This window comes from Lissotriton vulgaris, unplaced genomic scaffold (assembly GCF_964263255.1).
Source record: "Lissotriton vulgaris unplaced genomic scaffold, aLisVul1.2 SCAFFOLD_2871, whole genome shotgun sequence".
In the NCBI taxonomy this organism is placed as follows: Eukaryota; Metazoa; Chordata; class Amphibia; order Caudata; family Salamandridae; genus Lissotriton; species Lissotriton vulgaris.
In genome coordinates, this window is record NW_028246312.1 from 20999 (window position 1) to 165177 (window position 144179).

A 144179-nucleotide genomic window follows, 5' to 3' on the forward strand; every position below is an offset into this window, starting at 1 on the left:
GAAGGCTATCAAAGAAGTTGTTTGAAGCAAGACCAGTTAGGACATTGATTTAGTAACATTTGCAGGCCCTAGTTTTGGGAGAGAGACAGCTGGGTTTGTGGTTGTATTCTGAGGTTGGGATATGGCTCAGTTCATTGCACAGATTTTGGCTGGCAATCTTTATAACCATGTCTAATGGGGTAAACAATAATCGAAATGTCAAAGAGTAATGGAGGAGGCCAAGTAAAAGAGTAGTACTGCTGTCCAGTCTACTGAAAAGTAAGGAGTTTATTAGTGCTTCAGCTGTTCTCAATGGTATAAGAGAATTGTTAAATCATGTAGCTGTGCTGGGTATAAAGACTTCCATTTTCAATGATAGACTGAAAAGAAACTTTAGATTTCTGGTGAGTGTGAGGGGTATATTCAGTGAATTAGTGGATAAGTAGATGGAGTCATTAAAAGATGGGTGCTACTAATGAAGGAAGGAGGATTTTAGATGAGTTCAGTACGAGAGAGCTTAGTGTCATTCATACCTGGATGGATGAGAGGCAGCTTGTCATGCATGACTGAACATGAGGTATAAACGAAGAAGCCTAGGAAGACGCCTTAACTCCCCGTTGCCCATCTGCACAGGAAGTGACACAACTGCATTTCCCATCATCCATATGCTAGGAAGTGACATCACTGCATTTTCCATCATTCCATCATCTGTCTGCACAGGAAGGGACATCACTTCAAGTGGGATTTTCGTTTTGAAAATAAAAAAAGCAATGAGTCACTCACTATTGGATCTTTCTTCCATGACCTGGGGTGGGTCATTGACATTTTTTTACTTGCACTTACCACCATGTTTTGGATGGCGGAAGCAAAAGTAAAAACTTGCCATTTGTTCGCCCACTCTACAAAGGACGGGCATACGGATGGCAAAACCTCTGACGGGCTTACTCTGTCGGATCTCCTGGGGTGTGTGTCAGTGGCCGAGACAGAGTAGTCTCCGCCACTGACATACTGAAGGTCCACCCGACTCTAAATGTGGTGGGCGACGGCAGAAAGGGTCCCCCGTTGGGATGGAGTAACCTTTACGCTACTTTCTCGATCAGGTCCTTCATTTGGTTATTACTTATTAATAATGTAAAAGATGTGGGCGTTGAATACGACTGAGGTTCCTACAAACCACTGGCTGTGGTTTTTTGTGATGGTTTGTTGTAAAACATAAAACAATTACAATTTAATAATGATAATTATGTTCACGCGATCCAAAAGGGGTTTTTCAAGTATGGCCTTTTTTTCATTTCTTGTCACACAGAATAGGGCTCTCTTCAGGAAGAATATTGAGAGGATGTCTGCCCTATAGATAATGTGACAGTGTTGAGGTTTCGAGCGTCTACCGAGCACAACGTATAATTTTTCTCTGATTGCATTACGATGCCAGTTTCCAGCCCCTCAGGGCGGTCTCATTTTGATGTATCGAAGCTCCATTTATGTTTTGTACTGATTAATTCAGCTTACGTTTTTCCATCTATACTAGTTGCTACCAATTTTTTGTCCTGATGATGACCCAGCTCATTATGCTAAAGGGTTAAAACGTTGAGAAAAATAAACTAGTGGACTCCTTTAATGTATCAGAATACACACAATGCACTCCTACTTTGAGTCCTGTTGAAGAATCAGCATTCCATCAGCCACTAATTATATGTGTATATATGTTGTACATAATCCAACGTGTTGTAGATCACTTTTTCTACAACACCCTATGCACTACTTTTCCCTATTGTCACCACTCATGTTCACTGCTTCGTTTTTTGGAGCACCTGACATGTTATACGATATGTTGAATTAAATGTGCTTGACAACTTTATCCAATTGGTTTGGATGACTATATTTAGCCTATGAGGTTTAGGCTTATATCCTCCTTCAAGGGGACCATTGTGATGTTTTGCATGTAGATAATGTGTGCATACATTCAAGTAAACAGGTCATATTTATGCTAGAGTTAAAAACAAGCACTAGTTGTCTCCTGTACCCTTTGCAACATCTTTCAACACCTTGCAACCCTCACTGCAGTGCAAGATACCTTAATCAACTATTTACTCCCAGCAGTGCCTGATACACCTCCCTTCCCCTCAGATACCCTTCAACGTATGACATAGGGTGACCAGATTTTCAAAATCGAAACCCTGGTTGGACCACAGACGGAGGACTCACAATCACAAAACTGATTAGCATCAAACTACAATAGGACAAAGAAGTCCGGAGACTTACATTTTGTGATAATCACACAGAGAAAGACAATGGATTACATTTATTAGACTGAGTTCATGCTAAATATGGAATTTACTATTTTAATTATTATTTTACTATTTTAATTATATTTATGTCTCTGGCTTCATTTCATTGTAATACTTGTACATCAGTGCTGTCTTAGGACCCCATATATAGTCCTCCCCAGCTCAGGAGCATGTAACAGACCACGCCACACACAGAGCTCTGGTTTGATCACCTGCATGCAACCGTTAATGAACGCATGGTGTCACAAACTGTATTAGCTGCACCCACCAGATTATGTAATACTTGTAAGGAGTCTGCAGAGGAACACTAGAGGTCTCATACACACAAACACTAGACACAACATCTCCCCCTTTGTTAAATAAAAAGTACAAACAAATATATGCACATATGCTCATTACAACTCCTTGATGAGTCGTTGAGTGCTCACACCAGTCCTTCAGATCTAGTTGTGCAAGATAGAAGAGGGGGGCCTTCATCTGGCATCTCTGGAGAATATTCGGATGCTTTGGTTGGGCACTCAGGTGGACTTGCCTCACTCATGAGGTCTGGATCTGATGAATACCGAGGCAAAGGCCTAAAGTGTGACGAGTGTCTGGTATGGATTTTCCAGGTAGTTGGGCAATCAATCAATCAATCAAGGACATTTATAGAGTGCACTACTTACCCGGAGGGTCTCAAGGCGCATGGGGGAGGGGGGGTGCTGCTACTGCTCGAAAAGCCAGGTCTTGAGCTTCTTCCTGAAGGAGAGGTGGTCTTGGGTCAGGCGCAGGTCGGTCGGGAGGGAGTTCCAGGTCTTGGCGGCCAGGTAGGAGAAGGACCTTCCTCCTGTTGTCGTTCTTCGGATGCGGGGGACGGCGGCGAGGGCGTGACTGGCTGATCGGAGATGGCGTTTGGGAGCGTAGAAGTTGATGCGGTTGTTGAGGTAGCTCAGGCCTTGATCGTGTAGGGCTTTGTGTGCGTGGGTGAGGAGCCGGAAGGTGATTCTTTTGTTGACGGGGAGCCAATGCAGGTCTCTCAGATGTCCGGAGATGTGGCTGTGTCGTGGGAGGTCGAGGATGAGTCTGGCTGAGGTTTTCTGGATCCGCTGGAGTCTCTTCTGGAGCTTGGCGGTGGTTCCGGCGTAGAGGGCGTTGCCGTAGTCCAGTCGGCTGGTGACGAGGGCCTGGATGACCGTCTTCCTGGTCTCGGTGGGGATCCACCGGAAGATCTTCCGTAGCATGCGCAGGATGTTGAAGCACGACGAGGAGACGGCGTTGACTTGTCTGGTCATGGAGAGGGAGGAGTCCAGGATGAAGCCCAGGTTGCGTGCGTGGTCTGTCGGTTTGGGTGCGGCAGAGTCCATATGTCCTTTGCTCATCAGACGTCTTAGCGGTTCAGCAGCAGATGGAGCATCAGTCTTGCATGTTTGCTTTTGCTTGACAAGAACTCGGTTTCCTTTCTCGAGACCATGTGCTGAGGGCATTGGCGCTTATCGGTATAAGCCTTCATTTTGCAATTGCGAGAGGTGTCGGTAACACAAATCTCATCAAGGTCTGTTGGTCGACTGGTGGTCCATTGTGCTAGCTTCGTTCCCAGACCTCTTCCGAACAGCAAGGTGGCAGGACTTTCTCCTGTTATGGAATGAGTAGTGCAATGGTAGGCATGGAGGGCTGGGTGTAAAGCTGACTTGAGGGCAATACCTTCTAGCGCAGCACGGTAAACCACCCTTTTCAAAGCACTCATAAATTGTTCAACAACACCATTTGCCTGTGGCCAGAGAGGTGTACTTTTCTGATGTTTAATGTTTAAGTGATTAAGAAAGTTTTTTAATTCTCTGCTATTGAAGGGGGACCGTTGTCAGATTTGAGAATGGAGGAAACACCTCATGTTTTGAACTCTGTCAAGTGTGATTGATGATGGGGGCGTGGCTAGCAGCCGATGGGAACGGACGCAGCCTAGAGAGGCTCCTCACCCACAGCCCGATAATCCTGAAAGAATCCGAAACCAGAAGAGGGATCCCCGCGGAACTCGGGTCGATCCCATAACTACCATCTGTGCCTACTCAGGTCGAGTGACGAGCCGACCGGACGCCTGCAAAGGGTGAATCGAGCCATAAAGAGCCCGGGCCGGGGAGACACAAAATGGCGGCGCGGAGATCGCTGGCGACTGCTGATGTACACTAGATCTGTTCCAGTGCCCAGACGGACAACGGCTGCAATCCTGTGAACGGGCGAGCGCAGCCCTCAGCCCGACTCAGCACTCCGGCGGATCCGAGGTTGGTGAGCAGCGAGGCGGGCCCGGGCGGCCTGACGGAGTCCTGGCCCGGAGCAGCCGGAATCTACACCCCGGCTTGGGGGCCTGTAACCCTAGCAGCGGAACCCCACCGTTAGCGTGCACGGCGGGGCCTGAGCTGCGAGTACGGCTGAAGCGAGCCGAAATACCTGCGACATCAGCGGGGAGCCTGATCCGGGGCTGCTGAGTGGCGAGAGCCGCAACGACCATCCGATGCCAGTGGCTCTGACCCGGAGTCCTTTGGTCCGAAGGTAGGAGAGCAACAGAGACGACACGCAGAGATTGCCTGGGAATCCGCCTAGATTACTCGGACGCAGCCGGCGCCATCAGCGGAGCCCTACCCAGCCGGGAGCTAAGCTGTGTGTGTCCCGGAGCCGGGCTCAGTTGCCCAACAAGTGCGCACTACTTCTGCGGTCTATACTGGACCTAGAAGGCACTGTTAAGCGGGGGCCTCACCTCCTCCACGAAAGTTGCGCCCAAGCCCCGGCTTCGCGGGGGTGCACCCTCGAACTACGCACCAGGCTGACCACCGGGGGGTAACCCATGAGGGTCCGCACGGCCGCTCCGAGCTGCTAGTGACGCCACAGATGTGGGACCCCTGCACTACCCAGTACGGAACCCGGAGGATTGGCAGAAGCGAAGTGGGATAGCCCACCCTGGATGCGAAACCTTGATCTCCCGGTTTTAGACCCTACTAACCCCCCCTGCTGTGCACAGAAATACAACCAGGAACCCAGCACAGCAGCCGTAGAGGCTTACGGCAACGGTGAAGACTGCCTAGAGGTGGGGTGCCCAGTATCGGTGACCGGGAACTGAGCAGAGAGAGGAATCCAGGCGCAACTGAGCCCCATCACTGGGAAGTACGCCCACAGACACCACTACTGCTCCCCCATAAAAGGTGAACGCACCACTGAGGCGGCAAAACCCCGAGGCCCCGACGGGCACCGCCGGAGGGGAATTGACAACTTCCGCGACACGAGAAACACCTTTAAGCAACGCGCACAGTGCTGGGGAGTGCGAACTGGCCATCTGCTGGGAGACCCGACGACCAACGACTGCCTCGTCGGAGCCAGCTGTTCCTACAAGAGCGAAATGGGGAAGCCGCGGGGTCCGAAGGGCGACGGTGGCCCGACCGTGGAAACTCCGGAGAACACTCAGCAACCCCCAACGGAGCTGCAACAGATGCAAGACAAGATCCTCAACGCTATCGCGGCCACAAAAGACGCCCTACACCGGGATATTGCCCAGGTATCGACAGGGCTGGGACTCCTAAGAGCAGACCACGGAAAATTGGCCGACAGGGTGAAGGAGGCGGAGGCCACCCTGAAGGACATCATGCCGGAACATGCTGCGACGAGGGGGAGGCTAACTGAAGCGCTGGAGAGTCGGGCGGAAGACGCCGAAAATTGCAGTCGGCGGAATAATGTACGCTTAGTAGGCCTTCCGGAGAAAAAAGAGGGAACGGACATGGCAGGCTACCTAGACGACTGGCTGAGAACAGTGGTGGCCCCGGAGGGCCTATCCCCCTTCTTCACCATAGAACGGGCACATCGAGTCCCGGCCAGACCCCCGAAGCCGGGTCTACCCCCTCGTCCGGTGGTAATCAAATTACTCCACTACAAAGACAGAGACTGGTTACTGCAGCGAGCAAGGGAGGTGGGTCCCTTCCAGGTCGACAATAAAAATGTCACGCTCTTCCCGGATTACACCTTCGAGACTCAAAAACTACGTGCCTCCTTCCTGTCCATCAAAAAAGAACTGCGTACGGAGGGGCTGCAATACTCGCTGTTATTCCCGGCCGAGCTGCGGATACTAGTAGATGGGAAGGCCTTATTCTTCATGACATCTGCGGAGGCATGGGACTGGTGGGAAACCTATAAGGCTGGGACGGACGGGGCTCGCCACAGAGCTGAAGAAGAGCTTCACCAGCGCCCGGCACGGCAATCCAAGAGGCTCCGGACGTATAGGCGAAACTCGAAAAAACCAACGGACTCTCAGACAGAAGAAGAACGGAAAGCAGCACTGCAAGCAGTGAAGGAGGTTTCTGGCACAACGCCGACACTAACGGAGAGGGAATCGAACTCAGAGGAACAAAAAACAGGCTCGGAGACGGAATTGTCAGAAGAAGACAGCACAAAAGGCCCGAAGTTTACACCACAAACGGCAGAAGAAATCTTCGGCAACTGAACGTGGGACGTACGGATCTGACAAGGACTACCATGGCTGATCCGGCGCACACGAACACTTGAACAGGCAGCTGTAAGACTATACTGCGTAAGTCTTGATACGCATCCCAGGGCGAGGGAATGGGGTAAGCGAACTGAACGTAACAGAAGCTAATACACGCACCCAGAGGCCCATAAGGCCACCGCAGTACAAACTGCGGAATACGAGGAATTGAGAGCACGTTGCTCTCCAGTTTGGATGGGGATAACTCTTTTGCGGTTAGGTCCTGTTCTGGGGAGGGGGGGCCTGGAGAGGTTGGGGTTTCTCAGGGCGTAGTTGGGGGGGGGGGGGAAGTGTCTGAGCTGGGAAAAGCCAACGCTCAGAGAAGAAGTTTTGGGGTTTTGTTGGGGGCAAGCGGGGTTGATGTCAAACCTGTAGTCTGGTCGCGAACGGAAATGGGCTTAATCCGACTACAACGAGACAATGGATAATGTGGGATCATTAAAGTGTGTGTCCTGGAATGTGCGAGGGCTGAATTCAATGGCGAAGAGATACAAAGTACACTCCTACCTGGTCCGTAGGGGGATTCACATAGCCTTTCTACAAGAAACCCACCTCACCAAGAAGGAAGGTTTAGCACTGCAAAAGAGATGGAGGGGGCACCTGTTCTACACCTCATATTCAGCATTTGCTAGGGGAGCATTAATTTGGATTCGGGCGGGGGTTCCCTTCCAGTTTACTAGGCATACTATAGATCCAGATGGGAGATTTGTGGCAGTTGAGGGACTACTCAGAGGCCGCCATATAGCACTATGCAGTACCTACGCGCCAAATGTAGAACAAGCGGCATACTTCACTAGACTTTCCAAGTCATTAGCTACCTACCTCACCGGGCCGCTACTGATGGGAGGGGACTTTAACTCTATCGAAGACATCACGCTAGATAGATCACACCCACCACTGCATACATCCCCAATACACAGACTAGCGAAACATAGATTGGACTGGCGACAGCAATGGGACCTGACGGATGTATGGCGAATACAACATCCTACAGAGAGGGACTATTCCTTCTATTCCGGCTTACACGACCTGCATGTCCGATTGGATGCCTTCTTGTGCTCTCCGCCGGTGCTGTCAATGGTGGCCCGGACTGAATATTTAACACGCACGATTTCAGATCACAACCCCCTGCTCCTGACGCTGGATTGGATGAACGGTATTACGCGGATACCGACGTGGCGGCTTCGGCCTGACACGCTGGGCGACCCACCGTTCCGTGCAGCGTTAGAGGATAGGATCTCCCAATACTTTGCAGAGAACGCGGGTACTGCTTCATCCAGAGCCGCGGAATGGGACGCGCTCAAGGTGGTGGTACGGGGGCACTGCATAGGAAAGTTTGCGGGCGCACGACGAACATTGCTGGATGATTTAGACAGAGCGGAGCAAAACCTGAGAAGGGCAGAAAAAGAACGGCCTAATCACCCCGAACTCCAAGAGAGGGTCTGTACAGCACGGGAGGCGGTGTCATTAGAAGTAGAGCGCCTTCGTAGCTTTGATTATAAAACTTACCTGACTAAAACGCTAGCTGAAGGGGATAAAACGGGGACGCTCCTGGCCTGGCTCGCCAACCCTACCAGGGGCAACACCCCGATCCTATCCTTGAAAGGATCAGATGGCGAAGTTTATACTACCCAGCCGGACATATTAGATTGCTTTAAGGTGTATTATGAACAACTATATGGAAGGGACCTGGGAGACCGACACGAGGCGATAGAAGCGTTACTGACCGAGGTACATCTACCTCACCTAGACCAAGAACATACTGCTGCCATCGGGGGACCAATCACATTGACGGAAATCAGGGGAGCGATAAAAGGGATGGCGCGTAATAAAACGCCAGGAATGGACGGACTGCCCATCGAATTTTACGGGAAATATATAGATCTACTAGCCCCGAGACTCCAAATAATTTATACCGAAGCCAAAGTGAAGGGCATGTTACCCCACTCCATGCGCGAGGCGATCATGATCCCCCTCTTAAAACCACGTAGGGACAGCGCTGAGCCGGCTTCATATCGGCCGTTGTCAATGTTGACAACTGACTATAAAATCTTAAGTACGATTCTAGCCGCTAGACTGGTAGCCCACATGCAAGACCTGATCCATACAGACCAGTCAGGATTCATTCCTACCAGGAACACATCGCACAACATCCGCAGGTTACTTCGGTTCATAGCAGAACCCCCACCGAATGCGAGAGCCCCCATGGTACTGGCGATCGATATAGAGAAAGCCTTCGATAGCCTGGAGTGGAACTACTTATACAAAGTAATGCACAGTTTCGGCCTGGGCGAGGGTTACATACGATGGACGAAAGTGCTCTATGCATCGGCGGGCGCTAGAGTGAGGGTGGGAACTCTGATATCGGATCGGTATGAGGTGCACAGGGGTACTAGACAGGGATGGGCACTCTCCCCTCTATTGTTCGCGCTAGCGGTGGAGCCCTTAGCTGCACTGGCTAGGAATGGTAGTTATTTCCACGGCCTGGAGGTTGGAGGGGCCCACCACTATATATCACTATACGCGGACGACCTCCTGCTGTTTTTAGATAACGCCGAGGAGGCAGTGCCGGGGGCAGAGGAGCTCCTGGCACGGTTCAGAGATGTCTCTGGTTTAAAAGTCAACTGGACAAAATCTTGCCTCTTCCCCATACGAAAGGCAGAAAAATGCTCCCTGGTCCATCCTCTACTACGCTGGGAGGCAGACTGCCTACACTACCTCGGGGTATATATCTACCACGCACCCGCAGACCTCTTAGATGGCAATATAGGCCGCTGCATCCGAGCACTGCAGGGCGCAATGTCCTTCTGGGCCACCCTCCCCCTATCCATGACAGGCCGAGTGTCACTGCTCAAAATGATAGCCCTGCCACGATTGCTATATTTCTTTAGGACCCTCCCCATATGGATACCGGGAGCGGTCTTTGCGCGCCTAAAATCCCAAATAGTGTCCTTCCTATGGGGAGCGGGCAGGCGAAGAATAGCACTGGCGACCCTGACCCGCCCGAAGAACGAGGGGGGACTGGCGGTCCCTGACTTCAAGTTATATTACCTGGCGGCGCAACTACAGTACTTCACGCAAGAGGTAGCGAGAGTGTACCGGGGCCCAGAGCAGGAGAGGGATCTTGGCACCCCCCACCACGTGTTGGCGTTTATAACCCTCCAACAAAGGTTAGTACTTGGTGGGCTATCCCAGGAAGAACAGACGATGAGGTTATGTTGGAACCGCATGCAAAAGCGAGCTGGTCCTGAACACCCCTATGCGCCTGAAATCCCGATAGGCATGTTAACAGCGCTACCACATGGTGGAGACTGGTCGAGACTCCAACTTTGGGAGGAGGCTGGACTACAAATGGTGGGGGACCTCTTTGACGACGGAGTATTGACTCCCTACCAGACCCTGCTAGAGCGATACGACCTCCCCAGAGGCGACTACTTATTACATGCGGCTGTGACAAGGGCCATACAGGCACACTGGGGGGAGGGACTGATAGAACACAAGACAACATCAGCATGCCAATACACGATGATGGCGGCGGGTACATACAAGGCGGTTACGTGCCTTTACTCCAGAATGCATACGGAGAATATACAACCTCTTACTCGCCTCAAAACTCAATGGGAAGCTGACCTACAAAGAGAGATCCCAGACACAACATGGTCCCAACTGGTCCAGAGAGCCAGGAAAAGCACCAGGAACGCCCGCTTCCAGTTAATACATCTTTATATTATCCATAGGGCTTACCTCACCCCACTCAAAATAGCAACGTACTTTGACGCGGAGGACGCAGCATGCCCCAGATGTGCGCAACTAAGAGCTGACCTCCTACATATGCTGCGGGACTGTCCGCATTTGCAGGATTACTGGAGGGAGGTGGGCGACACCCTGAATGAAGTAGCGGACAGAGAACTGCAGTACGACGGCGCAGTTGCGATCTTACACTGGTTCCCGCACACACGCAAAACCAAACTATCAAGTAAATTCGTAGACATGGGCTTACTTATTGCAAAGAGGGAGCTAACTAGAGGGTGGAAATCAAAGGCGGCGCCGTCACACAGACGATGGCTGAACGAGTTCCTGAAGTGGGCTGCGGCGGAGAGCACAATTAGGTACCAACTGGCCCGGCGTGGATCGGATGAGAAGGCTCAGGAAGCAGCAATGGCATGGGAAATCCTGGTCCAGGCTCTCAGAGATAGTGCAGTGGAAAGCGACGAGGAGGAGGAGGCTGTAGAACCTGGGGCCCTGGGGGAGGCGGTCCTGAACCCGGCACTAACACCGGACACATGAACACATCACTAGGCATACGACTCCTGGTTTCCCAATACAGCTGGAACTCCCGGCACCAGACAAGATCCAGACATCAGGGGGGAGGGGGGGAGGGCGAGGGGGGATGAATCACGACAATGATAGAAAACAAATAAGCACCACATAGTTGTTTGGGGGGGAGGGAGAAAAATTAAAAGCAGAGAGCGGTAGACCGATAGTGATGACAGCACTCATTAATGGAATTTACAGCCTACCGTTGTTCTGAGAACGCCACCCAGCCTCCGGGATGTGGGTTGTACGGCTGTGTGCTTGATTACCGGATGGAACCGAAGGACCGTGGGTCCCGCAACAAATAATGCAAGTATTCTGTTCTACTCTCATTGAACTCTGCAATAAAAATTGTTTTACAAAAAAAAAAGTGTGATTGATGATAAGTCTAGCACTAGATGAAAGCGTGAGTGCTTTTTGACAACTACTATGAGATGATGCCTATTACTGAGGGGTCTAAAGAAGTCAACTGCAATCCTCTCCCAGGCTTGTTTAGGAAGATCAAACATGTTCTGTGGGTACTAAGTCATTTTGGGAGACAGCTGCCCAGATGACAAGCTCAAAGCTCCTTTTCAACTCATTCATCAAGGCGCAGGAAGCACACACGACCCCTGAGGGTTCTTTTAAATGCAGCAATGCCATGATGTCCTCTGTGTTCCAGTTCAATGACTTCTTACCTCAGGCTGTCAGGGATAACTATTCTTTCCCCTCTTACTATGACACCATCAAGTGTAACAGAAAGTTTTTCCAGAACATTCTTGAAGTTCTGGTACTCAACTTTATCTGTAAGAGGTTGAGTATGTTTTCTCCATGATTGCATTGAAAAGATTTATTTGAGCGAAAGCATATCTTTGTCAGTATTAGCAGCTGTCAGAATCTGTTCAATAGAAAACGCTGCAGACACACTTGACTTCATTATGAAATTAATGTAGGCCTCGGCCGTTTTGCACATTGTACTATGTTGCTGTAGCGGCACGCATGAAAAGTAGCCTGCAGGGTTTTGATCAACCGCTGGTTTGTGCACAATAGTCTAATCATATTCCTGTAGACGAAACCCCAACCTCTAGATGCAAGGTGGCATCTTGGATTGTGGATTTCCGAAGATGGTGTGCAACGCCTGATGATCTGAGACAAGGATGACATGCTTTCTGTACAGAAACACATGGAAGTGTTCACATGCCCATACTACACCTAAGCTTTCTTTCTCAGGTTGAGAATAGGCACATTCAGTCTGAGATAGGCTCCGGCTAGCATAGGTCACAATGTGTCTCTTGAGCATCGGGCTGGCCACTGTGTTGGACAAGGATCACGCCCAACCCCCAACAGGCTTACATCCACCACAGTCTCTCTATGCAATTTCAGATCAAAGTAAGCCATTTCAATTGCATTTTCAATTTCCTTGCGCTCCCCTATGGACCCGGTCCCTCATAAGATCTGGAAAGAATATGAGGAGGAATTATTCCCTACTCTTCGCCTGATATGTAACCAGTCTTTGGCCAGTGGTATAGTCCCCTCCCACTGGAAGCAGGCCCTGGTATCCCCGCTGCTGAAAGAACCATCCTTGGATCCCGAATGTGAAAAAAATTACAGGCCTATTTCCCTATTACCTTTTCCTGCTAAAATTGTTGAACGCATGGTTAGCGTATCCCTTTCTAAACATCTGGAGCGGCATCAGTTGCTGGAGGAGGTGCAATTTGGATTTCGGCCGGCCCATGGGACCGAGACGGCCTTGGTGACCGCTGTGGACGAGCTTCAAAGGCGCGCAGACAGGGGACAGGCAGTTGCCCTGATCCTGCTCGACCTATCTGCTGCCTCTGATACGGTTAACCACAAAATCCTATTGCGTAGATTGAGTGAGGCAGGGGTAAGAGGCTGTGTTTCCCAAGTCCTCGTCTCCTGTGCTCACCCGATATACACTCTGCGTTCTCTCATGTAGACACCAGCGCCAGGATGCCTGCAATGTGATAGTGCGCCTTATAAGCTTTATAAATAAATAAATAATAAATAATTGCATATTTTATTTTCTTGAAACTTCAGTCACATTCAGAGGACCATTCTTATGGGACATCTTGCTTTGTTAGTTCTCTTAGAGGGGCACTCACAGTAGCAAAATCGCGAATATACCTAGAGCAGTAGCTGGCCATGCCGAAGAAGGATCGCCACATGGTCACATCTTCTGGAGTCATTCATGGCATTATGTTTATCAAAAACCGCTGTCAATAATAAAAGTTGTAGGGCCACCTTTCAACTTGAGCATGATTTTGGGACAATGTCCAAATAACTGCTGTTGCTTCGTGCAGCAATTCTTCACATCTTACATGCGGACATCGTTCTGTGACTGACATCACCATCTTACATCCATCTTCTTCACTGTCACTCGATGATCACGTTAACGAGCCTTTCAAAGATTTATTTATTTAGAAGTTTTCTATAGCGCTAACAAGACCCGAAGGTATCAGAGCGCTTCACAGTAGAGGACAAGAAAAAGAGAACAGCATGAGACAAACCCAATAAAAGCAATCGGCGAGAGACAATTTGGGAAGAAGAAAAGTTCGGACAGCAGGGCTTCTTGGTGCTGGATTCAACAGTACCGCAAGGATTCTGGGGTGTTTGCAGCTCCAAGTTATCCACAACCAAGGGAGCGGATAAGGCACAAGGATTTAAGTTGGCTCTTGAATTCTGCATAGGACGGTAGAGTTCTGATGTGCGGGGGGATGGCGTTCCATATTTTGGGGGCATTTCCTGAGAAAGAGCAGTCCGCAGTTCTCTTTCTTCTGGTTTTTGGTAGGATGAGCAGCAGGGAGTTAGAGCTTCTCAGATTTCTGGCTTGGCCTGCTTTTTTGAGCTTGTTAGCCAGGTATTCCGGTTTGCCGGTGTGGAGGGCCTTGTGGGTTAGGCAGGCCGTTCTGAAGGTACTTCGCATTTCCGCAGGGAGCCATTCGAGTTCTTTGAGTGCCGGGGAGATGTGGTCATATTTTTTGCAGCCTGTGATCATTCTTGCTGCCGCGTGTAGTGTTGTTTTTAGTGGTGCCAGGTGCGATTTGGGGATGCCTGTTAGGATTGAGTTCCCATAGTCCAGTCTTGATAAAACTAGAGATTGCGTGGCTAGTTTGAGGTCCTTGTTGGGAATGTAAGGTTTAATTTTGTTCAAAAGTCTGAGGTTGAAGAATGCGCTTTTTGCTGAGTTCTTGATGTGGTTTGTCAGGGTTAGTTTGGGGTCTAGGGTGAAGCCCAGGGATTTAACAGAGTCGGCTAGCGTGAGGTTAACTTTGAGAGCATCGATCGACTTTAGCCACTCGGTGATTTGAGGGTTATCTTCTTTGTTTGAGATGAGGAGTGTTTCTGTCTTGTCGGGGTTGAGTTTCAGGTGATTCTTTGTCAGCCAGTCTTGAACTTCATTTAGGACATCATTGAGTCTGTGGATGTCTTTGAGAGAGGAGGTTTCCAGGTAAATCTGCGTGTCATCCGCGTAGAGGTGGAAGTGGATGTTGGCGTACCTGAGTAGCTTGGCGAGTGGTTCCATGAAGATGTTAAAGAGCTGGGGGGAGAGCACTGATCCTTGAGGGACACCTTGTTGACTTGCTGGGTATCGGAGGTGAAGTTCTTGATTTTTATTAATTGCGAACGGTTATGTAAAAAGGAGGAAAACCACTTGAGAACTACTTCGCCAAGGCCGGCTCTTTCTTGAAGAGTCCTGATGAGGAGCTTGTGGTCCACCGTGTCGAACGCTGCTGAGAGATCAAGGAGTATGAGGAGGCAGCACTTGTCAGCGTCAAGAGATCCATGGATGTCGTCTATGATATTCAGCATCGCGGTTTCAGTGCTGCGGCCTTGTCTGAAGCCAGATTGGAGGGAGTCCAGGAGGTTGATGTTGTCCAGATGTTGCGTCAGTTGCAGGAGTACACAACGTTCAAGTGTCTTCGCGAGTAGAGGGAGGTTGGATATCGGTCTGAAATTGTTCAAGTCAGTTGAGTCGAGACCGTTTTTTTTCAGAAGAGGAGTGACTTGTCCCATTTTTAGACAATCGGGGACCACACCGCTTTGTAAGGAGCTGTTTATGATTCTTCCCCAGATGGGCGCTACGGTAAGCTTCATTTTTTTTATTAAAGATGGGGGAATGGGGTCTGAAATGTGTGCTGAAGGTTTGGAAGTCGAAATCAACTTGATTATCTCAGTTTCTTGGACGGGGCGAAAGCTTAGCCAGGGGGAGGGAAAGGAGTCGGGTGGGAGTGCCACTGGGGAGGCCGAGTAGCTCTTCTGGAGGTGTGGGTTGTTGATGTCTAGAGATAGTTCGATTTTTAGGACTTTATCGTTGAAGAAGTTGGCAAAGTTGTCACAGAGTTCTTTGGAAGCCTGTAAGGTTGAGGGCAGGGGCTTTGTTGTTTGTTGTCTGATTATGTTGAAGAGTTCTTTGGGTCTGTTTTTGGATTTGACCAATGCCTCGCGGAAGAAGCTGGATTTCTTGTTTTTGATATGGTTGTTGTACTTCCTACGGGCTGATTTTAGTTGAAGGAGGAGAATGGCGGTTGGGTTGTTTCTCCACTTTCTTTCTTTGGTTCTCAGGTTTCTTCTTTCTGCGTTGAGGTCTGCAGTGAACCAGGTTCTGGATGGAGTGGCTCGGCTTCTTTTGATGGTTTCAAAAGGAGAGGGTACCCCACTTTCACCAGGGAACAGGGTAGAAAGACAATTAGTCAAACGGGGGGAAATCCGGTGCTTTTATGCATGACGGTCGGATTTAGTGCCCTAAATACATAATGGACGTTCAGACAACTAAAATATGGAAAAAATGTATGTGCGCCTGCTGTGGGGTCCGTGTTAACATATACACATTCTAGGCGGGGATCCAACAAGCTATAAATCGCGAGGCGAAACACCATTCAAAGATGGCGCCCACGTTAGCGCCGCTTTCGGAAGCGCGATTTTTGGCGCGAGTTTCAACAGGTGTAGGGAGTTAAACAATTAGGACTACATATAAAAACATGTCCCAAACAGCACATAGCACAGCAAGAGAAGGAACGAGGCAGAAGCACGGCCACTTCGAAATTCGGGTAAGTGCACATTAAGCCCAAATGCTATCTAAGCAGGACTCTTACCTTATGGGTAGCTACTTAGATTTTAAACTAAATAGCAGGAACGTTTGTACAAGGACTTAAGCCAATAGACACTCTTAGCCCCCCATCACTAAAGGTCAGAGGGGAGGCTGGTCTTTCTGCATAGACCAATACTTCATGGTTTGGGTGGGTTTGAGCATTTACCATTAAACCTACTAAGGGAGATATCACCACAATAACTAACAATGAGATACCCATGTTCCCCTAGAGCATTAGGAGCAGTCAATAGGTGCTCTCTAGGACTAGGTAAACCTCACTGGGAGATGCAATAGAACACAGCATAGAGTAGTGCAAGCTATGATCTGGGGTAGACAATAGAGCCAGGAGTAACTAAGCCAGCACTGAAAAACATCAGGAGCAACAATTTCCTCACATATGTCCTTTTCCCAACAGAACATATCTGGTTCTGGAAGAGACCTCCAACTTTATATGCCCGTTCGAAGCACGTTTTAAAACTATTTGAGCTAAGATACTCCCAGCCTAACACCATAAATGATTCAGATATATATGTGAGAGACTGTAAGATACAGGTGAGACATGGGTATATAACACTGCAGAAATGTCTATTAACACCACAGATGCATGAGATTTGAGAGAACTCCTGACAATTGAGAGAAGAAAAGAGACCCCAAGATAAGGAGCTCCAAAGCTAGGAGAAAGGTAATGATGTTAACAACACATATCCTCCTAGTTGACAGGATACAGAAGTGTTCCTCTCTAATAAATATATATCATTATTTGACAGAAGGCCGAATGATCAAAATTTGAGATAGCCCAGAGCGATAACAACTAGACCACATCACGGTACATCGCCCACAGAACCCTAAGGGTGAGATTTCCCAAGTACTTCTTCCTGCGGGTTCCTGGGTACTAAGCCCCCACTTAGCTTAAAGGTTTTCCACATTGAAAACGATTCGGAGGGGATGCTATGTCACTGGTTTTTACAGATGTATGACTGTGAGTACTCCGAAATAACAGCAATGCATAATGAAAATGTAACTGAGTTGTCAAAGGTACTCATGAAACAAACCAGAAGTGACCAAACATGTACTTTTTGAGCTACTATATCAGAGCCAGGAGATGTGAACTGTCAAACAATAATATGAGCCAATTCAGTGTGGGGAAGCTATAATGTGTATTCGCGGTAATAGAAACTAATACCGACCGCCTCAAGAGATAGATATACAGATATCATGTACAACAATTGATTCCGTGTATCTTTCTCAATATATCCACAGATACGGTATAATCATCCGTTCTCTGAAACCCCAGAAAAGAGAAGTCCTGAGGAAGGTGCCACAAAATCAACTGTACAGCACCGAAACGCGTCGACGCACTGTTTCTTTGTTCAAAAGAATCCAGTTAGGGCCGGGTAAAACTTTAGATGGGTAGCTCATTCTTCCACTAAAGCGTTACAGTAATTGAACTAGGCCAGGCTCTTTGGATCTTGTTTTATTGAGTGGCTAAGATATCTGGTGAGCCACATATTCACTAAGGGGTTTGTTGTAATTCACATGTATTTTGCTGTATATTTTTTTACATATGTTATAGTTATGTCTCCACTTTCTGCGTACCGTAATATTATGTATGTGTAACACTGTTGATTTTTATTCCTCCAAGGTACCTTTCACTTGGATTTTAAATTGTTTTGTGAAAATTGTATGAATTTGCTTTGTTTTTATTATGTGATTGATTGTAAAAAATTTTTAATAAATATAGATTGTTAACGATCTTATTTTCTTTGTGGAAAACTATTCTTATAATTGTTCAAATACCCTCTGCACTTTGTGACCTCTTTCCTCTCAAAACAGGAAAGGCCAACATTTATCGTTCAACCAGTAGATCCCAGGGATCCCCCCGTTTGACTAATCGGCTTCTTTTGAGCCTTAGAGGAGCTAGATTGTCAAGTATGGAGACTACCCCCGAGTTATAGTGGTCGACGAGGTCGTTGGTCGAGAGGTGCATTGTGTTATTTGGAAGAAGTGCGCTTAGTTGACCTTCCAAGATGACTGGGGTACTTGGGAGAGGTTTCTCGCCCATTTAGGGGGGTCTTGCGGAGGTTTAAGCGAGACGATGGGGTGATTGATGTGGAATAAGATCATGTGGTGATCTGACCAATCAACTGGTAGTATGTGGTTGACCGTGATAGAATTTTTATGGGCAATGATGGCATCCAGTGTGGCTCCTTTGTAGTGAGTCTCCTCGGTACAGTGTTGGGTGAGGTTGTTCTCATCAAGGAAGCTAGATAGCGATTTGATTAGAGGGTTTTGGGTCTCATTCCATCGGATGTTCAGATCACCAAGAATTAAGTTTTTGGAGTCGCCAAGTGTGTCTTGTGCAATCAGGTTTGATAGTTGTTCTCCAAACTCATTATTTCTGCCCGGGGGGTGATAGAGTAGGTGGCACCGTAGAGAGTCGTCGTCTTTTGTCTTGATGACGGTGGATAGGCATTCAAAGGAGTCATACTCGAAGGAGGAGGTTTCTGTGATGCTCCAGCTGTCCTTGTGGATGATAGCGACCCCACCTCCTCGTTGTTTGGTCCCATCTCCTCGTTGTTTACTTCTATCTTTGGAGATGAGGGAGAAGCCGGGTGGAACCAGCATGTCTAGGCAGGGAGGGGATGTCGTATTAAGCCAAGTCTCCGTGAGCAACGCAACGTCGATGTCATGTGTGAGGATGGCTTCAGCTAAGTCCGTTGCGTGTAGTGAGGCCGATCTGCAGTTGATTAGGAGGCAGTTGGTGAATTTCTCCTGATTACTGGTGGTTCCCTCTTTAGTCTCTCTAGGGATGGCGGTGAGGACTGGTGTTCTCTGTGTTTTGACGATGGGTAGGTCTTTCCGGTGACCTGTGATGACTTGGATTTTGGATTTGGGTGACTCCGTAGTGGAGGAGTCGTAGGTGGCGGCTAGTAAGGCTGCTTCCCTGTCTGACATCGGAGCTTCTGATCTAAGCGGCCTAGCGGTCGGGTGATTTGAGCCCGCTGGAGTGGGAGAAGAAATAGAGGACGTTTTGACGTGGGGGGTGGTCCGGGGGGAGAGTTTGTAGGGGTTACAGACTATACCAAGATTAGAGATGATTACTGAAAGACCATGGGTGATAGTGCTGACCTGGTTTTCCAGGGCTGCGAGCCGTTTCGATATGGCCTCAAGGAAGGGGAGGTGGGCATCCGCCGTGGGTCCGAGAGTGCTAGGGTTCGAGAGGGTGGGTTGGGAGATAGGGGTCAGGGTGAAGGACGGGGGGGTGATCAGGAACTTGCCTTGGTCAAAGTTGCTGTTTGGCCTGGTGGGAGTGGCTAGAGTGCTTCTGGAACTTTCTGAGGTCCATCTTCTTGTCTCTCAGTGACACACTTAGTTTCTCTTTCGCTTTGCAATCCATTATGTAATGGTTTTCCTTCCCACAACCTTTGTATATTTGTCCGATGGTGGGACATTTATATTCATTAGGAAAGGAGAATCCACAGCGGAAACACAATTTAATTTTCTTCTGAGATATCACTCTGTGGGCCTCTGCCTTGTGTTTCTGCTTGCTTTTCATACTGATTCATTTTGGGTTATTCCAACTTCCATATCAGCAGCTTGTTGATTGGCACATTCCTCTGCTTTTGCAGCCAGAGCACTTTTTTCAAACTGAGCGTATCTTGCAGCATGCGTCGTTGGAATGAATCGGAGAGGTAACCATCGATAACTCTAAGACGCATGGCTTCTTCATCATTGAATTCACGGAACATGCAGTGCTTTATAAGTGTATCAAGTGTCCCAACAAATTCATCGTTCATCACACCAGGCTGTTGTCTTGCTTAGTTGAAAGAGTACCTTTCATAGTTGACATTCGGCATTGGATTAAACTTGGCCTCCAACGTCTTCCTGAATTGACAGAAGGATACTTCATCAGCTTGTGATATCTTCTTTATCACTTCTTTTACTGTGTCACCTACAAGGTTCTTTAAGTATTTGATGATCTTTTTGTCATCTGCTTCTTCTATAGCATCTATGAGTCATCAAACGTTTCGATTCAGGCAGTCCATCTAGCACAAATAATCTGCTTTTTGGTAGGATCGTAAGTAGGCGATGGTTGCAGGGGCATGGCTGCGCTGTATTTGTCACTTTTCCCATCCTCCATTTGGTCTAGTGTGTGATGTTCAGACAGCATTTGTCCTTCAGCGTCTCTTCGCCCTGTGGCACCTCTGTAAGCATCAGCCTGCTCAATTGTATTCAGGTCATCAAGACCAAACTGAGGTCGGCAGGCGCCATCTTCCTTCTTAACAGTGAGTAATGGTTTCGCTTCTTGCACATGCACTTCACCACTCTCACATTATACCTGGCTGTCGCTGCCTTTAGTGTTCCTTCATACCTGGTTGTCATTGTCTTTAGCATTCTGCTTTGTATTGGTGCTGGCTATGTGTTATGCTGTGGCACAGTATCTTTTCTTTCAGCCTTACCAGTAGATTATTGACAGGCTTACTGAGTGTGCCCCTCCATAGGGACTTCACCTTCTTTCGAGGGCCTCTCAAAAGCTGGAGTTGTGCTTGGACTCCACATTCATCAACCATAAACCGCTCTTGAGGCGCATGTGACACACACAAGCAGTTTACTGGACCACAGAAAAATCTCAAGGAGAGCAGTCTAGTATCCTTGGGTGCACGTATTACCCTATCTTGTTGCCAGTTGTAGTTTCCTTCCCAGCCTGGGAGCATGTAACAGACCACGTCGTTAACTGAACGTACTGCGTCACAAACGTTATCACCACATCCAGTTACACCCACCAGATTGCGTAATACTTGGGAGGAGTATGCTTAGGACCATTAGAGGCTTCATACACACAAAAACAGGACATGACAACCCACTTAGGCCTTCAGACCCTCTAACAATTCCTAGCAGACTTGCACATTATGTGCCGAGCTTTACAGTGGATAAAATCTTTTCTTTAAAAAAGTCACATCAGCACCGTGTCCCTCCTATTTCTCATGCTCCAAACCTGTATTAGTGTAATGTGGAGTGCTCCTCGCTGCCCTCTTTATTGTGCAATCTGCAGCTGACTCTTCTAGTGCCTCTGCTGAAAGGGTTGATCCTTTCACAGGTGCCCAGATTAAATGAAAATTCTTTTGACGGTTCAGCGAAAAGAAGAAATGGTGTTTCAGATGTTTCCTCTAGCACTGAAAGCTGTCTGTTGGTGGTGAGCCAAAACTGCTTGATAATCAATCATTTTAAGATGGAGATTCAGCTGATTAACAATTCTCCTTAGATTTGGGATTCTAGCCTTTGGCATTACACGTTAGAAAGCTAACAGTCTTGACTAACTTAGAACCATGCCTTGTTGAAATGTCTGTTACTTCAGGATCCATTATTGTGAGTTATCTATTGTGACTCTTCTGCAAATAAAAGTGGTGGTGGAATATGACTTGTACACCCAAGTTTAGATTTTGTCAGCCAGACTGCAACTTAGTGAGGCGTTGTGAGTTCTCCATGGTATTAAAAAATGTGGCCACATTGCATCCAATCTCATTGAGCTGCATTTGCTGCATGTGCAAAAGAGGTTCACCTTTAAAGTCTTCTATTGTAATGATCAGATTTTCAATGATTCAAGTCCATATCTCACAATTGGTGTCTGGTAATTGACTATAAGAAAGGGTGCTGGTCTTCCCCAAAATTGTCAACTGTCAAGCAGCCAGTCAGGCTGTGAAAAAGAGACTTTTCAAGACTTGTGCCGGTGATTAGGACTGGAGGTTAAGGCCTGCCAGTCTCCCAGCTGGGTGAGGGGATATCACCCAGGGGACCTGCCTCTGGAGCCTAAAGCACCATTGCATGTCTGTTTGCTAGGGTGCCCCGTGAGGAAGATGAGCTTGCTGGAGGGAGCGAGGTCCAGTGGGGGATCCTGGTGTATGGGTCTCTGTAGCAAGCTGTGAGGAGAGGGCTACTGTGACGATTGGGCCTTAGCCCGTGTGTGGTGTGTAAGTAGGTGACCCTGAATGCCAGTGGGCGGCACCATAAAGTTACCTGTGCCAATTAGGCTGGTGCCCTGTGCGGCTTAGAGAGTCAGAGAACCTGTATGCCAGAGGGGGTGCAGCGAACAGTAGGGGCCAGTGTAAGGATAGAATGGTGGGGTGAGGAGACGACAGACGACAGACAAATTAAACATATTAAAAAAATAAAAAGAACACTTACGTGCATCGCTGCATTGCCCACTAACCTTCTACAGGCTCCCCGAATGCACTGCGGTCAATCCTGACACTCCTTTCATGTTGCTGAAAGCAGTGTCAGGATTGGCCTGAGTTCCAATGATTTGCGCTCCCAGTTGGACTGGGAGCTTGTGCTTGCTCTCTCCAACCTGGCAATGCAGCTGGTGTTGGAGAGAGCTTCAGTGCATATGACGGTTTGGCTGGCCTGAGACTATCTAGCGCACTGAGCTGCAGTGCAAAACACTCCACCAGCCTGTCATCCCCCTGGGCCCGCCCCCAAGCCTCGGCTCCAGAGCAAAAATAAAATGATAATAAAGCAGGGTTTATTATAATTTTATTTTTTGACAGCGAGCAGGGGGGGTGACGCTCGTCCTCCATAGCGGAGGAGCAGATGCTGGTAGTGAAGATGACGTGCTGCCGTGCCGATTGAGCCAACTGCCCGGGTGTGGAGTAGACATGGTGACCCTGTATGCCATAGGGTTCCACCTGAAAGGGCAAAGATAGTAGCCTAGTTGATTTGGTTGTTGAGAGACGAGACTCCTGTGGTACCTGTGTGGTCCAGAGCTCTGATTGAGGATTGGAATAAAAAGCCATCTAATCCTCCACCCCAAAGGAAACATACTGTTGCTTCCGAGGAGCGCCAAGGACACCCAGCTGCTGCCTCTGCACAGCTATGAGTGTTACCAAAGGCAACGGCTGCATCCTCTGCGAGCGACTAAGATGCTCTTAGAGATTTAGTTTGTGCAATACCTGCTGGTGCGGATAAGAGTGATGGAATGGGGAAAGGCCCTGTGGGAATGTGTCTGCTAGGTAGTGCTTCAGGACTAGAACACTTTCGACTTTTCTAAAAGAGTCAGAGTGGGAATCTTGAGATTCTGACTGCTAATGGGGCCTAACCCGAATGTTGCCTATAGTTTTGGGGGAATTGTCACTACTGCCAATGAGACAGAAGTGGGACTCAGGCCCCGCCTATTAAACACTAGAGCCTTCACTTCAGGGGCCTGTGTGTATTATTTGTGTATGCCGTATTTCACTTTGTGTTCATATATAAATTTGAGATGTGAGCCATTAGCATAGCAAGGATCAGTGGTGCCCGACACAATGAAGAGGTGCTGCGGTGGGTGGACAAGGTTCGGGAGAGCGCGTGTGGGGGTTAATAATAAAAACACACTTACCTGGAGCTGGTCGCCTCCTGTATTGAGCCTCCATCTTCTCTTCCTGATCCCAGGCTCCTAGCATACACTGGGACATACTCCTTGTGCAATCCCCATGCTACTCTCATGTGGGAGCAGCACAGAGATTGTTCTGAACGGGCTGAAAAGACGCTCCGCTCAGACCAGGGAGTTTGTGGGGTTTCTCCAGCACGGCTGTTCAATGCAGTCGGACTAGAAAAACCTAAGTGTGCCTGAGACGGCCAAATATACGCACTTGGAGAGTGCACATAGCACTGCTCCTCCCCTCTCCCATACCTCGCCCCCACCCCTCAATGAACGGGCTGAGAGCCGGCAAATGAAAAATAAAACGATTTAGGTAATTGTTTTATTTTTCACCTGCTGTCTCAGAGCCAGTGGGGTGTAGCCACTCCTGCAAAGGATGCAATGGGCCCTGGTGCAAGTCAGGAAAATTGGCCCCTTTGACTACAGTTGGTATACTAAAATACAGAATCAACAGGGTTCACTGTGTCCTGGTGCACTGCACCTGCTACACTAATGGTAGCCACACCCCTTTTGTAAGCCTGTGTTCAGCAACCTGTATCTAATCCCGGGCTGGATCTACTTTCATTCCAATACTGTATCCACCCCTTCCCACAGGTATTGATCTGTTCACCATCTCACCAATATACTCCTTTACATATGCACTTCTCAATTGTCCCTTTCATCCGGGGCTTATGGTGTGTAACATCATAAGACAGTAACGACCCTTTAGCCCATAAGACATCAGTCAGGGACTTCTTGTTTCACTTATCTCATTATATGTATGGGCGTAGAAGACCAATCACGCCAAGTGCTACTGAAAAAAAATATGAAGGCATTAGCTGTTTGAAGGTCCTACATTGGCATACTGGTATTGCTAAAGCATGGCACTGTGCAATACTTAATTCACGAGTTCTTAAAAAACCATGTATACACTAAGGAATGTTCCATGTAAAAGCAATTGGAAATACATTTATTCAGCAGTTTTGAGTTGAAATAAATTATGCATTAAAATAAAAAAAATGCTAATTAAGTCTCTGTGTGAGCATAAGTCCAACTCTGAAAATTCTGGTGCAGAAAACGCTAGGTGTAAATAAGTTCTGGATTTGTGTAAGAAAGGAATTAACAGCAGCTTAGAGCTTCTGTTACATGTTTCTCTGCAGTACTGTTGTATGATCTTTGTTTCTGTCCTACGGCTTTAAAAACTCATTTTTTCCGTGGTCAGTGGTTTCTCAATTAAACTTAGCTCCCCCGCCCCCCATGGAAATTGCATCTGCATTTTGCATTTACATTTTATTCAGCCCTTATTGGTGGAGAGCAGATAAAATAGTTACAGAATATTTCATTGTCTTTGGCTACGAGTCTCACCCCTCGACCCCCCGCCCACTCCCCCCTATTTTCAGGATCATAGTTCCCTTACTTTGTTATGCACTTCAACTGCTTCAGACAGGAAAGGGTGCCATGTCTGTAAACGAGGCCAAAATATCGCACTTCTGACGAGGAGCAAGACCAGCACGTTCTAAACTCCTCCCCCGCGTCATTGCGGCCTTCCTAGTCAGCTCCACCCTCTGCGCCCGTTGTGTTGTGGGAAATGTAGTTTGAATGGGAAGGAACAAAAGAAAGATGTCGGCTTCACTTCAGTCACCTGACCGCCCGAGGCTTCATAGATCACGAGACAGGAGTTAGAAGCCGAGATGTTTGTGTTCGTTTTACGAGAGAGGCTGGTTCTGCGGGTGGCAAGTGTAGAGGGGGGTGGGGTGTGACGGAGACTAATCGCTCTTGCTGCTTTGTTGCCAAGGAGCTCTGCCTCTGTAGCTGGTGAATGTTGGGTAGTCGAGCCAGGACGACCACCACGGGAGAACCGTACATGGGTACAAGTGTCGCTGCCCTTGGCAGAGTGGGCAGTGCCTCGCGTTCCTAGTGCTGAGACAATTTAAGAACAAGACCTACTTCAATTTAACAGGGAAGACTTCTCTCGGGTGCGCTGGTAGAATGTATACGGACACTCGGCGGGACACGCCGGTTGCCCCCAGTGCTCGGACAAAGGAATCGCTTTATTTATAGCTAGGTACATGTAATCACCACATAATTGAGACAGAGTTGGTGACACCCCTGCTGTCTTCTGGGAGGAAAAGAGTAGCAGTGCATGTCCGTGCATGCATTTTCCCTTCAATAACTCGTGCACTGACTTCCCATGCCAATGAGGAAGTTCCCTCAATAAGTATAAAGGGAACACATTGAGACTGAGTATTCGTGGAGGGGTTCGTGGCAGCAGATCCGAGCTGTGGTTCGGAGATGTGTCTGAGGAAATAGCATTGAATAGGAGGTGGTTTTGATTCACCGAGGTATGTGACTGGATTTGTAATGGGCAGCCACGACCACTTGTTCAAAGTACTCATTGTGGGCGATGCCACAGTGGGCAAAACCTCCCTGGTACAGCGCTACTCCAACGACTCCTTCACCAAACATTACAAGTCCACCGTGGGAGGTAAGCAGACGTTATCCGATTATATGTGTTAAATCGAGTCAGTGATCGAATTTCACAGCTAGTAAGATCTCAATATTTGACCCTGCACTCAGCTGTCCCAGTCTGATTAAGATGCGTCAGAGGGGTAATGACTTAATTATTTTCCTTATATGATTAGTTGTGTTATTGAATCTCATGCATTTACTCCAGTGGTTTGAAAAGGGATAGATTAACTGAAGTGGATTAGGAAAGAAAAGAGATGCAATTTTATTGGGAGTGTGCACGTGTTAGTCGGATGAATTGGGCAGATCAGAAGAAAACGTTTAGAAAGCATATTTGAGAGTCCATAGTAGTCTAAAACCTCTGGGAAGGGTCAGAGTGGACGGAAAAAAAGAGGTGGTGATTTTTTAACATAAAAATAAACATGTATACAGACACACTCACCAAACTATATAGATAAACGTATACTACATCTATACAGACACCCATGTACAATAACATGTAGTCCCATCCCTGTACAAGGCATAAACCCATATATATCCATCTATTTCTAATAATATTTTCATGTCTAGACATACACGTGTATGTTGCGCATAAATATATATATATATATATATATATATATATATATATTCAATGTTTTATTTATATATACCGTTTTAAACTGAAGCATAAACTCCTATACATACACACCGGTATATAGAAAACCTTATCTATATGGCCAGACATCGATATTTTGTCTGTCAAAGGTCATGAAAATGTATTGGCAGCAAAGCTTCTTCTGGTAACCAAAGTCCTACACAAATTACTCTTCAGGTACTGCTGTTCCACACATTCAAAATGTTTCCAATAAAGCATTATGTAGCCAAAAATCAGAAGGCAGCTGATACCCAAAGGGAAGATGATTGACACAGATAGTCTGGTGCTGAAGAAACAAACGCCAGCACACCCCTGCTCTCTATTTATCCCTACGAGTCGATGAATGAAGCCGAAAACACCCAAATCAGTTTGTCGCATGGCATAAGATGTTCCAGAATGGCCAGTCTAAATTTTCTCTGAAAAAAAAAATTAACCACCCAAGTTATTTCAATGCATTTTGGACTGAGCATAATACAACAGAAGATTCCAAACAGCGATACAAACATCGATAATATAACCACAACTTTTATCATAAAATATAAAACCATAATTAGCTCCAGGCTGGTTCACTGTAACAAGCTTTACCTTTGTGTCCCAGCCAAGCTGCCAGAATCAAAAGCAAAGGGCGCCCAGCAAACGTAGAATGGCCCTTTTTATCCAACTACTGAGGAAAAGCTGCCACCCTTTAGGAAAAAATCAAATCAATTGGGAGCAACAACATTTTTACACCCTCGAAAGTTTAAATGCAAAGAATAAAACAAATGCACCATTGTTTAATCTGCGGTATACAATTTAAACCTTGGGGTAGTCTGAAAAGACGATAATGGACCAATTGTTGTTCTCAAAAGTAATAATCACAAATCAAAAATATTTCCGTTCAAGGCAATTACCCTTGGATTATCAGATTGTCCAACTAACTCCCCCGTGGAAAAGCAAAAGCATGGCTTGCCAAGGACTTTAGCCAATCATAAATAACTAACCTAGTGCTTTCATTGAAAAGGGTCCTATGTTTGCCATCAATGACTCAAACGGTTGCACCGAGTTCAGCCCAATAGTGAAGGGACTTGCTTGAAAACAGAAGACAATAGAGAAACTTTGGGAAGAAGGTGGACAAACTGCATCGAGTCATAGAAGGAAGACCAAGCAGAATCCTTGCTTAATGATGAAACTCGTGGAAAAAGGTTCCATAAAACCCACCGCCACTGAAATAAAGTGTATCGAACTCATACCCTCTTAGCAGAAATGTCTTTTAGTGTTAGGAAAAATTATGTGCAAGATCTTAGAACCTATTCTTTCAACTTTCATCAAGGCATTAGCAAAATTCATAGAACTAACAAAATGCAACTGTTTCTCTGTCCCAAGAACATCATACAAACAGAGACCTGCTAAATAACCTTAACAGCACCCTAACATACCATGAGTTTAAGGAAATCACTGCAGGTTGATACATTTATCGTCAGCTGTGTCCTCTTTATACCAGACACCAATGCTATCATCCAATTTCAAAGGGCAATGCGATGGAACATCTCAAATTAAAAGTCCGGGTCTTCAATAGCACTAACCATTTGAGACCAAACTTAATGAGTGGTATATTCAAACCACATTTACAAGTTCTGATCACATGGCAAGAGAAGGGACCACTGCACGTAATCAGAATATGCAGCTCATCAGCCAGAGAAGCATAAGTAATCGAGTATTGACCTCAAGCACTTAAAATTAAAAGATGAAGTAGATCTATTTGGACCAACTAGTTAATAAATGTGGGAAAGAAAGTAAGCAAAAAGAACTACAATTAGCAAGGAAAGATTGATTCACTTCATCAAATCTATCACTAACTACAAATTTAGCACAGTCACAAATTTATATAAACCATTGCAAAACAAAGATAAGAGAAGGAGATGTTTAGGGTAAAGGCATAATTGATGTGAAGAAAAAGTACCTGCAGATGGAAGCAGTAATCGGCCTTAATGCACTGTCAAACAGGACCATCTTCTGAGGGAAAAACAGGGGGGGGGGAGGTGGGGGCTCATGAATTTTTCTCTTTTGAGGGAAAAGGTGCAGTTTTGTACTTGGATTGTAGTGTATTTATTAAACTTCTGTTTAAGCCCCAAACTCCTTTCTAACTTCTGCCGATGACCCAAAGCACATTCTCGGTTGTCGAGCAAATAGCTGCTCCATTTGTTGTACATGGTTGAAAAATTGATGGTTGAGGTTTAACCTATGATTAGTTAATTATGGTGACATGCATGAAGTTCGGTGATATGCTCCAAATAGGTAGTGGATGCACGCTCTTAACCAATCTGATATACTAGTTGGCACATGCCAAGGTGGAGGCATGATGAAAAGGTTATTTAAATAATCCCTTGTCTTCCAGTATCTGTACATTAAACATGTTTTTAACACATTCTGGGTTAGTAACTCGTCCATGGCTGTTTTTTTCCATTTATTGTTCTACTGCTTGTGGTTTTGCTATGCTAGCATCAACTTTAGTGTACCGGAGGCCGACCCAAAACCTCCCATTTTCTGATACCATTTCGTTGTAGGTGGGTGTGACGGGGGAATATATATGTGTGTGTATATATATATATATATATATATATATATATATATATATGTGTGTGTGTGTATATATATTTTTATAGATATAGATTTATGCGCAACAAGAAATCTCTGCCAATAGTGCAGAAAAGACGGGCCACACCAGGCTGCAGTTTGTATAATATGCAGGTTTATTCAGAAAGCAAAGGACGACTCGTTTAGTTCTCAGCCGAGATCTTGGTCACATGACCTTCTGTAGAATCCACACAACATTTAAAGGTGCAGTACTTTTGCACGACGCAGCGTGCATAAACCTAAAAGAAACACTGTGAAAATTAAGTCATCTTATGTTCAGTTGACTTTGTGAATAAAGTTTTATACAAAGTAAGTATACACAAAAATAATTTTATAAGTATTAAACATCCAGTTGATTGCTGTGTGCTTGTACAATAGTGAATGTATAGTACAATAGCTATTGATTCCAGAGTGTGTTTGGGGCTGAGATTAAGGCTTAGTAAGAGCCCACATAGTACAGCGGAGAACGTCAGGAGACAAAGGGTCTAGTACCAATATGTTGTCACCCTCAGGATATGGCTGTGATTGTGGTTGGGATCAGTTAATGGTAAAGTGATATCCTTCTTGGTTATAACCAATGTGAGGGACCCAGTTGGAAGACTTTAGTAGTCGCATGTGAAAAAACTCAAAACAATTGAGCTAAACAAACGAGGTGTTGAAGAAACGACAGTTTAGTGGAACTTGTTGGTTCTCATGTGCTCTTAAACTTCAAGTAAGTGGCTACTCTTCATTCGTGGTGCACTCATCAATCTGTTAAAATATAAACATACAGGTCAGTCACGAGGAAATATACATACTTCATTTATCACACACCAATTTCATAATTAGCAATAATCACGTTCTTACATCAATGTACTTGGCCTTGCTCTGTATCAAAATTCTCCCACTATAGTTACAGAAAAAATGGCTAGCAAAACTCTGAATGAATCACAATCAAACAGTGACGTTTGTGCACTGTCATACCTTGTCAACTGAAAAAACAATGTCACTAAAGAAAACGTGAAGATGGACAACAGTGATAGTTGAATTAAAATTTTCTAAAATATTTTTTAGAAAAAACGTAAACGGGAATTCAGAATAGGTTGAAGAGAAGCTTATGGGAACATTAAAGATGCACATATAATTCCTTGTCATTATATTCATGCCATGTGGTAACATACTGCCTGCCAATAAGATTAATCTGGATTCTAATCTGCGCAAGGCCTGAATTCGATTGCCACCTCTCTGGTTTCTTGGGACCGTGGCTAGGCCAAAGTATTTACCCATGGTCCAGTCACCCTCATGTTCATCGCTGAAGTGTCTAGCAGTGCTGTAACTGAAGGTCACCGCTCTCCAGTGTTCCAGGATTCTTTTTTTGACTGGAAAGGTGGTTAAACCAACATACCACTTGTTGCACGGACAAGTGATCATATAGACCACGACGTCAGCGCCACAAGTGATAGGCTTAGTGATCCTCCATTTCTTACTGGACCTACTCAGGGAAACATCTTTGACATTTACACTTACTGCAAGCTTTGCACTTGTTGCATTTGTAGAATCCTTCCCTCTGTTCCAACTATGTTTTCTTTTAATCATTGTGTGCAAATGTCTACTCACTAGGACGTCTTTGAGTGATGTCGTTTTCCTGTATGTCACTGCGGGCGAGTGGCCTAGCTTTGTTTTAAGGAGAGTGTCTTGTGTGAGAATGTGCCATCTTCTCTTGATAATGTTTCTGAGTTTGCTTGCTTGTGTACTGTAGGTGGCGATGAATCTGACTGGTGTCTCAGTGCTTTCGGTTTTAGTGAGGGTTTTAGATGGTGCATAGAGGGTGTCATTATGGCTGATGGAATCAGCTTTCATTGCGCATTTGCGTAACATCTTGGTGGGGTAGCCTCTTTTCTTAAATCTGGTCATATATACATATATTTAGGAAATAGAAAGAAAAAAACCTGAGAAATTCCCTGAGAAAACCCAAAGGTTACAGGGACGTTATAGTTAGGTTCAGACTTCACTCGTAGATAACCAGTGAAAGTCAGCAGTTCTAGTTACCTGAGCCAACTATAACTTGCGATCCTGCAAGGCACTGCTTATGACATCACATATTGCATCACTCATGACATGGTCAGTGGCATCGCTGATGACCACTCAAATGCCTGGATCCGCTGATCCATTTGCGGCAAAATTGAATTATAAATAATGCTTTTAATCCTCAACACCACTCCTAAGTGGTCAGGGTATTCCTACCATGCCCCCTTCTCTTTATTATTTACATTTGTTTAAAGCCCAGGCCCAAGATTGCTGCAACACTTTCTGGTAGAAGTATTGGCAGCCAATTGGATGTCAGCACTGGGAATGTGGATCCTCAAGTCTACTGCAAGGATTCACGCCCCTAGAGATATCTATATTTGTTGTCCTTTTAATATCTTAAAAATTACCAAACGGATTTACAATAAATCACAAAAAGCATACTTTCTGGACCAATTTCCAGCATTTTGCTAAATGTGATGTAATTCAAATTAGAGATTCGGGCTGAAGTAGTGTTCAAATTCACTATGGGAAAATGCATGGGGAAAACCCGTTGACGGCCCCCCATCTCCCCCCCCCCCCCCCCTATTTTTTCGGCCCTTGCTTGACGGATCACCCTGAGAATTTCAACAATCCAGCTGAACCGACTAAAGAAAACAATTTTGAAAATTTAGTGAAGACTCGCTAAGCAGTGCTAAAGTTATTAGCAAAACAAAAAATGCTCTTCCTATGGAAACTTGTTCTTAACTATAAATAAACACACACATACACAGCTCTGTAATTTCATAAAAATCCTTTTTATTTTTTTAAATATTTTCTCCATAAAGTGCAACAGTGAGGCCAACTCTTTTTGGCTGTCCCATTCAAAAGGGTCATAGTGTTACATTGTGTAGAGTGTGCTATTTAAAGGGAAATATCTTTTACCCCCATTACCATACTTTGAGTTTGGAAAAAAACTAGACTGCTGGACGTGAAAAACTAGACTGCTTACATTCCTTTCTAGTTTCCCATTATTATATCACGTTTTAGCCACCATTTTCTTTCTGTCTTGTCACAAGGCAAACTTCAAAATAATAAGAACCCTGCATAGTGCAATTTACATTTGTAAGGCTGGAGCGGCTATAAAATGGAAATACATGTGATATTACATAAACACGTTAAACTGAATTTAAAATGTCCTTTATTATTCTGTAGGTAAAGTACCGTAAGGATGACCTCTCAAAGCCTCATATAGCCATAGTATTCCATTTAGAGACTGACAATATTTATAATGCACAGTGATAATGGGTTACATTCAGAGTATCCATATGAAGTCTTCGTTTGGTCTAGTATTCACTCTAAAACCACATTATTAGCTTGAGTACAGGATCTGTTCAGTTGTCTAAAGCGTTGATAACATGTCTTTCCATATTGTATAGTACGGTAATCTCTCTCTCTTTGTTGTATACTAATGCATTCACTGTCGGATGAGTCTGTTATCTTTTATAAGTTCTATAACTACTAGTTCTGTACTGCTATATAAGTTGCATAAGTAGTTCATTAGGATTTCTGATGTGCAAGTGCAGATCCTGTTGCTCACAACCGTGTTTAGAGTCTTTTCTAAGTGCAATGCAAATAGTTTCACTGTTATTGTGCAGGAGATGCAAGTACTCAAAGTTAAACTAAAGTGCAAATGTTGTAGATGTAAAGTACTCTAAACAGTTATATCTATTTGTCAATTATTGGTACTACTAAATAATCGGGTTAACAATTCGTATTCCAGTTTTATTTAAGTGCAAATGAAAGTATCATTGTGTAAATAAGTAGTACTCCAGATTCTTTTAAAGTGCAAATGCTATGATAGTGAAGTACATGTGTAGTATTACTCTGCAGTTAATTCCACAAACAATATTCAATTACAAACATCCTCAACCCTGTTCATCTGATGTTGTCTCGGTCATTGTGTAAAACATGCAAGTTTTTATAAAGTGCAGATGCATCACATAGTTGACTCAATTCGAGGTTCCCTCTAATCTGACATAACCTTTTGTTAAATGTAAAATCCTAATATTACGTTATGAAGTGTACATGCAAATATTTTTAACCCAGGTATCAAACATCTTCGTTGTCATTATGAAAGCCATGCACATTGTTATAAAGTGCAGGTTACATTAATGTACAGTACAAGTTTTGAGATCACATTCTATCCCTTTCGGGAATTGCTTTCATTGTTCAAGAATTCCTTACTGGAAGCACACTTATAAATGAAAATGAAACTCAGTGTTCAAATTCAGACCCCAAGGATGGTCTGTTCCCACCAGAATTAAAAAGTGTCAGAGGGTCAGGGATAACGAGAACAAGAACGCCAGATGAGCACCTACAGAGGACTCTAATACCATGCTGCGTGTAAACTATAAAGACAAAGGTCACCTTACACTAAACCCAACAAGTGATCAGATAAGGATGCCCATCAGTCACCACACGGAACCGCCCTTCATCATTTGGGTTCCTCTTAAGACCACTGATGGTGTTATCTATTGTCTTTCACATGGAGGGCTAAGATTGTTAAAACCCTCTCATGGTCAGATAGATTAACATGGTCTTGCTTCTCAACTAAGAGGATGTTAAAGAAGGGGACTGATGTCGTAGTGCAAAAAATAGTGAAAAAACAAAAGAGAATGTGTGTGAAATAAAATTGGATTAGGGGGTGCTGAACGTGACTTTATTCTGTTGCTACCCACTCTACCAATATTAAAAAGTAGACAGACAACCCAAATATTCTTGGATCGTCTAGATGTGTGCTAGGGTCAACATGTTTCAGCAATTCTTGACACAGATTGTCATTGCTTTCATCAGGACCACCGTAATCTATTTGCTACTACGAACTAGTGCTCTTAAAGCAAAAAAAGAGTCCTCAAAACAATAAATACATTTCAAAACGATACTTAGATCACCTGTATCCACTAGATGTCAGTATCGGTAGCTTCACCTTTCCAAGTTGGAGATTGCCCAGTTGGAAGATGTATGGACCTCACCCCACCTGGCCACAGCTCAGGGGAAGCACCGCTCTCTCCGTCGGTACTTCTTTTCGGCGTCTAAGCCGATCGGGTTAGACGCCGACAAGAAGTACCGCAGAAGGCAAGTTTATGCCCGGGGAGCTTTAAACGCTTTTAATCACGTTGTTGCGGCATGCCCCCTCCTATCAGCCACCGAGGGCAAACCGGAAGTGCAGGAATTATCGGGGGCGGAGTTCGACCGTAGACCAAGACATCTTTATGTCCAATAATTAGTCACAACATGTGGACTCACTTCGTCGTCCATTGTGGTTTGTTCACGGTCCCTGAGAGCACCTGGACACCTAACTACTACTGACTATGCAGCTGAGCCGGCCTGAGCGAACTTGATGCTCAGCGGGCGGCCAGCCACCAGAGAGTATCATCATCAAGTAGGTGTGTGCCTAGTCCTAGAATCAGCGAGGGGCATTCACTAAGTTGTGGGTAATATTAAAGTTCCAAGTATGTGCTAGGCTTGCCGGTTTTCTCCTCCAAAGGTTCCACGCAAACGCATACACGAAGTCACACACCCCACCCTCATTCAAAGACTTCCAGCACATAGCGCTGCAAGTCACAGACAACTAGTATCACACATGGCACAACACCTTTCCCAGGCCAGCGGGCTAAAATAATCATGCTGCACTGTGCAGCTTTTAAAAATTCGGATCACGTTGCAAGTCCACTATGATACAAATGGGCATAACAAAGTTGATTTACATTGAGTGCACTGACTGTTTTGCACCAATATGTGCTCTGACAAAAAGAAATATGACGTCATGCACCGGTACTTGTTTATCATGGGGCTTGTTTCACTATCTGCCCTGTGTAAGAGGGCTTACCCTGGTGATGCCTACGCTGTGCTGTGCCTTGTGAGGCTCCGGAAATGCACTCTACTGTTCTATTGCTGTATATGTTCTTGTGCTTGATTGAAGATTATTTTTTTCAGGGCTGTTCAGTATCACATGTTTTCTGCTACTGTTCAAGCTCTGTGTCCTGCTTATTATTCTCTATGAAAGGGAAGCATGCACTCTTTCACTGTGTGTGTGCGTTTGTGTCTGTTTGTCTGTCTGTCGGTGTGTGTGCCTCTGTGTGTCTGTCGGTCGTCGTGTATCTCTGTCTGTTCTTAATGTTGACGAATCTTTTGATGCTGCTGGCAATGCACGAGCAGTTTCTGTGCTCCTCATAGCGCTGTGTGCGTAGCACCCAATGTAACTCATGCTGCTGTCTCTCACTCACTGGGCAGTCTCTGCATCACTGACTCGCAGTCTCTCGACCACTCATCGTGCAGTCTCTGTGTAGTTGACAGTAGCCTGTGTGTCAGTTTTAGTGCAGTCTCTGTATTGTCTGTTACCCTCACTCTCCTGCCCTATCTCTGTGTCAGTATTTGTGCTGTCCTAGTGTCACTCAAGAATCAGCTTCTGCAACCCTACTGTGCGGACCCTGTAGCACTCACAGTCCAGTCTGTATACCACTCATGTTGCTGTCTCTGGGTGTCTCACTCTACAGTTTCCAAATAACTCACAATACAGCCTCTGTGGCTCAGTCCCTCTATCCCTCACAGTGTGGTTTCTGCATCACTCACAACTCACTCCCTTTGCACTCATGCTGCTGTCTCTGTGTTCCTCACTCTACAGTTCCCCTGTGAAATCTCTGCGTCACTCATGGTAAGTCTCGGTACCACAGGGGGGACAGTCCTCTTGTTCTTTTCGTTGTCTCTTTACAACTCATTGTGCAGTCTCTGCAACGTTCCCTGTGCTCTCTCTTATTCGCGCGTTGGGCAGTTTCGGTATCACTCACTGCGTGAGCAGGTCCACATTACATTTGGTCGAGTGGCTATGCCACAGGAGGCGTCTGCATTGCTTTTGTTCACTTTTCACGTCCTCATTCATTTGCTAAATATAAGGGGACAACATTTGCATAAAATAGAAAGTGAATTGTGGGTGTAGGCCTACGGCTTTATCACATGGACTAAGTATGGAAATATACAAAGATGTTGTGTCTACGCCTACTGTGCACCTACATAGCCCCCACCACACCGTGCCCAGCAACTTAAAAAAAAAAACAACCATCAAAGCAGTGTTAGCAACACGCCTAACAGAATAAACAACTAAGTGTTTATTTAGAATATAATATGGCATTCATTCCTGCCTTTCAATATCACTTAGAAGGTGGAGGTTAAATCTTGTTAACTGCCACAATCTTGTGGTCTAGATTTGTTTTTTTTTACAGTGCCCCATGGCACTGTAGAGCATTTGTTTCTTTTGCTTCCATCCTCCTTGGGGTGAGACTGCCTGTTTTTTTAGGTCAATTTGCCCTGCAGGTGGGGCAGGCGGTTGCAAACTCACAAAGCACCTGGGAATATGTTTCTGTATCTGGGGGGAGCTGCCCGTGGGGTAAAGGTTGGTTTCATTTTAGGGTGCCAATAATTTGCCTTCACTTTGTGCCCCCCTTGGATGTAGATCAGCCAGTTTTGACTCCTACATAATTACACTGCGCTCAACGCAACATACACTCCAAATACCACTCAGTGCCACATAATTACACTGCACTGAATGCAATATACACTCCAAATACCATTTAGTGCCACATAGTTACACACCACATAATCACACTCTATCTATCACCACAGCATCACTCAGCAACACCACAGCATCGCTCAGGGGCACCACAACATTACTATGCGGTACCACAGCATCACTGAACGCTACAGCATCACTCGTCGCCACCACAACATCACTCAGCGCCAACACAGCATCAGTCAGTACAACCATTCAACAACTGGTTCAAATATGTTCTCTCAATGTTTCAAGTTTTTTATTACAAATGTCACAAAAAGATATTATTTCACTTCTGTTCTTGGATTTTCGTCGCAATAAAATACACTGAACATAATCTTCACAAAAGTTATTTACAAAAGTTTAAGCTATTGCAATTATAAATTACAACAACTTTTATTTAAGTATTAATTATTACAAAACATTAAAATCAATTGTTATTTGTAATATCAATACATCTAAGTCACGTAAATACCACACATATTTAATTACAAATGCTATAGGTGTCAAATTTGCAAAAGTTAAATGTATTGGCATTGTAAATGACAAAGCTATTAATTTCGCTATTTTCAAAACCAAAACAGAAATAAAACATTTGTCATTTACAATACCAATAGCTCAAACTTTCCTAATGCGAGACCTATTGCATTGCAAATGCTTGTTCTTTTTGTTGCAACATTTTGTATTGCGTAGAATTTCATATGTTTGACATTGACATCATGCACTTCCCAAATGTGTTTGGCCATGGCATACGAGAAGTCTTTGTTTTTAATTGCACATAGATGTTTCAGAATGCGAGGCTTCAGTTTATTCATTGTGCTACCCACGTACTTTTTCCCACGTCTACTTAAGAAAGTACACTACAAACGTCGTTTCACAAGGTATCCATTCCTTTACCTTGTTGACTTTTCCTTGCAGGTTTACAAATTCAGTTATATTTTGACCATAAATACACGCTTTTCACTTAAGACATCTCCAAAACCCTCTCTTCCTGCTGAAGATGCAATTCTCAATCTCTGACTTTCCAGAGTTGTCCGAAATCATGTAACTTCTAGTCAACAAGTCCATTAAAGACGCTGTTTTTTTTGTATGTTATACTCTGATATTTAGGCAAGTGCTTCTTATGGTTTAGGTCCATTCTTAGGAGTGCCAGTTCTGTTTCATCAACTTCCATGTCTCATAATTAGATATATCATAATCGATTGTATATCTGGTATCTTCAGAATGATTTTTCTTTTCGGTTCCATTCTTTACTATATATATAGTATATTTGTGCCACACTTCGAACAGTAATGCAGAGAAAACACCACAAAAGGATCCCACACCAGATTTAGACAAATAGATTAAACTTTAAGAAATAAAACCAAATAAAAATGACAAAACTATAATCAGTAGAAACGAAGATATGCCATCTTAAAGATTTCAGTGAAAATAGTGCGAGAAAACACCAAGCGCCAACTGTGGATATCTGGTCGTGCCTTACCGGAACAAAGTCACAAGTTCAGGCTGACAGCATTGGAGCATCGGCCGGTGACAGGGATCAAGTTAGGCCCACTGAACAAGAGAACCAAAAATTCTGGTTGTAGAGCGTTGGTGGTCCCGCGTCAAGAATGCGTGGCAAGGCTGATGTAATGAGTTGTTTCCTAGGACCCTCAAAGCTGTGATGCGAGTTCTCACACCACCGTTAAGGATCTCATTAATCAGGGCTTGCGATGTGAAGTCTGGCATAGTTGATGCGTTGCGCAGTCAAGGCAATGCCTTTGTTCCCAGGATCTGTGAGGCTGTGATGCAAAAACCTGCGTCATTGTAGAGGCTGCCGTTTACAAGAGATTTATGATGCAAGTGCCTGCGTTGGGGAAGTTTCGTGCAGTGGTGGTTCCGATGCGGGACTGTGGGGTCGATGCTCAGTCCCTCCACTGAGCACGCTTGCAGCAGAGGAGATGCGTCGGTTCTGCTGGGCGTACAGATGACCTGGCATATCACCTTCAGGCCCACCTCCAAGGGTCCAGGACTGGGCTGGCACCACTTGGCAGGGTAGGACTCAGATGGCAGAACTCAGGCATTGGGTTCAGGCTTGTTGGGAGCCTTCTGTCACTGAGCCTCTAGTCAGTAGGCCAGCCAGCTAGCCCTTGGAGGCCCTCTGCGGTCCTGGGTTCAACAGATGCAGGTCCAGTCCTTCTTACCCAGGCAAGAGGGCAGCAGGTCACAACAGCAGGGCATCAGTCCTTCAGAGCATGAGTCCAGCAGAGTTGATGTCCTTTATGCAGCACAGCAGTCATCCTTCCTGGCAGTGTATCAACAGGTCCATAAGTGTACTGAAGAGTTGGTGGCTGAGGTCCAATATTTATACTTCGGCCTTCTTTTGAAGTGGGGGAGATTCTAGAGGATTCCATTTTGAACTGCATAGGTATCCTGCCTTCCCTGGCTCCTGTCTAACTACAGGGGTTATGTGTGGAGGCAGGACACAACCTATTCAAGTGTGAGTAGGGCTGTGCCCACCTCTGCCATCCCATCATGCCAGTGATGGCCCATCGAGGCACATCTAAGCTCTCTATTGTGCCTAGCTTGCTACAATAAATACACAAAGCCAAATTGTCAGCTATAACCAGTCATGTGACCCTGAGACAGGCCACAAGTATAAAATGACTAAGGCAGGAAAATGTCAACTTTCTAAAAGTTGCACTTTCAAAACTGTAATTTAAAATCTGACTTCACCATAAAAGAGAATTTTTCATTTCCGTTCCACAGACACCAACCATGACCTGGTTACCTGTTCCCATCTGGAAGTTACAGCGTTTTAAACGGAATTACTCCTTGCATTAGTGAAAAATGAACTTAGGAGTTTTTCCACCAGCAGGACATGCAAAACTTGAAAGTACATGTCCAACTCTTTTGAATACCCTGCACCCTGCTGTTGAAAGGTGGAGCTCTATGTGGTGAAAGTATAACTGGAGTGTTGGATTTTAGAAGCAAAATTCAATCAGCGCAAAGCAGTACTGCAAAATGTTATCATTGTGGTCAATACGAAAAAGCAAAAGTGATTATTGGTCACTTGCAGGTCGATTTGTGCAGAACACAAGGGAGGTAAATGTGACACAGATCCCAGGATCAAGCTTTAACTGTAGGTTTGACTTTACCTGGCTCAAGAAACCCGGGTGCAGAATTTTTCTGGCTGGTGCTGTAGCAAGAGCCACTTTTTTACTGTTTACATGTGCTGGTGGGGAACTGGGTGCAAAAAGTCAACAAAGCCACTGCTGACATTGAATGAAGGTTTTGCAGAGTTCCCTCGAGGTGCAGTATTGAGTAAAGGTGGTGGTTGCTGGACTGACTACCAACAAGCCTTGGCAGAAGTAAGCTCAACAGAAAAAAATATGTTTTGTTCTCAAAAGCACATGTTGCCAAATAAGTCCCTAGCACTGTAGGGAACTACTTTGTATGTGGATGTTCTTGTAGAAAAGAGCAGAACAACATAACTCACAGCAAATGTGGCTGGAGGCTTCAGGGGCTGATCCAATGGCCCAAGCTGTATGCTATAGAGCACAAATGAAAGAAAGAAATATGCCCAACCAATGGATTTGGAGAGCTGGCTCAAAGCCCCTGATGGTGAGTATATCAGAGACAGCAAAAGACCTACAAGAAAATGTTCTAAGACACCAAAGGGTGGCCGAGAAGCAGTAATATCTGTTTTATGGGGCTTAAGGAGAAGACTGAAGGGTGATAAAAAAAATATATATGATGGTAGTTGCCCTACTTTTTTCTTGGTAGAAAAGCCACATAGAGAGAAGTGCGAACGTGAAGCTCAAGAGTGCCCTTAGGAGTGGCAAATCAGAATGACTACGATGCCCTAGGTACCCTGGATGTTTTCAATAAAAATAGACTTTTCAGAGGGAGATGGGAGAACAACGGTTACCAGACCAAGGCTGATTAGTGAAGGTAAAGGGGTGGTTGGATACGACAGCAAAGGTAAGATGCCTCTGTAATAAGGAACATGCCCTGCATCCCTCCATTAATAGGAAGAAGGGCTTCTTAACCCAGGCTCAGAATAATATCTGAGGGGATAGGTACAGCCCCTAGCTTCACAGCCCATCCCATTTGAATGTGAAACACATATAGAATGTTATCACATGGATTATTAGATCAATGGGCTCTCCAACTAAAACAATTACAGGCTACACACATTTCTGAAGCACAGGAAAATGCACATAGCACTCCAAGAAACACATCTCACTAAGCCTGAACTAAAAAAAGATACACAAGGGATGGAGGGGGCAATTGATAGGTACTGTGTACACTGCCCAAGATTTTACCTTCTGACCATAGTCCTTTAAGTCCCAATCCACCACAGGAGCACACTTGGCAGGCAGAGTCCACAGCAGGGACCGGTTGCCACTAGTCAGCTGGGCTGTTAAAGGAAAAGACCCCTTTTAACTTTTTGTGTACCTCTGGCTTTAACAAGAGGTCAGCCTTATGACCCTTAGAGTACACTTCTTTGTCCTGGGTACAAGAGGGGAGGAGGTCCAGCCCTCCTGGGTTCTTCTCAGGTTGTAGACAGAAGGTTCAGTACTCCTTTGATCTTCATTGGGTCCAGGGGTTTTCTGAAGTGGGTGGCTGGGTGTGCCACATTTATGCCTGGTATGAGCTTATGGGTTGGAATTATCACTGTAGATGCCCTGACCAATGGGGTAAGGTTTCCCTGGGATGACCCTTCCCACTTTTGGGCATTTTCAAGTTGGCCAATGTCTTTAGCCACAATAATATTGTGCTCTGATGGCTGGGTGCATGTGTGGGGAGTGTAACTATGATCATCAGTGTGCTCCCACATCCAATAGCAAAATCCAATTTGACGCAGTCCCTGCACCCACAGTGACAGCAGCACAGAAGTCTGGTATAACAAACCTCAGCTTTCAGTAACCAGACCGAGAAAACGCACAACTTGTTGTTCCCTTCTGCTTCCCTCCTTTGAAGTGTGTCCTTAACATTGTGTAAATCGAGCAGACTTGTCAAACACTGTGACACTGGAATTGGGCTCTTACTGGCTGGGAAGACAACAGAAGGGCCCTGCCCAAGTGTCGGCTCACATTTTCCTGTGACTGGGAAAGCCTCTTTGAAGCACCCCCCAATTGTCATGTGAAAAACCCCAGCAGACTTGTCAAGCAGGAAGTGGCATTCACGCAGGTTTTGACACTTTAATGTAAAAAAAGGATCTCACCAGCCTCCACTGCATATTTGAACATGTTGTGCTCATGATCTGAATGGGCAGAGATGACCAATCTGAACCTATTAATTGCTCATAGGAGCAGTTCTTACCTCGGTAGGGGGTGCATGAGCTGCCAGGTGACAGTTGAAAGGCAGTGAATGCTTTTAGAAGCTTTAGGGAGGCGAAAGGTAATTTTTCTAAAGTATTTTTTCTGTAATAGGTACCATTTGATTTTACCATTAAATTGGAATTTAACTCATAAAATCATAGAAATATTTCTGTTTCCTGAGTGCAGATAACATTTATTAAACATAAGATTGTCTCCCAAAGCTTTCCTAAGGAACAGCTAACCTTGGCCCTCTATCCTTTTGGGCCTTTTCCCTGTAAGGACACGTTTAATAATAAACTTTTACCTGTCCTACTGTCAAATACCATGCACCCTGCCTTAATGGACAGCAGGGCTTACTTGGGGTGACATTAAAATTTATGAGTATTGGGGTTGTCAAAAGGGGTTATTTAGACTTGTCGAATTTGCAGTTGGAAACCTGCATAGCCAGCCTGGTGCTGGCAGGCCTGCAGTCATGTTTGTCTTGTCATTGCAGTGGGTGGCACAATGAGTACTGCAGCCCGTGGTTGCGTTTAGCTTACAGGTCCTGTGTACCCTATGGGTACTATATATTGAGGACCTATATGTATGTTAAATATGCCGATCAGGGGTCTGCCAACTTTATCATGTCGAAAGGAGAGCACAAGCACTTTGCCACTGGATAGCAAGGGTGAAATGAGGAAATTTCTGTAGCCAGCAAATAATCATCTTATCAAAAATGGCTTAACATTTGTTGTAACCCTGCAGAAATGGAAGATTTCCAACAATGCGATATCCCTGTATGCTGATGATCAGGTGATTTATCAGAAAGATTCCATTGCCAGACTGCCAGATGTAATGTCCAAACTAACAAAGGTCGAGTACCTAGGTGGACTCAGACTCAATATGAATACATCTTCTCTGTGTCCTCTGAAGCCGATGCTAACGTCACCTGGCAATAATATTGAAGTGGAGACTTTCTGATATTTTAACGTGAAGTATATCACTGGAAAGTAGGCCTTAAAAATCTAAATTTCCGCCTTTTGGGAAAATAGTGATCGCAAAAATGATCCTGCTGCCTAGATTTCTTAAGCACGTTGCTGCACTGCTTGTTGTGTGCCGTAGGGCCTCCTTTAAAGACTTGAGCACCTATTCTCTGGTTTTAATATGGGGGCAAGGGAGAAAAAGATTTGCATTAAGGGAGGCAATGAGGCCACTGCATGAGGGAGAGGTTGTTTTTCCAAATTTTGAATGTTACTATTCGGTAGCCCGATAGAAGTGGCTGTTGCGATGGATGGATCCTGGGGTGAACCGAAAGGAGTAGAGATACAAGCATAATTACGGAAATATAACCCACATGGTTTGTTTGGTGGAGTGAAAATGAATAAATCACACACCCGGGCACTGTTGACAGTGGTGCACTGCTGACAACGTTATTTGAAACGACGAAATACGTACTTGCCTGATATTTCCCTTTGGCACTTAAAGCACTTTCATGATGTGGCATCCAAAAATATTTTTAAATATGTTTTTATTTATTTAATTCGCAGTCCATTTACACACCACCAGCTAGAAAAGCATGATTGACATTGGTATTTGCATGCTTGTTGATTCACAGGTCCCGTTGCAAAGGGTCAGTAGTAGTCTTAATTAAATGCAGCTATTAAACGGTGATATACATTACCATTAATTCACCATATTAAGCTAGTCCACTCCAAGGCTGTTTTTGCACGATTTCTTACTGAGCATATCTTCATTCCATACAATACGGGGTAGAGGATCTAATCTCACACGCTTTCAAAGTACATACACAGTCGTACCAAATCCTCGACATCATGTGTTGCATAACGGAGTACAATTCCTGTTTACATTGCTTACGATTACACTTTTTAACCACTTAGCCCCTGTTGGTAATATTCTTTCATCCAGTGCAAGGTTGTTTCCCTTGTGGCTAGCAGTAACTGTAACTTGGTCAGGCCCCTTGGTATTTTTAGGTATATCTACAACATATTGCAATAACGCAACATCAGGCAATCTAGGAAACCCTCCTACCACAATTGGGGATATCACACTCGATATGGTCACATAAACACTGCTAATCCCACGACTCGCATAATTGCCAGCTGAATGAATTTGCACCACTACTAACAGGATTGGTTGGCTCAGATACGAAAAGCCTGAACTGTCTGCAATTGGGCAGGGTAATTTATTTAGAGACCATTCACTGTTTCCGGAGGGAAAAGTATCTGCAACAAAAGGCGACACTTGCATATGATTTTATTCCGCCAATTGGAGGGATGGATTTTCATAAGTTTCGTGCATCTGTTTGCTCAACATAGATTTATTCTACTGCGCTTCCGCCTATATTACATCCCTCTGATGCTAGCTCTTCCAGTGAGAAAGTTTACACATTCAGATTTGCCCTCCTGTCCTTGAGACAACCACTCGCTCCAAACGGATCTACATGTAGCACTATTCTGCAAGTTTTATCACACTGAAAGGAAAGCTTTTATCCTGCCGCTTTTAAGGTGCTATAACAGCACACAGTGCAGGGTGGCATTGTATTTTTTAAAGGCACTCCCCGATCCATTTGTCTGCTTTTCTGTAGCATGTTTTTTGTGGGCCTGTGCGAAAAAGAGGATTCGAGCTTTGTTGACATAATTTGCTGTATTAACGAGATTGATTGGCCTCAGTTAAGTGATGGGGGACCAATAAGCAACAACAAATTATACAAAGACTATGATTGCCTCCACTTATAACTTTTAAATATTACTTTCCCTGTACAGGGCTAATCTGATCAAATTGGACAAAAACTCGATATAGATTTTTAATGGTTTTAATTGTTTCTATATGGTTTTATAATATTGTGATCTGGTTTATTTGATGAAATGACGCTTTTATGTTCTGTTTTAAAAAGAGGTCAAATAAAGATTATGAATCTGAATCCTATGACTCAATCATGGGCTTAGATAAGTGTGAAAGCCAGCCCCTATGCATCTCTGGATGACTGAGCTTCGTGATTGGAGCTTCCTTCCTCGGTTCCTGTGGGAATAAAGAGTTTCAGGCACTCGTGCATCTTTCAGCCTATGGCATATCAACTCATCAAGGGCACTGGCTGAACCTCCACTCTTGAAACATTCCAGTGACACACATAGTCTGTTATCGTAAGTTTCCCATCCCCGACAATTGGTGTTTACTCAATGAATCTTTACCTACCCTCTCAAGTGTTAGAGGCAGTGCTGGATTTTAAATCAGGAGAGTTAAGAGTGAGTAGAATTGGGATATTCTCAACAGGCTGCACTTTCTGTGCCAAGTGTTATTTGTGCCATCAACAGTGTTCATGCCTTCTTCAGGATAGGGTGTCTTGGTAAAAAGGCACCTCTGAAATGTGCCCAGTTTCATTCTATCAGTCCCAGCAATCAAATGTAACAGTGGCAGGGAAAGATACCGGTAGAGCTTAAAAACAGCATGGGCAGTCCAATAATACAGTTTAAGGTCCAGGTCTGCCATTCTGCTTTGAACTAGTAGTAGGGGTGTGATCTCCTACATTAATCATGCCTACCTAAACCAATGGGCTTAAACCAAAATGCATTGTTTTAAAACATTTTGTGACAGTCGGATTGGAATTTTCATAAAATGATATATAAGCCTGGACATGGTCGCTATCTTTAAAAATCACTATTCGCGCAGCTACGGATAGTGGTAATTTAACCCATCTGTATGTGTAATTTGCGCACCGTTGGGCCATAATTGTCTCTGAGGCAACATGTGTATCCCTGTGTATCTTGATGCCCAGAAACCTTATTGAGCCTGCCCCACCCACCTACACTCGAAAGCAGCAGGTAGTCCAGGGCAATCATCTGTGTATCTGGTGTTAGTGGATACCTTCCAGATTTATTACAGTTTATCATTATCCCAAGTCATGCCCCAAATCTTGTGACCTCACAGAGTACCAGTGACATGTTTTGCAAAAAATATAAATTGCATAACGGCATCAGTGTACATTCATAGTAATAAGGGACTGTTTGTAAAAGGTAGTACCTTGTGTTCATTGTGGTGTTTCATTTAGCATGCCAGTGATTCATATAAAATTGATGGGATAAAAGTCCGTGAGTAATGGGTAAAGGTCTATATAAACAGACATTCCACATAAGGATATGATGTAAGAAAGTTCTACATAAATGTGATTACTTGTTGTGATCATCAGCTGCCTGATGATATATAAGGATAATAATGGTTTAAAGGATGTCCGGGAAGCTCGAAACAGTTTTTATTGTTTCATCCTTTCAGAAGATACTGCACTATGTTAGTAAATATTGCCGGCTTGATACTGTGATGGTCGCAGAAGTATTATGGCTGTAACTAATGTTTAAAATGTCAGTAAAGAGCAACATCCCAAAAATTTCCTCAGAATCTTAGCGCATACAACTTGACACACCATTAAATGATCTAGTCCAACTTTTTCAATTTTCAACCGATTTTCCTGCTGCCAGCCTTTGTCAAAAAACTAGAGTAGCTCATAAATATACAGCTCTTGGCCTTCTTAGAGTAGAACATGTTACTTCACCCCTCCTAGTTGTGCTTTCACCCGGGTGTCAGCACAAAGACTACACTTCGGGAGGTGGCAGATACGATCAGGCTAGTGGTGGATCAGGGGAAACAGGTGTCACTGATTCTCATTGATCTATCCACAACTTTTGATATGGTTTTGCATTCGACATTCCTGCAGCAACTCGGTGCAATAGCCTTTTGTGGCTCATCGTTGGCATGGTTTCGCTCCTTTCTGGCTCACAAGTCCCAATCAGTCTGGTTGGCCGCTTTTGCCTCTGAACCTAAGCCCCTGGAATTTGGGGGGTTTGCAGGGGTCTGCATTGAACCCCACATTTTTCATTGTGTATATGACCCCACTGGCAACCCTAATAGAATTATTTGGAGTACAGATTGCATCCTATGCAGACAATATAGAACTATATCTCACTCCAGATCGAAACATACCCAACGCACTGAGTAATTTCAATGTATTCTTGACCGCTGTGTTTCAGTGGATGAGTGACAGCTGCCTTCAATGTAACACCCTCAAGATAGAAATTCTGCTCTTTGAGATCCCCCGTGCCCAGCTGGGACAATGGTTATTGCCAAAGGATGTCTCCCTGCACCTCCCCCTGCCGCGCTAGCGCATGATTTGGTCATGAAATTCTATAACACTGCTTCTTTCTCTCCCCCACCGGGTAGCGGGGTAGTAGGTGACTGCTTTGGACTGCTAAAGATGTTTAACACATTCCTTCACCTCCTCCCCCTTTATGCAACAAAAAACAGTGATCCAGGCCCTAATGACCTGTAGGTTAGACTGTGCCAACTCACTGTACTGAGGTATAAAATAAGGATGCGATTTCAAGGGTGCTAGGGGTGTCCAAAGGACACCTTGTAGCACCCCTGAAATGAAAATGTAGACTGATGTTGCGCACACACATGTCCAGAGGACATGTGTGTGTGTAACATACAACTTAGAAAAATGCACTAAAGTGCATTTTTCTAAGTTTTCGCTATTTACCACGAAGTCGGACTTCGCGGTAAATAGCGGCCAAAAATTGCGAATGATGAATCCCAAATGCAAAAATTGCGCTTGCAAAGGGCCAGATTCTCAGAATCTGGCCCTTTGCGAGGGCAATTTTCAATGATGAATCTGGCTGTAAGTGTTTCATTAATCTAATTGTTCACAGATGAACCTGCTGTACTCTTTCTCCTGACGCTGTTGTCCTCTTGTAGACCTCAAGTTCTGTGGCTTCAGCGCTGGAATTCCTCTTGGTTTTTAATAGAAACGTACCCTTTTAAAGATTTTTTTAAATAAAATTTTGGTTTCCTAAATGGTCTGGGCATCCGAAAATGGCATTGATGTGTTGATATATTATTATAAGTTGGTACATATCGATATTTATTTTAATGTCCAACTGGGGCATTCAAGGTTTATAGCTTACCATAAAGATTAGATCACTTGCATGGTTAAGCGGTGTGATTAGTGTGAAGCTGCCTTTGTTTCTTCGTTGATATGACCCTTTAAAGTATTCTGGATTATTAAGCGTCACTTCTTGTTCTAGGTATGCAAGTGTTTAACTTTAAAGTTCAATCCAGGGCATGTGGGTTTGTAGTGTAACTGACCTAAAAAATCTTGGATCTCAGCTGGCTAACATTGTGCTCTTTCAATGTGTTTCTCAGTTTCCTTTCGTTTTGCACCATATCCAAAGCAAGGACACTTAAAAAATATATGCAGCCGGTGGAGTTGCAATTCGATGTATCCTTTGTTTTCTTTTTTTGGTCTCCTATTTGCAGAGGAAGCTCTACATTATCTTTTATTAAATTCTTGTATTGATTGCAATTTAGGTGTGGTTAAGGCTCTGCTCCTTTTTTATGAAGCAATTCATTTTTTCTGTGTGTTGAGAACTATCAGCCAGATTCATCAAAGACCCGTTTTGCGAGTCTTTAATAGCGATTCATAAGGAATCGCTATTACAGACTCGCAAAACGGGATTCATGTAGGAATCGCAAAATAAAATGCGATTCCTACACATTCCTTATTTGCGATTAGCAAATTGCTAATCGCAAATAAGGAATAACTCCCCATTCATTCCTATGGGCCAAAAGGCCCATAGGAATGAATGGTGAGTTTTCCTTATTTGCGATTAGCAATTTGCTAATCGCAAATAAGGTAGCGATTTAAAGGGTGCCAGGGGTGTCCAAAGGACACCCTGTAGCACCCCATAAATGCAAATTTAAACAGGTGTTACGCACACACATGTCCAAAGGACATGTGTGTGTGTAACACGCAAAAGAAAAAAATGCACTAAAGTGCTTTTTACTCTTTTTTGCAATTTACCACGAAGTCAGACTTCGTGGTAAATTGCGACCAAATATTGCGAATTCGCAATTTCTAATTGGTTGATGAATTGCATTTAAGGAATCTCTATTGGAGATTCCTTAAATCCAATTCCTCGCAAATATGCGATTTCGCTAATAGCGATTTTTGCATTTGGGATGATGAATCCCAAATGCAAAAATTGCACTCGCAAAGGGCCAGATTCTCAGAATCTGGCCCTTTGCGAGCGCTATTTCGCTTGATGAATCGGGCTGTATGTGGTTGATATTTGCACTTTTCGAGAAAACAAAAAGTGGTCTACCAGGAAATAATGTTTTCAATTCCTTGTCTTCTTTTACCACTTCCTAAAGTTTGTGGATTTACCGCTTGATTGTTTGTTTTTCGTTTTTTTCTCGATTTGCATCACAAATTTGCTTTAAAATACTGGTCGTCTAGAAGTGTATTCACTTTTCTTCAAGCAAGTGAACTCTATATATTTTTTCAATCTGTTATTTTGTTTTTTTCTCAGTATTTCACCTGTTTATCCTCTGTCATTGAACTTTTGATTCAGTATTTGTTTTCTCTCAACATAGTTGTCATTGGTGGTTGTCCTTTTAACTCTTGTAAACTGAAAGAATGGCAAATGTACTTTGAGTGACCCATCGTGAAAACTGCCAAAATGCAATATCCTATCTCTGTCTGTTGGTTTATCATCTTCCTTTTTTTTTTTTAAACCATTTTTTATTGACATCCCAACTATTGTGTTACAGCAGCATACATCCACAGGGCAGAGTGCAGTTAGAACAGGCTAACGTTCAATATCAAATTCTTATGAATGGTGGCCGGGTGTTCATGTGTTTGTTGGTTTATGAGTGTTAGTCTAGTCTGGACTCTATCCCTAGCTTGATTCTATCTGGCATTGACTTAATGTGTGGGTGAATTTGATGTTAGTGGGCATTTCTTTGAGATTTTGGGCCAGATGTAGGAGCCCAAATACTGGTCGGTAACGGCCGAATTCGGCCGTTATCGACCGGTATTTGGTGATTGGGATGTAGGGGCATCATTTTACCGATTCGGTAAAACCCAGATGTAGGTGGGACTCTTCTGAGTCCCAAAGGCCTTACAGATTCGGTATTTTCCCACCCAATCCAATTGGGTGGTAAAATACCGAATTCAGGTGTGCATGCACATCTGTGCATGCACACCTGTGCAATGTGACACACAGACATGTGTAGGGCATGTCTGTGTGCCACATGGCACACAAGTCCGGAATTGGGGTGCTAGAGGGTGTCAAAGTGACACCCCCTGTAACCTTGCAGGATTCGGTATTTACCGATTCGGTAAATACCGAATCGGTATTGCCCATTGATTCCTATGGGCTCATGGCCCATAGGAGTCAATGGGCAATACCGATTCGGTATTTACCGAATCGGTAAATACCGAATCCTACCGATTCGGTAATTCTCAATTTGGAATTACCTACATCTCCCCCCTTCATATTTACCGACTCTTAAATACCGAATCGGTAAAATTCGGTATTTAAGAGTCGGTAAATATGAATTACCTACATCTAGCCCTTTGTATGTATTTTCTTGCTTTCTGAGTCCTAAATATCAGAAACCTATTCTAAATGTAACCTTAGACCATTTTTCCATTCTCTTGTGTTGTAGATGAGTACAGTCTTAAATGTGTACATAAATTTTCATTGGCTGGTGTTGCTCCAAAGCCCATTGGAGTGTCCTTGACCTATAAATAATCTGTACCATTTCCTTTACAAGCGTTAAAACGTTATTAAGTATCTCCATTAGTAATATCACATTTACTTCTCAAGATTGGTCTGAAAGATTAATCATTCAACAGTTTCAATATCTTCCTTTTGTGGAATTGATGTAAATAGAGAATTCACCTTTAGTATGCACAGTATGTGTGAAAAATGTGTTGTATAGTTTCCTTAGGAAATCTCCATTCTCTTTTTAACAGAAGAGCATTTTGGCCCCCAATTGTAGTAGAAAGTGATCTAAGATTTTGCCCAAAGATACTTAGATGGAGTCAACTGCTAATACAGTTGGCCTCATAGGGCCCTCTTGTAAGTATTTATGGACCTTGGGCAGCACATAGATGTGCCACGTTCTCAGAAATTCGGTTTAAGAATTTCTTCACCTATCCATAGTCCAGTTAAGATTTAACCGCATGCGCGCTAGCGGAATTCCGCTCGCACGCTGGGTTTTTAAAAAACCCACTTTACGTGACGAGCTGGGCTCGTCATCAGCGTGCGAGGAGGCTACGCCATGACGAGCCCAGCTCGTCATCAGCGTCGAAGGGGCTAGAGGTGTTGTGAGGATCTTCATTAATATCTGTTGATATTCCGTTGTAGGTTTTAACATAAAATGGTGTATCCTTGGGGGCGTGGCCAAGTCAGCAGATGTCCCTCCGTGAGCTCTCGGCTCCCCGGTTGAGACTCCTCATTCATCTTGCTGCTGGCACCAGTTTTCACCCCGACAAGGGGGTCTGTTAGCCTTCCCTTGGGGGTTCGGATCCTGTTGGTGCTGTCCTCTCCCCACAGGGCTGTAGTGGGGATGAAAAGTGGTCCGGGCCTACGCCGCAGTGCAGCACAGCACACATTTGGCATTCGTGGGGGGCCTTCTCGGGCTGTGACCCAAGCCACGGTTCTCCCGATGGACAGGCACGAGGCCTGTAAAAAGCTGCTAAACTGTTGCGACCCTCCACCCCCTCCCCCCCCCCCCCCCCCTCCCCCCCCCCCCCCCCCCCCCCCCTCCTACACACGGACTTCCCAGCAGCTGGGTGGTTCTGCGAGGCCCCAATTGCCAGGGAGTAAATTTGGACTTGTGCACCTCGAGGTTCATTGCTCTGGCCTCTGATGGCCATAGGAGCTTGCATCAGCATGGCTGTCTCTGCAAGGCATCGGAGTCTTGTGACATATCGCCTGTGTTGGGTCTGGGTGGAAGTCAGCCGGGTCGCAGACTGGTATTTCGCCCTTATTTACCCCTCTGCCCCCCCCTGCCCCCACTTTTTCTTTGTCTCCCTTACCCATTTTACCTGGGACACGGTGGCCTAGTTGGGGACTTCAGCATCACTGAAGGCCCGAAGGCCAAACATAACTCTTTCTGCCTCATCCGCAACCAGGCCTGAGGGTGTGATTTCTGGGTGTAGTGGGTCACGTCTTTCACACATGGACAGCGCAGTGGGATCTGACTGCTCGTGCTGCCATGGGGGTGGCCGCGGCCCGGTGCAAGCTAGTCCTCTTCCACTTAGTGACCAGGACTGTGCACTGATGCTGCTCTAGCGAACGGGGCATCAACTCAGGATTGATAAATACACAGCCCGTGCCCCCCCTGCATCGAAGCAGGACACTGTGGAAACTACCCCTTCCTCGCTGGCAGCCCAACCGAACACCATGGACATCCTTTTAGCTATCCAGGCCTCCCAGTCAGCTTTGAAGACTAGGATTGGAGAAGTCAGAGTGGATGTCACTCCAGGACCTTCGCAATGTCAAAAAGTGTCACAAACCTTGCTCTGAGGGACACCTCTTGGATCTAGAGGACTTTGTGTTCACGTTGAAATCGGAGGAGGCTCATCTGACTACGGCACGTCATAGCTTTGTACAATGTATCTCCCTGTTTTTATCCTAACTGTACCCCCCCCCCTCCCCCCCCCTCCCCCCCCCCCCCCAAAGTCCTTTGTTTACCTCCTATCTATACTGTAAAGCCCTCTGATAACCTCACAGGTCTGGTTCGCGCTCTATAAAACTCCAAATAAATGAATAAATAGCATGGAGATTCGGGACGAATACGTCCTCCGTTATGCTTACGAGCTGGCCTTTACAAACTTTGTCCACCAAGATCCTAATCTTTCCCGACTATACTAGTCTAGTGCAGCGTCATCGCAAATCCGTCAAAGCTGTTAAGCAAAATCTGTGTGCGATGAACTTCTCTTCTCAGCCCACCTCCGAGTGATTCACACATCTAAGTCCTTCTTTTTTTCACACTTCTGAGGCCACATGGGAAAGGGAAACGTAGAACCGGCTCGTGTGCAGGCACTCGTTCCCTCCATGGGGGAACAACCCCTTAAGAAGACCGCTAATGGTGGGGCCTGCAGACGACCGTGTTCCCACAAATGATGAATAAGGGTTGGTGGGTCTCCCACCACTCACGCCCACAGTCCCTTGCGGAACAATGATGATGGGGCTGCTGTTGCTGACGGCCCTTTTTAGGCTTGATGGCCTTGATTTCTGCTTTGAGGGGGAAGGGGAGGTGGCGGCTTTGGGCCTGACGTGGCTCCCATGGCTACCCTTAGGATTCAACTGTATCAATGTACCAGCAGCATCATATCCTCTTTGAGTATTTCCGGGGGGGCAGGAGATATAGGTTGTTTCGCTCCAAAAGTTGGTTTTTCAATGTCTGTGACTTTTATTATTGGGGGACAGATTCTTCAGGGGTGGAAGTGTTTGGGTGGAGGGATGCTGGCACATTGGTTTCTGGTGGTTTCGCCCGTTTGGACATGTTTGCTCCTGTTTTTATACTATTCCAAGGCTCTCCTTTCCTGTGAATGCCCGAGTGGGTATTGCCCAGACCTGTATTTCCAGTCCTGAACCTGATGGCTCTTAAACTAATGACGTGGAGTGTCAGCGTTTTAAATGACTGCTTCAAGCGGGAGTGCAGTGTTGGCTTTTGCGAAACAACATGCCTCCCGGTTCCCGATGCCCTTTCTGGCTCACTATGGATAAGTTTGGGTATACTTTGCCAGCTATATTAGGGGCTAGTAGGTAGCCATCCTGATCCATAAACGGTTGCCAATAGTGGTTACTCGTAGTGTGACCAGCCCACAAGGCAGATAGGTTGCGGTAGAGGGGGCGGTCAATGGGCAGGCCCTTAATTTGCAGCGTCCCTGTTGCTACCCAACTGTTGTGTCCTATGCTCAATTCAGTGAGAGAGGTGTTGTCAGGCCTCTCCAGTGGTATCACCATAGTGGGTGAGGGTTTAATATGACTATGTCTTCTGATATTGACTGCTTGAGGGCCTTGAATAGTATTCGGCCCGGGCTTCCTGTCTCCGGGTGGGCTTCCTGCCTTGGTCTTTGTGATGATTGGTGCACCTGGAATCCTAGCATGCACGCTTACACCTCTGTGTCATAGAAAACCAGGTCATGCATCGATTGTTTTCATGACTGCCCCTGACCTGCTTCGTACCATGTGGCCGGAAATCCTCCCTATGGGCATTTCAGACATTGCCCCAGTTACTATTTACCTGGGCGGAGATAGCTGAGGGAGCGACTGATTTAATGCCTCAGTGCGTTGCAGGAACTCAGTGTCTTTCTGGAGCTCAACGTAGATTCAGTGGACTCCCTGGGTACCCTTTGGGCTGCCGGCAAGGCATTCATGCAGGGGGTCCCTCCACACATTTCCGAGCCCAGGACCAGCAGAGATCACTTCCGATTGAGGGGCTGGAAGCCCACATAGCACTGGCAGAACAGTGCTCCTCTGTAGAAGAGACTGAACCGTGGCCATTAGCGCTCAATAGGCTTCCTCAGCGACAGCTCTGCCAATGACTAGGCGAGTTTGTTCTGGGTGGCCTCCAAGAGTAGGGTCTTTGCTGAGGTTATAAATCGAGCAAGTTTCTGTACTGGCTGACAACTAGCGGTCTAGTGGACTGGGTAGTGCCTAATGTCCGGTACCCAAGCGGGAACTGGCTACTGAGGCCCTGGTTGCTTCAGTGTTCGCCGACTAGTATCGTACTTTATATGCTCGGCTGCCACGCAAAAGCTCTTCCCCTGCAATTGAGGACTTGCTGTTGTGCACTCTTTTGATGGCAGATGCAGCCAATTTGACTAACTGATTACTCTTGCATAGGTTGACAAAGCCCCCTCGGAAATGAACCCCGGCAAGATTCCGGGACCAGATGGCTTCCCCGTCGGATATTACAAGAAATTCTGAGAGTCTCTGTTGCCCCATTTATTAGCGCTCTATAGCCACAGGCCACTTCCCAGCAGATTTGAAAGAGGAGAAAATAGTTGTCTTGCATGCTCTATCGCCCGATCTCTCTTGTTAATCCGGAGCGTACAATCTTTGACAAATTTCTAGCTAGCTGTCTTCTCCGGTTCATGTACACACTGGTCCATCTCAATCAATGCAAGTGTATGCCACGTCCTGCACACGTCACTATATACGCAGGATACAAGCAGTGGTGGCATATCATCAGCTGCTGCTGGTGTCTAACGCCTTTCTCCTCATAGACTTCAAAAAGACTTCAGTTTCCCTTGATTGGGAATTTCTCTGGGACACGCTTGTTCGTTTAGGCTTTGGCCCTTGCTTTATCTCCTATGTGTTAACTCTTTGTGCCTGGCCCATGGCTAGAATTCAAGTAAACTGAGGCTTTTCGCGGGTGATCCTAATTCAGCTGGGCACCAGGTAGGGTTGTCCCTTATCACCCCTTATTTTCTCTCTTGCGGTCAAATCTCTGGTGACATGAGTGTGCTGCGATGCTCAATTGCAAGAGTTCCAGTTGGGGGATGAAATTGAGGAGGATCGTATTTCTTTCTACACCAAAGATAACGCTATTCCTGCATTCATGAGTGACCCTGCATTAGAGTGCCCTAGAGCGCAACGCATGCTTGATCTCCAGTGCCAGGCATCCAGCCTGCTGGTTAATTATCCCAAGTGCTTATTGCTCCCACTTACGGGCGCTATGCAGGACAATGGCTGGCAGGACCTCTTAGTAGATTAAGCTTCCTTTATCTCATTGTAAACCGCTTGCATGGGTCGCCGATTTCCCCGCACCCACCTTCTCTCTCAGACCTGACTAAAATTGTATTTGGAGTTTTGAAGTCGGGTGCAAGATGGACTGGGTGGGGAGCAGGGTCACTCTCCAGACCCCCTTTGGAGGGGCACACAGTTCCGCCAGGTGGCCAGCTTGGCGGAGTTCGGGAAGTGGCACCTGATCAATATTTTATGTTTAGGCCATGCATGGCGGGTATCACAGACTTGCACGTTGACTTCCAGTTACTTCGCTCCCTGTTGTTCAAATTCCTACAACTCTGATATGCCCTCCTGTCCCACCAATCCTTCCATGGGCAGGTGCCAGAATTCAGTCCCATGGAGGCTAAGGGTGACTCCCCTGGGTCAAGGTGGGGTCTCCCAAATTTTTTGTTCATTGGTCATAAACTCCCCGGAATTGTTTACCACCCTCCGTGCCCATTGGGAATTCTGGGTGATTGCTTTATAAGATGGGGAATGGAAGGAGGCACTCATGGCCCGAGGAAACATGCCATATGATCTCCGCTCTGGCTGATCTAGATAAATGTCCTTTACCCTACAAACCTGACACCATTGCGGCTTTAGAAGGTGGATTAACTCTTAAAATCTGCATTTTAATTGCTGTGGAACTGAAGATGCAGACTTTGATCATGTTGTCTGGGCATGACCCATCATACACAGGTACTGGTCCCGACTCCTGAGTGTTCTATCGTGGTATGGGGAAAGCCAGTGGATTGCTTACCCTGAGTTGCTCTGCTGGGATTGCTGTAGGACGTGGGTAGGCTTTCTAGCGCTCAAAGAGGTATTTGGTGGGTCTGGGAACTCTGCTTACCAAGCAAAATATAGTCCCGAATTGGATCTCCGCTACCACACCAGACTTGCACGCCTGGCAACAGACTATGGATTGGTGTGCTAAGATAGAAGAACTAGTGTATGCAGCACGGAGTTGCCCTCACAAACATTGCAATATATGTAGCATTTGGTAAGACTACTTTGGGCTTTAGGAATATATCTGAACATCCTTGTGTTGACATGTGGACACGAAGTCGGGGCTGGTTGTACGCTTCCTGTCATGTTTATTATGTTTAATTTCTGTTGAAAAAACAATAAAAATCTCATAAAATTTTTTTTTGTACCTTAATCACTTATGCCCCTCTTTGATCACCAGATGACCATTCCTTTGTTTTTTGTCAATTTAAGTGTGCTTTTTCAGAGCCCCTGTTGACTTAATTTGCGGAATACTTCCTCTGACGGACCCACAGAGTATGGGGCCATCGGAGGAAGGACATTACACTGTTTGCTCTATTTAAGATAGACTGTGCAATGCCCCTCCCCCCCTCAACCCCACCCGTCACTGCCAAGAAGAATCTGGCTGTGAGGAGTAGGAAAAAAAACAATGAGTCCCACACCATAAGAGCTTCCTCCTAGGTTGTTAACCATCATTTTTCGCAACTTGTTGCTACCTTCCTCCAACCCCTACCAGGTCCACTTCATCCACTGTTTCTTTTTGTTTGGCGACCCACTACTCTCCTTTCCCTTTTTGCCATCTGGCTTTAAACTTCGTTTCTGTAAGGCACCTAAATACTTTCGCATTAGCCTCAACCCATCGCCTCCTTATTGCTAAACACCTTCCTCTTGCCACTCAAAATCCCTGCATATCCTTTTCCATTCATTTGCCAATTTGTCTTTCTAGTTGCTCCTTCGCTTCCTCGTCATAATACAAATCAGTTGCATCTAATTCCAGGTTGTCGGAGCTATCCAATCCTCACTATCCACGTACCCCGCATTTCTCCATCCGTAGCCAATTACAAAGCTCGTAGTGAGGGAAATCCACCACTAATCCTATTGGCACCTGCAATGCCAGAAGAACTGCTCTAGACTGCTTTTTCCCTTCAGGTAGGCAGCCTCTTGCTGCCCTGTGCTCCACCAGCTACAACATCCTTTCCCCAGCCTCAAGTTCAAGGATAGTTTTCCTTCTCCCATCTAGGCTGCTCCTGCCTAAAAGATCTCTTCCCTTGTGGGCCTCACAAGCCATGCTAGACTCTGCTCCTACTACTAACCTCCTCCCCCACTGGAAACCAAAACGCCATTCTTAGCCCCTTCCACACACACACACGCACACACACACCTGACCTCACCTGCTGGCCTTTACCCTTAACCTCTGTCCTCCTGAATTCATATCCCTACTGGTCACCAGCCCAGTGCTCCCCAGTCAACTCGCCCATTTCTGCAGCACTTCAACTTGGTTTTCCTTCCCTTCCAAAAACCCTTTCGTTTGCATTTTTTTAATTCCCTTCTTGTTGAGTCTACCACTCTATTTTAATTGCCCCCTTTTACATTTGTTTCGTGCACCCTCTTCTTTCTCTAGATTCTTCTTTGTTGAATTCATCATATGTCTATTTCTTGCCTGACCTTTCCCCTTCTTTCTTCTTTGCAGTGGATTTTGCCCTGAAGGTTTTGCAATGGTCTAGTTCCGAGACAGTCCGGCTCCAGCTCTGGGACATTGCAGGTAAGAAGGTTCTCATTACTTTCTAGGCAGCGATGTTTTTGTTTGGCTTAATAATCAATGGAGAATAAGTTACAAATATTTAACGTTAATTCTGTTGTTCAAAGGCAAGGTTAAGATATTTCCTAAATACTTATTTAGTTAATGGACTTATACAACAAAAAATAAGTGTAAAGAAGCTGTTCCTTGAATCAGAAATCCAAGTATGCCCAATAATTGCACATTCGTTCTTCACGGAAGCAATTTAGTGAACAGTAAAAAATAACAATTGTATAACTAGCCTAGGAAAGACTAGCAGGGACCCACGGTCTGCACGTCGTGCCCACCTGGGAGGAGTCGTCTGACGGCAGACCACTACGCTATGGATTGCCGAGTCAGCTTTTTCAGCCAGAAGGTGGATTTTGGAGATCGCTTTGTCTCACGACCTATGCGGTGATGGACTTTGCAGGATACTGAGCAATGCCATAAAAATACTATTTTACTCTTATTTATTAGGTGATGCCTAAGACCGCATAAGACATTATTTTCTGTAAATGTGCCACCTATTGCTTATCATTAGTTGGCTTCATTGTCGCTCTCTTTTGCTTGCTTCTTGTGGGTCACTTGCTTCTGATTGGTCAGCTGCTACGGGATTCCTGGAGCTTGGACGCATTTTTAGGCGCTGCTTTTTCTTTCTCTTTAAGTACTCTACCGGGGGGGGTTTATTCTAGCTGGCTCCCTCGGGTACTTCTCCCCCCTTTGCCTTCCTCCGACCCTCCTTCCCTTCCCTTGTCTGTGCAGTTGGTGGCGGATGGCATGGCTTGTGGGTGACCGGGCTGGTCGCGCTCTTGTGGGGCGTAATGGCGGGGGTCGCGTGGGATGTAATGGCGACAAAGTTATGGGTGGCACATATCTTCTATATATATAAAAACGAAGTATGTCTGTTTGTCCTTTATACATTACTACACCATTCATCCGATTGCCATAAAACTTTGGGAAGTTGTTGAGTACACTCCCGCGAAGGTTTCTGGCAAAAAAAAAAAAATGTTCAATATCGGCACCCCAGGGCCCTCCTAATCTTTCCAATACTGAACGTTTACAGTTTACGGTGCGAGTCGATTTGCAATGACAATCAACAAAGCACAAGGACAATCGCTGCAAGTGTGTGGACTAGATTTGGAGAATCCGTGCTTCTCACATGGACAACTGTATGTGGCCAGCTCACGTGTCGGAAAACCTTCTGATTTATTCGTGTACGCACCAGACGGAAATACAAAAAATACCATGTATCCACAAGCACTCAAATAAATAAACAGAATTAAAACAACACTTTAAAATGATTTCCATATTAAAATGAATAAGTTTCAATAAAAATGGCACGATGTAAATTGACTGTTAGCATAACAAGTTTCCTTAAATTTCCTTTCTTCTGAGATCGCAGCAACGCGCGACGGGTAACCTAGTTGAAAATAAAAAAAATAATGTACCTTTGCGCCTGGTCCCGCATCTCTGCTCCTGCTCTCTTTGTGTAACTCACAGCAATGCAGCGTTGTGCTTGGAAAGCACCCAGGCTCCCCTGACCAATCACACCTCTGCAATGCAACGTTTTGATTGGTTTTGAGCATCCTGGATTGTCGCTCAACCAGAGAATTGGGGTCCTGGGCTTGTTCTCCAAGCAGGCTCTTATGCAGCCTGCATGGAGAACCGGGAAAGTGCACATGACTGATTTGGGCACCGCGAGAGGGCCAACCAAAATCATTGCGACTTAGGAGTGGGCAAACCACTCCTCCCCTGCCCTGCTCCGAGAGCAGAGCAGCCCGCCCACCGCAAAGCAGCACAAAGCATAAAATGATAATAACTTGGTTATTATCATTTTATGTTTCTTTTTTGCACTGCTTAAAAGAATTGGAGCAACGTTCCTCCGCCATAGAGAAGGATCCACCACTAGCTGTTGCCCCTTCCCGCTAGGGCGGTGCGGCCGGTGCAACCACACCAGGCGATGACTTCAGGTGTGGGGAGTCATGTTTGAAGTATATTGTGGTTTTAAAAGCACCAGCTACTGCGTTCCTGGCCTCCAGTAATTTTAAGGAAATAATAAAAATGTCAAGATAACTATAGTGAATAATGTGCTTCCTAGAGAGATCGAAGGTTTTTTAGTGGAAGTTTTGACTCATGGTAAGGTAGCACAGAGTGTTAATGTGCCTGCTGCAAAGAACGTGTACCATTCAGATCACAAAGTGCATACAATGTAGATAGGTCAATGGATTATTTATTTTATTTTATTTATTTTTGCAATTTTTAAAGCGCGCAAATACCCATACGGGTGTCTCGGCGCTAGTGTTTACAGAGCTCACTGATGGTGTGACGGGGGAGTTAGGAAGATGAGAACAGCCATGTTTTAAGGCTCTTTCTGAATTTGAGGAGCGTGGGGGCAGTTTTGATATGAAGTGGTAGGGTGTTCCACAGTTTGGCCGTGGCGGTTGTGAAACATCTGTCTCCCCAGCTGGCCTTTCTTGTCCTAGGGACGTTCAGCAGGTAGGCAGAGGAAGATCGAAGGGTCCTGCGTTGTTCTAGTGGGCGGAGAGCTCTTTTTAAAAACTGTGGTCCTGCGTTATTCAGAGTTTTATAGGCTATGCACAGAGCCTTAAATTTGATTCGGCTCCTAACCGGAAGCCAATGTAGTTCCTTGATATGAGCTGAGGTTGAAGTGAACTTAGGAATGGATAGTAGGGTTCTGGCCGCCGCGTTTTGTACTGTCTGGAGCTTGTTGAGAACCTTTTCTTGGGCATTCAGGAGAAGAAAGTTACAATAGTCGGTTCTCGAGAACACTAAGGTGCTGATGAGTGTTTTGCCCGCGGACTGTGGTAGGTAAGGAAGTAATTTTTTTATTTTTTTTAGAGTGTAGAAGACAGATGATACAACAGCATTGGCGTGGTGTATGAAAGTAAGTTTATTGTCAAAAATGACTCCGAGGTTACGGACCTTGACTACCGGTTGGGGGGGGTCCCATCTGAGGTGGCCACCATTGAGGGGACCATTCTGGGTGCAAGCTCCCGAATGTCATCACCTCCGTTTTGTCGGAGTTAAGTTTGAGGCAGTTTGATGACATCCAGGAGCTTATCGCCTTCATTCCCTCATGAAAGTTGGCGGCGATAGATACTCCGTTGTTGTGTACTGATAATACTAATTGGGTATCGTTTGCGTAAGTTGTCAGGGCAATTCCATAAGATTTTATCACCCTCGCTAAGTCCGATACATAGATATTAAAAAGTGTTGGACTTAGCGAGGAGCCCTGCTTTTGTTTTACTGCTTTTGTCTGAGAAATCCTTTGTTCCTTGCAATTTGTAAGTTATAATCCTAACATAGAACAGTGAGCTATTCACTATCATCCAAGAGCTGCATGCAAATTGCAAGGTATAGATTGGAGCGTTATGGTTTTTCCCCAGTCTTTAGTTATCCGATGGTGCTTCTCCAGACCGAGCACTCTTTAATTATCCTGCCTACAAGTATGGATGACTTGTGACTCGTTCACCTTGCAGTGCTCTATCTTAGTTAACATTTCCTAAACACTGATTTACACACCTATGATTGATTGTTTCTGTGTAGTGTGTGTGACATAAAGTGCTCTGATACTCTACACTGATATGAGTGGCGGCGGCGCTATACAACGAATTAAATTCATTAAATTAAAGAGAGCGCTTGTGGAGACTTGAGGGGGCACTGTTAAAGGGTGGTAGTGAGGGAATCCGTGGCACCAATGACTCAATGAAAGTTCCTCATGCATGGTGATTGATATGTGTGCAGTGGAGAACGAGAACTTTGTTTAAAGGTTATCATTGAATGCCAGAGTACAGGGACTGAGTCAAATGAGATGCTGGGGAGTACCAGAGAGTAAGAACTGTTTACTTGAGAGATCGCTGAGTGCCAAGAAAAGATGAACTGTGTCTACTGAAAGACCACTGCGATGTGTCTGATCTAGCGCAACACCAAATAATTGATCAATACTCAATACCCTCCTACTACAATGGCCCATATACATTCACCCATAATACCTGATGCACTGGGGTCAATTTATATGTGCATTCAATTCTTCCTTCTCATAGATTCAGTAGGAGACCTCTTTTAATAACCAATCCTTTATATCCACTTCCTTCCACTTGGTCGATGGACCAATTAGTTGAATAGTTGATGGCAATGATTACTACTAAATTACCAGCCATTTAGTCAATTAAATGATCACAGACTCTCGGTAAAAGTTAACAATCAATTTTATCTCGAATATTAAAGGTAATGCTCAACTACATTTGGTCACAAATTACAAACACTAGATCTCATGAAAGGAAAAATTACATATGCAACTTAAAATGAATACAAACTCATCCAAACAAGCAATGACTTTCTGCAATGAAGGAGTGGATCGAGTAAGAGATAAAAGTTTCTGCACAAATATATGCGAAACATAATACACCTATCGGAGGGGTTATATTAAGACAATAGTTTCATCTAAATAATACATATCAATATATCGTTGATAGAGTGGATAGGTGGAGGGACAAAAGTTTCAGAGACAAAATACATCTATAAGTTAAATTCTGAGTTCGAGTTAGACTAAATACAAATCTATCAGGCTGTAGTGAAAACCACCCCTTCGGCCAAGGAGATGGTGGAGGTTCCCTGAAATAGTATCAGGGAACAAAGGGTAAATGGACAGGAACAGGACAGGTCAGGAACAGCTAGGCCTTTCTGCAAACCGACGGATCTCTCCTCTTTCTCTCCTGCCAGCCTAAGTTCTAACCACACCCCTATAGGCACCCCAATTATACCCTAAAACAAAACCTGTCCATCCCACAATTGTTGCAAACTTTCATAAAACTCGCAAAGGGATTGGTGGGCTTGGGAGGTGGCGTTGTCACACTACTATGACGTCACCTTTAATTCAACTAATTCATTGTTCAGCATTTATTCCCAGGTAATGGTTCCCAGCTCGTTCTCACTTTATTTACATACGATACAAAATGTAACATTCTCTATTCATTATTTTAATACTGTGCACGGAATGTGTCTCTGGTACACGCTGGGCACTTCATTTGGCAGTCGTTCGACGTTCAGGCCTTCAACTTTCTCATGTCATCTGCGGTGCACAGCACGTCTGTTCTGCTTCTGACAGAGCAGACTCACTCCTCTTATTTCCCACTCCCACTTCACCCAAGTTTAGGAAGATGGCTGTTTCACCCAGGAAGCTAAATTAAATAACTATGAACATTTCTTAATTATGTGATAATGAAACCTTCCCTGTTTAACACCCACCTTACTTTTATTTTATTTATGTGTTCAGACATGCGCAAAGCAATTTCCCTTGTGTTCATGTTGGGTGTATGTTAGTTTTTATACAACTTCTTACTGTTGGTACGTATTATGGGGGGTATCCATTCGAGCAGGTTTAATTTTTGCGAAACCCTGCTCCTTCATGTCCAACGAATGGCATGTTGGTGCTGGAGAAGATGAGATGTCCAAGAAGAACGTACTGGATACCAGAAGACATTCAAGCGTTGACCGGTGTTCTGCAAGATATCGTTGACCGCCACAGAAGAGCAGTGCCCACTCAAAGACCTCAGACTGCTGGAAAAGCAATGTGCTTAGTAACACTACTGAGTGCCGTCTAAAGAGGCAATGTGTGTTTCAGCGGTGTTACCGGTTAGTTGTGTACACAGGAAAGTCATATAACCACAGGCACTGTATACATAGACTGACACTGTCCTGCCAGCTACTGTGTGCACTGGCAAGTCCTACACCAGAGTCAGGTTGTGCACACCAAGCAAGCTGTGCGGCAAAAACACAGATGATTTCCAGCACTGTGGGCACGGTGCTGCATTGATGTGGGGTAAAGGCATTAGGTTTTGCCCGTGTGATTAATAAGCTATTTTGAAGCACAAAATTACTTTGAGGATACAGCGGTTACTACTTTCTACGTACGGCATCAATGGTGCTAGACTCTGCTCGAACGGGGACACCCTGAGTAATCCACAGAATGTGTTATAAGTGATAGTGTCCTATTCTAAGTGTCTTGTGGCCCATTCTACACTGCGCTAATAAGATCATGCTGCCATCTATAAGCGTTGCTGGACATGCACCTACACAGAACGTGTGCAGGTCATGTTGGATAGGATTATACGGCTGCAGATGGCCGACTCTACCTTGTCACTGGCGCTGCGTGCAGTTAATGTGCAAAGTGCCAGAAAAATGCAACGCAGTGCTCCCTTACCTATTTAAAACATGTGTCTTCTATGCCTCGAACACAAAACTGACTGAAAGTAGGCTAAAAAAGAATGAAGCTGGGGTTGACATGTGTAGCTCAACTTTTTAAAGAGGTGCACAGGATCCACCTGTTTGAAATTGTCGACATGTGGGGGATCTAAAAAGGTGGGTGTAACCCCACACATATTGGGCACCAGCTTGGAATGGGTACTACTAACACTTTGTGGCCTCCAGGAGTATTTCTGTACCCAAACCCAGCCACCAGCATCATAAATTAAAGAATCTTTAGCAGAGGGCTTCTCTTGATGTTGAAAGCACAACTGATCCATAAAGATGTACTTCGTGTACCTAGGGTGGAGATAGGCCGTCCTTATTGTATGCGAAAGGAAAAGCATAGTCTAGGGAGATACGGGCACCATCTTTAAAAAAAAAAGAAAAAAAAAATCTTATTATAGGCTTACAGACCACAAACGGTAAACACAGTCGCACACGAGAATCACTTTGTTGCACCAGAAACAACACAGAGTTCTCAGCATGCCATAGGTGTCAGAGCGAATAAGTTAGTTCAGCAGTTAACAATTTACACTTCTACCTCAATTACTGTATGTCTGGGCTGAGGGGGCTCACAGATGTTGCCTCTGTAGTCATTCCAGTTAGACCACACCGCCCCCCATTTTTTGGGGCAAACGGGCACCATCTTAAGATGGTTACTAACGACCAATTGTGGAAATAAACGTACCTAGTCAAAAGGCAGCTCATGTCAAAAACGTGAGCTTCTAAAAGTTTGTATGAAAGAAAATAATAATATGCCAACGCAACATATATATTTGGTTTTAAACTAAATTGTCAACAGGTCAGCACTTGGAGCTCCTTAAGAAGCCATTTAAAAGATACAGGTTGTGTGGGATGTTGAAAATGATGCAAGCGCTGTGCATGCAAAACCTTTAAAAAATAGTTCCACAAAAGCGGATGGAAACAGTACTTGGTCGACAGGAAGCTGATAAGAGAAGCACACAAGGAGCAATGCGAGGAGAGTATGCTACAGCTCATAGAAACCGAGGATAAGAAAGTGACTAGTATAGGAACCAATGAAAAGCAAGAAAAGTAAGGGGACAGGATGTAAGCCCCTTTTAAAGATTTTCATTGAATACAATAGATCTCCCAACAGCGCTTGTGCAGGTGAAACCTAAAAAATAGTTAAATACAATCAGAGAGGCATTTTAAACTGTCACCTGCAGACAATCTCATACTCCCAGATGTGATGTAAGTAGGAAAGAACTGGCTAGGAATTTTCAATTCGATTGTGGTCATTGGCTTAGTTTGGAATGTCAAGTGATCACCTATCATGTGGCATGTAGGAGGGAATAGGGTACCCTACAAGAAGCATGATCCATTGCCATCCTTGCTGCATGTTGTGTTTGGAGTAATCAGCCACCAGGCTGGCCACATATTAATTCCTAATGTCTGTCCAGGTTAAGGAGGTTCAACTTGGTAGAAATCTATTCTCTAGAATCTATTTTACCTCCTTGAACATAACAGCCTAAGGGTTTGTACAGATGTCAGACAGAAGGGACTTCTGTATTCTAGGTAGGGCTGGACTGGCCATACTAGGCATCAGGCGTTTTCCGGGAGGCTGGAAGGGTGGGTGCCAGTTTTGCCGCAGTAGGGCCCAGTTTTGTTAATGGGAGCCGTTTTTTTTTAGCTGTGCTGCAATATCGACCCGCAACAAAAGCAGCAAGGAAGCCGTTCCAACCTCCCCAGGTCTGAGAAAATTGTCGGGGTTAATTTGGGTTCCCAGTCCGGCCCTTTTTCTGGGGGCTGCGGCACAGAAGGTGCAAGTATATGTCCTGTTTGGTCCTTGAATTTGGTGGTTCCAGTTCCAAGGAGTTGGTACTTCGTTGGGATCAACTTCCTTAAGATATTGTTGAGACTGTGCGCCAAGGGCACAGGGGTAACCGAGTGTAGTTTTTTGTGCTTTAAGCATGCTATCGTGAATGCATCTGTCTTCAATGGGATGCCACTGGAACGGTACAGGAGAAGTTATGTGGTCAGAGCATCTAGCCCCAGTTACCATCCCTGCTGCAGCATTGAGGGTTGCCCTTCGAGGCGTGAAGTATTTTATAGGTATTCCATTTAGGGTAGCGATTCCATAGTCTACTCTGGATACTACCAAAGCTTGCCCTGCATTCTTGGGATCTGGTGACGTGAAGAATGGTTTAACTTTCTCGGGAGACTGAGTTGGTATAGAGCCCTGCATGTGGATACACTGATTGGGCATCCATGTATAGGTTTTGGTCTATGGTTATCTCAAGGGATTTCTTATATTTGAGGATTTTAAGTTGGTATTTGAGTGTAAGTCACTCCTGTACCATTGGGGAACTGTGTGGAAGGGTGATGAGGAGAAATTCAGTCTTCAAGAAGTTTAGTTTGAGGTGGTTTTGGTTAAGACATTTTTAGACTTTTGTGAATGTTGACAGAGATACGGTCCTCTAAGGAGGTTATTTTGTAGTACAGTTTGGTTTCATCTGTGTACATTTGGGAGACAAGATTTGATTGATGGGGGGTAGACATCAATGGTTCGATGAAGAGATAGATTGTGGGACAGAGTGTTGAGCCTTGGGGTACTCCAAGCCTGATCAGTAATTGGTTGGATCAGGATCCTTCCAGTTTGATTAGTTGTGAGCAGATTATTTACATAGCAGGAGAACCAAGTGAGTACATTTTCTAAGTAATCCATCCTGTGTTCACGTCTCTCTAGCAGAGTGACATGGCTGATCGTGTCATATGCCAAAGAAATATTTAGGAAAATAAGAAGACAAGTTGTGTTGATCCAGTATTCTGGGAGCCTTGTCCATAATGTGTTAGATTTTTGCATCTGTACTGTAGCTTTGCAAAGAGCCAGACTGGAAATTGTCAAGCAGATTGAATTGATAGATATCTTGAAAGAGTTGGTTATGGGCACATTCTTGGAGAACCTGTGCCCAGAAAGGGGTTTTGGTTACAACTGACAGTTGTTTAGATCTGTTGAGTCGGCTCTAGCTTTTTCAGTAGAGGTGTCACTTTTCCAATTTTTAAAAAGGGGAGAAGAGGTGAAGTAGGTTTCAGGGATGCTGTGACTATGTGGATGCCTTGTTCTTTGAGGATTTTTAATTTATTCATGTGGCACGAATAAAATTGAATTCGCACTTAACACCTCCAAGGAGCTCTTCTCCGAGGTGTCATATCTGAGTAAGTTACCTGAATCTAAAAATACTCTGGCCGATCAGTCCTTTTGTGACAAGCTACCAATTGTTTTCCAAAACAAAGTCGAGGTAATCTACAACACGTTTCTCTGCAACAACCGCCCCCATTCCTCTTCTAATTCCAGTGATAACTGGGTTTCTGCAAAGGGCACTATATGCTTTTTCATTTCATGTTAATTTTCTGTAGTTTCTTGTGGCTTGGAAGTGAAATAGATGTATGGGGGCGTATTTGTGTTTCCATTATTTCTGCTATCTGGGTTTCCTTATTTCTTCTTTATTGTTTAGGTTGTACTAGAGGTATGCCAATTTCTGTCTTTTGAGATGCAGTGAAGCTACTTCATCCATGATGTCTGTCATTGTGTGGTTGTAGTATGCGGTTAGCTCGTGTACCTTCTACATCTCCCTTGGGGGTTAGAGGTTGTTCAGTGAAGATTCATTGCCGTTCATTCTTATTTGATGTCTCTTATCCAGCCTTTGGATTCAATACCTCGGCCTTTAGTCCTTTGTCTTAGTGTGTGGGGTGGAACATGATTGGGTAGTGGTCTGACCAGTAACTTGGTAATATGACGTCTATGCTCAGTGCTCCTTATTTGGATATAAACACATGCTTGTGCAAGTTTGACTTGCCAAGAAGTCTGGTAAAGTGGCTACTTGTAGCATCATAATCATTCCAGTGAAGGTTGAAGTACCCCCGAAAAATGGCATTGGGGTGTAGAAGGGAGGTAATGATTGCCATTAGCAAATCTGTAAAAGCTGGTTTCTCCAGGCGGACGGTAGAAGAGGTGCATTTTAATGAATTATTTTCCAGCTGAGAGGAGTATGACTCGCAGATGGAGAGACTATCCACCAAGAAGGATGAAATGTTTAATGAATTGTAAATGCCTGGTATCCCTCCTCCCAGATGATCCACCCAGTCAATTTGCTGATGAAGAATTTGGATGAGTACTAAGATATCCTTCATTGTGGTGGATGAGCCAGTTTTCCCTTAAAACTATCATGTATAGCTCTTGCAAGATGACTGCTTCAGCAATGCCAGTGGTGTGTTTGTAGGCTGATATGCAGTTGTGAATCATCCATTTAAAGGACAAGATCTGACGCCATGGAATGAATTGTTCAAACAGGGATTAACAAGAGTAAGATGGGGTTTGATTGGTGGGTTCTCACAACAAGTATTTGTGCGTGGTCTGCGTGTGTTGGTGTCAGCAAGTAGTTTTATGTCCTGCCATGGCTGCATAAGAAATGTCCATTATAGGACTATATGGATGGAGCCCGCTATATGCTCTCTTGGTACGTTGGCTGTTGGTTGCTGGTGTAGAGATCAAGGGGTGAGTGGCTCCTAGTTTATCTGATAACAGTGTTTCTAATTGGTCCAGGCACCTCTATATGACCCGATGTTCGTAGAGCTCCATTTTAACTTCTCCCTCATTTTGTCCAGTTTGCAGTTTAGGTAGTGAAGATAGGAGTGTGAACATTAGTTGGATGGGATAGATCTGTGGTCCTGTATTATTATTATAATTCGTATTATTATTATAAACTGGCAGGTAGTCAGAAGAGAGAGAACATTGGGCTGTCTGTAGTACTCTTCTTTATTATTCTTGTAGTTGTGGGTCAAGGCTGGTGTCGTGTGGAGCGAGGGAAAGAAGAGGACAATGAGGTGGGGTGATTTTGTGGGGCAAGGGGTGGGTGGACAATTGTGAACCGAACTGTAATGATTTGTCCAGTGGTAGATTGCAACTCAGTGGTAGTTTGAGCCAAGAGTCATGGGTGGTGCTTGTGCCCAAAAGTGTTTTGGAGACAGGACAATGGGCGGGTATAGACTTCGTCATGGACTGGTATTCTGGAGCCCCGTAAACCCATGATAGCCAGGGGTAAGTTGGGGATGTAGAAAACGTTGCTTAGTTTTATGTGGAGAGCTGATTGTGAAGAAGTTTGGGCTGGCAATAAAGGTTTAAAAAAAAATATATTTTAATAAAGGGTTGTGGTGTTGTATTTCTATCTAAGACCCTAATTTGATATTCGCGATTCATGCCCTTGTGCGGTTATAATCAATAATATCCTTATAAAGGCATAAGAATCATATCCATATTCAGGAATAGCCCATGCAGTCCAAAGCACAGCACGGCTACTCCCATCGACTCCTAGAAAGCACAATGTGTTCTTTAAACAAACCAAACCTCCAGCAGCCCGGGAATTTCCCCCCTGCTTTTGTTTTGATTTCAACACGAACTCTTGGAGTCCAGAAAGAACTGTTGGTTCTTAGTGACGTCTTATGTCCAACCTTACGTCAAACCCGGCACCTTTCAGGTATAAAATACCAACAGTTGCCTTAAGCAAACACACATTGGTTTGGAGCAGAGCGGCTATCTACTTGTCCGAGAGCCCAGCTGATGTGAGAGCCCACGGAAGCCGCCCCTCCCCTTTGACGCGCTGGAGAAGCTACTTTTTCTCACGCCGAGAAAATCCAGCTCCGGTGTTCCCGAGTCACCCTTGCGGGTTGCTGAGAGATCGAGTCCTCAAGAAAGAGATACCAGACCTCCCACATTCTATTACCAAGGTACGGAGCTGACTTAACCCTTAAAGAGAATTCTTGATTCAGATCCTTGGCAAAAAAAAAACAATCTTACCCAACTTGACTTAAACTGCTACTTACTTACTCCTTCTCAAGTATTAGGCTTAGGTCAGGTACATCGGGGTAGGCGTAGTTAGAAGCACCAGTTGAGTACGTTAGTCAATGGTTTTATGTATGTATATATATTTTATCTATTTTAAAGTATCATATGGCTAAGAAGCCATATCTATGCTTTTACAGTATTTCATAATACTACTTTTACTGTACGCACTTTACTTCATAATAAGTATTGCAATTGTGGCAATTCATTTCTCTTGCATGAGAAAGAAGACTGCTCAATAAAATAACACCTTTTATTGAGAACGCCCGTCTCTCTATTTCTCTGCACTCTGGTGAAACTAAGTATGCACGATTGACTAAGTGAAATAGCTGCCTATTGTTTTCACACGATTCTAGAGATGCACTCTATTCTGAGGGAGCAAAGTTGTCATGTTTGTATGGTTGTCAGCAGCTAATCCCTTCTTATCTAATCCGGAGAGTTAACTCTTTCCTGAACATTCGAGAAAGTTTCTAGTGACCTCTGAGCTAGCTGGCGAAACTAATTAATTCTAATATAGTCAGTAGAGACCTAGTCGACCCCAGTCCTACGCCAACACTGCTGTTTATAATATTCCAATGCGCAGAGCCTATTGGGAATATAGGATCTACGCTACATGGCGCCCAACGTTTGGTAAGGCGATAATCTAACGCAAGACACTAGAGTAACTCAGTCGTGCTTTTTCACACGGAACCCTTTTTTTCCCATAAAAACTCCAAAAGACGTCTGGAGTGGGTGAAAGGTTAATATCCGCCGGAACTTAGTAGGAAGAGATTCCTATGTATTAGTTTTTGGTTTAGTCAACGTTGAAGGATACAGTGTTCCAAAATATTGTACACCTAATCTTTGTTTCCTTGAAACTTGATCTGCAACAAAGAGCTTTCTGTCCGTAAAACTGTCAGAAAGTGACGAAGAAAGGGAGCAAGCTAGAATAGCAGCTCAAATCATAGAGGATGACACAACCATCCAAGAAAATGACCCGAGTGTTATACTCATTCCGGTCAACGTAAGGAGAACTATAACTCTTAAACTTATAGAAAATGGACTGACATCACGTGGTGGTACAGTCATATTCGTGGTAGAGGCCCATGAATATCGGCAGACAGAGTTATTCTATTCGTGGATACACTTTCCAGCAGCAAACGCTATAACAAAAGAATTCCACTATTACAAAATAGAGGAACCTCCGGATATATACACTCCTTTCGAGGACGTTGAAATCCCACTAAAGCCAGCTACACACCACATCCAGACATTGATCAAATGCCAGCCCAGGAACTTTTAGTTCAACTAAAACTATTAATTAAAATACATAGACCATTCTTCCAATATGTCATGCGGACTTCAACAGTCCAACCCACAATTAAGATTCCACAGCTGACCCCTCATCAGGGGAACATAAACAAAATCACACCACAGAACATACAATCATGTTTTGGTAAAGTACCCACAAAACGGGAACAAATTCCTTTCTGGTTGGCATAGAAAATTACTCAAATAGAAGCAGTATTTCCAGATACTACTCCTACTGAGAAAAACAGAATTCTGACTATCTGTCTTCCAATGGGGATCGCACCACATGTGGAAGACTGTGACACTTGGGGCACAGTCTTTGCTTCAATATACACAAAAACACATGGTGTTCCGTCTATGGCGGTTATACCAGATGTACTTAGACAGATTCAAAATGAATACGGTCCAGAACCTGCTTTAACTCTGGGTATGAAATTATTGAAAGACTTCAAGCAGGTCTCGGCTATATTATTAGCAAACATAAAAGGAGAAGCAGCATCTGTGGCGATCCGCCAGAAATTGAAGGAGACTGATATAGCAGACCAACCATTTGAACTTGCCAGAATCATAGAAAAATCATATGAAGAACTAGGAAGAGATAGTTTGGGTGGGAAACCGGTAAAACCCCAACTAACTGAAAATCCTCAAAAAACCTTTATTAAAAATAATCTGAATACTCCAAAAAGGAGCTGGGAGGGTAATAAACAGTCCACTCCCAGGGAAAAACGATTCCAATCTAGAGGAAGGTCTCCTCAACGGAGAGAAAAATCTCCAGACTGAGGAAACCAGTCTCCCCAAAGGGAGCCCTCTGAAAAAAGATACAACCTTAGAGATGGGGATAACTTGAGAAAACCTGATAGATATCAAGATATTGATACACGTCCCTCTTACTCAATCTTTCTCGATCTTCCTCACAGATCGGAAAGAAGAGGACGGTCAGAACACAGAGAAGAGCACGTCAAGTCCAAAGAGAAAGAACCTGCTCATCAAAGTAATAAATCACAATATCCCAGAAAGAAGGTAGCAAGTATTAAGATTAAACATGCCGAGGATTCTGAGGACACAACTGAAAAAAGGAGAGTGGGCCCAGACAATGCTAAACAGCGCAGCAGAAGTGACCATAGCTCGCAAGATCTTGATGAACCATCTGGTGACAGTGGATACGAATGAATACATTCAGGTGGGAACTGCAGATACCAGGGTTAGCAAACCCCATAAAATATACGAAATAACATTACGTATAGAGGGGGGCAAGATGAGGAAAGTAAGGGGTCTCTTTTGGGATAACCTTTAGAAAGGCTATGACTTCCTGTTAGCTGAAAAAGACTGGCCACCAGAGTTTGTCAGGGAGTGCCCTCATGGCGAAGAAATAATGATGCCTGCCTTCTCTAATCATATACCAATTCATAAAAAATATACACTTGCAAGAAAATGGGCAGTAGCCCAAGCTCCTGCATTATATAAAAATCATGTAGGATGGGATGAGGATTCGCCTCACCACAAAATCCAGTTAGAAAATCAGCTCACTGCACAAAGGCAGTACCCAGTTAAACAAGAAGCTAAAAAGCAAGTCAAGGAGATTTTAGATCAACTTGAATATCAAGGGGTGATTGAAACATGCACCTCACAAATGAACAATCCTTTGTTTCCTGTCTCCAAGCCAGATGATTCATATCGACTAGTTTTGGACTACAGACACCTTAACTCCTGTTGTAAAACATTTGCAGTACAAAACTCACACAGTGCAGCACTAATGAATAACATTGTGCGCAAAAAATATAAAACATTAGATATCTCTAATGGATTCTTTTGTCAAAACATTGCACCTGAAACCAGGTATTTGACCGCTTTCTCAATAATGGGGTCACAAAAACACTTCTGTGGACTCCCACAGGGATTCAAGAATAACCCAGGATTATTCTCAGCAAGGGTAACAGAGTTACTACAAATATACGACAATGAGGCATTATCCTATGTCGATGACATCTATCTGAAAGATGACGACCTGGAGACTCACTTAAAAAGAGTGAACACCATAATACTTGGGTTCGCTTCAGAGGGTTACAAATTCTACTTTAAAAAGTCATGAATTGCCCATCTAACTGTCCTGTTTTTAGGATATGAATTATCAAGTGAAGGCAAGAGCCTAGCTGACAATTTCCTAGAGAAATGTGCTGTACTCCAAGCACCAAAAACGCTGAAGAATTTACAATCAATACTAGGTTTCCTGAATTTCGGAAGAACATACATACTAAATTATGCAGAGAGAGTTAAGCCTCTCTATGAATTAATAAGACCTGATTTCAAACTAATAAATTGGACTCAGAAACACACAGAAATTTTAAGATCACTACAAACAGACATGTTAACAAAATTGCAAACACGTGAAAACACACAAAATCTTGTAATCCGAGCAATCCCAGGAAGATGCGGATTCACATACCTAACCTCTAATGAGGGAGAAACAGTACCTATAGCTTACAAATCACATTTGTACACTAAAGGTGAAATGAAATCCAGTTCTACAGAAAAAATTCTGATTGCGGTTCAAACTGCTGTAGTAAGAGAAAGAGCCCTGGCCCAAGGCAAGAGAATAACTGTTTATACTGCAGAATCAGCCCTTGAGGCATTAACAAGTCCACGCAATCTGAATACAGTAGCATTAGATCCAAAATGGGTACAATGGGAAACTTTCCTTGCTACAGAAGACGTGAAATACTATTTTGACCCGAAACTGAAAAAACTAGATGATCTAGAATACGAACAAGAATATCCTCTGCCAATCGAAATTCTGCCTCTCGAACAGTACACATGTGTAATCTACATGGACAGATTTGCACAACACTACGATGTAGAGGAAAAATCCTACAATGCAGCATGCGCGATTGTTAAAGGTCGCTGCCGCTCTGGTAAATTCAAACCGATGATCACCAAAACTAAATCACTCAAACTGTTCAGCTCAGCGAGCTGAAATAAGATCTTTAAAGATGGCGCTTGAAAATGCAGATCGTGAATTCCCGACACTAATAGTGTGCGATTCGCATTTCTGCGTCAAGTCTTACAACAGTGACATGCAGACATGGAGTAAAAACGGTTACAAAGATGACACAGGTGCCACAATAAAGCATAAAACGCTTTGGGAACAAGTAGTTCTTTTTAAGAAAGAACTACAGAAGACTCACGTGATACAGGCACTGAGTCATCAACGTGATGGCATTCACGTTGCAGGGAATTCATTGGCTAACACAGCCACAGCGGAAGCGGTTCAACCGGCTTCCGTAGCCACTGAAAAGCGTTCAGAAAAACACATAGATGGGGAAACCATGCTGGCGGTAAAAGCCTCATTAAAAGTCAATTATGCAGCATTACCTCTCAACTATCTACTCAGTAAAACATACATAATTGATGCAAACTCCGTTCCTTTTGCTCAAATCCCTGGAGTGGGGGATAGAGTAATTCCAAACACGAACTGGAGAGTTTTCTTGATTGAAAGCGCACACATGGGACTGGGTCCGAGGCACCAACAGATCTTGAAATCTTTAATAGAATTACAATCAGAGTACTGGTGGCCGGGAATGAGCGTGCAAATTTACAAATTTGCAATGGGTTGTCCAGACTGCAACATAGATCGCAGCTGTGAACCATACCAGACTATTGCCCGGACATCTTTGTTAGAAAGCTTCAGGCTATCTATAATACAGATATCGAACCAGAGAAATGCGTCCCAATAATTATTAAGACCAATTAACTTAAAAATGTAGACCACCTGCACCCGGCTGGCGCCAGAACTGTTATAAAAAGATTTGCGAGTCTTAATTGGCATATATGCAATTGGCATGCTACATTCTGATCAGGGTCCTGCGTTTAGCTCTCCAGCTTACAAAGAGGCCATGAACAGCATGGGCATTGCATTGCGGTACTCTTCTCCCTTCCATCCTGAGGGAAAATGCGGTAGTGGAAAGAAAAAAACGGGACATAAAGCAATCTATAACGGCGAGGGTATTATGTTCGGGTGATGGGTGGGTCAAACATTTAACACAAGTGTCCAACGTAGTCTTAATAATCCGCCAATAAATTCTCTGAAAGGTCTCACTCCATACGAACTATTGTCGGTACTAGAATGCACATTCAGGATCTTGACTGTCACACTTCAGTGGTAGAAGAAAAATCCTTTGATATCAAAGACCGTTCGGCTGTTTTACAGGATTTAAATGAAACAAGAAAAAGCCTGAGTAACAAAGTTGAAACAACAGCCAACAACCACTGAAGAAAAACCACCTGTCCCATCAAGACCTGTCTGGATTCCAAAGATTGGGGATCTGGTCAGAGAGAAGATCGCGGTGTAGAAGGAATTTGGGCCTTCTTACAGAAAAGCTGTACCTGTCTTAGCTATCAGCGGAACAAGATCAGTTGTACTACCGCCCCTTGCTGGTAAAAAGGAGAACCGAGTTGTATCCATCGACCTGGTAAAACCACAATCATGTGGCCAATAATAAGTAGTATTTACAACAAGGGGTGGTGAGGGACAGAGTCTCTGAATTAAGCAGAAAGCTCTCACCCAGTCAAGAGATCAGGGCTAGATCCAACACCGTTTTTTTAGCTCACTGCACCATCCCAGTTTCAGAACCTGGCTGTATGCAAATTAGTCTGTTCCTGTCCCAGTGCATGATGGGAACAGGGCAAACCAAACTACAAAAGCCAATTCTTACACTGGGAAGGAAACAAGCTCCCGGGGACCGGTTTCTGGCATTACAGCCGTCTTCGGCCCGGTTTGCTTGAATCCTGATGGTGCAATGAGCAAGGGTCTCACATCTGAGAATACCCTTCCACGCTTAGGGTGGACAAAAATATTTACAACAAGGGGTGGTGAGGGACAGAGTCTCTGAATTAAGCAGAAAGCTCTCACCCAGTCAAGAGATCAGGGCCTGATCCAACACCGTTTTTTAGCTCACTGCACCATCCCAGTTTCAGAACCTGGCTGTATGCAAATTAGTCTGTTCCTGTCCCAGTGCATGATGGGAACAGGGCAAACCAAACTACAAAAGCCAATTCTTACACTGGGAAGGAAACAAGCTCCCGGGGACCGGTTTCTGGCATTACAGCCAGAAACGGTGATGGATCAAGCCCTGATCTTTGGACTGGGTAAGAGTGGTCTGTTTAACTCAGACACTCTGTTCATCACCACCCCCTTTTCTAAATCGTTTTTGGCCACTATAGGTGTGGCAGGGTATACTCAGACATGAGTCCCTTTCTCACTGCTCCATCAGGATTCAAGCAAGCCGGGCCGAAGAAGGCTGAAATGCCAGAAACCGGTCCCCGGTAGCTTGTCTCCTTTCTGGTGAAGAATTGGCTTGGTAGTTTAGTCTGCCCTGTTCCCATGATGCACTGGGCCAGGGACAGACTGATTTGCATATAGCCAGGTTCTGAGCTGGGATGGGGCAGTGAGATAAATAACGGTGATGGATCAAGCCCTGATCTTTGGACTGGGTAAGAGTGGTCTGTTTAACTCACACTCTGTTCATCACCACCCCCTTTTCTAAATCAATAATAAGTAGTAGGCCCAGTGGACTCCCAAGAAATAGCAGAATACTGAAGTTTGCAACAATCCAAGAGGCTCATGCTGAGAGACTAATCACATTTGATAAACCTGCAGTGAATAAAAAGGGACTATGCAATAATGCCATGGAACTTGTGCCTCTTGAAACCCAAATTGCAACAGTTCGTCAAGAAACACCAATCTACAATGATGTAGCCTCTGACTATTCTAATGAAACAAAGAAAAAAGGAAAAGCAAATGAAAATCCGGAAATGATTCCAACAATTGACAGAACTGCATCTGGCTACTTCATCAACTTTGACGACTTTTCAGAAGATCCAAGTGAGCATGAAGAAACGCCTGCCACAAAAACTTTCAAAGACAAAGTAATTGAACTTTCTCTCCAACTAAAAGAAACATATCTGATTTCACCATGGATTGAATTTTGGATTGTGTTAGGTGTATTTACTCTCCCGCTTTGGCTCATCATGATTCTATGTTTGGGAAAATTCATTGATGGAAAAAATAGTACAATGGACACAGCAAGTCAGAACATCAACTTGTTCCTAAAGCCTCACACATCCTGCCACATCGAGAAAAGAGAACTGTCATCAGTAAACATCTCAGCCAATCCAATACCCGGTGGGGTAGCATAGGACAGAACTGATTATGACATTTTTGGCCCGGTTGAACTCTTGAAATATCCACATCAGTTCAAGGTTTTAGTAAGTGACTTTGTGACACCAAGTACTTTATCTGATGATTGGGACTTTGAAAACATTAATAATATGATGTCAAATTTAGTAATGTCAGCCAAATTTACTGAACATGATTACTTACAGGGTTCATCTAATTATGAAGTTATACTGTTATAACCACTTTGGTGATCACTATTTGCATAAAACTGCACAGCCTAGAAATGTTTTATCTTATAACCAATGGGAACACTGTCCAACACCGCCAAAAGGCAGCTCGAAAACATTTTATGAGAAATTCCAGTACTTCTCAGGGTTTAACAGTGATCCAAAAACGTTTTATTTTAAAATGGTAAATAGGACAGGAATGAAAACAATGTTGACAAATACTAAATTGATTTATTCAGAAAAATTTTAAGACAAAATGTCTACATTTGGTTACAAATTTTGGAAAAAACAACATTGAAACAAAAATGATCTGGGGTACCAAAGATTGGCAAGTACACGGCCTAGAAGCATTATTTAGGGCCTGCATGATCCCAGAACAAATGATATTTTTGAATGACACAATTCAACAAACTACTTGTCTTGGCTGAGCTAAGATAAAAGACTTAAATACAAATTCTATTCCGAAACCCATAACTGATGGTGATAGCACTACAGATGTGGAGATAGACACATCCCATATTTTTAATCAAAACAGAACACATCCTGATTGGAAAAAGTGGTTTATCTGGCCATCAGACACAAATAACTGTCAAGATAGACTCCTGAACAAAACAAAGGGGTAAAAAAATGACCAGTCCAGACCCAAGATACTTCCAGAGACAATATCCAGGGATAGTTACAACATACAGTGTACGGAAACTTTGCCTTGAGTGGCTACAGAAATCCACACTGGCTGAAATTAAGCAACACTTGACTTTACTTAAAGACGGTGCTGACTTGCGTGATTTCATATTGGGTCCACGCAAACAGCGTCAAAAACGTTTCATAGCGGCCAGTTATATACGCTGCGTACAACAAAGCTTGGAAAGTAATGCAAATTGAAACAGCAGAAAAAATACGAGAAATTGATCATATTAATTTGGAAAAATCACTTTCTGTGGTGGACAATGGGTTAACGACTGTCCTCCAGAATATATTCATTGGACAGCATTGTTATCATCTGCTATTGATATAATAGAGCAGGACTTACTAATGTTACAACATGGTCAGTCTCAATTACGTTCTATTGTACAGCTTGGTTGGACGTTGTAAAATCTGCGTTCAGGCTACGTACCATGGCGTTTAATCAACACAAGGTCATTATTCGGTATCTTTAACCTTACTGATAAACAAATCAGTTTGGCACAAAAAGGAGCAGATTATACGATTCTGAGCATTGAAAAACTTGAGAGATTACCATTGACAATGTCAGAGAGACCTGTCATTGAATGGATAATACACAGAACAATTTCAATTCCGATAACATCTTTCCAGTTTAAATACTGCCAAGAGTATATACCTGGAGGCCAGAATGAAAAGTTGGGTAAAGAATACATCAAATCAACATGGGATTTACCCTATACACACAGATGTTATAGTGAAGGGAAAAAGGATGTATTGCTTAGTGGTAACAAATGAAAAAAAAATCACTAAGCGGTACACTTCTGTGTCCAGGTACCATGGAGCCTGCGAAGGGTCTTCAAATAACCTTTCATGTCACCTGCATGGCACGCCTGCAAAACAGATAGAGCCATTTTTTAGACAACTTAGTAACGGGAGTTACGTTTTAATAAGTGACCACAGCTGTTGTGGGATGGTGCCAGGGAAAGCTTATCTCGTGACCCTAACTTCCAGGGTTGTTTGCTGTATGCAAATATTGTATCCACACAGCAATCCAGATATGGGGGCTGCGTTATGGCCTTCGTTGAGTATCTCTTTTATCCGAATTGATACTTTAAGCAGTATGAAGTCTATTCTTTTACAGACAACTGTGCCTCCAACGTCATCCAAAGAAACGTATGATCTGCAAGTGGCAAGGACATCGGCAGAGATACATTCTCTTTTATCGACAAATTGCCCCGTGCATTTCGTAGAAATGTTAAGCCAAATCTTAAACATGTCTGATACCAGTGGCATCGCACATGTATTTAAGACAATTTTTTAGGTACTGTTAGCACCCTTTGAAACAGTTCTGGGCATCTTCCCGAATTTTGTCCATTCTGTCTTTGGCGGCCTACCCTTAATCTTGGGACTCGTGGCAGGAATTTTATTTTTGTTCCTTCTGCTCCGATATGGCAAGCCAATCCACAGACAAGACTCTAGCAACGATGGAAGAAACGATCCTAGCAATACGATACCGAGACCGTATCACTAAGGTCCTCGGATTGGCACGGCTAAGAGATCTAAGTACAACATGTTTTTTTTCATTCAGACCAATCTGGCAGGATTGCATCTTACCTGTGCTTCGATGTCTGCTATGCGGAGAAGGATGCGTGTTGGACATCTGTCTTACACTACCATCAGCAGTACCAAAGGATATCGATACTTTGCTAGGTCCGGTAACGACTCATGCATCGTGTTGTCCCCAGCGGCTACCTATTCTGATGACTGCATTCGTTGAGACTTCACCACTACGAGTAGGTGGCGGTGAGGTACAAGAGGAAAGCAGCACCAAACAGGTACAACCTTCGGTGATCATTGCTGATCCAAACATCGATGATAGCACTCACGCTCCAAACTGCACAGTCGCAGCATTTTCGAACTTGGTCGAACTTTCACCTGATGTTGTAGACCACTTTTTTGCGAGTCTGTCTGATATGATGTTCTCTCCAGTCAACAAGAATAACTCTTAAAAAACAATCACACAGCGTTCCCTGAACTCTGAATTCGGCCTTCAGTTTTGACAAAGCTACTGAAAACATTTGGAACTATTTTTTCCCCTTAAAGATAAATTATTTTTTCCATTTCCAAAATATTTACCTTTTTTTTGGCACATGATACTCTCCTTAAAGTAGAACTATTCTTAGAGAACAGAGCTTCTATTTTTAGGATACTAGACCCAATATTTTACCTCAGCCTCTAGCACATATACAGCATTTTGTATAAATATGAAATGGAATGGTCTCGACCTTCTTTTCTGTATTCAGAACCATTTCATGCGTAATTTTCGCAAATTATTCAGCTGATATATATATATGCATTTAAATGAATGATGACACTGCTTGAAAAGCGTACAGTACCAATACTCATTTTCGTGTATTTACCATATACCATTTCAAATGTGAAATATGTATTTTGGGGTGGGTTGGAAAACACACATGCATTGTTATGTTTATTATTGCTTAGTTTTTTAGTAATGATGAACATTAATCCGTGGAGTGGGTGCTGTATTTCTATCTAGGATCCTAATTCGATATTCCCGATTCATGCCCTTATGCGGTTATAATTAATAACATCCTTATAAAGGCATAAGAATCATATCCATATTCAGTAATAGCCCATGCAGTCCAAAGCACAGCACGGCTACTCCCATAGACTCCTAGAAAGCACAACGCGTTCTTTAAACAAACCAAGCCTCCAGCAGTCCGGGAAATTCCCTCCTGCTTTTGTTTTGTTTTGATTTGAAGAAGAACTCCTGGAGTCCAGAAAGAACTGTTAGTTCTCAGGGACGTCTTATGTCCAACCTTACGTCAAACCCGGCACCTTTCAGGTATAAAATACCAACAGTTCCCTTAAGCAAACACACGGTGGTTTGGAGCAGAGCGGCTATCTACTTGTCCGAGAGCCCAGCTGATGCGAGAGCCCACGGAAGCCGCCCCTCCCCTTTGACGCGCTGGAGAAGCTACTTTTTCTCACGCCGAGAAAATCTAGCTCCGGTGTTCCCGAGTCACCCTTGCGGGTTGCTGGAAGATCGAGTCCTGAAGAATGAGATACCAGACCTCCCACATTCTATTACCAAGGTACGGAGCTTACTAAACCCTTAAAGAGAATTCTTGATTCAGATCCTTGGCAAAAAAAAAAAACAATCTTACCCAACTTAACTTAAACTGCTACTTACTTACTCCTTCCCAAGTATTAGGCTTAGGTCAGGTACATCGGGGTAGGCGTAGTTAGAAGCACCAGTTGAGTACGTTAGTCAATGGTTTTATGTATGTATATATATTTGATCTATTTTAAAGTATCAAATGGCTAAGAAACCATATCTATGCTTTTACAGTATTATTTCATAATACAACTTTTACTGTACGCACTTTACTTCATAATAAGTATTGCAATTGTGGCAATTCATTTCTCTTGCATGAGAAAGAAGACTTCTCAATAAAATAACACCTTTTATTGAAAACGCCCATCTCTCTATTTCTCTGCACTCTGGTGAAACTAAATATGCACGATTGACTGAGAGAAATAGCTGCCTATTGATTTCACACGACTCTAGAGATACACTCTTATTCTGAAGGAGCATAGTTGTCATGTTTGTATGGTTGTCAGAAGCTAATCCCTTCTTGTCTAATCAGGAGAGTTAACTCTTTCCTGAACATTCGAGAAAGTTTCTAGTGACCTCTGAGCTAGCTGGCAAAACTAATTAAGTCTAATATAGTCAGTAGAGACCTAGTCGACCTCAGTCCTACATCTAAACTGCTGTTTATATTATTGCAATGCGCAGAGCCTATTGGGAATATAGGAACTACACTACAGTTGTCTTTCGCACGGTTATGGTTTAAAGTAAGTATTTTGCTACACTTCAGACCTGGTGCAGGTTGGGGTACCTGATTATCATCATTCAAGGGAGTGCATCCATCAGTGCAGTGTGTGATGTACTCACCATACAGTGGGATCTGGGGCTGGGTTGATGGACTCCCAAACGTCAAACTTTACAATCATTCTGTACGCTTGACAATTTGTCCTAATGGGTTGTGTAGGGAGCAATGGAGAGGATATCCTGAAAGGATCTGATTTGTTAGGATGAGCAAGCCTTGCCAAGAGCTAGCTCATCATAGTCATAATTTCGGGGGTAGGGAGTCACCCAATCAGTCCAGCATTAGTGTGTCAATTGATTGATGGTCTTAGGCGGGTGGATAATGATCTTCTGAGAGGTCATCCCATGTGAGTTTTTCAGCGACTCTGAGTTACTTCCTTGACTTTGAGAATAAATTCATACTTTTTCAGTGGTCAATGGTAGTTCCAGAGACAAAAATCTTCGAACCAGATCACAGGTTAATTTGCCAGTTCACAGTTAAACAATTTATGAATGGCCTTTTAAGGAGTACCCAGGTGTCAAGCCTATCCATGACTGACAACTACCACCTGGCCTTCTGCTTGGCCACTGTGTGTCTAGTCTGCTTCTAAATTGCACTTAGCAGACTGCACTGTGTATCTGGTCTTATAATGACTATCCATTCCCCTTGAGTGAGAGGGTCTTTCAACTTTTACACTAGTCTGCCAGATTCGATCCTTTTTCTATGTTTCATGTGTATCTCTACCAGCTCTGGTTCCATTTCTATGTAGATGTGGATCTCTTCTTAATGTAGCCCTTTTAGGGCAGACGGGGTTGTAAGATCTCTATGATGTTTGCCCCTAGTAGGGAGATAATTTCCTGTCTGTTTGTGGGTTTGGAGGTCCACTGAGACGGTGTGGTCCTGATGTTGATAGAGGGGAGAGGTTGCCTAAGAAAATTTAGTTTGAAAACTCCTGCGCCCATCCCACCTACCAGGCTGCAAAGTAATGTCTTAATTTGTTTTCCGGGCCCCCATGGGTGTGAGGTTGCAGCCTGTGAGGCTCCCACTTTGCAGCTGAATAAGGAGCTGTGATCCAAGAGGGGTGGCACCAGCACCAATAATCCCGATTAGGCTCTGGAGCACCAAAAGCAGCATACCTAATTATCGAGGAAAGCAGTGTGGGGTCGCAACCCTGTGCCCAGTTGCCGCTCGTTTTCCAGGCAGTCATTTGCTGTGCAGAACCGAACTCGCCCTTTTTGGGGAGATTGTCCTCACAGTGGGGCCCATGTGTGCACAACTCCTCCACTCAGGTTTTTGTGTACCATTGAAACCAATACTGCGTCGATGTGAAATTGTTATTAACATTACCAATATGGGCAAACTAAATACTGTTAGTGAAATCCTACACAAATGACAGCTTCAGGTTGTATCGCAAATGGAGCGATCTTGATTTTTAGTTTTTTCAAGTACATGAAAAATAAACCCACACATAGGTCTGACTCAAATCACTGACAGCTCTCTTAGGGTTTACGCCTACAAATTTGCTAGAAGTTGAAGGGGACACTACCACTAACAAATTAATTTACTTGCCTCTCGGTTCAAGTAGGGAGATCAAACCATGCAATCTTTCAATAAATATTCTTGTTATTGCAAGCCAATGAAGAGATATTTTGAAACCTGGTCATTTGTTGATTTCTCGTGACCAAGTACATTCATTTTATCATCCTGGTAATAGCACAATTTAAAATATATATATAACCGTTCTAAATACTGTTCTTATGACTATAAATTTTTATCTTACATCTACTGATTGAATTTCACTTGGTGAGCCCAGGGAAAAAGTCATCTACTCACACCTATTTAATTTGTATCAATTGTCTTTGTAGTGCAAAACTGTATGTCAGCTAATACTACCACTGGTTGGTTTTAACCCTAAATATTTTTTATTTTAAAAAAAATTATATTTTTTATTGGGTTTTGTAGGTCATGACAAGAGGCACCAACGAGTGCCTGATACTAACCAATAAACAGAGCAGAAGGACATGTTTCCATAAAAATGAATTAAAACAATATAGGGGAAAGCATAAGTATGTCAACAATTTGGCAGGCACGATGAGTCAGATCACATACATTAGAGGTTTTAAGATGAAAACACATCAACAGCTTCATGTTGTATATCTAGACCATAGTAATTGATCAGGCTACCCCACACTTTGTGGAGCTTGCGTAGGCAGCCCCAGCTCTTATATGTTACTCTTTCCGCTGCTTTGTATAGGTCCACTCCTTTTTTCCATTCAGTCATGGTTGTGTTTGGCCCGAACCCTCTTCCCCACCACTAAGCCCAAATTACATAGTAATAGTTTCATCTGTGGGAGGTCTAGATATTTGGGTATGACTAAGAGAATATATTTGGAGTTTTCAGTTAGGGTCATCCCCAGTACCAAGCTCAACTCAAAGAGTGCTTTTTGCCAGAATGAATGTATAGCTGGGTATGTTCAAAGTGTGAAGAAAATCCCCTAGTTGTCCTCTGCATCTCAGGCACTCTGGGAAGGCCGCTCTACCCATTTTGTGATGTCGGGTTTTAAGCTGGATGAGCCTGTCTAGATGTAATCACTACCCTCATGGGAACATTAGCGCAGCTTTCGAGTCCAGGTTGTCCAAATCACCTATATTATTCTCCCAATTTTGTCTGTTTCAAGAGGGTATTGGCCATATTATTATTAATTGTTTTATATATGGTGGAGATTGCTTTCTCCTGTATCCCCACTGCCCCCGACCAAAAGCCTACCTTCTAAGGGTGCATACTCCGGTAGAGGTGTATGAAAGTTTTCAGCTCTCCAGGCACGGGCAAGCTGCAAATATCTAAAGCATTGCATATCATCAAGTTGGATTTCCTCTTGAGGGAGGAAAAGGGCATAGGGCACCCTCCTCAAGTAGATCGCCCACTTTGGATATATCAGTCCGGTCCCAGACTTCAAGCCCTTTCAGCTTTCCAATTTCTTTAATGTATCGTCCCAGTCAAAGTTGGGTCTCCCGGGGGATTTTCTTTTTTTCTTTTTGTGCCCACCCCAGACATTTACTAGTCTTGCACCACACATCAAGATTCACTTGAGTAACAGGAAGTAGGCCTCTAATTTCTTTCCCACAATAGAGATAGTTGTGGTAGGTACGTGTTTCAAACTGTCCTTTTCAACGCGTAAGTGGGCTGATTGCCATCTGTGTGTCCCCAGGCATTTATGGGTATCAGATGAGAAGTCCAGTTGTAAGCCCTGATATCTGGAAGAGCTATTCCTCCGTTAAATGGATTGCGCTGTAATGTTCTGACATCTATTCTGGAGTGTGTGTTATTCCATATTAAGTTCCTCAGGTCGTAGTCTGTTTTTGGGGATACATCATCCGTGATTTTGTAGTAGGTATTTTGTGGGGCATATAGGAATTTTGGGAGGCTAATCATCTTAAACATCGCTGCCCTGCCTAAATCGTAAGAAGTTTCCTCCAGCACTCAGCATCCATATGGAATTCGGCCAGCACCATTCTCACATTATGATCTAAGCACTACTCCTGCTCAATCGTGGCAATAGGCAATGGCATCCCTCCTGATTCACTTGTACCCCCTTCAAGCCAGGTAGGTTTAAGTGGCCACCAACAGGAAAAATAACGGATTTATTCCAGTTTATGATGTATCCCACATGGCCCCATAGTTTCAAAGACCTGAAGGAACGTGGGAAGCGAATACTCCTGTCGGGTCAAGTATAGGACGATTTCATCCGCTTATAATGAGAACGTTTCTTTATGGATCAGCGATCTATTTGTCTCAAAGCCTCTGATGTTTGGGTGTGTGCGAACACAAGATCACAGCCGACCAGCTCGCGACCTCCCTGAGCAATAACCCACCCACCAGCGCAACGAACCCCAGCCAAGCGGCCACCAACCTCACGAAGTGGATCAGCGACTGCGCAGATGACCTCGCCCCCCTGAGGACCCCGCCTAGCAGACCCGGCAGCAAGAAAGCTCCATGGTTCACCGACGAACTCAAGAGCTCCAAGAAGAACTGCCGAGCCCTCGAGAGAACCTGGCGCAGAGACCCAACACCCAACAACATGACTGCCCTCAAGCTCGCCACCCGAAAACACCACCAACTGATCCATGCCACCAAGAAAACTGCATTCAAGGAACGACTGGACAACAAGGAACTCTTCAACATCATTAAAGAGCTCTCCAACCCCAACGCCGGAAACAACGACATCACTTCTTCACAAGACCTCTGCAACTCCCTCGCCTCCTACTTCCACAACAAGATCGCGGACATACACAACAGCTTCAGCACTCAACCGACGCACGCCACGACCGAACCACCGCCCCCCCACCACCACCCTCCGCGCATGGACCCCGATCAGCACCGAAGACACCATACAGACGATGAACTCCATCCACTCCGGATCTCCGACCGACCCCTGCCCTCACCACGTCTTCAACAAGGCCGACGCTGTCATCGCACCCCACCTGCGGGACATCATCAACACCTCCTTCGACACCGCTACCTTCCCGGAGAGCTGGAAGCATGCCGAACTCAGCGCTCTACTAAAGAAGCCATCAGCCGACCCCACCGACCTCAAGAACTACCGCCCCATCTCGCTGCTCCCGTTCCCTGCAAAAGTCATCGAGAACACCGTCAACAAGCAGCTGGCCGCCTTCCTCGAGACAAACGGATCCCTCGACATCTCGCAGTCTGGCTTCCGGGCCAACCACAGCACCGAGACCGCCCTGATCGCAGACACCGATGACATCCGAGCCCTGCTTGACAACGGAGAAACAGCAGCCCTCATCCTCCTAGACCTCTCCGCGGCCTTCGACACTGTCTGCCACCGTACACTAGTGCTGCGCCTCAGCAACGTCGGAATCCAGGAGAAGGCACTGGAGTGGATCATCTCCTTCCTCGCCGGAGGGACACAGAGTCCGCCTCCCCCATTCAGATCTGAAGCCACCGAAGTCATCTGCGGCGTTCCTCAAGGCTCCTCGCTCAGTCCAACCCTCTTCAACGTCTACATGAGCCCCCTCGCAGACATCGCACGCCAGCACAACCTCAACATAATCTCCTACGCCGACAACACCCAGCTGATCCTCTCCCTCACCAACGACCCCGCCACCGCCAGAGCCAACCTTCACGAAGGGATGAAAGAGGTAGCCGAATGGATGAAGAACAGCCGCCTGAAACTGAACTCGGACAAGACGGAAGTCCTCATCCTGGGATCTTCACCCGCCGCCTGGGACGACTCCTGGTGGCCCCCGCCCTAGGCAGCGCACCCAAACCAACAGACCACGCACGCAACCTGGGCTTCATCCTGGACTCCTCCCTCTCCATGACCAGACAAGTCAACGCCGTCTCCTCGTTGTGCTTCAACATCCTGCGCATGCTACGTAAGATCTTCCGGTGGATCCCCACCGAGACCAGGAAGACGGTCACCCAGGCCCTCGTCACCAGCCGCTTGGACTACGGCAACTCCCTCTACGCCGGAACCACCGCCAAACTCCAGAAGAGACTCCAGCGGATCCAGAACGCCTCAGCACAACTCATCCTGGACATCCCCCGTCGCAGCCACATCTCCGGACACATGAGAGACCTGCACTGGCTCCCGGTCAACAAGAGAATCACCTTCCGTCTCCTCACCCACGCACACAAAGCCCTACACAACCAAAGGCCCAGGATACCTCAACAGCCGCCTCAACTTCTACGCTCCCAAACGCCAGCTTCGATCGACCGGCCACGCCCTCGCCGCCGTCCCCCGCATCCGAAGAGCCACCACAGGGGGACGGTCCTTCTCCTACCTCGCCGCCAAGACATGGAACTCCCTCCCGACCCACCTCCGCCTGACCCAGGACCACCTCGCCTTCAGGAAGCAACTCAAGACCTGGCTGTTCGAGCAGTAGCGAACCCCCCTCCCCTAGCGCCTTGAGACCCTCTGGGTGAGTAGCGCGCTATATAAATGCTTTGATTGATTGATTTTGAACCACACATGCCAGAGACTCCAGGGTCAAGGAGAATAGGAGCGGATTTTAACCCTAAATATTATACTTTCTCTAAAAAATAATGTCTTAAGTCAATAGTAGTCAGTTTTGCCTCAATCATTGTCAAGTAACTAGCTCTTCGTTAAGGAATATAGTGTAAATAATAAAAAAAATACTGTTTTTTAATTATGAATGTTCTTTTCAGAGAAGTCGCTCACATGCTGTTTGTTCATTATCACTTATTGTTTTTGGGATATAATTTGCCAATCAACCATAAAAATCTGCTGCATTGGTCCAGAAGGTTTGAGGAGGCCTGGAGTAAGGATTGAGAAGGCCATCATGTCAGTGGGGAAACACTTCGAGAGGGTGCGGCCCTCCGTAACGAGGGACCAGAGCTCGCAGAGGAATGTCATGGGTCTCCCCAGATTGTTGGTTGCCATCAGGTCGGGTAAGACTCTGGCCTGCTGGGGTCTTGCTCGAACTTAGCTCTAGGTGATGCTAAACCTGACCTCTCAAAGCATAAAACTTTGAGGTGCATACGACTAGTGTGGGCTGCATCAGGGAGTCTCCTCGTATAAAATAGGGAATAATCACCCATACTGGAATGGACAGAGGTATTTGAGTGATGAATCCAATTGTTTCTGCTAATGTCTTGGTCTTGTATGCTATGAGCCAGTTTTTCCTAGCACTTACCTCCCTTTGAAGTCTCTTTTTTATTTTTATTAATCACATTTTATTTGTCAAAACATCACATATGACGCAGAGCTCTGTGACCCAGAAGTTTTTGCCACATCAATATACATCAATCAATACATGAATGTATTTCCAGGAGATAACGAAAAGCAATACAAATAAAACAAGAACCCTAGAACTGTAGCCCCCAACCCACACCCCACCGCACTATCGTCCATTCCAGAGCAACACATCATATCAATAACCACAATTGTACAATTGTAACATGTCATCACCTGCAAGGCTGCTTTCCCGCCGAACATCTGTGAGGAAGAAAATAAAAAATAACAAAGAAGAAAGAAACAACAAAGAAAAGCTGGGGGGCGGGGTAATTCTGGGTCCACCTGTGCTGGCTCGAGCACCAGGCTACGATACTCTGCCCAGCGCTTCCAAATCTTAAAGTGCTCTCGGGGACACCCCCTGGCCACAAAGATTGGAGTCTCTATACCCATACAGAAGTCCAGGCCATTTTTCCAGGCAGAGACTGAGGGTGCCACCGCTGCCTTCCAGGCCCTAGCAATATCCCTTTTAGCCAGGGTAAATCCCAGAAGCATAAGATGGTGCTTGTAAATGTTGCCCCCGATCGCTTCCATGACATGCAGGAGGACCAGCTTCAGTGATCTGCGAAGGTCCCACCCCAACACTTCAGAGAGCCATTATCAAAAATGGGGTGACCCAAGTAGTCCTGGACCTGGGTACAATCCGGCATCAAAAACAGTGGTCCTCGACCTAGATTTATAGTAGAACAAATCGAACTTATAATTGGGAGTTCATTATTATGAGCTTTCCCTCACTTGCTCACAGTATTCAATATAAACATTTAGTCTGAAAATGCACCAACCCAGACTAACATGCCAGAGAATAAACACGTTTTTATTCCACCAAATTTCAACAATTATTTCGAAATTCAAATAGTTTTTGACACTTTTGGTACATCAAGAGGATGCTTTTTAAGAACGTGCAAAAGGAGAAGTGCTCGAGAGTTGAAGTGGTGAGTGAAAAGAGAAAAGGTTAGTGACTTTTTTTTTTAAACCGAGGGAAACAAGTACTGGTTCACTGATTCCAGTCACTTATATCTTGGCCACATTTAGTATTCACACACAGTACTTTTTCACTAATGTTACACAATCAAAATTGTTCTGTTGCACGTTTTCACAGATTAGAGCTATATGTGGTCCAAGAAGGTATATAGGGGTGTTGACGTTTCGACCCGACTTATGCCTAGGGGTTAGTAGGAGCCTCAGCCTGCGGGTCTTCTTCAGGACGGGAGGGCAACCTCAGTACCAGAGTGGTGTCATACTCCCATGTGTAGATCAGGGCAGTCCGTGTAATCAATACTTGATGCAAGGTATCGTAGGATCACTCCAATGTTTATCACAAGGGTCGCCAAGTCCCACGTATCCATCCATGGTTGCTTCCTAATCCCATTCAAAAGTTCTGATCCTTTTCGGGTGCTTGGCGTGGTCTCTGCAAGTGTGTAGGAGTTTCAATGCTGTGTTTTCAATGTTTCATTAGGGAGAGCGGCAGCCTCATCCCAAAATGAAGGGGTTGGATTCCTCTTCCTCAGTTGTGCCGGTAAGTCACAGCTGTGACAATCGTTCTCGATCCCGAAGGCGGAGTATAGATGCCCGTTCTCACAGCTGTGACCTACCGGCACAACTGAGGAAGAGGAATCCAACCCCTTCATATTGGGATGAGGCTGCATGCATGTTAGTCTGGGTTGGTGCATTTTCAGTCTAAATGATTATATTGAATACTGTGAGCAAGTGAGGGAAAGCTCATAATAAGGAACTCGCAATTATTAGTTCGATTTGTTCTACAATAAATCTGGGTCTAGGACCACTGTTTTTGTTACCAACACTTCAGAGAGACAGGCCCGCACCCCCCTCCAGAATCACGCTAATGCGGAGCAGTGCCTGACAGTATGCAACAGGGTTCCCTCCTCATGTTCACATCGGAGAGACACTGGGGAAGACACCAGACCTGCCTTCCACAGCCTAACCCTGGTATAATATACCCGGTGAAGGTATTTGAACTGGATAAGTCATAGGCTCATTGCGATGGCTGCCCCTCGTGGCGAGGCCAAAGCCACTGTCCAGTCTTCCTCCTCCATCAGATTTATGTTGCCCTCCCTAGTCTCCCTCAGATGCAGTAGCTATGGGGAACAATGTGTGACCAAAGACTGGTATATTTTAGAGATCTTGTGATCGTGGAGGTCTCCCATAAATACCTGGCCTCCACCGGACTGAACTCTGCCAGTGTCTCCGACCCCTACAGGCTAGGGGAAATGGCATGTTGGAACTGTAAATAATTTAAAGAATTGGGTTTTCGTCATCTGGGAGTTTTTCTGGATATTTCTGGAAGGATTTCAAATCAGGTTCCCGCATGACGTCGCCCAGGGTGGAGAAGCTAATGTTATCCCAGTCGCGGAATCCCGACAGCGCCGCCAAGTGTGGTAGGCGTCCATTGTGCCAAAGAGAGGTTTCCCGGGTCAACCTGTTCCACCAACATATTCTCTGTAACGCCTGCCTCCAGATCTGGAAAACAGTCTGCGTGGCAGACAGTAGGGTGCGTCTCAACGGGGCAGAGTAGAAAATTGTATGCAAGGTGTGTTCCCCCATGCATCGTCCTTCGACAGCGTATGCCGGATCAGTCCTGTCCCCATACCACCACTTGTTCTGGACGAGCAAGTGCAAGGCCATATAATAGGACAAAATGTCTGAAGTCGCCAATCCCCCACAGTACGTAGACTGAAAGCAAGTCTGCAGCGCCACCCTTGCCGCTCCACCATCCTAGCAAAACTGACCCAGGGCTGCATTTACCTGAAGGAACCCCCTAGGGGTAATCGGGTACGGATGATTCTGCAGTTGGTACAGTAGGCGCGGGAGCATAACCATCTTAAAAATGGCCTACCGCCCATAAATAGACAAGGGCATGTGAGACCAGGTCCTAATGTCCTCAAGCACACGATCCTATACAGGCGGCAAGTTCCGATCCAGGACGTGGAGGTAGAATCCGACAGGAATACCCCCAGGAACCACCTGAACCAAAGATGCCCAGGAGCCTAGCTCGCCCCCACCACCCAAAACCCAAAGGGTGGACTTTCGAGGTTTCATGTATAGGCCCGAGGTTTCCCCAAAGACCTGCATTGTGCGCATCAGCCGTGGCCCCGTCCTATCCAAATTAGTGAGGAAGAATAGCACATAGTCGTTGTATAAGGCAATACGATCTGACAGTCCGTGTGCCCATTTGAGACCGGTCACTTGAGCGTCAATCCGCACCCAGGTGGCTAGGGGCTCCATTGCTAGTGTGAACAAGTAGGGGGCCAGTGGACACCCCTTTCTGGTGCCCCGCCCAGTAGAGAATGGAGAGGAGACGGACTCCGCCACGCACACGGATGCAGTTAGGTCTGTATACAGCAGGGTTAGATACTACAAGAAACGAGGCCCTATGTTTAACCTACGCAGCAGTGCAAATAAGTCTACCCAGCTTAAAGGGTCAAATGCCCTGTAAATATCCGCCCGTTCCCCCGGTCCCTAAACAGTCGTAACCGCAACATGCGCCAGACGAATGTTGTGGCGTGTCGCCCGTTGGGGCATAAACCCATACTGATCCGGATGTACTAATGAAGCTGCATGTGGTCGGAGACTATTTGCCAACGCCTTAGCCAGAATCTTGGCCTCGACGTTCAGAAGGGAGATAGGGCGATACGAGGCATGTCGTTCAGAAGGCCTGCCGGGCTTGTGGAACACTACAACTTCTGCATATCTCCAATCACTATGCAGGCAACCCTGTTCCCTGGCCTCCTCCACCACTTTGTGATAGTGGGGACCCAGCTGCAGGAAATATTGTTTAAAGAATTTGTTCAGGAAACCATTCGGACCCGGGGCCTTGCCGGGATTCAAATCCCCTAGGGAAGCTCCCAGTTCGTCCTACGTGAGCGGGCGATTTAACTCCACATGTACTTTGTTAGAAAGGGCCTTAGGCGGAAGGTCATCTAATATTCCCACTGTAAGGAACTAAAGGAGATCAGTGTGCCATCCTCCCTGTGGTCACCCAGCTTAGAGATTCCGATGGCGTCCCAGTGTCCAAAACCCTTCTGCTTCCCAAATTCCTTAAAACGTGTCCCCCCCCCCCCCTTTATAGGGGTGTCTCCTGGGTCACCTATGTGCTCCATTTCGGCAGTCTTTTCCAGGAGTCAGTGGTCATCTGGATTGCTGCTAGTATGTTCTTTGACCCCTTACCCCTGTACAGATAATGCAAGTATGAGTGGCTTTGGAATTGTGTCCCCTCCAGTGTATATGTTGGTTGATCACCGGGAATATTCCCCCAGCTACTGAAAACTATTTAGTGCACTGCCCAGTAGCATGTCGGGATGTTTGGGAGGGAAATGTCTTTTATATTGATTCCTCTGCAGTGTCCTCAGTGCCACCCTAAGGTGTCCCCCACTCTATAGCAGCGTCTAGACTTCATAATCTATTCAAATAAAACTGTCGTCTGGGATCTTATGGTAGGTATTTTGAAGGATATACAAGAGCCTCAGGAGTGTAATCATCTTATACATAGCCGCCGTTCCTACTAGCATCTGAGGCAGCGTCCTCCACCTTTCAACATCCCAATGGAAGTCTGCGAATACCCGCCAAATGTTTTGGTCTGGGCTTCTTTATTGGAGGTCACATAGACACCCAGGTATTTAAACCCTTGCCAATCAATTCACCACTGCCCAGGACAGTTCAGCTGAGCGAAGGGACATCTAGCTGGGTAGACGCTAGTCTTGTCCCTTTTGATGTGGTAGCCCACGTAGGCTCTGTATTTTTTGAATATCTGGAATATACCAGGTAGCGTCTCAGTTGACCTGGTTACATGTGGGAGGTTATCATCGGTGTACAGTGATATCCGTTCGTCTCCCGACTCCCCCTCCCTCTCTCTCAAACCTAGTAGGTCTGGATGTGCTCTAATTAATCAGGCTAGGGGTTCAAGCACGGGGCAAACAATAGAGGTAATAGAGGACACCCTTGTCTCACATCCCTCTCGATGGAGAATTTGATAACAACTTCGCCATTTACTCCGACTCTGCCGACCGGGTTTTTGCATAGGTCTATCCAGGTAATAAATTTGGGGTCATACCACACCAGGCCCTGTTTAAGGAAGAGCCAGTGGACAGCATCAAATGTCTTCACAGCATCTAGGGACATGGATATGTGGGGATCTTTCAGAAATTGAACTGCCTCAAGCCAGTTGTAGAGTCTGCGGAGGTTGAGCCTAGTTGACCTTTTGGGCATAAAGCCTGATTGGTCCATTTGTATTAAATTGGTAATCACCGGGATAAGTCTGTTGGCCAATATTACAGCCAGTATTTTCATCTCATTGTTCAAAAGAGATCAGACGATAGGAACTGTTTTGTGTTGTAGGTTTACCCAGTTTATGAATCACTTTTATAGTAGTGCTGCGGAGGTCAAGCGGGAGGGCACCCACCTCCTTGGCCTCCCTGAACATTTTGAGCAAGTATGGACCCAGGAGTCAGTTTTTCTTAAAAGGTTTGGCAATTATGTCAATAGGACCCTGGGTTTTTCCCGTCTTTAGACTGAAAATGGCAGTCAGCACCTCCGAGAGTCCTATGTCCTGCTCCAGGGCCTGTCGTTATTCCACCGTCAGGGTTGGGATTGTCCATTCTCCCTGGTAGTTTTCTATTTGAGTGGTGTCGGCCTATGGCCGAGCCTTACAGAAGGCGGCATAATATTGTGCGAGCTAGTTTGCAATTTCCAAAGACGTGAAATAGGAAACTCCATTCTCTCCTATTCTATTAGTCGCCCATCTAGTGGGAGGGCATGGTGACAGATGTGAGTATGGAGGGTGACCGACGGGCGATTGAAGGATTGGTGGAAGTGGTGTTTTAATGATGAGTGAGTATGTTATGAGTGAGTGATGGGTGTGTGGTGTAAGAGTGCAGGGTACGTGAAGTGTGAGTACAGAGTAAGAGCTGGGTGCATTGTAGATGGGAGGCGTAGGAGTGCTGGGTGGGCAGTTTGTTTGGCGCGGCGAGCAGGAATGCCTGCATAAATGTATGGTGCGCACTATATCTGTAGAAGTGCAGGCTGTGAGAAGCTCCCTAGTGAAGGCAGAGTGAGCTAGCTGAATGATTTTGTGACTGCAGGATGCAGCATATTAAAGCCACACCTATTGCATGCCCATGCTTGGTATGGTATTTTGTCATATTGTGTTTTTCTATTGTATTGTATCCTTTTCTGTGTTTTTGGTCTGTGCTTTATTTCGTTGTGGCTTGCATGGCAAAGTCTGATTTTTGTTTTTATAATGCCCTCAAGTGATTTTTCAGCCAAAAGTCTAGACGACTGACCAACGCAGTTTGACTGATTTTTAGACATTTGTGTAGTTTATATGAAATGCTTTAATGCTTATATAAGAAGATTATTGTGCGTTTTTATACACCCTATTTTTATAATTAGTATACATTTACTTTAATACGTTTGTGCTAGCTTATGAGTTACTGAAATTGGAGGAGGTACTTAACAGAACTCCATCAATTACAATGGCATTTGTATTGAATTTTGGATGCAGGGGCGTGTCGGCGTGTTTTGGGTGGGCTCGGTGTACCCATGATGCATGCTTGATTGTGTTGTGCTTTTTTCCGAAGGCCAAGAACGCTTTACTTCGATGACCCGCCTGTACTACAGGGAGGCCGCAGCCTGTGTGATCATGTTTGACGTCACCAACCGGACCTCCTTCTTGAGCAGCCAGAAATGGAAAGAAGATCTGGACAGCAAGACCTCGCTGCCTAATGGCGCTCCAGTGCCCTGCATCCTGCTAGCCAATAAGGTGAGAATGGGGCTCCAGAGGTCCAGATGGCAGTGTTTTTGTGTTGACACTCCTCTAGGGTTTGGACAGGCACCGAGACTGTTCCACAGAGTGATAGTTCACAGAGAACCAAATTTCCTTAGGTTGATGATTGATGTTTAATATTGCCAAACTCCATGGTTCTAATTTTACTGAATTCAAAGGATGAATGTGTTAGCCCAGACCAGTGGCCCCATTGTTACACAGAAAACCCTGAAGTGTGGACGCAGTAGCCCGCTGCGCCACCTGGTTAGGGTTCACATGTGACGCGGCAGGGTACTCCATACAAGGTATTCTAGAAAACTTCTTTATTGTTGGCCTCACTAAGAGGCTGGCCACTACCACCTCTAATTGTTTTAAGTTTAAATTCTAATATTCCAAAATTTTCTAGTTCCACCGATGGAGTAAACGGGGATTAATACTAGAACATCTGATGCAATGACAAACTGCACTTTAACGCAACATATCCGCTCTCTTTGGGGAAAGACAAAAGAAAAAGCAACACACATATAGCATACAAAAAAGTGCACCACAACAAAATAGTAAAGCAATAAATAGCATGGACATAAATACACTATAGAAAGGCCCACTGAAAAGTGTTATGCCACCACACAGATCTCACACTTTTCTTGGACCTTCATGAACTGACCCACCGGAACCACTCTCGATCCTGTCTCTTGTAGATAGATTATATCCTTTATTTATTCAGTCCACCATCTCAACGTGAAACAATCACTACATTGTACCACAATACTATTGTAACAATTTAACCACTCATTAAATTACAGCAACACACCTATTATCATAGACCGACACAGCATGTAATGTAACACCACGCTACCATGATATGTGCACTCTGCATAGAAAACTGTAAATACACCAATAGAGGGGAGACCCAGCTTTCATGAGGTGCATGTGTGCAGTGTATCCGAGATTGGTAAATCCAGTCACCCAGGTAAATTGGTGCTCTACTCAAATTTCCTTAGATTTTCCGTGTTGTGGTAGTCAATTACCGTTTGTAATGATATTTTCTGGTGTCATTTTATATATATATATATATATATATATATATATATATATATATATATATATATATATATATATATGCCACGAGTGTTACCTGTGGGTGAGGAGTATATATATATATATATATATATATATATATATATATATATATATATATATATATATATATATATATATATATATATATATATATATATATATATATATATATATATATATATATATATATATATATATATATATATATATATATATATATATATATATATATATACATACTCCTCACCCACAGGTAACACTCGTGGCATGCTTCATCATTGGGCCCTCACCCAAACACTGTATGTGTCTGGGTGGACAAAGAATTTCTTGGTGTGGTAGCAGTGAGTAAAGGCATGGGATGTGGGGGGAATTAAAATGAACTCCAAATCTTAAATGTGAAATGTTGTAATGGCATAGGATTAGGGGCTAGGTTAAAGTTCTGACTCTCTGAAGATTTATTGTTTCCAGGTGCATGATAACCTATGGTAGCTTTTTGCTAATTCAGTTAATTAAATTAAAGATATGCACATTATCATACAGACCATACTTGAGGGACCTTTTCTTTGTACGGTCATAGATGTCTAGTTAAATTTAACGGCATCATAGGGAATACTTCAAAAACTCTGAATAGAAACACAAAACTTACACCAAAGTTACAAAGCATGAACAGATATAGCATTATATTCAGTGTTTCCCTGTAACTAAGAGTAGGAGTTCCATTACCATACAGCCACAATAGTGACAAAGACATATACTTCTGCTGCAAAATGTAATGAAACACAATGCACTTGATAGCTATAAACGATTACATAAAAATCCGATTACAAAACAAGACATTGCAAATTAACACAGATGACCATAATCTACACAGCACTATTTTTTTCACTATATTATATCAAAAGAATAACCCAAACAATAAGTCCATAACAGCTCATTGCAGAGAATATATATATATATATATATATATTAAAGATGTACATGAAAAAAAGTAGTGTCTATTGTAATATCGTGGATGATCTCATTGGGTATGCCATCAATAATACTGTCTGAGATGTCCTCAGGGATGTCCATTAACATGCTGTCAGTGATGTCATATGTGAGGTCATGATCAGTGTATGATTAGAGCACCAGTTATAGTTAGTTTACCTTATAACTGGCGAATTTCAGTGCTCTTGTGGTTTTTAGGCGACGTTTTGTAACTACTTGCACTTAAATTGTTTTTTTTCAGTAGATGCATACATAGTTTTTTGCTTTGCTGTTTTTTTAATGTTCTTATTTTGGAACTTTTTCTTTTAAAACAGTTGAACTTTATTTTTATTATCTTTTTGTTTTTTTAAAGACTATATGGATTTGTGTGATTCTTCTTACGATGCAAATCCGCATTGCTTGACAAACAACAAATATGGTCCACTCTCAAGAAAAAATCTTCATGCACTGATTGTAGTATATCACAGATTCTGCAGCTGGTGATCCTTACCTCCTGTGCTTGCTGTTCTTCTGGGAGGACAGTGTCTGCTTCTTCCTTCTCGTGACGTTGCCTGCCTCCCTTTTTCTGCCCTTGAGTACTCATTTGGGTGCATAGCAGAGAGAAAGTCACGCCGAAAGAGTACTTTCCAGGATGACGTGCATGCAGGGCTTGGTCACTTAATGAACATGTGACCTTTGCAGTGTTTTTTCTGCCCTGCGAGTAAAAACATTAGGCCAGCTCTGCCTGGCCTTGCCTGCACTACATGCCAGTTGCCAGTGCCCGGTTCTCGGACCAGGCATAGATCAAGCTCAGTTGCTATAGAGAGGTATGCTGCTCCTCATCCTTGTACTTCTTTACTTTCTTCTTCGACATCTTGCTCTCTCTCACTTGCGCCCCTGCTCTCACAAGTTCTACTTTCCCTGCTGTTTTTACCCTTTACATATTTTTCATTGATCTTATTGCTTCCCCTCTCAATATTTGCCTCCTTGACTTTTTGCTCTCTCACTTGTATCCTGCCTCTTTACCATGTTGCCTCTTAGCAGGGCTCGAGTCGGGGGTACACGCTGGTGGACAGCATCCACCCACTATTTTCACAAGTTAGAAGCCACCCACCCTGCCAAGAAGTTGGGCCCCACTGAAAGATATGCTGAATTCGTCACTGTGTAATTTGCAAACACCAGGACACATTTAGCAGCGCCTGCATTTTTGTTCCTTGCTTTAGATCCAAAGCAACTAGCAGGCTGCTTTCTTAGTTCAGACTCCTGCTGGGCCCATAACAAAGGCCGAAACTAAGGGGTCATCAGGCCTCCTTTTGTTGGAGTCTCCTGGCTGGGAGCAGTCAGGAGCTTCACACCTAGAAGCAAACGCTGCAGAGGGAAAACAAAGGCTCACCTTGTTAGCACATCACACATACTGAAAGGCAGCTTTTCACTTTGTTCAGTCCCTGTTTAGGAGATATGCATGCACTGTAAGAATGCCAGATGTGTTGGCGTGACCCTGTATTTACACAAAATAAATGTAATTTATATATGGCTTTCTGCCCATGAGGAGGCGTTCAAATAATTTAAGTGCCACTATTTTTTCTTTTAAAGCACTATGGGTAGAGGAAGTTTACACTAAAAAGGGCAACACTGGTTTATGTGTAACTTACAAAATTGGAAATCTTATGCCTAAATCAGGAGGGTTTCCCTATATACTCGAACTATGCTCCAATGTACTCATGATAGACATGTTAAACATATACTTGAGGGCTTAAGATCTGATGTCACTTCTTATGATGCCACTTTCTGTGATGTCTTGTGCTGTGATGTCAAATGCCATGATTTCACGTGCCCTTTATGTCACACGCTGTGATGTTGTGTCCCGTGATGCCACTTGTATTCTGATTAACTAGGTCAGTCACCCCACTTTTTTTTTACATTTATTTTTTTAATACTTGTGCCCTGCCTTTCAGTCTCTCACTCGTTCTTTGCCACTTTTGACCTTTTATTCTTTCACTTGCTCTCGTTGCCACTTTGATCTTTAGACCTCTTTTAGGTACTTTTGCCTCTTTTTTTGATTTTTGTCTCTTTATCCTTTTGTCTCTGTCTGCCAGATTTTGCCCCTTGCATCCACTCTTACCTCCTTATTTTCTTCTACCTCTGCATCCTCTTAATTCACATGCCTTCTTACGTGACTTTTTCCCCCCATGCGCTCTCTATGCTCCCCGCAGCTGCCTTTCCTGCTTCTGCTGCGCTGCAGTTCCTCCTGCTTCCTGTCACTCGCTCCAGCCCTCCCACCATCTTTGATCTCTTGTCCCTCCCGCTCCTATTTAATGGCAACTGCAGCGGAGAGCAGCCACTAAGCATGCTGTGCCTGGCACTGTCTGCGCCTCTTACTTGTGCCCAATTTTCAGACCAGGGCTCGCCCTTTTGGACCCAGGTCTATCACAGGAGCTAAGCAATCCCGCCTTGCTCCTCCTCCAGATACTTTTTTCTTTGACCTCTTGCTCGCCCTATCTCTCTTGCACCTCTGCTCTCCCACCTGTTCTCCACTTTCGTTGCGGTTTTTACCCTTTGACCTCTTTTTCTTTGATCGTATTGCTCCCCCTTTATTCATCTTTGCATCCTTGACCTTTTGCTCTCACTCAATTGTTGCCTCTTCGCCACTTGTCCTTTTCCTCTCTTGCTCATATTTTTGCCTATTTGCCAGTTTGACCTTGTCCCCTCACACCCATTCTTTGTAATTTGACCTTTCTGCTTGCTCACTCATTCTATGACCTTGTGCTTACTTACCCGCCCTTTGCATCTTTGCCACCTTTGCCCTTTTTCGCTTTTATTTGCTCTTGTTGCCAGTTTGGCCTTCTGCTATCTTCTAGGGGATCTTGCCTCTCTTTATATGCTTCATGTCTTCCTTTATCCATTGCTTCCGCTAGCTTTTGCCTCTTGCAGCTGCTATAACTGCCTCCTTTTCGTACCCTTTTGCTTCCTCTTTCCCCTTTACCTGCAAGCATTCTTTCACTGCTTTTTCCCCTTCCTTGGCTTCCTCCCTTAACGCACTTACCCTATCTGGCTCTCCTTCCTGCTTCCCACCACTGGCTCCAGCCCACCCACCACTCCTGAAATTTCTCCTCTCCTCCCGCTCCTACTTAATGGTGGCCACAGAGTAGACTCCAAAGGTTAGGACTCCCGATTCTCTTCCCATCACCGCTCCTCCAGATGACACTCCATTGCAGTCCTCTATGCCCTGAACCCTGGGCACAGCTCTTAGCACTGCTGTGGAGCCTTGCCAGCCAACCTTGAAGCCACTTTTCCTGCACTTCCCTGCACATGCCCCCTCCCCCTGCCCCAATCACCCTGCACACGACCCAATGCCACACCACCGGCCCACCCATCCCTGTCATTCTTCCTCCTCAACACCAGTTTCCTCACAACACATGCCACTTAAGTCTGGAACCTCCTTGCCTGACTTCTTATTAGGCCTACTCTTCCTGACCGAAACCTGGCGGATTCCCAACATCGGCCCCTGACATTGCTAAAGCAATGACCTAACGTATACAAGATCTTAAGGGGGGACGGAATCGACAAACTAAGAGACTGTCCGATACTCCGCCACATCCGTAAAGACCAGCTGACCCTCAAACTTCACTTCATTATTAACTGCACCATGAGTAGCACCCTCATCTACTGACCACCTGGATTTCACACCAAATTCGGCAGCACCATGGCTGACTTTGTTGCTCTTCTGGCACTCTAGCACAGAACATTCATCCTCCTTGGCGATCTAAACTACCATCAGGAGCACCCAACCCCCCCCCCCCCCATACCCAACAGGAACAACCTCCTAAAGGACCGAAAATCGTCAAACTCACCCAATGAGTGAATAACCCCACCAGACAACTACTGAACCCCATCTTCACCAACTTCAACAACCTCCTATTGAACAAGTCAAACCTCTCACCTGGGTTGATCTTGTGCTCGTCAAATTCAACATACCTATCCCTCACCACCACAGAACTGCTCCAGTGAAATTCACAGTAAAACGAGAGTAGGATTCAAAAAGAAAACTGGCCTGTCTGCAATTCTACCCACCAGCCACAACACCACAACAAAGGCATAATCTTTTCAGGAGGAGCATCTATACGAATTAAAGTACCCGCCACCTGGGTCAGATGACCCCAAAGGTTCACCACATGTTTGGAAGAGGGGTGGTGTAGAACCATGGTGGATTATACAGTGATATCTGTTAAGTTCACTACGTATTGTGGCGGGAAGTCACCTACTTGGTGACATGTGCTATAAATAGGAAGTGTGCTCTAAATCAAACATGCGAAGATTTTTAATTCAATACACCACGTGTTGTGGTGGGGAATCACCCAGAAAGTAATAGACATGTGTATTTTAATTATCAAACACATGGTGAACCTTTGGGGTCATCTGACCCAGGTGGCAGGTACATTAATTCATGTAGATGCTCCTCCTGAATAGATTATGCCTTTATTGTAGATGTAAAGCCCTGACAAAGTCTGCTGTGACTGGAACAGCCAGAGACGAAACACGTGTTGGCGAAGGGGCTTGTAAAATAGGAATGGAATAAAAGAACAGTTGATACCACGACCTCAACTTTGGATTTTTGTGTGCTTGAAGGCTCTTTTTTTGTTAAATTCTGGATTTTTTCCCATTGAGAAAGAATGGATGGCGCTTTTTCCTCCTCAGCACCAGAAGATATTTGAACACTAAACAAGTAAGACATATACTCCTTATTGGACTAGTGCAGTTGAGTGCGCCTTCTTACTCAGCCATCGCTTTTATTATTGTCTTACAATAACCTTACTAACTCTAGCGCCAGGACCACCTTGTACATCAACACCCTGGCCCCATCCAAGGCCACCAGGACTAGACCACAACCAAGTTGGTATACAGAAGACCTCCTCCTTCCGCATCTGGAACAAAGTAACACGGACCCAATGGACGGATGCCCTCAACTCCACCTAGCCCATCCATGTAACCGACCTGGAACAAGCAGTTTACAAAACTTCACCACCTGGATCACAAATGCCACCAACCTAGTCGCCCCAACAAACCTGCCAAGACCCACAGATCTACAAAAACAAGCCAGCTTGTACACACCAGAATTCAGGACATTGTACACACCAGAATTCAGGACAATGAAAGGCAGCTGCAAACAACTGGAAAGGAGTTGGTACCAGCAGATACACCACAGATAGAGAAACCTTCAAGTCAGCCTTTAACAATTACCACCAAAGATTCTGACATAAAAAAGGACGCCCTAACAGGCCTCGTTCAAGTTCAAAATTTGTATAGCGCACTACTCACCCAGAGGGTCTCAAGGCGCTTGAGGAGGGGGGTGTAGAATTCCAGGTTTTGGCCGCTAGGTAGGAGAAGGATCTTATCCCCCCCCCCCCCCCCCCCCCCCCCCCATGGTGGATCTATGGATGCGCGGAATTGTGGCGAGGGTTGATTGGACGATCGTAGTTGGCAGGTGGGGGTGTAGAAGGACAGGCGCGTGTTGAGGCATTAGGGTCCTAGGTCGTAGAGGGCTTTGTGTGCGTGGGTGAGGAGACGGAATGTTATTCTCTTGTTGACGGGGAGCCAGTGGAGGTCCTTCAGGTGACTGGAAATGTGATCTTGGCGGGGGATGTCTAGTATGAGTCTGGCTGAGGAGTTTTGGATGCATTGGAGTTTCTTCTGTAGTTTGGCTGTGGTTCCGGCGTAAAGGGTGTCTCCGTAATCCAGACGGCTTGTGACCAGTGCGTGGGTGACCGTTTTTCTTGTTTCAGTGGGGATCCAACTGAAGATTTTTTTGAGCATGCGTACGATGTTGAAGCATGATGATGAGACGGAGTTGACTTGTCTGGTCATCGAGAGGGAGGAGTCTAGGATGAAGCCCAGGTTACGTGCGTGGTCCGTAGGTATGGGTGCTGTTCCCAGGGCCGGTGGCCACCATGAGTCGTCCCAAGCAGAGGGGTCTGAGCCTAAGATGAGGACCTCCGTGTCAGAGTTCAGTTTTAGACGGCTGTTCTTCATCCATTCGGCAACTTCTTTCATTCCTTCGTGTAAGTTGGTTTTGGCGGTGTTTGGGTCTTTGGTGAGGGAGAGGATCAGCTGGGTGTCGTCTGCGTAGGAGATGATGTTGAGGTTGTGTTGGCGCGCGATGGATGCAAGGGGACTCATGTATACGTTGAAGAGGGTGGGACTGAGTGATGATCCTTGTGGTACGCCGCAGATGACTTCGGAGGCCTCTGATCTGAAAGGGGGGAGGCGGACTCTCTGGGTTCTTCCGGCGAGGAACAAGATGATCCAGTCCAATGCTTTTCCTTGTACACCGATGTTGTTGAGGCGTTGTATGAGGGTGCTATGACAGACTGTGTCGAAGGCTGCGGAGAGGTCAAGTAGGATGAGGGCAACTGTTTCTCCGTTGTTCAATAGTGTTCGAATGTCGTCAGTTGCTGCGATGAGGGCGGTCTCTGTGCTATGTTTGGCTCGGAAGCCGGACTGTGAAGGGTCGAGGGATTTGTTGGATCCGAGGAAGGCGGCGAGCTGACTGTTGACGGCTTTCTCAATCACTTTGGCAGGGAATGGGAGGAGCGAGATGGGGCGGTAGTTCTTAAGTTCAGTGGGGTCTGCTGTGGGTTTCTTCAGAAGAGCGCTGAGTTCTGCATGTTTCCAGCTTTCCGGGAAGGTGGCGGCCTTGAGGGAGCAGTTGATGACGTCTCGGTGATGGGGTGCGATAATGGAGTTTGCTTTGTTGAAGATGTGGTGGGGACATGGGTCCGTTGGCGATCCTGAGTGGATGAAGTTCATCAGGCGGATGGTGTCTTCAGTGGTGATAGGGTCCCAGGCGCAAAGGTAGTTAGGGGGGGTTTTGGTTCGGAGGTGGGAAGTGGGCTGGTCTCCGGACTGGTTTTCAAAGCTGTTATGTATGTCGGCGATTTTGTTGTGGAAGAATGAGGCTAGGGAGTCGGAGAGGTCTTGGGAGGGAGTGATGTCGTTGGTGCCGGCGGTAGGGTTGGTAAATTCTTTGACTATGTTGAATAGTTCCTTGCTGTTGTGGGCATTGTTGTCAAGTCGATCCTTGAATGCTGATTTCTTGGTGGATCGGATTAGTTGGTGGTGTTTGCGGGTGGCGTTCTTGAGGGTGGCCAGGTTGTCAGTGGTTGGGTTTTTTCTCCAGGCTTTTTTGAGGGTGCGACAGAACTTCTTGGATTTCTTAAGGTCATCGTTGAACCAGGGGGCATTTTTGCTACCTTGTTTGATTTGATGGTTTTTTTCCGGGGTGCTAGTTCGTTGGCGCTGTGGGTGATCCATTGTGTGAGGTTGGTGGCTGCTTGGTTTGGGTCCGATGATTTGGCAGGAGGGTTTTGGTGAAGCGATGTGAAGAGTTGGTCGGTGGTGATTTTGTTCCGGTTTCTTCGGGGAATTGGGTGTGGGTGGTTGTGGGTCGTAGTCTTTTTGTAGTTTAAGTGAATGCAGCTGTGGTCCGTCCAGTGGAGAGCTGTGGTGTGGTTGAAGGAGATGTGCTTGTTGGAGGTGAAGATTGGGTCGAGTGTATGCCCGGCATGGTGGGTGGGGGTATCAACAAGTTGTTCGAGTCCGAGGTTGTCCAGGTTGTCCAGAAGGGTGGTGGTGTTGCTGTCGTTTTTCTTTTCCAGGTGGAAGTTGAGGTCTCCCAGTAGAATGTAGTCTTCGGAGGAGAGGGCGTGTGGGCTGATGAAGTCAGTGATGTCTTCGCTGAATTGTGTGCGGTGTCCTGGTGGCCTGTAGATGAGGGTGCCTCTGAGTGTGGTTTTGGGATCGGTGTGGATCTGGAAGTGAAGGTGTTCGGCGGTGGTGAGGTTATCGCCTGAGCTGGTCGAGATGCGGATGGTGTTCTTATGGACGATGGCGATACCTTCTCCTGTTTGGTTGGTGCGGTCCTTTCGGATGATCTTGTAGCCGCTCGGGATGGCTATGGCAATGTCGGGAGCTGATGAGGCGTTCATCCAGGTTTCTGTAAGGAAGGCGACGTCCTGCGATGTAGTGTCGAAGGTTCCACAGGTCAATGGCGTGTCTGTGGACCGATCGGGTGTTGAGCAGGATGCACTTCAGGTGGTTAGTGTCGGATCTCTGTTTGGAGTTTGTGGATTTGGTGCGGGTCCTGATGCTGTCGAACTTGCATGAGTGGCAGGTGAAGGGTCCATGGGTGTGTCCCGGGGCGGCTTGGTAGCAGTTTGGGAGTCGGCCGGGGTTAAGAGCAGAGAGGGATGCGGCGTCGTACGTTATGCGGGTGGAGAGGAGTTTGCGGGGGCCAGGGGGTATGGCGCTGGGCGCGGTCCAGTTGCGGACGGGTATTGACGGGCTTACCTTTGGCGCACCTTCGGCGCACACAGGTCGCGACCGCTGCGCGTGAACGCTGCGCGCAAAAGCATCTATCATAAGTGGATAGTGGAGGGGGGTGGGGCGAGGGAGGGGCAGCTGGGAGGCAGGAGCGGGGTGGAGGGCCGGGCTGGGAGGCAGAATCAGCAACAACAAAATGGCAGCGAGCCAACAGCCAAACACGACTATACAGTGACCCCAAATCGCTATGCAAAGGCACAAATTAGGCAATCGGGCACAAATTAATCCTGCAGGTAAGGCAGCAATGCACAATCGAGTAAACAATGAAAGCGCAGCTCAATAGTAAAGCGCTACGATACAATTGCATTCAGGCACATATAATAATTGCAGGAGCAGTGTGAGCAGAAGCGCAGTTGTTTTCAAAAGGTGAAGAGCAGTTTGCCAGTATAGCGCTACGATACCAGTATCGGGGCAGGGCAGGGAGCAGCGTGAGGAGCGGCCGCTTCTGAGGAGCACAGGGCGGTCATTGAAGCAAGCATCAACTAAATCAAGGAACTGTTCATCGTCCGAGTTCTCCTTCCCAACGACAACCAAGAACACAACCCCCCACCTCACAGGAACTCTGCAAGGCTCTTGTGATCCATTTCCACAACAAAATATACACCATCTACCAGGACTCCGATCCCCAACACACCAATCTCCACAGCCTGCACTCTCCATTGGATGCCTCTCCAAACCAGCCACTCACTGCTTGGGAACAGAACCCCCCACAGAACACCACAGCCATCATGAGCTCAATCCACTCCGAAGCACCCACGGACCCCTTCCCCCGCCTCTTCAACCAAGGAAATATGGACATCAGCCGAAAACTCACCAACATCCTCAACACATCCACAGCCACATTTCCCGACACATTGAAACACATAGAAGTCAGACCCCTCCTCAAGAAAGCTGCCGCCATCTGGACTTCTTCATCACCACAAACCCCGATGTATTTGCGGCCAGAAACCGCAAAGCCCTCTGATCCGCCTCAAAAGCAATGTCCATCATTGGAGGTCTCTCCCGATATCCCTATTGGGAAGAGTGGAACTGTTCATAATTATGGCGCTACTGCGCTTTCTCTATTTTGCAGAACACTCTTTTCCCTGTGCCTGATACACATTTCAAGGTGACAGAGGGTGAGATCAGGACCCTGCGCATCGCCCTGGTAAAGTTGACAAATGGGACCTAATTGGGCTTTCTACAGTGGGAGAACTTTGTCCTTTCCCGATTTGCAGAAGACTTAAAACTTGGCTCCATCTGAGACCTTCAGATGCATACAAATTTGCCATGCTCTGTAGGTGGTGCTACCCCGCAGGGAGGACCTTTCGGAGTCATTTCCACTAGAAAATAGATTATTGGAAGAACACCTCACCAGTATAGTGACCTCCCTCACATACCAGAAACGTATTAATAACTCCCCTCATACACTTTTGCAATTACGGTAACACTGGGAGTTGGATTTAATTGATATGCAAGAAGAGGACTGGCCAGAGGCTTTGGCTTCACCCTGAGAGGTGGCCATTAGGACACGTTTCCGACTGGTACAGCTCAAAATACTCTACAGAATTTACATGTCCTGCAACACATTGGTAACAATGGGTAGGAGGCCAGATGCAATATGCCTCCGATATTGTGGGCAAGAAGGTAATTTTTGTCATATAATTTGGAAATGCCCAAAGATTCAGTCTTATTTGGAAATGGTGGTGCCGTGTGTGAATGAGGTCTGTGGTGTGACCCAGTCACTATCTGCTAAGTTGTGCCATCTTAATGAATGGAAGGCCGCCAACCTAGTGCGGGCTGACCAGGCCTGGGTAACATTGGACATGATGATAGCTAAGCGAAAAATAGCTTGATTGTGGGGGGCGGAGCACGCACCAACTCTCGGGGCCTGGAAGAGAGATCTGGACTGGTACATGATGGCAGAAAAGACAGTGTATGAAAGTAGAGGCTGTTCCCGGAAGGGGGAAAGAATTTGGGGAAAATGGAATATGTACAGGGAAAGTCCATGTGTCATCCCGGCCGCTGTGACAAAGGTTTCTCTTGCGCACAAGGGCGCAGAGTAACCAAAGCCCAGGGCACAGTGAGAACTGCATCACCCTCTTGGGTTTCGATCAAAACTGTGGTACTTGTTAATGGTCTCTAGGGCTCGAAAAATTCAAAAATTTTTACTAGACCTGCAGGTTTAGTGACTTAAATAATCTACTCGACCTAATTATAATCCTCTTGACCCTGGGCAAGTATTGTAAAGCACTGAGACGCCATTTTAATCTTTATCACATATGAAAGCACCTTCAAATACGCTAGTTCAACATGTCTGCTCTACAGAAAACACTTTTGTTTGATTTAATAGGCTAAACATTGGCTCCATGTAGAATGCAAATCTAGCCACATATTACATCCGCTTGACTGCAGACTTGCCTCTGATTTCATTAAATGCATTGTCATCTGGGCTTGGCCAAGAATGTCTCTCTCATAAAGTTTAAAAACCATCACTTTTAATAAATGCATTACTAAAGCATAAAGAAGCATCCAACTGTTATTTGGAATCAGCAGTTTTAACATTGAAATGGCCACAGAATGTGTCACTGACATGTGGTTTTAAAACTATATAGTGTACAATGTTTGGAAATAAAGTTCTGCAGATATTTGTCTTTGCATATCACCAAGTAGAGTGTTCTGATTTGTTTTCCTCTAATTTAAATATTTATTTGCATCACGCTTCTGAATTACAGAAAACCGTTTTTATAATTTCTGATCTAATTGTACTGTTCATTTACAAGCTGTTCAAATGTCTGTTTTAGAGAGAGAAAACGGACATTGTACTGCATTTTGTTTCGCAATTATTGTCAAATAGCTCACTTGATAAAATGCATTAACTGTAAAAAGAGAGAGACATATAAACACCATTTTCCAGGAAGTAACGGCTTTGCTGGGTTTTTTAGGAGATTTCAGATATTAAGGGCGCTCTGCCTAAGATTATTACGTTAGGGAGTATTTAACAAATAGGTAGGTGAGTGGTGCGTGAAGAGCGAACGGAAAAGCCCTTAACCGTCCAAAAGAAAATCTAGGGACTTTCACAGCATATAAAACAGCAATGCTCTCGCACTCACAACAAGGTGTAAACAGGAATATTCAAGTGTAACAAGAAAGAAATACAATAGACAGAAGCAGAATCTTGAGTATTTTTCTTTTTAAGTTGGTTGTTTAATGAGTCCACAACCGAAGGTTTAGTCCACATTCAGCCGACACGTGTTTCGTCGTGTTATGGTGAGTCAACACGACTCTTCAGGGCTTGTGGCTCAACCCACGTTTAGGAGGGTTGAAATTCCGAGGGACGGCGACCGGGAAACACAAGAGGAGGGATACTCAACAACTCAGCAACATTTCACCAATGAAAAGAAAGGAATTTTGAAAGGCAGTCTAAAGAACCAATGAAAATTGATGGGCATGATGAAAGCCCAAAGATTAGATATAGCACATTTTTGGTCAAACTTTGATTGATTTGCCTGGAAAGTAATGCACATAAACCAGATTCGATAAAGCGAGCTATTGACAGTAAGAAAAATTATATTTTTTCCAGTGTGAAAGATGTGCCTTTGGTTGGTGTTGCAAGGAACTGAAGATTTGTAAAGCACATGCATTTCTTATCACCTGTCTGCCCCCATCAATGTGATTTGTTCTTTTTATAGTGTGACCTGTCCCCTTGGGCTATGACAAAGGAAACTGCCTCCCTCCTTTCACCTCCAAACCCAAGAATACCATCTGCGGTGTCCCTCAAGGTTCATCCATCAGCCCCACCCTCTTAAACTATTACATGACACCGCTAGCAGACATCATCAGAATCAACAATCTCAATGTTATATCGTACGCCAGTGGTACCCAGTTCATCTGCTCGCTCTGAGCAGACCCCACCACCACGGAGAAAATCTTTCACAAATGCATGAAGAATGTCGCAGACTGGGTGAAGGCCAACTGTCTAAAGCTCAACACTGACAAGACTGAAGTGCTTATCTTTGGCAACAACACATCCCCCTGGACTAACACCTGGTTGCCCACCAAACTCGGACCCACTCCCACACCGCCAGCCCAAGCCCAAATTCTTGGCATCATCCTTGACTGCAAACTCACCATGAAATGGGGAAAGGAGTTAGCCTAACAGCTAGGGCGGTGAACCTTGAATCTGGAGAACCGGGTTCGAGTCTCGGCAATGACGCTGAACATCCTGTGATTCTGGGCAAGTCACTTAATCTCTCCGTGCCTAACAAAAATTAATGTCCTCATGTAACGCAACTGGTGCTATTTACAGCGCTCCATCCGATACCTTCGGGTCAAGTTCGCGCTCTATAAAACTCTGTTTAAAAAAATAAAAGTCCGATCGCCTTAGTCTCCTATGCCTGCTTTCGCCGCCACCACTTGCGCCGACCAATTTTTAAATGGCTCCTCATCGGCACAAGAAAAAACGTCACTCAAGCCCTAATCACCAGCTGCCTGGACTACGGCAATGTACTAGGTAGGAACTACGACTGAGCTCATGAGAAGACTCCAGACAATACAGACCTCAGCAGCCAGACTCATCATCGGACCTGCTAAAATGTAACCCACATCACCCCTCCCCTCATGAACCTGCAATGGCTCCCCGTCCATAAAAGATGCCAATTCAAGATATTGATGCATGTCTACAAAGCCCTCCACGACCAAGGATCTGCATACATGAACCAATGCCTGAACTTCGACCAGCCATCCAGAGACCTGGGCTCCGCCTCTCTTGCCCTCGGACAGATGCCGCACATATGCTGAAGTCACAGCTAAGGATGTTCCTTTTCCTACCTCACCGTCAAGTTCTAGAATGGCCTTCCACTCCACCTCCTTACATCATCCTCACTAGCGGACTTCAGGAGGAGATTCAAGACCTGGCTTTTCAACAGGCAGCACCCAAGGGCCTGGATACTCCCTCGGGTGAATTGTAGCGCTCTACAAATACTGATTGTCTAACTTCAACGCCTGGATCACCTTGTACGTCAAACACCCTGGCCCCATCCAAGGCCCCTAGGACTAGGCCACAATGAAGTTGTTATATAGAAGTCTCGCCAAACGCCACTACAAGTAATTTAAACATAGATGTTGGCAGACCTACGACAACACAGACAAAAGCCCCTACAGGTCATCCCTCAGATTCTACCATAAACAAATCTGATCAACAAATTGCTCATCTCTCTCTGAACGCATCAAAAATAGAACAAACACCACTATTTCACCCACAGCACAATCTTGCCAGCTTTTTCCTCAGATCACCTGGGTCTCGACTAAAGTGATCTGATCAGTATGTGGCCTCAGAATCCAGTTTCAAAACACAGCAAGTCTTGTGGATGCCAGAGGCAGTCGTTCACTAACCATTAGCATTTATAAAACCCAGTAGGACTTACCCATTGAGTCAAACCTCATCTTGCCTGTCTCCAGTGCATTCAGCCCTTGCCTGTACAACATCTTGTTTGGAAATGAGTACCGGGGGGAGGCAGAGGGAGAAGAGAAACAGACCTGAAGGAGCACGAAGGGGACAGGAGGAAGAAGAGAAGCAGAACCTGGGCACAGTAAATGCAGTGAAGCAGCTTAAAAGAACGCTGGAGGGGTAGAATTAGGCTGGAGAGCAGTATTCCATTTAATTTTATGCAGCGTCTACTCATCGGCCCATCTCATCTCTGGTAGCAGCATCTCAGCCAGACAGAAATAGTCTCATGCTGTGTTGAGCTTAGGTTGTAAAATGCAAGGTCGCTGCTCAACGAGCATCAGCTTTTTTAAGGGCATGAAAGTGGAAGAGGCAGATAACAGAGAGCAATGCAGGGGAGAGACTTGCATGAGGAACACCGCTAAATAACAAATTCCTTGAGTCCTCAATAGAAGATGTGTTGTAATGTACAGAGCTGCCGACTTAGAAACTTTGGAATCAGGTTTGGGTTGTGACGCCAGCACTCTTGTGTTTACTAAAAAAAAAAAATGATATATAATGGATCGGAATGGAACCAAAATCACAAATACCAGTTTGTGCTATGGCAATGATTAAACTCCCTTTGAGTGTGTTCAAACAAGATCGGGTGAGCACATACAGTAGGAATAGTCCAATTAAAAACAATAACAAAAACGGTCAGAAAAAAATAAAACCAGCCTTAAACGGCGGAGGACCAACTCAAAGAGTGCGCTGAACAAACCATAAGTAAACAAAAGAGAAGGCGGACATGTAACGAGGGCAGTAGCCATGTAACAGGGGCAGTAGCCATGAAAATGAAAAACACTCCCAAAGGCGGGACAAATAGCAACATTTCACCAATGAAAAGAAAGGAATTTTGAAAGGCAGTCTAAAGAACCAATGAAAATTGATGGGCATGATGAAAGCCCAAAGATTAGATATAGCACATTTTTGGTCAAACTTTGATTGATTTGCCTGGAAAGTAATGCACATAAACCAGATTCGATAAAGCGAGCTATTGACAGTAAGAAAAATTATATTTTTTCCAGTGTGAAAGATGTGCCTTTGGTTGGTGTTGCAAGGAACTGAAGATTTGTAAAGCACATGCATTTCTTATCACCTGTCTGCCCCCATCAATGTGATTTGTTCTTTTTATAGTGTGACCTGTCCCCTTGGGCTATGACAAAGGATGAGGTTGACCTTTTCAGCAGGGAAAATTTGTTCATTGGCTGGACAGAAACTTCAGTAAAAGAGAATAAGAATATCAATGAATCAATGAGGTGAGTCTCGGGCTAGGGTGCAGTTTGTAAGAAAGCTGAGTTGTTTTACAGATGTTAATTAAATTAAATGTTTTGTAAGGCTCTGTAAAGACCTCCCTGGGCAGTCTAACACAATGCTTGTTCAATACAGATTGTTGTGATGTTCACACTTTTATGGAGTGCTCAATAATGTTGTTCACTCAGTTTGTTGATATGTTTTTCCAAATTGAGCTTCTGAAGCACAGGGAGATCATGTGATTTTCTCTAAACCTCAACATTTGGCCAAATGACAAAGTTAAACTGATGAGCCAGCACATTCGTTCATGAGTGGCTCCAAGCAACGCAATATTATGGTCTAAGTGAAATGCTTAATAACCGTTCCTACAGCCATAGGCACTGTAACAGTAGACCCCAATGGGGATGCAGAGTTCGGAGCCTTCTCCAACCACAAACCCTCCAAGCAGTGGCTGTTGGCAAATTCTTCTATTCCATTTCCTCCTCTCTGAACGTCACCTCATGACGAAAGATTACAGGGTTGCGTTGAATGATCCACTTAGTTTGAATAACAAAGTTCTGTTGCCATTCTGCTGTCTGTGCGCTTCACTTCTCTTTAAAAGCTGTTTAACAAGGCAGGGAATGATATCCTGACTGTATCAATAAATGGGACCTAAATATTTGTGAAAAAGGCATCAGTTGAGTTGTTTTACCATGCATGCATTACTTTTGATGGGTAATTTACGAAGTAAAGAAATCCTGTAACCTTTCCTTGTAAGTTAATGTTCATGTGGGCTATATAGCAGTCTTGGCACCTGAGTGCTTAGTTGATTTAATTATAGGTACAAAGTACCTAGTGAGTGGTCGGTAAACATGTTTTAGCCTGCGTTACCCAATCCTGCTGTGTTGGATTGCAAGCCGCTGTGCCGGCCTCATGCAACTGAAATGCGGGTTATAGATTCAAGCAATAGACCAAATTAAGGCCTATTACCACATGACCATAACAGGCATTAAATACAACCTTTTAATAGGGTGAGTGATTCACTCACCTTACATATCACATACACAATCCCTCAAAATTTGACACCGCTGGATCCTTTGGTCCTGTAGAAAGCCATCCGACCCTTTTGGTCGACACAGGCTGAAACTTTTTGACCGTCCACTCACCAGGTGCTTTGGACCTATAATTATCAAATTAGGCACCGCCCACTTTTTTTAACCTTATCCCTCTCCTGTGAAAATAAGAGCAAACTACAGAGAGAGGAGATATTTTTAATACTTTTTTTTTATTATTACAACACTGTTCCCACTCACGACTGTCGCACACAAGACTGTCTCCCTCCTGGTGGAGCATGATGAACACCTGGAGAACGGGACACTCCGGTGCCAGGACCCTATAATGATTCTTCCCACTTAATCAAATAAGCGCAGAACCAGGATATATTGCTGCTGTCTGTGTGGCTGAGGGTCCTCATCAAAAATTTTCCAAGACACTCTGGAAAATGACCTAAGTGATTTATTCTTTTTGATTGGTTGATCATCAAGAATTTACTAACCGCATCCACATTGCTGCTGTAGCTGACATGCTTTGCACATTCCTAACATCTTGTGTTAGGTGCAGACATTGTAAGTACAGTTTCAATTTTGAGTTAACTTGTGATCCCTTCCTGACACCCACAGTTCAACCATGCAGACTCAACCTTAGACTGTTTAAAAAAAAATGATGTGCCACCGGGATGTGCCCTTTTTAGAGCTCTGGAGCCGTTGTGCTAAGAAAGTCCATTGTTTAGCTCTAAGGACTTAATTCACCTCCTGCAAGACACCAGACAACCGTCAACCACTTCAGAACTGATCCTGACCAGAAGATTTCGAGGTCTGGGTCATATGAGAATGACTCATGGTTGGGGGGGATAATGCACTTCCAGTTCTGCCCTAAATGCATCCCCAAGTTCCTGTGGTCAGACCAGCATAGAGTCTGTAGCCTTTGCCTACCAGGGGGGTGAGGGGGCCAGGAATGTTCTAACTGGTCAGCCTTCAAAAATAAGAAGACTGTCCATTATAGGTGGAAACTTCTGTGGGTGCACTAGAAAATGCAGTACCAAAGCTCTTTGGAGACATCGGTTCAGTCTGGTGTCAAAGATAGAGTAGAGGGGTGGCCCTCAACATATCTAGGAAACACTCTCACCCTTGACACACATATTTTGGACATTTTCTTTAGTGGTATTATTTGTAGGATAAATAACCTTTTCAATTTGAATTGTGCAGATTCCCCATATTAAATTGGTTCCATTGATGAGAATGGACTCATTCTGAAAATCTACCTCAATTCCATTTCAAGCTTTATTTTCAAATAAACAATCCGGATTTATAAAGTGCAGCTAATCACCGACTAGGGTATCTAGGTGCTTGCAGGTCCTGGAGGCTTATTCGAACAGCCAGTTCTTGAGGGTCTTTTAAAATCTGGAAGCGAGGTGATGGTTCAGAGTTGCTTGGGAATGCTGTTCCAGGTCTTTTTTGCAATGTGGGAGAAGGAGCATCCTCCACTTCTGCTTTGGTAGATGTGGGTAATATGGGCAAGTGAAAGGAAGGCGGAGCGTAGTCTCCGCCATCGTTGTTGGAAGTTCAGGCAGTTTTTAAAGTAGATGGGTCTTTGATTGTGTAGAGCCTTGTGTGCTTGGGTCAGCAACTTGAATTGGCATCTCTTCTCTACGGGAAGCCAGTGTAGATGCCTGAGATGCGGTGTGATGTGGATTCGTCAGAGAAGGCTGAGGGTAAGTCTGTCTGCAGCATTCTGTATGGTCTTAAGTCTCTGTATTCCTATGTAGAGGGTGTTGCCATAATCCAGTCGGCTGGTGATGAGTGCATGTGTCACAGTGCATCTTTTGTGTGCATGTAGCATGCACAGAATGAGGAAGCAGACTGAGGAGACGGCGTTTATCTGTGATTTCAAAATGAGCTTGTTGTCCATGATTCCGGGTTTTCTGGTATGCTCAGATGGAGTGGGTGCAATTCCTAGGTCCGATAGCCACCAGGAGTCGTTACTGCTGTTGCCTAAGATCAGTACTCTTGTCTTGTCTGTGTTCGGCTGCAGGCAGTTGTTGTTCATTCAGTCAGCAATGATTTTCATGCATCTGTGGAAGTTAGTCCTGGTGGTACTCGGTGAGTGAGAGGATGAGTTTTGTGTCGTCGTCTTAAGAAATTATGTTGAGATTGTGGGATCTGGTGATGTTGGCCAACTGGGGTCATGTGTTGTAGAGAGTGGGCCTGAGGGATGAACCCTGGAGTACACTGCAGGTGATCTCCTTGCGTTCAAAGGTGAGAGGTGGATCTTCTGGGTTCTTCTGGTGAGGAAGGAGGTTATTCATTTGAGTGCTTTCGCTTGGATTCCGATGTGGTAGTGACTTTCGATCAGCGTGTGGTAGGATACTGTGTCGAAGGCTGCAGAGAGGTTGAGGAGGATCAAAGCTGCTGTTTCTCCTTTGTCGAGAAGGATTCAGATGATGATGGTCACTGAGATCGGGACAGGTTTGGTGATGTTACTGTGGAAGCCAGACTGGGAGTCGCCGAGTAGCTGGTTATGCTCCAGGTGTGTCATGAGTTGCTTGTTGATGATCTTTTCCAGTACCTTTGCTGGGAATGGGCGTAGGGAGATTAGTCTATTGTTTTTGAGTTTGCTGGGGTTGGTGAGGTTGTCTCAACTCCTGTGAGGGTGTGATGTTGTTTTCATTGACAGCCAGATTCAAGAATTCCTTAACAATGTTGAAAAGTTCCTTGTTGTTGGCGCTGGTTTCGATGCGTGCGGTGAGGGCTGTCTTCTTTGTTGCCTTCAGCAGGCAGTGGTAAACGTTGAGTTAGCTCTTAAAGGCTGCCCGGTTGGAGCTGTCCTTGCTGACGTGCCATCTCATTTCATTTTTGGGTGTACCAGCTGGCCTTTTTGGAGGCTTTTCTCTGGATATTACACTTGGCGCAATTGGTGATCTGGGCATTGAAGTTCTTCACTTCCCTGTTTGAGGTTGGTGGCGGTAGCAGGGTTGGAGGTGTTGAGGACATCTGTCCAGCTGGTTTCTGAGATTTTGTTCCACCACCGTTGGGGGCGCTGGTCGCCTTGGGGCTGGCAGTGCTGAGCTGAGATGCTGAACTGGATGATGTAGTGATCAGTTCATGTGAGTTCTCTGACATGTCTCTATTTGACGCTGTTGCTGGAGTTGAAATGGGGTCCAGCATATGTCCTGTGGTGTGTGTGTAGGGTTGTGGACAATCTGGGCCAATCTGAGGCTGCTCATACTGTCGAGGAGGTGTGCAGTGTTATTGTTTGGGTCGTCAATGTGGAAATTTAGGTCGCTGAGGAAGATTTAGTCCGAAGAGTCAAAGACTAGAGGCGCAATGAAGTCTGCCATGGGGTTGCAGAAGCTGGAGCATGGGCCTTGGGGTCGGTATGTAAGGATGTCTCTGATGATTGTCTTGTAGTCAGTGTGGAGCTTTGTTGTTGGGATGTTCCATGGGGGGTGATGGTGATGGTGGTGGTGATGTCTGTGGTGGTGCACTGTATGGTCTTTTTCTGGATGATGGCTTTTCCTTCTCCTGGCTTGTTGTTGCGGTTCTGGGAGTGATTTTATATCCGCCGGGGATCGCTGTGGCAATGTCCGAGGTGGATGTGGAGTTGAGCCAGGTCTCGGTGAGGAAGATTTGGTGGAATGCTTGCATAAGGAGCATGTATTAAGAAGGGTGCATGCCAGTAGGTGTTTTTGTTCAGGTTGTGTCTGTAGTGTGTTTAGGTTGTGTCTGTAGTGTGTTCGGGGCTGGGACTGGTCGGTAGGCTGGTATGTGTGCTGTGGCAATGGGTGCAGGTGAAAAGTCCTATCGTGGAGCATGGGTGGGCACGGTGGCACTGTTTGTTGCAGAATCCTGGGTCGAGGGTGTAGAGCTCGGCAATGGTGTGTCTTCAGGTGGGGGGAGGGCCAGGGGTCATGCTGAGGCCATGGTCCAGGTACGGACGGGCTTGCTTTTGGTGCTCCAGTGATGCACCAGCTCAGCATTCACGCTGCGGCATGCATGAAGTAGGTCCGGAGTGGGCAGTCTTTTTAATGGCAGTAAGAACTGTGAGTGGGGAATCCAACCTAGGAAAATATGGGCAGCGGTGGTGTCATTGGATCAGTCTGGAACAAGCAGGAACTGAAGGCCACAGGAAAGTGGCAGGATTTGTGACCAGGTGTTTACTGATTCAGGTGCGCTGCTGCCTGCATTAAGTAGGTCCTGGGGTGGGTTGGCTTCAGTTGGCAGGAAGATTGGTTAGTGGGGAAACTCCGGTGGAAAACTCAGGGCAGCGGTGGTGTCTTGGATCGGTCTGAAACAAGCAGAAGGTCACAGGCAAGTGGCAGGCTATGGGTTAAGCTGCCTACTCATGCGGTCACACTGTGGCCTGCATTAAGTAGGTCCTGGAGTGGGTAGAGCTTCTGCTGGTGGGAAAAGTGAGCGGGAAAACTTGGGCAGCGGTGGTGTCACTAGATCAGTCTGGCACAAACAGGAACCAAAGGCCACAGCCAACTGGCAGGCTAGGTGTTCAGGTGCCTGCTTGGAGTGTGGTATTTTATATTTTGAATATTTTTTTGTTGATTGGTGTACAAATGCATGTGAATTTGTTACTATATATTGTTTAATATAAATAAATTATTTTTTAACAAAGCTTTGTTTGCTCTATTTGGTATGGTAAATGTATTAATTTTGTTTGTTTCTTATTGATTTCATGGTGCATTGCTAATAATAAGCAATCCACCTTAGTTAATTTCACATTTTTCTCCTTGAAAGTATGTTTTTGTTTCATACTCCTACAAGGAGCTGAATGAAGCACATTAAAAGGTGTGTAGGACAATACACCATGGGTGAGTACCAGGTTGGACAAGTGGCTATATGTGTGTAGTTTAAGCATATGTTATGATAGCCTGCAACTCTTTACTATTACAGTCCTCACAATGCAATCGCTTCATATTTCTGGTACTGCTGCGGCCTTGTTTGAGTCCCTTAGGTACATAAAACTCGTAACATGTCTATTAATCAGTGCACTTTGTGTATTGCAAAGTATGTTTGTTGAGTCATTTCAATTAACTGGTCAATAGTTTATTACCTTATTTGTTGACCATAATTGTAGAACAGACTCTAGCAGTGGGATGGTGCTCTACTGTAGGTGTTCTTATCCGCTGTCTTACATTAGCAGGGAAGCTCAAATTTGCCTTTACTGCGCTCTCTGGGTATAAAGCTAACCCGCTTCTTCTTTTTCTCCAGAGTCCTTGTGGCAAAAATGATGGACAATGGCGAGGGGGTAGCCGCGTTGCCAGGGAACGGAGATTACATTAACCTGCGGGATGTTGCTACACCTGGATATGGCTGCTGCTGATTAATGAAACTTTTTTGAGGACAAGAATGTTCTACTTTGCTATTTAAAAAAAGAACAACCTGCACGTCGATCAAGGACATTAGAATCGGAAAAAGGGAAGTTGTAAAAATACGACATTGCTAGGATTTACTAATCAAGATTACTTTCTTTGGTCTAAATCCTTGCCAATCCGGCAGATGGATTTGTAATATGTTCATCATCATGTCTTCTCCTCAATAATTGTAAGGGTTGCAGTGGACAGAAGCTTATGGAGTACTGAGGAAGAAGGGTGTGGGGGACCCTCTCAATTAGGCATTCTTTGGAATGAACAAGGTACATCCGTTCATGGTAGATGACTACCGGACACTCTACGACAAGGATCTGTTACAGTATTTTTTTTTAATTTCCATAGTACTGTCTTGAGTCAAAACCTACATTTTCATTGCACGTAAAATGAGAAAGTGAATCATTTCAGATTCCTTGAAAGCACTGGTATCTTGGTATTAAGGAGCTCTACGCTGCACACTGGCATATATTCTATACTCGATAAGGGAATGGGCTCTAATCACCTGGAAGGAATTTTTAAGTATAAGCACCAACCAGTCACGAAATAGTTATTTGTTGTTTGGGGCTTCTTGTCGACAAAACAAGTCATGAGAACATCTGATTGAATCAACTTACTATGGGGCTGTACACAGCATATTGTTGTCTTGTCTACCAGGCACAGAGTTGAAGTCCATTTGGAACAGATTTGTCATCTTTACAAGTAACCAGCCCTAATTTTCAGTAAACTCCACTATGATCATTGTGCAATTCTGAATGTTTTGTTGTGTATGCAATAATGAGTCAGTTTTGTGAATCTGTCAGGAAAACATTCTCGCTTAAAATATGCAGGGGCTCTGGGTCAAATTCGACCAGCATTTATGAAGCCAGATTAACTCGGTGCTTCGTGCAGATTTTTCATATTTTTTAAGACTGATGCCAGTAGTGAAATCTGTTCTGTCTAAAAATAAATTCCATCTGAATTTGTGTAGAGATTGCCAATGTTCAACAGCGCAAAGCCCGCTTTCACACCCTCAGTCACTAAAGCGCTTTAGTACATACATCTTTTTTTTCTTAACCTGATGTCAGGCTATGTCACACTGTGTTTTCTAATTATGTAACCCCAGCAAAGCAAATGCACTTTTAATTTTTTTTTATGTGTTGGTCTTCAGCATTACTGCCTAGAAATGCTTTCTTTTCCAATTAAATGATCTCTCAATGGCAGCCTCTCCCTCACTCCTCTATTCAGGTGAGTTTGTTTTATCCGTTTTCATTTCCGTATTCCGACTTTTTTTATATGTTGGTTAGATAATGTCATTTTGAATGTAAAACTAGATCCCAAAACTAGCAAAAAAGGGTATTATTTTGCCTAAATGAAGCCTGCTATTTGCACTACGACAGAATGCTTGTTTAGGGGGCCCCAATTTAGATTTCGGTGGACAGGGTACTCCATTATAAATGCGGTGGAATTTGTTGTGGACAACAATTTAGATGTCTGCCAAATTGTTGGTCTGGCTGCTTTGTATAGAGTCGAGTAGACTGTCAAGTGTCCAGCCGATGGAAACCTACACCGGTGTTGTCACGGAGTAGGAGCCATCAGTGTAAGAACATTGGACCGTCTGCCCTATTTAAGCAGATAATCGGGTGCTAATTTTTGTGTTCAGTACAGCCAGGCAAAGCCTAGTGATCCTGAAAAAAAATTGTGGTCATGACTATTTTGGTTTTCAAAACAGACTCCCTCTTGGGAGTTTCTTTTAAAAAGACAGAACGTTTGTTCAGCCATTGCCTTAAATGTGATCGACTCTCACCTGATGTTCGGTGCTTTTACAGGAACAGCTGTGGCAGAGGGTCCTCTGAAGACAGATTACTACAGGACCAGCGATGATCTCTAGATCTAGCAGGCAGTAGGTCCATCCAGGTGGTAGGCCACGTACAATCTATAAAGCCGGCCCTGAGTTTGTTCTTTTTTCTCCTTGCCTGTTTATTGTCCTCTTTTTTTTCTTTTTGAATAATTATTTTTATTTTCCAAATGCAAGCCCTTGTGGAATAAAAGGCCCTCCCTTTTTATTCGCCCTGCTACAGCACTTAAACACGTTTTCTTCAGATCTACTTGCTGAGTTGTTTGGTATGTTCAGACATTGGTTAGTTTAGGCTGAATGTGTGGTGGTTTTGTCCCCGCTACCTTGTGGGTTATCCGGATATTAGTGCAAGAAATGAGGTTCATTGAGGCGATTTTTAACAAACTTGAAGCATTGCTTTCTTCTCGATGAAATCAACACTTGGCAATCCTATATTAGATATTGTGCCTGTTGAATGTTTTTTTTTTCCATTCTTACTCTTGCTTTACACATGAAAAAAAATTTTTAAACAACATTTTTATTTATTTTATCCTTTTACAACAATAATATAGCATTACGACAGTGCCAAGCACAGGTCCCACAGTGATAAAGATCTGTCCTGCTGGAATTCCTTCTACTCGAAGATCATTATTCAGTTCACAAATGTCCAACACTTTTCCTCCTGGTATTCCCTATCTGGTGGCAAGGGTGACCAAAGCTATCCCCACCCTGTTCTTACGATCATTCCCCTACTTTCATTTCCTATCCATCCTCCCCTTATTTGTTCAATTTTTTTCATGCATCCATGCTCTTTAGAAATGTTTCTTTCCATCGCTTTACAAAATTCCATTCAGTTACCCAGTTTTGGTGAGTCCGGGGGACCCCTGTACCCCACCTCTGCGCAAGGTCCCTCTTCACAACTAGACAGCCCATATTTGTTAGTTGCTTATGGTATCTGGAGTGGTAAGTTAATTCTAATGGCAACCCTGTTGCTGCCTCCAGTGAGATTCCTATCGCCTCCCAATATGATTGAATGTGAGGGCAGCTCCAGAGTGTATGCATGAAGGTGCCCTCCAAACCACAACCTCAAAGGCAGTCCCAGTATCCACTCTACCTATTTGGTAGAACAGAATGTTTATCAGAATCAATCTAAAACTGGCTTTTATTGCCACCTGTGCCGGGAACTCCATCTCCTGCCAGTGATCTTCCTCTAGTCCCCCCTGGTCCTGTTCTCATTTACCTCATTCGAGCAGGTTGGGTGTTTCTCATTAGGCATGGCGTAGTCTAGCATAGTTAAGTCACTGATTGTCTGAAATCTTATATTCTTTCCTTAAGTGTGCAAAGGGGACCCCTCTATTGGCATCCCAGACATCTGCCAAGTGGGACATACCAGTTGCATCCCAGCCCTGAAACCCCTGTTATATCGACACTGACCGAAGTTTGGAGCACTCCCCCAGTGGTGTTTTAAGAGTGAGTCTGTGATGCCAGCCCGTTCACCACATTGACTTGTGTGGCCTCGTAATATTTTTGTATATTTTAGCAGGGCCATACCCCCCTTGTATTTGGACCATTGGAGAACTCTCCGGGCTATCCAAGGTTGACCAACTGAGCAGAGCAAAATCCAGACTAATGTGTCAAGCCTGCTTTTGTTCTTGTATGGGCTATTTTGAAGGATATATAAGAACCTCTGGAGTACCACCATTTTGAGCATTGCCGTTCTTTCCAATAATGAAATCGGAAGCAATCGCCAATGTTTCACTTCGTGATCCAATCGTTTGAGCTGGGGTTCTAGGTTATCCTCATAAAATGTGACTTGAGTTTGTGTTATCCAGAGCTCCAGGTATTTGAATTGTGACGTTTCCATCCTTAATGGTAGCAGAAGTACGCTCTCCCAGTTATGCCCCACCCATCGGTAACAACAGCGACCTGTCCCAGTTAATGGCAAATTGCAAGTATTTCCCAAAGATGTGGAACATTTTTCCTAGTCTATCTAGGGATTGGTTGGCATTTGTCCGATACAGTAAAGTATCATCTGCGAAGAGTGTGATAATTTCATCTTCACCAGGCCAACAGGTGCATCTACTCATTCCCACTCCGACATGACCTCTATAGCCAGTGCAAACAGCATTGGCCAGAGCAGGCATCACTGCCTCATACCCCTGCGTATGTAGAATTCCCTTAATGTGTGGCCATTAACCCGTAATCGTGCCTTAGGGCAGTCGTAGAGGAGTCTAACCTATCATACACATTGGGGCCAAATCCCATTTTAGCGATAACCCACAAAGGTAGGGCCATTCAACTGAATTAAATACTTTATTCGCGTCCAGGGAAGTAATTCCTTTCCATATCTGCTTGCTGCGGACAACCGCCAAATTATTGTATAGCATACTTAAATTGAATTTATTGGAGTGGCCAGTATAAACCCATTTTTGTCAGGGTGAACCAGCTCCAGCATTACTCCCCTTAATCTATTTGCTAAGAGTTTTGCAAGTACCTTATCTGCATTTAGGAGAGAAATGAGCCTATTTGAGTCTTGCCTGACCACGGGCTTACCTTCTTTCGGTATCAGAATAACCTTTGCAGCATGCAAACCATCCAGTAGTTTCCCATCATGAAATGCCTTCTTATATGCCGCCTGGAGGGAAACTACCGTCCGCCTTCTAAGTTTCTTAAAGAGCTCAACCGGGAAACTATTCGATCCCGGGGCCTTTCTGGATTGCATTTGACACATTGCTGTGAAGGCCTCGTCCTCTGTGATATCCTACTCCAGGTCTGCCACCCTGTCCACTCATAGCTGGTTCATAGAACAATCTCGTAAGAAGTCTAGCAAGACCCACTGAAAGGGGGGGGGGGCATACAAGTGGAGTGTATAAAAGGATTCCAGATACCTGGCAAACCCATCACTACCATGCACTGTCTAAAGTTTTTGTTTCACATGTCTGAGTGCCATGCTCTACCTGTCTTTATGCTCAAACCATATTACCAGTTTGCCCGTCTTGTTCCCTCCTTCATATATGCGCTTTTGTTTCCCCTGGTAGAATGTCCTTGACTCAGTGCTTAGCGACCGCCTGGTACTCTGCCCTTTTGAGTAGCATATCTGTTTTGCCGGGAGTGAACAGGTTGTCTGCATATTCCCACTCTAGCTTGTGTAATTCTTCTTCCAGAGTGTTTAACCCAGCACATCTCACCCTTCTGTCTCCTACCTCACCCTAAAGATGATGGCACCCCTAATCGTGGCCTGATATGCTTCCCATACCACCACTGGACCCTGCAAAGAGGCCATGTTTTCTCTAAAGTAGAGTTTGGTGGCCTGATATAGTCTTTGATCTGCCTGCCTGTTGGTAAGGTGCCAATCTCAGTTTTCCAGCCTCTGACTGGGTCGGCGCTTTGCCGGCAAATGTTGCCAATGTGGGAGTGATCACTAAGGCCCCTAGCCAAGTATGGCACCTCCTGAAACCAGGTATGTGAATCTCCTGTTGTGAAAAAGGCAATCAATCCGTGAATGTATATTATGTGCCCTGAAATAGAAAGAGAAGCCTCTCTCCAAGGGGTGTAGAGCTCTCCACAGGTCGTTTGAGCCCAACACCAGTGTAAAGCCCTCCAGTTTCCATCTAGTCACCTCCCCTTCTACCTTAGCACTCATCCTATTTAAGTATGGGTCCAGCACCAAGTTAAAGTCTCCCCATAACAACATCAGTTCTGACCTAGCCTTCAACAACGTTGCCCACTTCTGGCAGGGTGTCCATTTGAAGGCTCAGAGGGCATAGACTTTAGCAAATAGGATGTCTTCACTCTCATGTTATCCCTGAATTGCTACATATCGGTCTTGTGTAAAATGCGCTGGTGCGTCCAGTGTGGAATGGGAGGGCTTTCCTTATCCAAATCATTATGCCTTGGGATCCCGAGGTAAATTGAGCGTACCCTGCTAGCCTATATCTCCCAGGCCCCATACTACAATGTTGATTAGGTGTCTCTCTTGCAGGTATAGAATGTCTGGTTTAAGTCTATTGATGGCCCTGTGTACCAGACTTCTTTCAACTCCATCTCCCAGGTCATTAATATTCCATGATAGTAACGTCCGAGAGTGTGTGTGCCTCATGGTGGATACCAACGATCCCTCTGTATGCTGGTGCTGCCTCCCATGTGTGGCATTTATGTCTGACCCCTATGCTCATAGGCATAAAGGCTGTCGGTAACACCCTCAAACTAACACCCTACCTCACCGTGCAGCGAGTCTAAAACTGACCACCCCCCTGATCCTAATTCACAGTATGTGTGGATCCTAAACATTTTTCATACTAATTTATCCAATTTCCACTGGGACTTGGGTGTCCGGCTCTCGTGTGGCGCAGTTCAACCAATAGAGTTCACAATGGGTAGTCTCTTGTGTTTGAGTCTTTTACCCACCAGCGCCCATGGCCTCTCTCTTCTGAGGCCTTGTTTATCCTTACCGGACCCTGCCATTGAATTTGATCTGTGTTACCCCAGGTAGTCCACCTTCGTAGCGGTCCCCTTCGTCAGCTGGTCTTCTTTAGAGTCTTGTACTGGTTTTGTGCTCTCTGGGCTACTGACCCCTTCCCTCCCCTCGTAGGCGAGGGACCTCCACTTATTAGTGTTGAGAACTGCTGAATGCTGCTGTAAATCCTTGCTTGTTTGCTCTTGCACCGTCTTTATCTGGGCCTTTGAAGGGAGGGGACAATTAGTTTCATTCTCTCCTTTGTGCTCTTTTTCTTTTTGGACACACAAGTCCAGCCCTTCTCTCTGTGTCCCCTCCCGGTGGAGGTCCCGACCAAAGGCCTTTGTTACAAACCACGACCAGGCATCTCGTGAGGTGTCCCCTCATGCTCCAATCTCAGTTTAGCTGGGCAAAAAAGTGAGTACCTAAGGTCATGTTGTCCTGGCACCGTCTTGATAGGAATAAAGGTACCTAGTTGATTCTGTAACGGGTTCATGTAGTCCACGTTTTAGGGAAAGATGAGTGTGTACTCCAAAGAAGATCTCGAGAGTTTTTCAGAGTTAATATCCGTTCCTAGGAATTGTAGTACAAAGGACAGAGCTGTTTTTCATTGCAGAAAGGTAACTTTATTGTTTTTCATAGAACATGGACAGCCGACACGGGTATGCACCTGTTACAACGCATTTTTTACAACGCACTACTGTTACAACGCATCTATTACAACGCAGATACTGTTACAACTCATGTTTTTACAATGCATTTTTTTACAACGCAGGTACCTTTTACAACGCATACCATTACAACGTAAGTATTGGTAAGTATATAGTTATATTTTAAATGTTATATGTTTGGGGTAAAGGGGTATTTTTAGGGTTTAGGGTCAGTTTTGGGTTTTAGGGTAAAGGGGTATTTTTAGGGTTCAGGGTCAGTTTTCAGTTTTTGGGTAAAGGGGTATTTTTAGGGTTCAGGGTCAGTTTTCAGTTTTTGGGTAAAGGGGTATTTTTAGGGTTTAGGGTCAGTTTTCAGTTTTTGGGTAAAGGGGTATTTTTAGGGTTCAGGGTCAGTTTTCAGTTTTTGGGTAAAGGGGTATTTTTAGGGTTCAGGGTCAGTTTTCAGTTTTTGGGTAAAGGGGTATTTTTAGGGTTCAGGGTCAGTTTTCAGTTTTTGGGTAAAGGGGTATTTTTAGGGTTCAGGGTCAGTTTTTAGTTTTTGGGTAAAGGGGTATTTTTAGGGTTCAGGGTCAGTTTTTAGTTTTTGGGTAAAGGGGTATTTTTAGGGTTCAGGGTCAGTTTTTAGTTTTTGGGTAAAGGTATTTTTAGGGTTCAGGGTCAGTGTTCAGTTTTTGGGTAAAGGGGTATTTTTAGGGTTCAGGGTCAGTTTTTGGGTAAAGGGGTATTTTTAGGGTTCAGGGTCAGTTTTCAGTTTTTGGGTAAATGGGTATTTTTAGGGTTCAGGGTCAGTTTTCAGTTTTTGGGGTACAGGGTAAAAATAAATTAAAATTAATTTTAAATTAAATTATTTAATTGAAAATAAATTAAATTAAATTACATTACATTATTTTTGGGGTTGAGGGTCAGTTTTGAGTTTTTGGGGTACAGGGGTACAGGGTAAAAATAAAGTAAATTGTTTTTTAATTTACAATAATTAATTTAAATTACATTTAATAAAATTACTTACATTTATTTTTGGGGTTGAGGGTCAGTTTTGAGTTTCTGGGGTACAGGGGTACAGGGTAAAAATAAAGTAATATTAATTTTAAATTAATTAACTGAAATTAAATTAAATAAAATTACATTAAATTATATTTTTAAAAATTAATTTACTATTATAATATTAATATATACTTACCAATACTTACGTTGTAATGGTCTGCGTTGTAAAGGTACCTGCGTTGTAAAACAATGCGTTGTAAATACATGCGTTGTTACAGTATCCGCGTTGTAAAATCCGCGTTGTAACGGTATGCGTTGTTACAGTCCGCGTTGTAACATCATATATCCGCCGACACGTGTTTCGCCCCCTCATGGCGATTTGCGCCGGGGCTTTCTCAAGGCTGTAGAGAAAGACGGAATGAATTGTTAAGGTGTGCGAAATGATAGCAGTTGACCCCAAGAGGAACAGAAAATCACCTAAGGTGCAGAGGTGATTGTGATGATTTATGGTGTCATGGCATCAAAGCCTTATCTGCTTTTTCAGGTAGTGGTGAATCGTGAAATAGAAATAATTATTGTGACTAGAATTATGCTGGGATAGCGCAAACTGAAAAGTGCAAAATGGAAAGGAAAGTGAGACAGGTGTGATATTTTTAAAAACAGCAAAATATATGAGTGGTTTCTCAGTGTTCAAATTTCTTTGGGCAACCCAAAAAATATACCAAAGTAACAGATCAGAGAGAAGAAAAGAGCAGATGGACAGACAGAGGAATCACAGTATAGAAAACAGTGTATAATAGATATACCTAGTTTTTCTTTTCTGACGTAGAGTATTTAAATATCCAAATAGTGTCAATGTCCAAAATATCAAAAATACAGTTTTTCAGGAACAAGGTTCTTCTGTCAAATCAAAACACAATTATTAATTTTAGTAACCGGTAACCAGGTCTGGTGCTTCCGCATCTTATTTAAGGTAAACGCTTTTGGCAAGTGAGAATTACAGACAGTACGTTCAATATTAGTGACATCTATCTATGGTAGCAAGTGGTCAAAATGGTTCACATTGGTTCACAGATTATATATTGTATCATTACATTTTGTAGACATTGCTATTTTAATCATTGCATCAAGTTTTCTCTAAACCTGCATAGATAGCACCTCTACTCATGAGAGTTAGACCTAGCTAGTATGCCTGCATAACACGGGTTACCTAGGTGAAGGGCATATGTTGGGGGGTGGCTCAAGCTGTGTTAAAGAAATTACCATTAGCATTTAAACATACATAATAAATAGTCAAAAGCAATGTAGCCTATGTTTTGTTGGCTTTTCTTAGTTTCTATGATCAGGGACAATAAGTTAAAATATGCAAAGTTATACGCATTTGTTACATTTAACGGAGCAATGATTCCTATTTTTAGTTGTTTTAACAGTTTGGGTATTATTTCCGTAATTATGCGGGTGTTTAACCATGTGCCTTAACTTTTTGTCAGAACAGCATTAGAAAGTGCCCCATGAATTCAGCTAAACCATATTTCTAAAACGACACTGTTTTTTTAAAAAACGAGCACTGTTGCACAGGTGGATGTGACTGATAATAGGGAGAACCGGTAATGTACAGGCGACTGTACAGCTTGTGGTGTTCATATAATACTTTTGAAGCTGGCGCCCAATTAAATGTAAGTATTATCCCTTCGCAGTGCGTTTGTTATGTTGCTTGGGCAAGTCATAAACTACAGATAGTTTATGTAATACGGACGGCCGACATCAAGCATGCAGGTTTAACAGAGGTTTAAGCAAACCGGGACACGATCTTTCAGAGTATCTTAATGGGCGTGGGCGCTATGGGAAACTATCCGTCTCGTGAGTGAGAGCCGTCATACAGATAGGTTACATGCGCCATAAAACGTCTACATTCCCCGAAAACTTACTAGTTTGGCTAATGCCCTCTTCGGTCCCTGCTCCGAGTCCTTCAGCGTCAGGGCGGTCCTCGGGTTGAATCCCGGCGGTTCCCACACTCACGGTCACCCGGTAGTTAAATGGTGTGAACCGGAAGAGGAACCGGATAGGCGCGTTATCTAGGTAGACTTGCTACGCTTTAGATTTTACTGCTTACGTTGTAAGTGGACCCGATTTGCACGCGGATGTAGTCCACGTATAGGTCTCCCTCATGTCCATCTATCTGCCAGAGGCCGTGTTTTTTCGCTGCCTGAAGGAGCACATCTCTATCCCGGAAGCTCATTAGACTTGCTATAATCCGGTGGGGGTACACCCCTGGTTGCGGCGGATACGACAGGACCCTGTGGGCTCTTTCCAATGAGAAGATTCTAGATGATTTACCCTGGAGCACTGTCTTCTCCAACCATTCCTCAACAAACAGTGTGATGTTTGGCCCCTCCCATTTTATTCAGATATTCCTATTATTCAGACGTTGTGGCAGCGCGACCTGAATTCAGCGTCCTCCAGTCTGTGAGCCAGACACCTCCTCTCCTTTTCCATGTCTGCGCATTTCTATGTGAAGTCCCTGCCCCCAGGCAGGGTGATGCCCGTTTGGTCCTCCTTTTCCTTGACTCGATCAGTAAGTTTCTTGTGGTCCCCACGCAGGAGCTACACCTTGCTCACTACGGCTGCTATTTGTATCTTTACTGCCAGTTTAGTATTTATTGCTTGTATGATAGTCTGCATGTGTGCAGCCAAAGGTGTTCCATCCTCACTGTTCCTTCTTTACCCAGCTTCTAAGCTCATATCTCCTTGCCAGTGGGGTTCTCCTTCAATGCTTTGGAGTGCCCCATTTTCTTGTGGGGTTCTCTTCTGCTATGTGCGTTTCACCCCCCCAGGGTCCAAATACAATTTGTATCCCAGATGGGGTTCATAGCAACAAAGTCATAAAACATTTCTAAAACCCAAGATCTCATTGTAAACTTAATTTGCGTGCGCGTATTATCCACATCCAGTGTAAGAATTTGGCAACGGATATGGCCATGCGCTCCGTGCTGTTGGTTTTGGGAATTCTTAATGCCTCGCAGCCAGTGGTGATGCCCATCTGCAAACAGATGGGTTTCAACCACATCTGCCTTGGAGAATTGTATTCAGATAAACAAAATGTGGGCTATGCTTTCCTTTTATGTAGGGCAAAAGGGACAACTGGGGTTATAATTTGCGTTCCATTTAGAAATAAAGGAGTTTACTGGAAGCGTCCCAACCCTAAACTGATGGTACCTCTTCCTGTCCCCAGGAACTGTAATAAAGTCCCAGTATCCTTAAAGGGCCGTTAAATGCTTTATTTCCAGGAAGTCAGCTGTGAGTGAAGGGCCAGTACAGTTCCTGAACCTTCTCGTTGTAACCAAGCTCCAATATAGCTCTCTAAAAACTTTCCTAGGTGGGAAAGAATTTGCTATAGGATCTTCCCATAAAGAGCCCAAGCCCATGGCAATGTACACTGACCTTGCCTCCCTCATCCATGGGATTTTATGTGCCCTATCGGCGTCTCTGGCTTTGAGGAATGCCCGGGCATACTGGGAGAGCTCTGGGGTAACCCACAGTCTCCTCCAGTATGCCGCTGGTCTATACCGAGCTAAATCCTCTAGTCGTTTACATCCCAAGTCATAAAAGAGGGCAACTAATGGGGTGGATACTGGGAGACCCGTTATTCCCCTAAGAAACTTATTTTGGGCACTGGTCAATTGGGCAAGATTAGTATACCCCCATAATTCTGCCCAATGAAGAAACTCCGCACTAACTCAGCCGTCATAGATTTTTAATACTGGGGCAATTGGATGTGTTTGGGAGAGAAAAAGCTCCTTATTTAGTGCACCTGCTAATTGGGCATGCTTAATAACCAACTGGTTGGTATGGTATTTCCAGTCTAGTTTCGAGCCCAGCGTTATGCCCAGATAAGAGAAGACTTGGGTCTGTTCTAACTGCGCGCCATTCATGACAACCCTCCTTTTTACATGCTTATGCTTATGCAGGACCATGAACTTGGTCTTGCTCACATTAATGGAAAGGCCAAAGTCCTTACAGAATGCCTCAAATCTTTCAATGGCCCTCTAGAGGCCCTGCTGTGCCTTAGAAATTAGCATAGTGTTGTCTGCAAACATCAGCAGGGGGATCAGTTTACCATCCAACTTTGGCGCATCAGTTGGATGGTTCTCGAAATACTGCATCGCCCTGTTGATGTAAAGAGAGAAGAGAGTACGTGCTAATACGCATCCTTGGCGTACCCCCCATAAAATTGGCAACCTATCTGTAACCTTCCCTTGTTGGTTCCAACGGACATGGGCAAAATTATCCTTATGTAATTTGATTACGAAAGCCAGTATGTCCAGTGGCATACCCTGACCTGCAAAAACATTCCACATTTTGGCCCGCAACACCAGGTCAAAGGGTGACTTAAGGTCAATAAATGCTGCAAAGAGTGTGCCTCCTCCTAACAATACCACACGCCAGTATATTAAAACAAAACTAAAAACTTGATCTATTGTGCTTGTGTGACTACGGAACCCTGCCTGGAGAGGTGACAATATTTCTTCCTCCTCAATCCACCCTTGGATTCTCTGCAAAACAAGCCTAGCTATCACCTTTTGTATACAATCTATTAGGCTTATCGGCCTATAATTCCGTGGGTCCGAGCATTCCCACTTCTTAAAGATCGGAATGATTTCAGTGCCTCTCCAAGTATCAGGTATGGGTGAGCCGTTGGCAATACCATTAGCAAGGGATTGTATATACGGAGCCCATACCTCCTTATCATGCATAAACAAATCGTCTGGGACTTGATACAGCCCAGGGGCTCTTCCCTTTGGGATGAGTTTCAGTATTCTTTCAACCTCGGTTCTTTCAAAGTGCAACGGAATAACATCATTAGGAATAGAAACTAGATCTACATCCATCTCACTATCAGGATCCGGAAGGGCAAACTCTGTTGCAAAATGTGAGACCCAGAGATCGGGCTGGACATGGTTAGTGGGTTCTCCCCTAGGGGTCCCCCCGTCCCCATTTAACCAAATCCCAAAATGTACCCATAGTCCTTTCTCTACTGGCACAATACAGCTCCCTCCAATACTCCTCATCCCAAGCCCGTTTAGCGTCATATTGGGCTTTCTTATATGAAGCACGGGCATACCTAATTTTGTCCCTATTTTTCAGTTTTACTGCTTTTGCCAAGTCGTTGTTCGCAAACCTGCATGATTTCCCTTACCATTGTTCTTCCCTATTTACAGGCCTATTCTGCTTGTTGGAAACCTTCTTAGTAAAATATCCCCCAAGTTGATTAAAAATTTAGTATGGATGGAAATATTGTTAGCTACCACATCCTCCTGTGTAATACATTGCCGGAGCTCAAGTGTTGCCTCTAATGTTAATTCCCTCATTGCCGCTATGTTGTCATCTCTCAAGAGGCAATTTGCCCATTTAATTCTCCTTGTATCATTAGAGAGGAAAATATTGGCACCATCTATGCAAGCCTCCCGATGATTAAATGAAAACTGAAATAATAGAACTAGCAGATCATGAACACTTTCTACTCGTTCGACCACAGACATGTCCTTGACAGAGGGCCAATTATCCTTATTAATAAGGATATAATCTATTCAGCTCCTACATAAGCCATTATTAAAGGTAGGAGCCCCCAATTTATCCGAAGCCGTTCTACCATTCACCGCCCTTAACTCTTGCTCCATGCAAAACACTTAGAGCTGAAGTGCAGCCTCGGTCCACTTTTTAAAGGGCGGTAGGGACAGCTGTGGAATATTCCATGAAAGGTCTTCTTCCATGGTAAGATCTATGTCATTACTATCAAGGGGTTCGAAGCAACAATTAAAATCTCCTGCAACTAGAATGCTCCCTTTCCCATTGTAAAAAGCAAGGAGCACTTCTAACTGAACAATAATAGCCGAGGCTTTACCCCCTGGCAGGCCCCTTGCTTAAATATTAAAAATATAGAGATCCTTAGACTCCGAACACTGGATTTGTATGAATAGAATGTCATTACTTCTGGAGTCCAGTTGTTTGACTTTATAACTACCATGCTGTTTTACCCAAGTTGTTAAGCCGCCCTTTGGCCTCCCCCGCAGACTGGAAGTCGCTGGATTAGAAACATTTAGGTAACCCAGTCTGTACTCTGAGTTAATCAACCATGTCTCCTTGAGCAATATAGGGTCATAACTATCTATAAAGGACAACCAATCTTCAGATGTTACCTTACTGCTTAATCCGGCAATGTTCCAGGAGACCAGAGATGTTACACTAGGACCAATACAGGTAGTAGAGCGTCCAGGATACCCACTATCGCCTGGCCCCTATTTAAATCTATTCTCCCTATTTCAGGGGATACTTGGGACAAGCTTGGGGCTATATTTAAATGTAAATTATTTTCCTCCTCCGGACACGATACCATATTATTGATAGGGGCACTACATAATGGTGCATCCTTTACCAGGACTACAGGCTTCCCTATTTTGGTATTAGGTCCTAGGACTATTGATTCTCTAAGAGCTTGTGGTGGTCTAGCCCCTGTAAGTTTCTCGTCTAGTCTACATGGTAGTCAGTCGTTGGTGTCTAGCGTACTCAAAACCTCAAACCTGTTATTCAATGGGGTCAAGCTATTGGTAGGACCCTCCTGAATTGATTGTGGTCTTCCTACATTGCCCCCAAAAGGGGTACACAATTGGTAAAAGTAACCCAAGGGTAATACACAAATTCCATCGGAGCAGATCCTAAATGTACCTGCCTGCCTCAGGATATGCCCCACCATCTCGGGAGACCTGAAACTTAAAACTACACAGTCTCCTGCCATACCCTTTCGCGATTTGGCCAACCCATACCACCCTCCTCACCATTTTGAACTCCTTGAAAGATGGCCCGAGCCCTGTTTTCCCATTCAAGAAGTGGAGTGCCTTATTTTTAAGAGACGACCAATGCTCCTCTTCATGATCTGGGATTTTCGGGACATTTGCTAAAATAATAGAATAGGGACTTGACTCGGGAGGAAGATGAAGAAACACCCCTGGAGGCCTACAATTTCCCACTCCCTGTAATCTCCCTGTAGGGCCCTGTGGCCCTGACCTAACTCTGTGGTCAATACGTATTGGAGGGGTCTGTAGGTTTACCATTGTAGTCATTAGGGGGCGTTTCGGGTCAATATTAGAAGTTCTAACAACACCAGTAGACCGCTCGCCAATGGTTTGTTCGGCGACAGGTTGAGTCCTGGTTGGGATATGGTACTCTTTCAGTAGATTTTTATCTATTTGATTTAATCTTAGGTCGATTGCTTCGAGTTTTGCCATAACTGGGTTGATTAATACGAGAAACTTTTCCTCCAGCTGCTTTATTAAATCTTGATTGTCGCTGGGGGAGCTATGACCTGGTATGGATACGGGGAGTTTATTCCCACCCTTGGCCCTAGGATTGTTTTCCGGGTTCACTGCTATATCCATTTGTACCCCTAACCTATGAGCAGGATTTTTATTCCTAGCCTGCTTCAAATTCTGATAGCTTCCTTTAGGTGCACTACGTGCTTTCCTCTTCGTAGGCAGATCTCTTCCTCTACTAGCTTGTGGAGCCCTTGACTGCCTAGTGTCTGTAAAGGGAGGGAAGTGGATGGGGATGAGCATGGAGTGTTAACCACTTTTGTAGGTTGTAAAGAACCCTTCTGTGGGGAGGATATAATCACATGCAGGGTTAAGGGACAGGCTTGTATTACCGCAGTTAACTCAGGCGCAGATACCGGGTTTACAAGTGGGTGAAGTGGGTCTAATAAGAGAACATCCTCTCAGTGAGCTCTATCTCCTTTATTAGCACCGATTCGGCCCACTGGAGGAAGGCATCTAACGTCCCCACAACCCCTGCCCCTACCCCAGTACCCCCCTTACGTGTGGTTTTGCTCATAATGCAAACTATGTTCTAAATAAAAAAGAGAAGACAAACACTTAGAGCAAAACGCCTCAGCTAAAACCACTTAGCACACAATATGAAAAGCAGTATGCAAATCAACCAAACTGCTTCATCTCCCAGTGTCACAATTAAAAGGAAATATCTGCGGCTTACTAAGTCCCAGTCCCAGTTCATAAGTGAAGAAGTAGAGCACTGGCTCAGCCCAGCCTCCGTCGGGCGCGTGGCGGACCCTGGCTTCGCCCGCGCGCATCCCGCGTCGCGTGGGTGCTCGGGTGCTTTTGAGCACCTCTCGGCGCTCCCGATGATGCGATGAGCCTGCGCCTGCAGGAGTTCTAGGAAATGAAGTCCCTCAGTCCGTGCTAGAGCCGCGTTTGTCTCGCAGTCGCCTTCCGGCACAGCAGTCTCCCCTTGTTCTGTGGGCGAAGGAGGAATCCACACAATGGCCACAGGTAATGGTCAATTTCACAATGAACTGCGACTGCAATTAGTCTTATGAGGGCACACACATTGATTTAGTCGCTTTGACTACCAGTAGGAGCTCCCTACCCTTGTAGAAAGACTCTCTGAAACGACTGCACCAATTATGGCAAACAGTTCATAAAATACATGTTCAAATAATGCAAATTGTTTCCCTATTGGACATTTCAATAACAGCCGAAAATGTATGCTCATGTTCTGTACTCGGCACGTGTTTTGTAGAACATTCAGTTGCGAATCCTCTTTATGTGGCCTGCATGTGCTTATCGGTGAAGAAATCACTGTACATGAATATTTCATACTATTTTTTATGAGCCTATTTTTGCATCTTTTATATGAATGGAAGTGTGGGGTTTTTTAGGTTCTAGAATGAAGGTGAGGGGTGACAGTTGCAGGAAGTCTTCTTCCCAGTCAGAGGTGAATAAATAACATCAGCACTTACCTTGAAGAGTTGGCTTCACTTTTTTCACTGGCAGCGAGTATGGGATAGACATCCCCTGCCCATAATAGGTAAAATACTGACTACCATCTAGGGGGCCAAAGGTGTTTTCTACTTTACATCAGTCATCAGCATACCTCCCGATTGTATTATATCCTGATTCTCGTCCATTGACCTCTTTTGTTACGCCAGAGGGGGCATGTAGGTACAAGGGAAGTCAGTTGGCCAACCCTCGGCAGCCGCAGTATTTCAACGGACTATGTACCATTTGCTTAAATATACACCCATGTGACATATTTTCAGGACCATATTCTAGTGTTTGGTGAGAATGTGATGGAACATGACCTGACTTTGAGAATAGAACTAGAAGAGTTGGCTTCACTTTTTTTTCACTGGCAGCGATGATGGGATAGACATCCCCTGCCTAATATAGGTAAAATGCTGACTACCAACTAGGGGGCCAAAGGTGTTTTCTACTTTACATCGGTTATCAGCATACCTCCCGATTGTATTCTGTCCTGATTCTCGACCATTGACCTGTTTTGTTACGCCAGAGGGGTCATATAGGTACAAGGGATGCCAGTTGGCCAACCCTTGGCAGCCGCAGTATTTCAACGGACTATGTACCATTTGCTTAAATATACACCCATGTGACATATTTTCAGGACCATATTCTAGTGTTTGGTGAGAATGTGATGGAACATGACATGACTTTGAGAATAGAACTAGAAATTTTACAAAAAAGCAGTTTAAGAATCCAGAAAGAGAAAAGTTTAGAGTGGCTGGTATGGAGTATTTAGGACATTGAATTGGTGAGAATGGAATTACCCTGGAAATTTGGTTGGTTTCAGTCATAGAAAAAGGTTCTTCTCTTGCATGTAAGGACCAGTTGAGGTAATTCTTGGGCCTAGCAGAATATTATTCTAGATTTGTTCCCATGTTTTCAGATAAGACAAAACCTATGCGCAAACTGAGGGTGAAGAATGAGAAGTTTGTTTGGTGTGAAAAATGTGAAAGTGAGTTCAAAGAACTGAGAGGGAGCATTACATCTGCACCAGCACTTGAGCATTACGACATCAATGATGCTACCATAATCATCACTGATGACAATTCGGTTGGTTGGGTGCCGTGTTACTGCAGAGCAGGAATGGCAAGGAGGTTACCATTGCCTACGCATCCTGGCCATTGAGGATGCAGATTTTTTTTGCCACCATTGAGAGAGATTTCAATAACACAAATTGCCCAAACCACAATTACTCCACAAATTTTTAAGAGGGAAGAAATCAATTTATTATGACCACCCTCGACATCTTTCTCAATGTCAATTTCTTTTATCTTATTCACAAACTTTAGGAGAGAAAACAAACAATACATTGAATATTTACACACCTATATATACTTTGTACACACATAAAAAAACACCAAATGTTTACACAATAAATAAAGTTTCTGCATCAAACATTACAAAAAAATTAGGAATACATCACAAACAACATTATAACAAACATTACAATCAAAGAATGAGAGAAACCAATTTTTGGGGGGAATTATAAGCAAATAAATGCCTCATAAACAGTTCAATACTGGACCAGCCGGTCCTAGTATCATAAAGATGACAATTTATTCCACCCTAGATAGTACCATTGCGAGAGAGGCGTTGACTATTTGTTTGGGTGTGAACCATTTCATAACATATGTTCACCATTTAGACTGACCACCACCCTTTGGATGTTTTTTCAGCCAGGGGACTATGGAAAGCTTCACGTTGGATGAGGAGTATGTTAGAGTACAACTATCGGATGGAGCATGTTCCCAGGAAGCGAAATATTTTGGCTGATTGTTTGTCCCTGTTGCCAGTTAATGAGAGTTCAGGGGTAGAGTGCAAGCAGGACGAATGGTTGATGGCTAATGTGAATGTGATCACAGAAGACAGAATTTCCTATGAGGAATAGATAGTTGCCTCCATGAATGATGCTGTATTCCAAGAAGTAAGAAAGTATCTTCACGAAGATTGGCCAACAAGAGGAAAAAGGGATGCAGAGTGTTTCCATCGGCTGAGTGGAGCGTTGTCGGTAGTGGTAAAAGAGGGACTGATGCAAGGAGAATCGTTGGTTACACCTGCAGAGTTGAAAGAATGTGACATTAGACTGGTGCATGAGGGACACATGTATGAGCAATACCAAAAGACATGTCTGAGCTGAGTACTGTGGCCTGGGGTTGACTGTGATTGGAGAGGAACAGCAGATAATGTATGCTGTGTGCATGGAGTGACTAGTTGCGGACCACTGTAAAGTACCCTCCTGTGGTAAGTGAGAAATCTGATGGTCCATGGAAAAAGTTTGCAATTGATGTCACAGGTCCATTACATGTGTTGGGTAACCGCCCTAAGTATGCTAAAGTAGTAGAGGATGAATGATCACAAAATGCCCGAGGTGAAATTTACAGGGCACGCCAACTCTGATACTGTGACAGTTTTTGAAGTAATTGTTCGTGAGAGAGGGTGTACCCAAGATCATTGTTTTGGATAATGGAGTTCAATTTGTTTCCGGACTCATGAGAAAGTTTCTCAGGGAGTATGGTGTGGAGCACATTCATTCATCAGTCTACTACCATCAAAGCAACTGTCTCGTTGATAGGTGGAACAGGATGCTGAAAGAAGGTTTGCAGTTGGCATGGAGTGGTTTAAAACACTGGAGAAGGGCATGGGAAATTAATTTGGTCATATCGTAGCATACTCCATTGTGTGACTGGCAAAACACCTCTCCAAGTGATGAGAGGATGCAAATCTCGAGCCTTGTTGTCTAAGGAGGGTAAAGAGGGACTGGTCTGCTAGGGATAGAGTTGCAGTAAAAGATTGTGATTATAAGGTTGGAGATTGAGTCCGTATGTGGAAGAGACACAGAGTTAACAAATGGGAATCCAAGTATTCAAGTCCTCACCAACTAAGAAGGTTGCACAATGGCAAAGATTGGAATTGCAAGAAGGTGGTGAAGGTCCCATGTGGGTTGGAATGGAAAGATCTGACGAAGCAAGAGAACAGTGAAAAAGGGTTGGATGGAAATGAGACCGGATCCATGATTCAAATTCAGAGTAAGTTTGAGCTCTTTGCGTTTAGTTATATATAGTTAAATTGTATTTTCTTTTGAGTTACAATTTAATGCTCTGTATGTATTTTTGTTGTCTCTGCTCTGCAGTTATCGGGCATATTTTCTGTTCACTTTTTTTCTTTATGCCCGTACATTTTTGTACCGATTAGTTATGCAAATGTTGTAGTAATTTTTCCTTCTTGTCGATGTTTAGGGAGGAAGATGGATTGTAACTTTTGTAAGAGTGGATGCTTGGGGTTTTTAGGTTCTAGAATGAAGGTGAGGGGTGACAGAAGATGGAAGTCTCCCACCCGGTCCGGTGTGAATGAATAACCTCTGCACTTACCTTAGTTTGCTTCACTTTGTTCTCCTATCTTACATGGAAAGAAAGTGCAAGTCTTTAGAAACAATTAGATACGTTTTTTATTTAAAGGACAAACCCCCAGATTCATCATGGTCATGTTTTGCGAGTCCTTAATAGCGAATTTTAAGGATTCGCTATTAAAGACTCGCAAAACGGGATGCATGTAGAAATCGCAATAATTTATGCAATTTCTACTGCTTCCTTATTTGCGATTCGCTAATTGCTAATCTCAAATAAGAAATGGCTTTCCCATTCATTCCTATGGGCCTTAAGGCCCATAGGAATGAATGGGGAGGCATTCCTTATTTGCGATTCGCAATTAGCGAATCGCAAATAAGGAAGCAATATCAAGGGTGCCCCTGAAATGGGACCCCTGAAAAGGTAATGTACACTGGTTTTGCGCACACACATGTCCAAAGGACATGTGTGTGTGTAACATACAACATAGAAAAATGCACTAAAGTGCATTTTTCCAACTTTGCTATTTACCACGTAGTTATACTTCACGGTAAATAGCAGCCCCAGATTGTGATTTCGCAAATTTAAATTGGTTCATGAATTGCATTTAAGGAATCTCAAATTGAGATTCCTTAAATGCAATTCATCTCAATTTAGCGATTTTTAGAATTGCGATTTTTGCATTTAGGATGATGAATCCCAAATGCAAAAATAGCGCTCGCAAAGGGCCAGATTCTCAGAATCTGGCCCTTTGCGAGACGATTTTGGCTTGTTGAATCTACCTGAAAGTTATGATAAATAAATGCTTTTCTGGTGCAGTCGTACATCTGCCTCCAGTGCAGCTTAGTGACCTCCTTACTCAATAACGGAAGAACGCTAGGGTCACCAGATTGCGTCATTGCCTTTCATTTTACAAATTGGATGTATTAGCCCATTGATTGAACTGAAGAGAAACAAGAACTGTAGCTTCCAGGACACATGAAGGTAGCCAGTCGGTGGTGGCTTTCTGATATGTTGTGATGTTGGAACACTAACATTGGCCTCTAACAATGGGCTAATAGCAATGTTAGCACTGTTTCCCAGTTCAAGCTCTATGCCGCTTGTAGGAAGGTACCTCCTGACTATGGTTGCCCCCAACTTTTTGCCCTGTGTTTTAGCTGGTTTTGGACATAGTTGACCTGGGATCCTGCCAATCAGGACCCCAGGCCTACTGCTCTCTCTTTAAAATGGATTCCATGTACCCTAGGTACATTTCCAATTGGTACTGGGCCACCTTATCAGACCCTGTAACTCAGGGCATAGGTGTACCCAGGGCTGCCAGGGGCTGCAGCATGTATTATGCCACCCCTGGCTGGCCTCTTAAATTTGACACAACTGGCTGCATGACAGCTGGGGCAAGGTCGTGTAAACACGCTTTGCTGTAGGTGTAGTATACCTATACCTAACCCTAAAAATGGACACACAGATTCCTATCAGTCACTCCTATGGCAGGCCTTGACAATCCTGAAGGCAGAGTGCTTGGAATCGTGTGAGATGGTGCTCTGGCATGAGCTGAGCCCGTCTACAGCTTGCGGAACCAAGTCCTAATAGCTGTTCCATGATATCGCATACCATATACTCTTAAGTGCATTATAATCCTCGCGGTTAAATGCTAACTTTGGTATTGCTTTATCAAAACATGTCGAGTAAGGTGTCATACGAATTGGAATACTAACCCCTCGCCAATTCTGGCGACGGGGTTAGCATTCCACCCTTCTAGAGGGACACGACATGTATGTAACTGTGAACCCCGGTTAAAGTTAACTGAAGCCTCAGCTCCACAAAATGGATGCTGCCACCACAGACACGAGTCTGACCCCCTGCAGCTGGGAGTCCTTCCAGCGAGGGGAGCCTGGACAAAGGGTTTCCTGTCAGGGGCGGTGCTAGCACCGTCCCAGACATGGTTCTGTGTATCCTGGGTAGGCAGGGCTTTTCAGGAAGGTGACTGCTGAGTGGCACCCCGGTGCTCACTACGCATAGGCCGGTCAGAACCAGTTCCAGGGGCACACCAGCCCCTGGCCTGGGGAAAGTCCGGCATGGCAGAGGGGTGTAACCACCCCCCTCCTAGTCCCACCCATAGGCAGGACCTAGTCACCGGGTCAGCCCCCTTTTTTAGTATAAAGATGGGAGCGGGCCCCCTGTTAAAATTAGATCATCTTTGAATCAAGAATACTTTCTACGAAAGGACTTCGAGACTCTTCCCAAGATTTCTCCCTTGTGACTAAGGAGTAGTCACCCTGCACCAGCGGGCACCATCTAAGAACTCTGCGGTTTGCTGCAAGTCCTTCCTCAAGGATCCGACTGCCCAGCTCGACGAGAACCGGCTTCCCTGGCACCTCCGACCTCTACCCACGTCGTCAGCTCAGCTGAGATCTGTGGGTGCGACGAGACCTCGAGGGACCGGCCATCATCAAAACCTGCACGCTTTCTTAACCAGCACGACCATCGAAGCAATTCTCTGGTGAGTGCTCTGGGGTCCGAGAAGCCCCGACCCTGAGTAGCTCCAGCACCGAAGTGCAGTCTCCCAGCATCTCCACGATCTGCGTGGGGCCCTTCTGTTCGCTGCTCAGCACGTTGTCTGGTCACTAGCCGCTGGCTTGTGCCCTTCCTTGACGACATCCGACAACCAACACTGCTGGTCTGGTTGCTCCAGATCGGCCCTTGCTCCCTTTTTCGAGAGGAGCACCCCGGACCCTCCTGGTCCACTCAAGACGCCATCTTAGGCCCACCACGTGGCCCTGAGATCTGCCAAGGCTTGTTGCCCCAATCCTGGGCCCAGCGACGCCGACAGCATCAACCTTCGTGGGACAGCTCGCACCTCCATCCTGGTCGCCGACAACGCCTCCTGGTCCGGGAGACTGCAGAGCCTAGCGTCGCCCACTCACCTAGTCGAGGTGACGGCCATCCGGTGCCTTCCTGGTACCCTCTGACTACTGGCTAGTAGTACGAACTTGGTCCCCTCTGCTTTCAGGTATCATCGATCTCTGATCCAGGCTTGGATCTCTACGAACTATTCATCACTGGTCGCCGGCCAGCAACTCCTTTTCTTCCGGCTCCCGGCTCGTCGGCGAAGACCCCCGACGCCTGTAAGACTTGTGCAGCCGCAGCCCTCGTGGCTAGGTAACTTCGGCATTTCGGTGCCTGCATAGCCTCTTTGCTCTAGGGTCCCGAGTCCCTCGCTTCCGACTTGCCTTATCGGGTCCGCCCGAGACCACTAAACTTTCCGTGCCCTCGGGCACTTGTTTTTAATTGTGCACTTGAAGTATTTTCTAAGAGCTTTGGTTCTGTGCTTAGTACCCTGTCCTCATAAAGAGTACAGGGCTGTTGTGATTCTTAATAAATATATTGTTTATTTTCATAACACTTGTGTGGTGTCCTTTCACTTGGTGTTCAAGGGGTATGTGATGGTATTACAGCTGGCTTAACACGCCCTCTAGAGTTTAGCCCGAAGACTGCTCGTATCCACGCTACTAGGATAGCTGGTCTAAGGTTGACTTACAACCAATCACCATAAGGGTCGTTTGGAACGATACATAGTGGTCGCTAGAATAGCGAACGCTGCATATCGGGCCAACTTCTCACATTGGTGAGCAGCGGTTGGGATTTGAGCTTGCTGTTGTTTTACCACGCGTATCCTAAGAATATCTTGTTGAAAGATCACATAAGTACTGTTAGTACATATAACTAAGCTTAGAATACTCTGAGTTCTACTGAACCAGCTGTTGCAGCTCCTCAAGGCTTAGCACACCTTGGCTGCAACTCTTAGCAAGGGATCAGTAGGTAAACACATAGTGTAGGTAGGTGCATCACTTACACCACACTAGAATCAGCATGTCAGACAAAGGAGGAAACTCTGAGTATCCCCTTGTGTCAGTGGACCCTCCACAGGTCCTTACTTCAAAATATGCTGCTCTTAGTTCCATGAGATGAGACAAGTGTGTACCCTCAGGAAGCTAAAACAGAGGTCTAACCCCACCACCTCCTTTCTGATTGGTCTCTTAGAGGCTTATGATGCCAGTAGGGCTGGTAACCCAGACCCTTCTAATCCAGAAGGAAGTTTGCCCTCCTTACAGGGACCCTTTGATAGCCAGGTACATCCCCTCCAGGAAGCAGATGATGCTGAGGAAGAGGATGAGGACCAGTTGTCAGGGGATGAGGCAGATAAGGGACAGGTATAAGTCAGTAGACTAACCAGGTCCAACTTAAGCAGACATGAGCTTGGTACTAG

General features: G+C 44.8%; 1 protein-coding gene across 1 annotated transcript; it reads left to right on the plus strand.

The window, feature by feature from the left end:
• Positions 1-25161: 25161 nt before the first annotated feature.
• LOC147665996 (ras-related protein Rab-29-like) lies at positions 25162-120981 on the plus strand. The gene is made up of 5 exons (XM_086949340.1): positions 25162-26049; positions 58210-58281; positions 96038-96219; positions 113246-113367; positions 119620-120981. Exons 1-5 carry the CDS (start codon positions 25926-25928, stop codon positions 119729-119731), a joined length of 612 nt encoding a protein of 203 aa, XP_086805466.1. The 5' UTR covers positions 25162-25925; the 3' UTR covers positions 119732-120981.
• The last annotated feature ends 23198 nt before the right edge of the window (positions 120982-144179 follow it).

Coding starts and splice junctions, on each gene's coding strand:
- LOC147665996 (XM_086949340.1), top strand. CDS start 25,926: ATGGGCAGCCACGACCACTTGTTCAAAGTACTCATTGTGGGCGATGCC. Junction 58,282..96,037: donor CCAGCTCTGGGACATTGCAG/GTAAGAAGGTTC, acceptor TTTTTTCCGAAG/GCCAAGAACGCTTTACTTCG. Junction 113,368..119,619: donor AATATCAATGAATCAATGAG/GTGAGTCTCGGG, acceptor CTTTTTCTCCAG/AGTCCTTGTGGCAAAAATGA.